Genomic DNA, 144,179 nt, shown 5'->3' on the forward strand with positions numbered 1-144,179 from the left:
AAGTTTGCAAAAATTGTCAACAAAATAATAATAGTCTTTTACCACCTAAGGTAATAACATGATTTTTGCAATAAAAAGAAAATCATATTTCTATAAATGTTTTTAAATACTTGTCAAAAATAATAGATTTGAAACAAAAATATCTGTCATTACCAAATTCTTATAGAAAGTGAATATTTTTCACAACCTCTTATGAAAAATGAAAATATATTTCTATTTTAAAGGTCATAAAGTATTTTTCAATGAAAATAAAATCATATTTCCATAATATTTCTGAAAACTTGTCAAAATATTAATTATCTTTTTCAAAAATACCTTATTATCACCATACTCTTATAGAAAATTTCACATTTTCAAAATACTATTACAGAAAATAAAAATACATTTTCTAATAATATCCGCCTAAAGCATGTAGTTCATGTATCTATTTTTAATACAGTTGTCTTTATATTAAACACAAACAATAGGATCTAAGCCGCGCTTAACACGGTTTTATTTCATTTTAATTTAAAACTTAAAACTTGCATGAAAAGGTGTTGTAAGTGTTTAGAGTTCATCAAATATGGAGTTTTTTTTAAGATAAATTTGTGGTATGAATTTCATCTAGTTATTTATGCATCTTGGTATTTGGTCTATATATCAAAACTGTCATTTAAAGTATTAATAAAAATAAAATCTTAGTTTTATATTATGAATTAAAAATCATACATTAATTTTCATACGAAATTTTGTATGCTATGATACAATACACTATCATAGTACCAATTTAGGATTTATTGTCTAGGTTTAGAGTTTAGGTTTAAAGACTTAACTAAACCAGTCTTAATTTTCTCAGTTACAAAATCGGTTCGGTTTAAATCATTTGGTTTGCTTAAGCTTAACTCGCTAGATTATTATGAATTCAAAACGTGTGTTTTCTTCATTCATGTTATAAAATTGGATGTATAATTAAAACATATACGACTAAGTGTTTACTGTATTGAAAAATACATGATTCAACTGGGTTTCCAATTCTTAAACATATAGATAATTACTTCGAAAGTATGTTATATGATATTTGGCTATGTATGGTACACAAAAATAATGGTTTATAATTTAGTGTTTAGAGTTTAATGTTTAGTTTTTAAGATATGTAGGGTTTATTTTTTGGGGTATAAGGTTTAGATCGATGTTTAGACGATATATTTTCATAATTGATCTATTTATAGACACATAAAATGTGATATTCAGTTTGATATAGTTCCTAACTTCCTAACATATTCTGATAATTGATTGAATGATGACCATATAATGAAATATTTAGTTTGATATAGTTTTTATAATTTACACTTCCTATATTTTCTGATCACCGATCCTCTGACATATATGATATTCTAAATAATCCAATAAATTTTATTTTCTAAAATAATTGTTTGATAAGATATTGTATCAATTTAAATAATGTTAAACATGAATATTCATTTAACATATCTATACTAGTAAAATTTAATAACTTTTTATCTACTTTCAAATAGTCTAATTGGACAAATACATTTATTTAAATAATTTATCTTATCGATTTTTTTTACACCTAACCTATACCCGTACATATTATTTTGACTACATTAAAAGTAGTCAATATGTTTTTTTTTTGGTAAAAAGGTAATCAATATGTTTATAAGCTTTATGTCGTTGTTAATAGATCTACAACATCAATACTATTAAAAATTATATAAACTGCATTAACATTATTCAATTTCTTCCTAACCTTGACACACTTTCATGAAACCTGCACATTGTACATCGATACAAATGAAGAAAGGTTATAACCATCCTATCTTATAAACATCACTAGCTATTACAATCGTATTATTTAACCAAATAATCTTCATGTCTTAGCTAGACTTCAATATCTATTAGCCATATATTGGAATAAAGCTTGAACTCCGAACAAAGTATCATGAACCATAGAAGATTAGACAATATTAAACCACTGGAACTATCATGAATCAACTTCAACGCGAGTATGGTCTATGTTTCTAATTAAGCTTCGTCGCTTTCTTGAAGAGTGCACATTTAAACTTTGATTTCTGAACATTGTATATTAACCATACAAGAATACAATCTTCAATTTCCAGTTTTAGCTTTGTAATCATGTCACATATTATCAAATTCTATTACATTACAAGTGATCCTGTATTATTCTAAATAAGTTCAAATTTAATGTTTCTTCCTAGCTTATAAGAACTCCTTGAGGTTCAAGTATAAGATTCAAAATGTCTTATGGATCATTAACATGATACGACATTTGAAGGATCATTATTGATGCATTCTCCCAATATATGTCAAATAGATATTGAATACATGAAATTAGTTAACTGTTATAACTGATTTGTACAACCAAACTTGAATTTGATTCGATACATTTTTTACTTTTTTCCGAAATATACTTGCAATAAATGCCCAAAATAAAAATTTATTTAATCGTATATTATCTATTATAACAGATTGACAAACTAATTCCTAAATTCATTTCTAAATCCGTCAATATAATTTTAGTAGATTTTTCTTGATTATAAAATCTATTTAGATTTTTTCATCTCGAATATTCTCTCATATTTCGATTTCGCTACTTTCCTCTTATCTATACTATTAAAGCAGGATCCTATTGTCATAATTACCTTAAGGGCATGTTTCCTTCACTAACATTGCATGTTTCATTAAGAGCAATTAAGTAATATTAATAACAAATCTATATTGAGTCATTATTTTTGGATCCAGCCCAAATCAAATCTCTCTTGGGCCATTTGAACCTATTAAAAAATCAGATTCAATTCTCATTTTTTTTTTCCTTTGGGCCATTGAATCCAAGTTCAAATAAGTTTTTTTCAACTATTCTTAATTATTATTTTTTTCTTTTCTTAATATAATTTAAGCATTCATAAAAATAATTGATTTTTTTTATTGAAAAGTATAAATTTTTATTAAAAGTATATAATTTTTTAATTAAAATATTAACCCCATAATAAAATTAATTTATCAGAGTTATACCAACTTAATTCATTAAAAAAAATAAAGTTTAATTTTTTTAACATAAATAGTCATTTAAACAAGGTAGAGATGAGCTGGTGGATCTTCAGGTACTGTTGGGGTACGATAGGATTATGACTGTGAATCCTCTTGGTTACAGTGGGGGGTTGGCGTTACTATGGAAGAATTCTGTAAATATTTCGTTTAAGCATGTAGATAACCACTTGGTTGATCTTGAGGTTCAGATGGGTGGTGAAAATTTTTTCATGTCATGCATATATGGAGAACCTGTCAGGAAGAATAGGCCAAAGTTATGGGAGAGGCTTTCTCGCATAGGAGCTCACCGTAAAGAAGCCTGGTGCATGATAGGAGATTTCAACGAAATAAGGAACAATGATGAAAAGCTTGGAGGGCCTCGGCGGAGTGACAAGTCCCTTGAACCCTTCAATGATATGTTATCAGTGTGCGAGATGGCGGAACTGCAAGCGTCTGGAAACAACTTGACATGGGGAGGCTTGAGATGGCTTAAATGGATCCAGAGCAGGCTTGATAGGTGCTTTGGAAACAAACAATGGTTCAGATCCTTCCCGGCATCAAATCAGAGTTTTCTTGACATGAGAGGGTCGGATCATAGACCGGTGCTGGTCAAGTTGTTGGAATCTATGGAATCCTACAGAGGAAGCTTCAAATTTGATAGTAGATTCCTGAACAAGCCTGGAGTCAAGGAAGAAATTAAGAAGGCGTGGCTGACTAATCATAAGTTTTTTGGATCATCGGTATCAGACAAACTCAAGCAATGCCGCAAGTCCTTGAGTAGATGGAAGAAGAATTTCAACCTTAACTCCAGGGATAAACTGGTGCAGATTCAAATAGCCCTGGAAGCAGAACAATCATCTAGTTTCCCGTCTGGAGTAAGAGTGAACTACCTGAAAACTGAGTTGATCAAGTCATACAGAGAGGAAGAGAAGTATTGGAAGCAGAGGAACAAGGACAAATGGGCCACTAAAGGTGATCTCAATACCAGATATTATCATGCTTCAGTCAAAGCGAACAGAAATAGGAAGAGAATTGAGAAGCTGATGGATGAGAAAGGACAGCTACAATTTTCTGAAGCTGCGAAGGCTCAGGTTGCTACAGACTACTTCAATAAATTGTTCAAGGCAGGGGAGGTTGGGAATTATGATCATCTCTTTGAAGGTTTCACTGCGAAGGTCTCCGTAACTATGAATGATTTGTTGACAAGGGAGGTTACTAATGAAGAGGTAAGAGACGCGGTGTTTTCTATCAATCCAGCAAGTGCACCGGGGCCAGACGGAATGTCAGGTTTGTTCTTCCAAAAATATTGGGGAACGGTTGGAGCCCAGGTAACAGAAGAAGTGAAGAAATTCTTCCTACATGGGGTGTTCCCCAAGGAATGGAATTACACTCATTTATGCCTTCTTCCTAAGATAACTGATCCAATTTTGATGACTGATCTCCGTCCAATCAGCTTGTGCTCGGTCCTGTACAAGATGATATCGAAGATAATGGTGAACAGGCTTAAACCTATGCTTCCGGATTTAGTATCTGCAACGCAGTCAGCGTTTGTCGAAGAACGGCTTATCACTGATAACATTCTCATTGCCCATGAGATGGTGCATGCGCTGAGAACCAATGATAATTTCTCTAGAGATTTCATGGCTATCAAATCAGATATGTCCAAGGCCTACGATCGGGTGGAATGGAATTATTTGAAGGCACTGTTGAGGGCTTTGGGTTTCGCTGAGGTATGGATAGAGAGGGTTATGTTCTGCGTGTCATCGGTCACATTCTCCACACTGATTAATAATCAAGCTTTTGGGTGCATCCAACCAGAGAGAGGGCTCAGGCAGGGTGACCCGATGTCTCCATTCCTCTTTATTTTGTGTACAGAGGGCTTGATTCACATGTTAAACACGGCAGCTAGGAATGATAAGATTCAGGGCATCAGATTTGATGAAGAAGGTCCAATGATTCATCACATGTTATTCGCTGATGACAGTTTGCTAATCTGTAGAGCGAATCAGGACCAAGCTGCAGAGTTGATGAGAATCCTTAAGGTGTATGAGAAAGCGACTGGTCAACAAGTGAGTATAGCTAAGTCCGCCATTACTTTTGGATCCAAGGTGCACGAGGATGTTAGAAATGTGATCAAAAGAGTTACCGGAATCCAGAAGGAAGGTGGTTCAGGGTCCTACTTAGGATTGCCTGAATGCTTTAGTGGGTCCAAGACGGAAATGCTGGCGTACATCTATGACAGGCTAAAGGATAGGCTATCAGGATGGTTCATGAAACAGTTGTCGTTAGGAGGGAAGGAAATTCTAATCAAGGCTGTGGCCATGGCTATGCCGATCTATGCCATGTCCTGTTTTAAATTGACAAAGACGTCCTGTGATAACTTGACAAGAGCAATGGCAGATTTCTGGTGGAATTCGTTAGAGCACAAGAGGAAGTTGCACTGGCTGAGTTGGTCGAAATTATCTCTGGCAAAGGATCAAGGGGGTTTGGGCTTTAAGGACATCCAAAGCTTCAATCAATCGTTACTGGCCAAACAGGCGTGGAGGATTCTCAACGAGCCGGAATCTCTTTTTGCCAAAGTTTTCAAGAGCCGCTACTTCCCTTCCAGTGACTTCTTAGCTGCCTCAAACGGGCCTAGACCCTCCTATGCTTGGCGGAGCATTCAGTTTGGCAAGGAATTACTGGTTATGGGAATAAAAAAGAAGATTGGCAATGGTAAGACAGTGTCTGTGTGGGTCGATGCTTGGATTGAAGGTGAAGTGATGAGGAGACCTTTAATGAAAAACATTTTTGTCGACCTTTTGCTCTGCGTGGATAAGCTGATTGACGAGGAAAATAGATGCTGGAATTTAAATATCCTTCACGATCTGTTCTTTGAGGAAGACGTCGCAAGGATAATGGCAATGAAACCTGTCTTTGAAGGAGATGATTTCTGGGTGTGGCAGCATAACAAGCATGGTAGTTACTCGGTTAAATCGGGGTATTGGCTAAAAAACAGAATGGCGAGGGAGGAAGAGATCAGAGAAGCCGAAGCCCTGCCCTCTCTAAATGAGTTGAAGACTGCAGTGTGGAAACTCAAGACTCCTCCTAAGATTAAAACTTTCCTATGGAGAGCCTTGAGCAATGCGATTTCTGTTGGTGAACTGCTTGTGAAGAGGGGCATCAGGTTGGACCCGTGTTGTCAAGCCTGCGGGTTCCAAGGAGAGTCAATCAATCATATCCTTTTCACATGTCATGTTGCGCGCCAAGTTTGGGCTTTGGCGAATGTTCCTTCTCCCCCTGGTGGCTTTGAATTGACTTCTCACTATGCCAACATTCATCACCTATTCTCATTGGGGTCTAACAAATCAATCCCAAGCAAGGTACGTAATGCGCTACCATGGATCACTTGGTTTCTGTGGAAGAACAGGAACAATCTGATGTTTGAAGGAAAACAAGCGGGTTTGTTTGAGCTGGTAGAAAAATGTTTTGTGGAGTCGGAGATGTGGAGTTTAGCGCAAATGGAGGAGCAAAAGGAGGACGCTGAAGAACGAGGTAATGGCACGGCTTGCCACAAAAGATGGGTTCCTCCTCCGAAGGGTTGGTTAAAATGTAACATTGGCGTCGATTGGATGAAAGGCATTTGTTTGGCTGGAGGAGCTTGGGTCTTAAGGGATGAGAAAGGCAAGGTGATTCTTCATGGGAGAAGGGCATTTTCTGAGATTGGTAGCCTTCATGATGCAAAACTGCAAGTCTTGGTTTGGTCAGTGGAAAGTATCATATCTCATCACCAAAACAAGGTGATATTTGCTTTAGACGATGGCGACATAACTCAAATGGTTCTTAGACCTAAAGCCTGGCCAAACTTCAAAGGAGAGATAGGGCTTATTATGGGTAAATTATGTGGTCTTGAATGGTGGAGATTGGTGAAGGAAGATAGAGCAAACAACAGAGGAGCTCTCCTCATTGCTAAAGGAGTAACCAAAGGAGGACAGACACAGTCATATGTGGCAGCAGGACCTCCTGCGTGGCTTCTAGGTTGCTTTGAAAATGAGGAAGTATCATCCTCTGTTTAGGTGCTTGGGTAGGTTTTTTTGGAGGTATTTTTTGGATGGGGTATAGTAACTGGCTTGTGGAGCAGTTCTTGTAGGGGAGATTGTTGTATTCCCATAGGTAGTGTCTGCCATTGTTGGCTTTTCATATCTAATATGTAAGGATAAACCTTGAAGTAACATCCAATATATTCTAACAGATGACAAAAAAAAAAAAACCTCAAGTGTAGCGTGGATTCGCTAGTCACAGTAGGAAGCAACAAAATCATGATTCCAGAAAATGAAGATTGGGTATATATATATATATTTTAAGTCGATTCTCATTTGGAACCAAGTAATTATTAGTCAGAAGCATTATATGTATTTTCTACTGCCGGTGAAACAAGTTTAATTTCAACAAGATGAAGAGGTTGACTTTTATTAGGTCTAATTTTTATTTTATTTCGGTCTAACTTAGTTCACTTATGTAAAGCTCAATTTGATTTGATACCACTATCAATATTTCAATTAAATTTTATGATTTTGCAATTTAGAAAATTACATTCAAAAATATAAACCGATGTTTCGTACAATAATCAAATACTGATCATTCATGGTTTATATCATTAATGAAAATTGAAAATTACCCTTACTTTTATAAAATATTAATAAAACTTATTAATGGCGTTTAAATTTTTTAGTTTTAAGCCTACATATACACTTAAATAAATCAATAAATATTGGACCTACATATATTTATAAGATATGCCAAACTTAAATTTAATATAAATATTTTCATTGGTTGTCAAAAAAAAAAAATTTCATTTTAAATATTTGACCTATGTATATTATGAACCCTATATAAATTAACGAACATTATGATGTCAAATATTATTTTTTTTAAATCTATGTATCCATATTCAAAGTAAATCATTCAAATATTATGCATATTTTACATACAAATCAAAATTAGATATCCTACACCATATATCATATACATATTTGTATATCATTTTTTGTGTATAATATTATTTAACGATAAAAAATAAGTATAGGTACAAAAATTAAAAATGATTTACTACATCATTTTATACATAATATTGATATTGCAATTATAAGTTTAAGAATACTTTTAAAGTATCATAAAATTAAATTTTAAATCTAAAATACAAACTTATAATAGGTTATTAATAATGAAAATAAACAAATATTGTCATATCGATAAATTTCTTATATTCATTTTTATTTGGATGACATAATAAAAATTCCATCAAAGTTTAAGGAATCACAATTTATGTATATCAAAAACAATATCAGTAATTTAATTTTAAAAATTAAAAGTATAATCATATATTTTGTGTTTTTATCGGATCAATGGTATCATAGCGAGTTTTTGGGGTTTACCCGGATTCTATCGAATTTTTATTAACGAATTTTTCATTAAATCCAAAATGGATTATATAAAAAGTAGCAGGCCTCCCGGTTCGATCACGGATCTGAGTCGGATACACAAACACTTCTTAAAACTCAAACATTACTATTGAACAACTTTTAAATTATACGTTTTCTAATAAAAGTTATAAATTTATGCAAATTTTATCAAAATGTTTCAACAAAAAATATCCGCGTTTTCAAAGATATTAGTAGCTTCTAAATCAAATAGGGATAAAAATAGTATAGATTGATTGTTAGGACTATGATACATATATGACACAAAAACTCATTTTCAGTTTACAATTAAGAATTCATATTATTACTACATTTCTATAATGAGAACACATCGTTTTTCAATATAGAATATATATATTCTACTAAATTATATATATCATTTTTAAATCTTTTTCGAACAAATACCATATTTCAAAAAAAAGTCAAATGATAAAAATATAAAAAATCGATTGTTATGATTCAAAACAATTCGAAACAAAAATAGTGGTAGTTTATAAATCAATTTTAGATCAATAAATGGAAAACCCCGTCCTTTTTAAGCGCGGGTCAAAATCTAGTTTCTACTTATAACTAATTTTATTATTATTAAATATATAGCCTAGCCTAAAATTAAGGAACTAAATAGCTAATATTATTTTTAAAAATAATGAATTAAATTTATATTAAAATAACTAATCTATTAAATTTTATTATATATAAAATGAAATTTATATATAATCTATTAAATTTTTATTAATAAATAATTTTTTATATTTTATTATATATATATATATACATATACATATACATATTTGATAAGATGTAAAATTTTATTATTGTTAAATTTTAAAATTTAATTTTACGGGTTATTACAACAATTATGTAAAATATTTATCAAACATAAAACTAACTGAACATAAAACACAAAACACACTTTAAATTAGGCTTGGGCATTCAGGTAACCATTGGGATACAGGTTGGGTATTTTGAATTTTGGTTCTTATTTATATAACATCCTTTGTCACATTTAGGTAAATTTGTAAGTACGGATCAGGTTTGGATATCACATCAGTTTTTGGTTTTAATTTGTATCATCCTAAAACCATAAAGTAACCATGTATCGTTTGGATTCGGGTAATATTGGGGTTCGGTTTGGATATATTCGATGTTAAATCCAAAATTTAAAAGGAAAACATAAGAAATAAATACATGTTTATATAGAATTTGGTATTTAGGGTACTTATTTAAAATTTAAATACTTATTTTTTGTTGCCATTTCAAAAAAAAAATTATAATTAAATATTTGAAGTACATATTTATGTTTCAAATATTTATATTTGTGATTAATTTGGACATTAAAATCTGTTATTGATTCTTTTTGCGTTATCCGTTGGTGTTCAACTGATGACACTTCGGGTTCAAATATGCTTTGTACTACCCTACAAGATCCATTCAGGTATTTCTTATATTTTATACTGGGTACGGATCGATTTTTGGTTTGGGTTTGATTCGGACTTCAGGTTATGGATTTTATGCACATACCTACTTTAAATAAAGAGAAATGAGTTATATTAAGTTTTTATTCCTTTGCAAGCGTGGATTGTGTTTTTTTTATTGTAACGCAAAATTTTCTGCAAAACTTGTGTTTTGATTTTTTTTGTACATTATAAAGTTAAATCTTTTTAAACAATTATTACATAGTTGCTCAGTGAATTTTATTATATTCTGACGTCTAATAATTTTGTGTTTAGTGGTTCAAAACATTTTCTGATATATATTATATTTCAGTTTGGTTTGTTTTCAGTACAAAGTTATAAATATAATACTATACAATATTACTACTATGTAATATATAAAACTATGTTTATATTAGTTTAAGAAACATAATCTCGACCAATTTAATTCGTAAACACCAGTATTCTGGTCCAACGTACACATCGTCACTAAGCCCATCACTAACTAATTATTCCGGGAACATAAAAGTAAGTTACATTAGTAAAAAAGTCAACTACTCAGAAGATTCACTTAACATCTTTGTCGGTGTCTCTCTTGCTGATCTATTCATCTTCCTCGATGTCCATTATCATCAAAGTAAAAAAAAAACCATACAAATCCGGAGTAAACACACAGATTTATTTTTTATCAAATAAACACAGATTTTTGTTGATCAAAATTGTTGAATTTGATACTCGATCTATCGACTAAAGGTTAGACTATGAATCATTATTCTTATTTTTTTTTGGACCTGATCGTGATTGTGTAAAGATGATTATAAAGACCAGTATTTATAGTCTAATTCTAGTGCAAGGAAACGAATGTAGTACCCAAATATTCCCTAAACCAATTAAGTAATCTACAATAAATACCAAATCACGCAATATGGTCACCGAGATATTAGGCATTATTGATACGGCTTGGAGAAGGGGTTTCCAATAAAAGATTTATTGTTAAGTAAAAAACAAAGGTTTCTGTTATGTAAATTACCGGAAGTATAGATATAGATATCAATATTAACAGAAATTTAGTAACTTCCAAATCAAAATATTGTGTTCGATAAGTTTGAAATGAAAAAAATTACTAACCATGGTGATAACCGAGATGAACTTGTGATATGAACCGATGTTCAAAAGTGGATTTTTAATGTAAATTACCGGAAGTATAGATATAGATATCAATTATTAACAAAAATATAGGAACTTCCAAATCAAAATATTGAGTTTGATCAGTTTGAAATGAAAAAAAAAATTACTAATCATGGTGATAACCGAGATGAACTTGTGATATGAACCGATGTTCAAAAGTGGATTTTTTTGAACAAAATATCATTATGGCATCTGTTCAAATAAATGTCAAATGTTATATCTACTCTTGTTCGTTTGGCATAGTCGACCGGTTCAAATTATTTTGGATTTATATTCTAAATACATTATTAAGAATATATGATATAGTATGAATGATTATGTATCCATTCGTATATAAATCGATCTAGAATAATATATGGAATATGGACACATAAATATGAACAAACCGAGGAATTGTATTAACATAGATATTAGGATATGTTCAGTAATGGTACATTTAATAAGATAGATAAGGTCGGTTATGGTACTTTTAATATATAAGAGATTAGGTGTTTAATTAAACTATGAGGTCCACTTTAAAAATCCATCTAGAAGAAGTTGTGATGTTTCTAATTTAATAAGATAGACTAGATCATGTTTTCATTGTAAAGCAAAAAATGCTACGAAACTTGTGTTTTGATTTTGTTGTGTACATTATGAAGTTAATTTTTTTAAAAATTATTACATAATTGCTCAGTGAATTTATTGTATTCTGACGTCTAATATATTTGGTGTGTAATGGTTCAAAACATTTCTGATATATATTATATTTCAGTTTGGTTTGTTTTCAGGACAAAGTTATAAATATAACACCATACAATATTACTATACTATGTAATATATAAAACTATATATGTTTATATTTGTTTTAGGAACTTAATTTGAACCAACGTCATTTATAACACCAATATTCTGTCCCAATCGTGTACATGTAATTTACATGCAGTCACGCAAACGAAATTGAACTTTCTTTTTCTCCTTCCCTATAGCTTGAACCGTTTGAACCCCATGAAGATCCACGACTTGTCCAATAACATCTGTATGAACAACAATACATAATGAATTTACGACAAAAGAATTCAACATTTGTCCAAAACTTTAATGAGATCATAATATTCATTATAATGTAATCAATAAACATGTGTACCTTTAAGAAAAATATTTTTCTTCTCGACGATATTCCTTAACTCATCGAGTCATCGTAACTCGAAAGAGAAAGAAAAAGATGATCAGATAGAGAATTACATCCAGTTACCACTGTGTCGCCTGAAAAAATCAATTTGTATTGATGAATTGTTGGGCGATATTGTCCAGAAGCGGCTAGAACTTAAAAAGTATCGATAGTTTTCCACTCACAAACCGGTAAATCACGTTGGAGACAAAAAAAAATTGATTTATTTTGCAAGATGCTGCAATCCTTACACCCTACATAACATAAAAATTCAAATTATATAATGAATACTATAATATGGTAACTAAAATATAACAATGAACAACACTCACAGTTTCATCAGCTAAGATGCATTCAAATATGTCGCCTCCAAAACTGGTGTTTTGTTTCCAAGCATGAAGTACTTTAACGCGAATTAGCCAATTGTTTCTTAATGGTTTGACACCATTAAGTAATTCGTCATTCTTTTTTTTTTTGGAGCTTATCGTGGATGTGTAAAGATGACTTATAAGACCCGTATTTATAGTTTAACTAGGGGCATAGCCCCCGCGCAAGCGCGGGGCCGAGAATGTTGGTGATGTATTGGATAATTTTGTGTACAGAATGTTGTGTTTTCACTTACACACGCTTCCATGTCTACAATGCAATTTCTGTTTTGTGGTATTTCATTCAAATTTAAACTTAAGACATTTTTTCTAGCCTATATATGTATGTTATGACAATAAATCACTAAAAAATCGCAACATTCCATTATATTGGTACCATGTTCAGATGCTGGTCACAGATTCAACAGAGTCAACCGTTTTCGTTGCATGTAACGGGAATAACACAGCTAGCAAAAAAAATTGGTGTAATCATTTCCTTTTTGCACCCTTGTCGCATCTATAAATGTTATAATTCTCAAATCAAATCCGTAGTTTAGAAAACAGAAAGAAACTGTAAGTTTTGGACTTTGAGTTTTTTCGTGCTCTTTAAATAACAGATTAGCTTAATCATCAGGCTCAAAATATCTAAGAATGTCAACTGGTAATTAACGATAAAAATACTTATCTAGATTTACTCAAGTCTGATTCTAAAACAATTCATAAATCCCTTGAAAACCTCAGAACTTTAAACCTAAATTTAGAAAATCAAAAGCATTACAATATATAAGATTTAGTCTATTAGAGTCTAATCTAGACTCATATTTTTGTTTGTTTTATAAGAGGAAAGGAAAACTTTATACAGCTTAGCCCAGTATTTATGAGAAAAGTTGGACGGTATGCAGCCAACAACACATCATTGAATAATTTAGAACATTGGTTATTCGTATTTTCTTTTTAAGAGTATAAGATTTTAAGAATTTAGAATTAGGCTGTGCCCTTTCCACTCAGACTCCAGTGTTCGAAACAGCTTGGTACCAGTTTTGAACCATACGTTCATAAAAAGCGAGGTAATAATAATTACCTTTTAAAATATTAATAAAAGAAGTTTCAAGAAGAAAAATTAATACAACCTTGTATTTTCAAAATTAAATACAATTAGCACATGCACTAACGGTGGATTAGACGACATACAAAATGACTTAAAGATCAAAAATATCATACGATTGTAGATGCAACCAATTACTTACTCCTTATTTTAAACAAGAACCAACTATGACAATTTATGTATGATGTGTATCTCTTTATTTCTTTTTAAAAGTAAATCCTGAAAAAAGAATTGAAAAGAAATAATATTTACATTTGCAAATGACTTGTTATACACATACATAAAATGATAAAACTATGTTTGCAGAGACAAAGTCCAAGAGCAGAGAATATAAAGATTACTAACTACTCTTTGGAAAAAAAAAAAAAAAATTCTTCCAAATGTCAATCTTTATTGACTTGTGAACACGCTCTTGCTCTTTTGTCTCTTTCACAATTTTGTTTTTCCCCCTCATTCTAGAAACTAAACATGAATGTAATAACAAAAAAAAGAAGAAGTAAAACCTGAATACCACAGTTCAACTGCAAGCCTTACCATTGACTGAGACAGAACCTTAAGCAAAAGAAATTAACGGTTTGGATCGCACCATATGTTCTTTTACTTGGTCTATGTGTTGGTGCTTGAGTAGAAGACATGGAAGATCGGTCCCATGAGACTTCATTGGCAAAGGCATTGTTGATCTCTTCAGTTCTTGAGTAGCTTTGTCCAGTTCCACTCACCTGTTAACAAAGACTATATTCAGTACATTACGTACAAATTGGCTCCTATGGATTTATAAACTACACTAAAGACCAACAGTGAGGTTTCATGAATGTATACTTATAGAATCCATTATATTAAAGATGAGACTGGTAATGAAAAAGAGAAGTGCTGGAAAAAACGTAACTTCATGGGGGATTCATGCTTTTGGCGGAAGAGTTCCAGCAAGCCATCCCCAGACGCTACCAGAGCTTTGTCTTTTTCCATTCATATTGGCGGCGGCTTGTTTAGACGCAACGGCTCTCTGACGGTGGAGGAGTTCCAGTTTATTTTCAAGTGTGTCTTAATCTTTTGTCTTACCTCTGCAACCTCTAATTTGAAACACCTCGACTGTTCCGCTGCAAGCTGACTCCGCAGACTGAAGTTCCTATTACAAAAAATGGTTGCTATGACAAAACAATCTCTGAAAAAATTCTCTCAAACTCATGTCATGTCTCTTGCTTTCTAGTCGCTTACATGGTAAAACGGTAGTCTGAATTAGAACCAATTTGAAAGGCAATACTATTATTTATTCACATTGTATAACTCAGGGTTTCTCGTATCAGTCTCTGTTAACTCTTCCTTCAGAGTTTATAAATTCTCCTTCCTTGCTGAGTCATGCCTCCAGATCTTCCTTCGCGGATTTGAGGGATGTGATTACACACACTCCCTTTTTCCTTCAACCTATGGATTTATATACAACACATAAAGGAGAAAAAAATACATATAAGAATTTTATGTTATTACTTTGTTAATTATTCACACGGTTGAAGGAGAGAGAATTCAGCTAGAAGATACCTTAGTAGTATGTGATGCACCCAGTTATCTCAAAACGCAGTTCCACACATTGATGAACTGAACCTTCATGATATCTACGACCAGCGGGGATGAAGCCGTGGATCTCTGAATTCTGCAGATTCAATCAGATGAGATATTTAAAAGAAGAGTTAGATAGGCGATTATAAACAGATCTGGAAGAGATGTTGCAATTGATCGAAGAAGTCTTTACCCTGTCATCAAGGAAGAGAAGCTGATTCCCATGAACTTGCCATTTTTTTAACGTTGAGTGGCAGACGACGGCTTTGGCAACTGGAGCCGTTGAAATAACGTATATATAAGGCGGAATGGAGGAGGTGTAGCGAACGTGAACTGGCATTGATTGACGGAGTAAATATGGGAGACGTAGAGGAAAAGAGTTATAAAACGATTCATGGAATCAGAAACAAACAATCTGCGCTTCTCTCTATGAATCAGTCAAACCTAGATGGCTAGATTCGATCGACGAACATGTTTCGAGAAGATGATGTATATTGGACCAAAAAAACAAATTAGGTGTCAAAGGCCCATTCAAGACAGTATTTGGATTTTCGTTAACGAATGCCATTCTAATAAGATTTTTTTTTAAGTTGTAGCCAGGGCGACGTAAGTTTTATACGAAAACAAATTCGGCCACTTTTTATTTTGGGCCCAGAGAAATATACGCGAGGCCCACTGCTCGTCAACGTAAAAAAAATTTAAAAAGGAAGCCAGGGGGCTTCGAACCCGTACACTCAAGCTTTATTATAAGCGGATTATAACACTGGGCCAAGTAGATTTTAGTTGTTATAGCCAGGGCGACGTAAATTTTATACGAAAACAAATGCGCTTCTTTTAAAAGTGCTGACGTGTCACCTCAGGAGGAGAGAAACTCCCTCATTATATTATAGATTTTGGGGCAAGGAAACGAATTAATGTACCACCCAAATATTCACTAAACCAATTAAGAAATCTATAATAAATACCAAATCACAGTATATGGCCACCGAGATATTAGCCATAATTGAAACGACTTGGAGAAATGGTTTTCCCATAAAAGTTTTTATTTCAAAGTAAAATTCGAGATATCTATATCGGTTATGTAAATAATCATATGCATGAAATATACTACTACACAAATATTCTCTAGGGAAATTTCCTAATCTATAATAAATACCAAATCACACAATATGGTCTCCAAGATATTATGCATATTTGATACGACTTGGAGAAAGGGTTTTTAATAAAAGATGTTATTGTTAAGTAAAAATTGATGTTTCTGTTATGAAATATACCCGAAGTATAGATATAGATATCAATTATTAATAGAAATATAGGAACTTCCAAAACGAAATATTGTTTTTGATCAGTTTGAAAAAAAAAAAAAAGAGTAACTGAGATGAACTTGTGGTATGAACCGATGTTTAGAAGTGATTTTTTTTTAACAAAATATTTTTATAGCATCTGTTTCTGATATCTATGTGTCCATCGCTGAAACATTAAAATAGGAGCATGTATAATGTATTCTTGTTCGTTTGGCATAGCTAATGGTTGGTTATTATCTATACTATTAAAAGGGAAGGAGTCCCAAAAAATCTACTTATAAAAGATTGTTGGACCTATTCATTAAACTTAGCTATTTTTTTGGCCTCATCTTATATTTCTCTAACTATACACTAATCAAATATCTTATATTTCTCTAACTATAAAATAATCAATGCTTTTATTTAATACTCAACTTACTATAATACACCAAAGATTTATACATCAATATTATTAATTCAGAATCATTGATATATTTCACTCCTATTTTTCCTTGGAATATTACTTTTGTGCCACTAAACCTATTAAGAAAAACAGATTATTTTATAACTGATTTAATAATCATACAACCCATGATCATTTTTCTTTAACAAAAGCAGTTACTATAAAAACATTTGGATTTATTGGTAATTAAAGTCTGAACAATACCATACTTTTAATTCATATTAAATGTTTTATGACCCAAACTAACATAAAAACATGATGCAAGTACGGTTAACAGAAATTTAAAAACATGATACCATTCGACGGTCAAAACATATTAACTTCCAATTACGATTAGAGAAATACTTCACAGTACAACAGCAAGCTTAATTATATTTCAAAATTATAGCTTTTTCTTTGAAAACCTTCCTAGGTTATTTTTGTGATGAAAATCTTTTACAACTGGGTTTATTAGGAGAAAGGGTTTTGTATAAATATTTTCTCAGGAAATTATAGCATTTTTAGAATGTTTTTTATGTTTAAATAAAATATATTATTTATTTTTAACATTTATAGGTAACTCAACTATACTCAACTTAATAATAATTTTATTTCTAAAACTCAAAAATTTAATCTTAATATAGTCATTATAAAACCTATAAACTAGAATGTATAACATAAAAAAATGTAGTTTATTCAATTTTATATCTTAGTAAAATTTATATGAGAAATTTAATCAAATTTTGAAAAATATTATCATGTTATTTTAGATTTTTACCATGTCATCTGGTATAGTTTCACGAGTTAATATGGATTTTAGATTTTAAAGGATTTTAAATAATGAATTTTTATTAAATTGAAACTAGATTATATATGGTGACTGCGTTTACTGGTTTGACTGTGGATACCACTTATTAGTGTTTTGGTTTGTTTTAGTGGAAAATTAGACTGAATGTTGAGGACTTATTAAGATATTTTTTTTAATATTTGAAAAATATGTTTGAGTAATTTGTTTTTATTGGATAATTCAGCTTATAAATAGTATATTTAAGATATTTGGTTATTTAGAAATTACATATAATTAATATTTGTAGGTATATAATTTATATTTATAAATCAGATATCTATTTATCTTGGTTCTAGATATATATAATATGTTCGGTTATTTATAAATGTTGGTTCAAGTTTGGTTTCATTTTTTTAATTTGGTACGGGTTGATTATTCGGTTCCGAATAATACGGCCAAACTTATAAACTATCTTATATAAAAATTTATATTAAAAATTATTAAATTCAAAAAATAAACCCGCGCTTTCTAAGCGCGGGTCAAAATCTAGTTTTGTGTTTATGTTTCTAAAATTCAGTCCGATTTTAACAGGGTTATAAGACATAGTCGACGGTTATATTCTGAAACTGTATAGTTTGTATTAACATAGATATCAGTATATGGTACGTCTAATAATAATTATGAGGTTGGATATGTACGTCTAATTCATAAGGGATTAGGCGTTTAATTAAAAATATGAAGTCAGTTATGGTACCTTTAATTTATAAGAGATAGGCATTTAATTAACATATGGGGTCCACCTTAAAAAATCCACCTAGAAGAAATTGTGATGTTTCTAATTTAATAAAATAGACTATACTTTGATCCGCGCGCCTGCGCGGGTGTATATTTTGAAAAATATGTTGATATTTGATTTTCATGTAATTATTAAGTTTTGGCAAAATAAATCCGAGGAACAGAACCGATACTGATCCGAAAATATAGTACCAAACCCGAACATAAATTGATTAAATATTCGAAGTATTCAAAATTTTATTATTTAGAGAACCGAATCTGATCAGAACCGAAGTATTCGGGTACCCAAATTTATCTAATAAATAGATTTATATACTTATATATATTAATTATTTTTAGATTTAACGTATATAAAACATCAAGAATGATACTTTTAAATTGATATAAATACTTGAAAATATATATAGATAGTCAAAAGTAAATATCTGAAATAGTTAAAGTATACTCAAATCACCAAAAAAAACTTAAAATAATTATTGATTCCGTATCCAAAATTTTAAATCAAGCCAATTGATATATTAAGCTTAGGTATTCTGACATATGTTATTCAAATTTATAGGTAATATATTATTTTATCTATAGATTTTGAAATTTTTTAAAATATATAATGATTTAAAACTTTAAAAATAATTTAAATGGGTTATCCAAACCCGAACCAAACCTGCAAAGATCCGAATCGAACTCAAACCAAAATTTAAAAACATCCTAATAGGACTGAAATCTTTGACTCCGAAAACCTGAAACGCAAACCGATCAGTACCAAGCCTGTATGGGTACACGAAAGCCCATCCCTAGTCATTTTTATATATCGTATATTGTCATCATATAATTAATCGTATTTTATATGTACCATCATATGAGTAATCATATAATTAATAGTATTTTATACGTACCATCATATAAATAATTACATATATTATATTTTTAAAACTTAATATGAAATATAAAAACCACAATTTGAGTTGGTATTTCAAATTGGGCTTTGTATTGTATTTTTCTTATATATATTGACAACATTTTTTTATAATGGTTATTGATAAATAGTTTAGTAAAAATCCATTTTTGAATATATGTATATTTTTGAATCAATTTTTGATATAAATCAACTTTGAATTATTATTTTGATTTGAAATATGTATATAAAGTTTAAATTTTGTTTTATGGTTAGTTTAGAAAAAAAAAGTTTTAGACAATTAGACCTATTATCGTATATTTTAAAACTGGTCCAAATAGATAGTTTCTTATAATATGATAATGGACTTTTATTTTTTCTTAATAACATAAGCCCATTATTTTTTTTCTTAATACTATTATCCTTGTTTCCAAACAAAATTAATTTTTTTTAAATGACTACAATCCATGTTTCCAAACACTTTAAATTTTTTTTAATAGTCCTATTCAAGTCTCCAAACACTCCAATTTTGTACTTGTGTTTTAATAATATAGACTAGCTTTTGACCCGCGCGTCCGCGCGGATATTTGTTTTTCATAACCATATGTTTTTAACTTTTGAAAATGAGATAGATGTAATTGTTTATGTTATAGAGTCATATGGTATTCATGTTTGACATTGATGTGTCATTAACAATGGGATTATCTTTCATTTATAAACTATGAGATTGTGTTATCTTTTATTGTCTTTTTTATTTAGTTTACTAGGGTCGGCCCGCCCTACGGGCGGGATATACTTTATTTGTGATTTCGATTTTTATTCCTTTGTATGATTTTGTGGTTTGTGTTTTAGATTTGCATTTGCATTTGTAAGTGATGTGTGTAATAATGATATTTCTCTATTAGAAAATTTTAAGTGATGAGGGATATCATATTCATTTTAGTTAACGTTGGATGTTGTTTATTTTTCTAACTTGTTTATGTTTTTTTTATTTGTTTTCAAATACATTTTCTGACATTGTACTATTTTATTATTATCTTTCTTTTTTGTTATGTTTTTTTATAATGAACACACATTTTTATATCATCTTCACATATGTCTAACTAAACTCTTTTATTTTTTATTTTTTTATTAGTGTTATTAGAGATTATAAGTTTGTATTAGCATGACATGATGTTCCTGATAGAAATGGTATTATAGTTTTCTTAAATGTTTGCTCAACTTTTCTTATATATAGTAAGTAGATTTCAGTTTTTATTGTTGTGGTTAGGTTTAATACTCAAAATATTGATTATTTTATTTAGTTTTTCAACATTGTACGTGGGTTTTGTATTTTTTTTATTCTTATTAAAATATTTTTATATTTATGTATTAACATATTAACATGATTATTTATTTTAAAATTCAAAATAAACCAATCTACATCTTTTTGCTAATAATATATAAATAGTTAATTTTTTATTTATTGGTTCAGTAATTTCACATTTATTAGAATACTTTACTTAATTATAACTAATATTTAAAAGAAATAATTGGATAGACAACATATCAAATTTAGAATCTAGCAATTACTTTGTATGTTATAACTATATAAATTTTATGCATTTTACAATTTTTTTAAAAGTATTTTATTCTGCTAATATGAAATCTAATTAAAGATTGAGAGTGAGTGCCGTATCCATGATGTTTACTCATGGCCGTAACCAAAAAAAAAACATTAAGCCCATTATTGGACAAATACACAACAAACGAAAGCCCAATATGATTTCCAATTAAATGAATCGCAGCGTTTAACACAGGGGACACGTGCCAGCCCCTCAAAAAGTGAGTTTCCAACTGGATAGCCTAGGAGTGAAACAAACAATTTTATATATATATAAATTTTTTTGATCGATAGCTTAATGATATTTTCAAATTACAAAAAATATATGAAAAAATTAATCAATATTTATTTATTTTCCTTTTTTTCATAACTGAAACTGGCTTTTCTTTTTCTTTTGACTGTGATTGAAACCAGATAGATATGATGAGTTAATTGATTAAATGTTTTTTTAACCCAAATCTATACTATTAAAGCAGGATCCTATTGTCATAATTACCTTAGGGGCATGTTTCCTTCACTAACATTGCATATTTCATTAAGGGCAATTAAGTAATATTAATAACAAATCCATATTGGATCATTATTTTTGGATCCAACCCAAATCAAATCTCTCTTGGGCCATTTGGGCCTATTAAAAAATCAGATTTAATTCTCAATTTTTTTTTTCCTTTGCGCCATTGAGTCCAAGTTCAAATAATTTTTTTTCAACTATTCTTAATTATTATTTTTTTTTTCTTAATATAATTTAAGCATTCATAAAAATAATTGAATTTTTTTATTGAAAAGTATAAATCTTTATTAAAAGTATATAATTTTTTAATTAAAATATTAACCCCATAATAAAATTAATTTATCAGAGTTATACCAACTTAATTCATTAAAAAAATAAAGTTTAATTTTTTTAACATAAATAGTCATTTAAAATGAAATACGATAAATAAAGATAAAAATTTTAAGTCTTTTATAAAATAAAGTACAAATATATGAAAATGTGATATTTACAAAATATTTGTCAATTGAAAAAAAAACAAAAATAAACCCGCGCTTTGAAAACGCGGATCAAAATCTAGTTTTCATATTAAAAGGCGAGAAACAAAATGGTGAAAGCTAGATGCTTAAGTTAATTAAATGGTAAAGGCCCAGTAATTAAGCAGCCCAAATACAGAAAACTTTGCATGCGAGTCGGAGGAACCGGATTCAGGACCGGACCTGACCGGAGTTACCAAGAGACAATTAGTTCAGAGGAGCAGACGATCAAAGAAAGATGAGGACTGTGAGGAATAGATGATCAATGAAAGATAAGTGAATGTTCTATCTTTTATATCAAGATTCACTTTTTCGTTTAACCTTTGTTTGTTTCTTCTTTAAGTCGGCAAGATTCTTATATATCTGAAAGTATCAGACTAATCCACGGGTTGAGAATTGAGAAGTACATTGACTATTTTCCCTAAAGAATACCAAAAAATATTTTTATTTAAAATTAAAAAAAACTTTTAAAATTGAACAATAGGTGAGGATACGACATCGTTTAACAATGGTACATGTTTTCCTGAGTTTAATAACCTAAATCTTTTTCCATCTTCGTGAGTACGGCGAGTTTAGAATCGTCTTTCTCCTTTTTGTGTTATCTTTTTTCTCTAGAATAGCTCGTTTCTTCGTCTCCAATCAAGCTTGATTTATCGCTAGCCTCCAGTCTTTTTTCACGCTATCAATCGCTGGCGGTTTCAGCATCTTCATGTTATTCACCAGCACAACCGTTGATTTCACCTTCTTGAGCCACCGGCGAACTTCTTTACCGTCTGAACCACAACACAGCTTATATCGCCGCGTTAACCACCTTCAGATTGGTAAGGTATTGGCTCTTTGACTTTGTTTTGTTTTTGGATTTCGATAATTTTGGTAGCTCCATTAATACATTCTTCTCTCTATCCTCTTCACAATCATCAATGAATTTCTTCATATCCTTTATCGCCTTGATCCTCCTCTCTCATCCGTCACTAACGCTTTCTTCCTCCTGCTGTAGCGTACTTGTTTCCAACGATTGTCTTTCTTTGGGAAGTCTTGGGCTTCCTCTCATATGCGAGAGCTCTGTTTACCATTGTGCTCTGGAAAGTTTGGGAATAAAATGGTGAGGTTTACAGAATCAAAGCTCACCTATTTATATATGTAGATTTACCGACTTAAAGCAAGATGAGAATATTGAATGAGAAATTGTGGAAAGAGTGGGGGAGATGGGGTTAAGAAGAACTTTAATGCAATTGATTGAATCCGGTTGAGTTACGTAACGTTTCTAATTTTAATTGCTTGCAATTGCAGGGGAAGAAATCTAATCGGTTGGACACAACAACAACTTACACCGGAGACTGGCCGGAAATAGTCGTCCTCCGTAATTTAACTCGGGCTCTATTGTCAGTTCAAAAACACAGAGTTCAAGAATGGCTGCAGCCTTAGGCATGTTTAGTCACGGTCCAGAAAATGATGATAAAAGATGGTGGGCTTAGATCATGTAAGTTGCAGCCCAAGTGACTAAACTATCTAAGACCGCATCAAATTCATTAAATCGTTAATGAAACGCAGAGTTTCGAGATGGTAGGACAGGTGTCGCACTCACAATCAATGACTTTTTGACCTGGCGCTGACGTGGATGCACAGGAGTGAAGCAAACATTTTTTTATATATATAGATTTTGTAAAGTCAACAGTAAAGTATTAGAGGTATAAATATACTTGTGGGTTTTATTAAATCATATTATAAATATTTTGTTTCAAAGAGGCTACTTTTTTAGATTTGTAAAAACAAAAATGGTATATAGAGAAACTAAAATAATTATGAAACCAAGTTAAAAAAACATTCAATCATGAGAAGAAATTTAATGTAAAACAAAAATGTTATTAGCAACTTAATTTATGTTAATAAATTGGGCCATAACATTATGAAAGAAAAGTGTAATGGACTTTAGTCAATAATCGAAACCCATATTTTTTTGTCTAAAAAAATAACAGAAACTCTTTTCACTCTACCGATTTTTCTTTTTCCATCAGGTAAAAAGGCAGCGATGGATGCCTTGCGCTTCAGCTCTGGACAATTTAGAGCTTGATCATGTTAATTTCTTCAGTATAACCACTGCAGAAGATAGATCTATAATTAGTTTCAGCCTTTGGTATAAAGGTTAGAGTTTCTTGATTTAGGTTTAATTGAGTGTTCACGATTTGCTTCTTCTAATCTACATTTTTTGTTTTGATATTTCAATGACCATCAAAGGTATGGAATACCAAGACCCTTCAATCCGATAGACAGAGCCCGACTTCAGCTTTAAAAACAGGGATAAACCCGTTGCAGTCCTTTGATCAGTAAAAGTGTGGTAAAAACTATCTTTTGGTTTATTTAGCAAAATGATTTCCATTCACTTTTCTTTAGCTCATGAACGGGATGGAGTGATTAACAAATTGGATTGATTGTAGAAGGTCTTAATAAATGAGAAGCTAATAGACAATTTTTCATAAGAGAAGCCGGATTGACTTGATTGTCTCAGTTTGGTTTATAAATATTATTGTTCAAAGCATATATGATATTGAAGATTTCAGCTCTGTTTATATGTTATTGCGTAGAAGTAGGAATGACTTTTTGAATGATGTTGAGTTTTGGAAGGAAAAAGTATGATTTTTTTTTATTTTGTATTCATATTAAATATAATAAGATCCAAAATCGGCTAAACCATAAAATCCCTAATCCATAAAATCGGCTACCCAATGTTGCTCCTCAAAAATGATAAACAATTAACCGAATGTTAAATATCTCGTATCCGTTAGTAAAACTACATTATCTCATCTAAATTACAAATTTCATGTTTTTGTGAAATTAAGAAGCAATCGTTTCTTTGGTTTGGTTTTTAATTAAACCATTGTCATATGTTTTATTGGTTTGGATTTGAATAATATAAAGATTGTTTATTATATGGGCCACAGAGTTATTAAAAGCCCAAACCAATATCTAAACTATTATTTCTAACAAAACAAAAGGAAATATAGGTTTCGGGATTGTCAATTGAATGAAAAGGTTATTATTGAATGTAATACAAACGACTGTGTTTTAATCAGAGTGGCATAAAAGAGTAATTTGTGAGGAAAACTCAGGGCTAAGTACAAAATGTACTTTTCTTTTAATAGTTTAGATTATTAAGATTGAAGTATCTTTTGATACTGTTTGGAAACATGTATAGCAGTATAAATGAGAATTGTTTGGAAACATAAATATCAACATAAAATAAGTATAGTGTCTTTTTCGTAATTTTATTAATATAACTGCATTAATTGTCTTTACATATTTCAATCATTTTATCAATGTCATTAATTATATTATCTTTACAATACATCACATCATTAATTTTATTACCATAATAATAATTTTTCAGATTTTTATTTATTAGTTCATAAACATTAACTTTGTACCAATTATAAAATCAAAAATTTAAAATAACATGGTTTTACATATGGTTAACCGTTCGGTTTAGGTTGCTTTACTAAAACGTTTTGTTAAATTTTAGTTTCAATCGGTGGAAAATTACGTAGCCAAAAAAATAATTCAAATATATGTTTTTGTGAATAAAATAATAACTTAAATCAAAATAATATAAATGCATTACATCTATTGTCACTTAATTTTTCACTCCATATAATTATTTTAGTAAATAAAAACTCTTTCTATTTCACTTGATTTAGCCAAACACACAGAAATAATCTTTTAATTAGTTTATAAGATCAGTTATGCATGAACCTTGGCTATCCATTTAGGTACGTGTTGTTCTTTTCGGGTATCATTATTTTTTTTTCAAATTAAGCACCGCTTGAATATTATAAATTTATATGTGGGTTTTGAGTTGGGTCATTCTAGGTCTGGATGAGTTTGGTTCTAATGTGTAGAAACCTAAAACTATCTAAATAACAAATGTATCTGAAATGGATTCGGATATTTTTACCAAAGATAACCATATTATTATTATTAACTATATAACCTAGCCTAAAATTAAGGAACTAAAAAACTAATCTATTATTTTCTTAAATAATGAATTAAATTTATATTAACACTGAATAACTAATCTATTAAAGTTTATTATATATAAAATTAAATTTATATATAATCTATTAAATTTTTATTAACAAATAGTTTTGTATATTTTATTATATATAAAAATTTAATACTTGATAAGATGGAACATTTTATTATTGATATATTTTAAAATATAGTTTTACGGGTTATTACAACAAACATGTAAAATATTTATCAAACATAAAACTAACTGAACAAAACATAAAACCACTTTAAATTAGGCTTGAGCGTTCAGGTAACCGTTGGGATACGGGTTGGGTATTTTAAATTTTGGTTCTAATTCTAATCACATCCTAGATCACATTCAGGTAAACTTTTTAAGTATGTATCGGGTTAGGATATCACATCGGTTTTGGTTGTAATTTTTATCAATTCCTAAAACCATACAGTAACCATATATCGTCTGGATTTGGGTTATATTGGTTTGGTTGGGATATATTCGAAGTTAAATCCAAAATTTGAAAGCAAAACATAAGAAAATAAATACATGTTTATATAGAATTGGGTATTCAGGGTACTCATTTAAAATTTAAATACTTATTTTTAGTTATCATTTTAAAACAAATTTTTAATTGAATATTTGAAGTACATATTTATTTTTCAACTATTTATATTTGTAATTAATTTGGACATTCAAATCTGTTATCGGTTCTTTTCGGGTTATTCGTTGGATTTCGGCTAATGACACTTTGGGTTCTAATATGTTTTGTACCACCCTTCAAGATCCATTCAGCTATTTCTTACATTTCAGACCGGGTACGGATCGGTTTTTGGTTTGGGTTTGATTCGAGGTGGCTCCTAAAAAGTAGGGACGAGTGGTGAGAACAAGCTCCGTTAACCAAGTCGCAAGGGAAACTTCGTCCTACTCTTCGAGATGGAACCCATGGATGAAGTACGAGACTCTTCAGGAAGGAACGTCCCCAACAACTACTTCGACGGCGTCCTCCCTTAGCTTTTAATTTTTTATTTTCTTTTTATTATAAATTTAAATATAACTTTATGACATTTATATAATTTTTACAAAAAATATTTTAATTTTCAACATTTCATTTTATAATTTGAATTTTTAAATTTTGAATCTTTTGTAATATTATAATAATACGGCAATGAGATGTAAGTTCCTTGTAATGTTTACAAGGAGTTTAAAGGGAAGTACTTGTCAAATCCTCGTAAGCTTTACAAGGAATTTGCTAGGAAATACTTGTAAATTACTCGTAAAGATTATAAAGACTTTACATGGAAAGACTTGTAATTTCGTCGTAAAATGTACAAGCACCTAAAGATGACTTTACAAGGAAACTATATGAATCCTTAACGACGAAGCGTACCTACAAAATTATGACAAAATCTTCTCATTCACTTTTATGACAAATTCATTTCATCTTAAATGTTACGAGGAAGTTACAACGAATCTTCCATTATGGCGGGTGTTTTACAACGAAACACTATTCCTTGTTAATTCAATGTAATTCTCCTATTACGACAAATTAACAAGGTAGTGTAAATCCAACATTATATTTTTTACTTTTTATCAACATAACATATCAATTTTCTTATTTAAAATATTTACAAATTGAAGGAGATGAACCTAACTAAATGAACATAAAAATAGTAATATAATTCTAAACGAACTAAAAGAAAACAGATAAAACAGTTGTTAAATTTGAAATTAATGGATGCAAGTCAACATACCTAAAAGTTAATACTTGAACTGATTCGAAATTTTATAATTGAAATCACATATCTTATTAAGATTAAGATATAGTGACACTCAATACATTTATATATAAAAATTTCAAAACAGTTTAAAAAATATTACTTCTCACAAAAGTCACTAAATGGATACCCTTAACAAACTAGAAGTTATACATAATTGTCATTTAAAAATTTATTTATATAACATAAATTTTAAAAGTATTTGAAAAATAAAATATTTTAGATATCCATTTTTCAAAAAATAATATTTTATTATTATTATAATTTTGATCAATTGATAGAAAGAACATAATACTTGAAGAAAAAAATGATCATCTAATATCATATTTCTCAAATCATATGCCTAATTACAGAAAATATAAACTTATTAAATTATATTCTACTCAAATTCCATACATATAAATTATAAAATGTCTTCAAATTTCTAAATAAATAAAAAATTATTAACCGATTATAAGAATTTAGTTATTATATAAATATTCATATATGTACGTGAAATTCTCAAAATATTAAAAAATATGTTTATTAATGCAAATCCAACTTTATATTTATATTTTCTATTTTTAATCAGAATAACATATATCAAACTGTATATTTAAAACATATATTTACAAAAAATAAGAGGACGAACCCAACTATATGAAATTAAAAATAGTAATCTAATATTAACCTAATTAAAATAAAACAGGAAAAACCACTTTCCAATTTGAAATACTAGATGCAACTCAACTAGAAAAAAATATATTTAAACTTATTCGAAGTATTATATTTGAACGTATATATTTAGTTAAGATGAAAAAAAATAACTACTTAATACAATTTTATATATATTAGAAAATGATTTAAAACTTATAAACAAACGAAAGGGAATATTTACCAATTGTTATGATTTGATTATTTTTAAAATGTTTATATTTGTAAATAAGTACGGGAGAATCACCTATACATATAAATATACACACTTATGTATGTATAGTACGTCTGCAAACATTCTGTAAGAGCAATGGCTTCGGTAAGAGTTGCATATGCATCATATGTGTCATCCACGACAACCACGATCATCGTGATTTTACCCACTATGATTCTACCGTGTGAATATTGAGGCTCGAAATATGCTCCTAAAGACATAAAATGGCACTCCACATCTCTATCCCTAATGTGAGGTAACTTAGATGCAAGCAGTGCCGGTCCTGATTAACACGGTGCCTAAAGCGAACTAAAAAAATAATGCCCTTAACTAAATTATATTTTACTATAATCATCTTTGAAATTTTCAAAAGTTCTACAACTTTGATCATACGACATAAAACATTAACAATCCTGCAACAAAAAGAAAAAATATAAATTATAGAAAAAGAAAAATACAACATACACCATCAATTTTAGTTTGTATTTTTTTCTTTAAGTTTTAGAGTTTCACCTTAAGCTAATTTCATATTTTGAGAATTAAAAATAATTTAGGTAGAAAATTAGTAACAAAGAATGAGAATATATAATTTTTGTAGTAAAGATTAACAAAAAAAAACAATAATAATAAATGTCAATTGCTTTTTTTTTTGTAACACAATAACTGTCAATTGCTAAGATGAAGAAAATAATTAGTTTTGTTTGATTCTCTTGTTTATTTTAAATAAATAAATAAGTTTTTTTTTGTTATAATCATTATCATTCCAAAATTTAGTTATTGTTTACTTTTGTAACTTATAAGTTTGTCTTTAGTTTATTTAACTTGTAACTTATAAGTTTGTCTTTACTTTATTTTAGTTATTATTATTAGCAAAAAAAGAAACCAACTTAATTAGTTTGTCTTTAGTTTGTTTAACTTATAACTTAATGCCACTATAATCCGTAGACAAAAGGAAATTAAAGTTGCTAGAAAAGATATTAAAATCTTTAATGATTAAATATTATTATTTGTTACCATTATCAAAAAGAAAAATAAAATAGAAAAGAATAATCAAGAAAGGAGGATTCAAACCCGTCAACTTACTTGAAACAGAACACTGCACAAGTCACTACACTAAAAAATCATTTGAGATTTAGCGCTCCTACAAAACATATAATTTTGGCGCCTAAAGCTCTGGTTTTATGGGCCGGCCCTGGATGCAAGTTCTAAGTCCTTCCACCATTTGTAAACTTACACATAAATGCATTGGGAAAGTGAAATCTTTCTATCAACAAGATTGAAGATAAGTACGTCACCTGGTAAGAGTTTTGAGTTCTTCGATGTAAAGAAACAGGCAAAAATTGAAGTTAAGCTTTGCAAACTTGAGAATGATCTCATTGTGACTTTCATCTTGTTCATAATAAGAAATATATTCCCTAGCCACTAGTACTTCTATGTTACCGTATCGAGGTATATATAGTGCGTTTTGTATATGCTTGAAGAGATGGGGACCAATAGCACTGGATTCGTTATCGCCATCTAAAGACTCCAAGTGGTTCCGCGTGAAACTCAGCGCTTCGTCCATTCCTCTAACATCTCTGGCTAGAGTCTCCTTGAACCTACTATCTTCACCTCTGAATCTATCGAAGGCATCTAAAAATAAAAATTATGTCTGTTATAAATATAATTGTATACATATATTAGGTTATGAATACATGTATGTTAATCCAGGAAAACTATTACTCTTACCACAAGACATGTTGTGACCGTACACTCTGAAGACCTCAAATATAGTGGAGATTGTTTCCAAATCATCTTCCCCGCAATTATGTCATCCAACTTTGGGAAACTGAGGTTAAGGATCTCTGCGATCTCCTTGTCAAAATAATAAGAGATTCCTATGGACATGAAGGCATGAATAAGATTGACATGAGGTGGCTCAGTGATACCACTCGAATTACCCTATGAGTGATTTATGCTCTCTCAAATAAGAGGTCGAGTTGTAGTACTTAGGGATCGAATTCACAGGGAGCTAGAGAACCTAAAAAATCTAATGTGATTTGTTAAGTTGGCTGTTTTAACGGTTTTAAATGTAAATAGCAGTTTAGAAATCAAACAAAGTATTTGCTTAATTGTCTGGTTGAGGTTTTGGTGCTTATTAAGAAAATAGCTAGACTTAGAGTTTTTATTCAGGAAAATTTGGATTATAATCATACAGATGCCTAATGAGTTGCTTGCATGATAATGTAAAGCTCAATTACTTGATCAACAAGTCCATCAGCGTTCGCAATGTTTGGACTCGTTTATTAACTAGATCTATTGATCTCAACTGCCGTATTTTGATCAATAAAAAGTGTCGATCGATAATCCTATAGGGATATCGATCGATACACCTTTTGCCCCGCCGATCGATGATTCATGTGTAATATCGATCGACGCGCTCTAGTCAAGCTTTATGCGCATGTTGAATAATAGCTTACTAAGCTCACTAGATCAGCTCTCGCCTTGCTCGTAGCAAGAAACATAGTTCTATTAGAATGTTTTCAGGATGAGATTAAAACTCTTACTTTTATCAATCAAATCCAAGGGCAGGTTCTTTGTAGCTAATCTAGACACATGCATTAAATCACAATCCTAAAGATGATTGATATTACGTGTATACGCACACCAATTAACATAATGTGCACACTACCACAATCGAATGGTATGTCGATGTAGCACTTTAGGATCAAATCCACAGAGACCAACGATTACACTTTATCTTTATGGGATCAATACTTAGCTAAAACAATGATGGGGTTTTGAGATTAAGGTTTCGTAACAAGCAATTAATAAGATTAATTAAAGATTTCAGATGATTAAAATGCTAGCCTAGGGTGGTTTGGTTGGGTGTTAAACAAGTGTGAGCCAAACAATTATTCAAGTTCGATTAAAGACCAGTCTAGAACTCGGATCACTTAAGATAGATCAGCCCACTGTCGTGGTGCTTCACCTTTTGTCAATCAATCTCAGTACCTAACCTGTCGTTTGGACTGAGATGCGATGACAAACATTAAGATCAAGTCCGATCTGTTCACAAAACACCCTAACATCTACTTTTGCTGGTTAGGGATATGATGCTCATTCAAGTTATGTCTAGCAACCTATAACACTTTTGATGAATAGATTAAACCTAGAATCAGGCACTAAGTGGTTAACTTGATGCAAGTCTTAAGAACAACAGTGAATGAAGACAATCGATTTATAACTTATTTATGTCAAGCTCACGGATCTAACACCCTAACACCCTAGACTAAGCAAGCTGACTACTCAGCCATGAAGCAAGAAAACACAGAGACAGAGATATAAAGCAACATGAAATATGACTGAAATAAAGTAGTAGGGTTCAGGGGGTTCTTCTCTAAATCGAGAGAGATGGCCTTCTCCTTTTACAAAGTAGCAAAATCTCAAGTCTCCAACTCTAAGGTCTGGTTTCTTCTCCAAAAAATAGCGTAAAATGATAAGGAAAAACAGAAAAAGAAGATATATCAAAGCCACAGGTGGCTGGGAGAGAAAATAGAGAGATTAGGGCAAATCCCGAAATAGGTTGTAGTTTCCTTAAAAATCTCAGCCGCTGGAACATGCATCCAGAACAGTCACTCGGGTTGCTCCGCTATCCAGAACTGTCACCAAATTGCACTGTTTTCTGCCTCTTTTGTTCCAGCTGGTCCATCTCCCATCCAATGCAACTCCAGACCTGTAATGACTCGAAAAGGACTAGGAAGACTCGATAAAGACTTGAAAACCAATTGAAAAGCATATATACAAGATGTATAAAACACCATATATCAATTCTCCCAGACTTAGATCCTTGTTTGTCCTCAAACAATGTCAAGTATCAAGAACAGGGAGAAAGGTTTGAAAGTGTGGGAACTCTCCTATTCTCAGCAACCATACTTTAACCACGAATCTCTGAACCATACAAGCAGTAAAACTAGGACAACACACCCTTACCGGAACCCCACTGACTGTTGTTCAAAAATCAGCTCCATACTCTACATCTCAAACCTGAAAAAGCAACACTATCGAGACAGAACTCCCTATATTCATTTAAGAGTAGCATGAGCTTCTCATCACAGGCACTATTCAGGGTAGACGGTCTAGGCGTGAAACAGGCTATTTAATGGTGGAGTTAAGAGTGTTTAGGGGCTACCATTTCATTGAAGAGGATGCAGGATATCACACAAAATGGCAAGAGAGGATAGATCCATTGATGTCCACAGCCTCTACTCGTTTTTGCTCTATCTGGTGCGACTGTTTTGATGACGGAACATGCAACTAATTTTTCTGCGTTCTACTTTCCTTTTGGTACCCACTCCTTTGCTCAAACTTCCTAGTGGCTCATGTTTCTTTGATTTCATCCCCTTCTCCAACACCTTATTTTGGTTTTTTTTTTTTTTTTTTTTGAAGACTGATATGGTGATGTGACGAAGAAGGAGGTCATACATGATGGTTCTGAGTGCCACTGGTGGTTCTGATTTCGCAACCATTCTGGTTCTCCACCCCTGCTCTTGCGCAGTTCATTGGTTATGGAGCGGTTGCTCTCTTAATCTGCTTGTTCTCCTTTCTGACATAATTTCTGCAGCAGTAACGAGTAGGAGGCTGCGTTGATCCTTTCCTATCCGACCTTTTTGCACATATCTGCACATATGACACTGATAAACAAATGCATGAAGGTGGAATAAAGGCTAAGGTGCAGGGTGGGAACTAGCTAGAGATGAGCTAGCCACTCAGGATCAGCAAGATGGATAAAAATGATAAGAAGTCCTGAGTGTGTTCTCGTTTCCCTGATCTAATGACCATAACAAGAAGAATTTCAGTCAAGATTAGGTTCAAGTAACTTGGAGTTAAGTCTACACAGTGTAACCTGATCGGCTGAGAACTTCTGGAGAATCAAGTGAGATATGTCAAGGTGTTCCAGGTCCACATGTGTGTCTTCCGCTACTGCTAAGGTCACTGAATAAGATAACTAAAGCACGAGGTGGTTAGTGATCAACACGGAATAAGGTCCTAATTCCCACAAATTTTTGACTGACTCAAAATGACCCAAAAGAAAAACAAAAGAAAGAAACGAGTTAGTAAACAACGAAAACCCTCCCCCAGACTTACTTCACAACATCCCTGGTGTGAAAATAAATTAGAGAGAAGGTGAAAACAAGAATAAACATTTTTTTTGGTTGAGATACTTACCTGAGTGGAGTGGGCGCTCCATGCAAATTCTGGGTGTTCTATCGTCAAATAGTCGCCTGGAACAACCGCTCTTTTCAGGGGGCAGGTTGTTCCGTTTCTGCAACCCAGAATTTTTGAAGTATCTCTGATTTTTTTGCTTTTTGACCTGAGACTCAATAAACTAAAACGAAAATAAGCAACCAAAAACAAAACCAAGTTATATTTACACTTACCAGTGGGTTGTCTCCCACCAAGCGCTTGGTTTAAGTCACTAGCTTGACTTGGTGATAGGGATCAGTCTGGTTGAGCAGGAGAGCCTGTTCCAAAACAAGCTCCACAATCAGACATGTTCAGCTTCAAACCCTGTTCAACAACCCTTTCACAGCAGCTTCCCCTTTCTCCTTCAGCTCATGTGTGAGAATGGCTCTGACTTTAGAGAACGGTTTGGAGGTACCCTTGCACTTTACCTCATGCTCATTGGAGTTCTCATCACACTTGAGAGGTATCAAAGTCATTGTAGGATCTCCCTTGACCCTTTTCTTTTGGACTTTCTGTTTCACCCTTGAATTCCCTCTAAATTTAGTAGGATCAGTGCTAGGATCTTCATCAGAGAACAGCTTGCTCTCACCTTTATCACCATGCTCCTTCTCTGGAACAACCTTCAACTTTTCTACATCAAACACTGAGATGCGAGAGGCGTGTGATGAGGAAGATCTAGTGGGTACAGCCTTGTATAAAACATTCTTGTTGATGTTGGAGAAGCAGACTCTCTTGTTGGGCATATCGATGGTTGCTCCAACAGTAGCCATGAATGTCCTTCCAAATATCAAAGGCATCTCATGATCCTTGTTCATCTCAACAACTTGAAACTCAGCAGGAACATCGCATTCCCCTACTTGAACATGAAGGCTGCGGATGGTTCCATATGAGACTGCTCTGGAAGAGTTTGCAAAGGTCAGGGTCAGCTGAGACTGCTCAACATCAGAAATACCCAAATCGTCTACAATAGCCTTTGAGACGAGATTCACATAAGAACCAGAGTCACAAAAAGCGTCCTTGAAGGTTGTTCCTGCGATGGAACATGGGAAAAAAAACTTTCCAGGATCATCAACCTTAGGCAATACCTTCAGTGCTGGTGTAGACATTGCTTTGGTATAGAGGACCTTGATCTCCTCTTGAGTCTCTCTACAGTTTTTAAAGAAGTTGCGCAATGGACGAATCTGCAGAGCATCTTCGAATGCAAGTTCTTTAGGAAGCCTTCTCACCATCTTGTTAAAACCTATCAGCTGCTCTTCACTAATGGGATCCATCAGATGTCTAGGTGGAATTGGATAGGGAACCTTGGGAACATAGACTCGAGATGGTGGAGTCTCAGCAGATTCATCGGGAGCAGTTACTGCAGAGCTAGCAGACTGCTCTGTGTTCTCTTCTGCGCCTAGAACAGTCTCAGCGAACGGCTGTTCTATTGCATTACAGTGCCCAGTCCTAGGATTTTTATCAGTTTTTCCAGGGAGCGTCTCTTGTTGCCTCTTGACACTCTCAGCTGTTTGAGCAAGCTGAACATCGATTTTTCTTATGTGGATCGCAAGAGTGTCATACTTGTTATTCAGCTCAGTGAACATGTTGCCCATCCTGGTGTCCATTTCCATGGTTACCTGATTCAACACCTTGGCCTGAACCTGCTGACCCTGCAACAGCTGTTTCATCATCATACCCAGACCCTTCAGTTCATCCGGTTGACTGTTCTCAGTAGCTGGAACAGCTTGCCGATTGTTCTGCGGTTGTCGCTAGTTCTGGTTCTGAATCTGCCCGGCCGTAGCTTGCTCCATCTTGAAGACGTGCCCTTAGTTGTTTTTCAGTAGCTAATCAACCTTGGCAGTCAGCTCATCTATTTTCCGGGTGTCAGAATTGTTCCCTTTCTTAGAGCAATCACTCTCCTCTTTCTTATTAGCTGAGCTAGCAGCCATGTTCTCAATCAGCTTAAACGCTCCATCAGTGGTTTGAGTCATGAAGTCTCCATTGCTCACAGAGTTTAGAGCACCTTGGTATTTCCAGTCAACTCCATCATAGAAAATGTCCAGAAGGTAATCATCATCAAATCCATGGTGAGGACATTCTCTGCGATAGTCATTAAAACGCTCCCATGCGTCACAGAAAGGCTCATCAATGAGCTGTCTGAAGGAGGTGATCTTGTTCCTCAATGCATATGTTCTCGCCTTAGAGTAGAAATGGTTGAGGAACGCTGATCGGACATGTTCCCATGAAGTGAGAGAGCCGGTAGGAAGAGAGTTCAACCACCGTGCAGCTTTTCCATCAAGAGAGAATGAGAATAACATGCACCTGATGTAATCTGGTGGAACACTATTCGTGCGAGTGAAACTGCAGACTTTTTCGAAGCTCTCAATATGCTCCATTGGAATTTCTGTAGAGAGACCAGATAACACCTTTCTCTATACTAGACCAATCAAAGCAGGCTTGATCTCGAAGTCCTGCCTGGTACAGGGTGGAGGAACAATGGCAGAGCGCGTAGTAGAGATGTTACGCGGAAGGTTTCGCTGCCCGATTGGAACAGTTTGCGCTTGTTGTTCCTGCCGCGCGAGAGCAGCCTGTTCAGCAGCATCCTGCTGAGCTTGGGTGGTCTGCTGCATTTGAAGCATCTGTTGTTGCATCTGTTGCAACTGAGAAGTGAGTTGTTCTTGATTGCCATGATCACCCATAGTAGTATCGGTTTGCCTTGGCTGTTGACGATTTGTTCTTTCTAACCTTGCTAACTCCTGGTTGGTAACTGTAACCAATTCTCCTTGTGCGTTTCTCCGAGTATGTCTACTGATCACACACCTGGAACATTAGTTACAACAAAAAGGATAGAGCAAGTTAGAGGTCTTAGACTAAATAAATAACCGAAAAATAAAGGTAAAAAGATGGTCCCCGGCAACGGCGCCAAATTAATATTACGTGTCACACCAATTAACCTAATATGCAAACTACCACAATCGAATGGTATGTCGATGTAGTACTTTATGATCAAATCCACAGAGACCAACAACGATTACACTTTATCTTTATGGGATCAATACTTAGCTAAAACAATGATGGGGTTTTGAGATTAAGGTTTCGTAACAAGCAAGTAATAAGATTAATTAAAGATTTCAGATGGTTAAAATGCTAGCATAGGGTGGTTTGGTTGGGTGTTAAACAAGTGTGAGCCAAACAATTATTCAAGTTCGATTAAATACCAGTCTAGAACTCGGATCACTTAAGATAGATCAGCCCACTGTCGTGGTGCTTCACCTTTTGTCAATCGATCTCAGTACCTAAACTGTCGTTTGGACTGAGATGCGATAACAAACATTAAGATCAAGTCCGATCTGTTCACAAAACACCCTAACATCTACTTTCTCTGGTTAGGGATATGATGCTCATTCAAGTTATGTCTAGCAACCTATAACACTTTTGATGAATAGATTAAACCTAGAATCAGGCACTAAGTGGTTAACTTGATGCAAGCCTTAAGAACAACAGTGAATGAAGACAATCGATTTATAACTTATTTATGTCAAGCTCACGGATCTAATACCCTAACACCCTAGACTAAGCAAGCTGACTACTCAGCCATGAAGCAAGAAAACACAAAGACAGAGATATAAAGCAACATGAAATATGACTGAAATAAAGTAATATGGTTCAGGGGGTTCTTTTCTAAATCGAGAGAGATGGCCTTCTCCCTTTACAAAGTAGCAAAATCTCAAGTCTCCAACTTTAAGGTCTGGTTTCTTTTCCAAAAAATAGCGTAAAATGATAAGAAAAAACAGAAAAAGAAGAGATCAAAGCCACAGGCGGCTGGGAGAGAAAATAGAGAGATTAGGGAAAATCTCGAAATAGGTTGTAGTTTCCTTAAAAATCTCTGCCGCTGGAACATGCATCCAGAACAGTCACTCGGGTTGCTCTGCTATCCGGAACATTCATCAAGATTGTTCTGCGTGAAAATCACCAAATTGCACTGTTTTCTGCCTCTTTTGTTCCAGCTGGTCCATCTCCCATTCAATGCAACTCCAGACCTGTAATGACTCGAAAAGGACTAGGAAGACTCGATAAAGACTTGAAAACCAATTGAAAAGCATATATACAAGATGTATAAAACACCATATATCAATGATTATCACAACTCAGCAATCTATAGTTGGGGCTAATCTCTCCTAACCTATTTAAACCCTAAAATCTAACAAAGGAACTACTCAGACATGGCTAAGCAATTCATGACAACAATTAGGTATAAAAACTGCATTAGAATAATAAAATAGATATAAATGGAGGCACACCAACAAGAGTGCTTGGTGATCTTACTCCATATGAGGTATTGAATCATAAAAAGCCCTTTCTGAATCACTTGAGTGTATTTGGGTGCTTATGCTATGTTTTGCAGCCAGGTGAACTGAGAAACAAACTTGAAGCTAGGAGTACTAAAGCCTTGTTCATTGGCTACTCTACTACTCAAAAGGGATACAAGTGTTATGTTCCACAATCAAGACGGGTTCTGATCTCCAGAGATGTAAAGTTTGTGGAATCCAGAGGCTATTATGAGGAGAAGAGTTGGAACAAGCTCAAAGATCTATCTCAAACACCCTCGGATAGGGCATACAACCTGAGGCGTATCATGGAGAATATTGGTATCAGTTTACTAAAAGACCCAGAGAAGGTCAGGGAAGTCCCAACACAAGCTGTAGAAGAAACAGTAGAAGATCTTGGGGTCACTCATCCTGATCATGAGGGGGGCAATGGGAATGATGTGCAGCTTGCACATGATCAAGATGAGATACAATCAGAAGCAGATGCTGAGACTCAAATGGAGACGCAAAGTGATGGAAATGAAGCAGAACCTCAACAAATTCAACCACTGAGAAGGAGTACTAGAGTGAAGAAACTATCCAAGTGGGTCGACACCATAGTGTACTTTAACAACAATGCAGTGGCTCACCCTATCCAAGCAACATGTTCTTTTGCAAGTTATCCTCAAGAGCATGTAGTCTTCATCAGCAATCTAGAACAATATTATGTTCCAATAACTTATGAAGAAGCTATGGAGCATGAAGAATGAAGAAACTCAGTTGGAGATGAAGTTGGAGCCATGATCAAGAATGACACTTGGTATGAGACTGAGCTTCCCAAAGGAAAGAAAGCAGCCACCAGCCGCCTACTCTTCACCATCAAGTACCGTGCAATTGGACAACCAGAGAGGAAGAAGACAAGACTAGTGGTAAGGGGATACACTCAAGTCTATGGAGAAGACTACCTAGACACATTTGCACCAGTAGCTAAACTTCATACCATAAGGATTCTACTCTTAATTGCTGTGAACTTGGAGTGGGATTTGTGGCAGATGGATGTCAAGAATGTTTTTCTTCAAGGAGAGCTGGAAGATGAGGTCTATATGAGGCCACCACCTGGTATGGAAGACATGGTCAAGCCTGGAAATGTCCTAAGGTTGAAGAAAGCAATCTATGGATTAAAACAGTCACCAAGAGCCTGGTATCACAAGCTGAGTACAACCCTTAATGGAAGAGAGTTTGTAAAGTTAGAACCTAATCATACTCTCTTCACTCTCACAAGCAAGCAAGGTATTGTGGTAATCTTGATCTATGTAGATGATATCATCATCACACCGAGTGACAAGGAAGGTATATCTCAACTAAAGCTTTTCTTAAGTCTGCTTTTGATATTAATGATTTGGGGGAGTTAAAGTACTTTCTAGAGATAGAAATATGCCGCTCTAAAGAGGGGCTTTTCTTATCTCAAAGAAAGTACACACTTGATATCTTGAACAAGGGAGGAAAGCATAGGGAAAGAGGAGCCAAAACACCACTTGAGGAAGGCTACAAAGTGTTGTGCGAGGGGGAGATTGAAAATGAGCCATTTGGAGACTTCAAGCTGTATAGGAAGATGGTTTGGCAACTGATCTATCTCACCATTACAAGACCAGACATCTGCTTTGCTGTGAATCAAGTCAGTCAGCATATGCAAGCACCTAAGATTCATCATTGGAATATGGTAGAAAGGATCTTGAGATATCTAAGGGAAGCTCCTGGCCAAGGTGTATGGATGGGTTGCAACAAAAGCACAAAGATTGTGCGATATTGTGATGCAGATTAGGCTGGTGATAGGATAGACAGGAGGTCTACTACAGGCTATTGCACTTTCACTGGAGGAAACTTAGTCACTTGGAAGAGCAAGAAGCAGAAAGTGGTATCATGTTCAAGTGTTGAGGCAGAGTATAGGGCAATGAGGAAGCTTACTAGTGAGCTTATCTGGATTAGAAACCTGCTAAGAGACTTTGGTATAGAAGCAACAACACCAATCCCAATGCACTGTGATAATCAGGCGGCCATCCACATTGCTTCAAACTCAGTGTTTCATGAGAGGACAAACACATTGAAGTGGATTGTCACAAGGTGAGACAAGCTGTGGAGCAGAAGATCATTTTACCTTGCTACACTAGAAATGAAGACTAGCTAGCGGATATCTTCACAAAAGGAGCAAGCATCAAAGTCTTTGATTACATTCACCCAAGATTGGGGCTCATAGACTTAACTAGATCATGATCCCCTTAAGCCATTAAGCATATACTCTTTTTCCTTTGTGTGTGTTTTGTCCCATTGGGTTTTTCATACAAAAGGTTTTAATGAGGGATGTCTTCATGGGTTCCAAGCTTAACCATGCTTTGTGGTAAAGCTTGTGGGGGAGTATTGACATGAAAAATCAATAAGATAGACATGAGGTGGCTCAGTTATGACATGAGGCGGCTGGGTTACATGAGGTGGCTGAGTTACATGAGGTGCTTGAGTTATGACATGAGTCGGCTGAGTAACATGAGGTGACTGAGTTATGACATGAAGAGGCTGAGTTACATGAGGTGGCCGAGTTATGACATGAAGAGGCTGAGTTACATGACGTTGCTGAGTTATGACATGAAGAGGCTGAGTTGTTGAGACGAAAACGAGCTGTTGGAGAGTGTTGACTTTAAGGTGTGAACACAAATTTGAATTTGGATTCAGATCTGACGGAGCCCCTAGAATACCATATTACCCAGCAAATCTTACTATCTCTCTTGTGCTTTCTTGTTAATATAAAAACCATTGTACATGGAGACAAAAATAATTAACGAAATAAGTTCCTCATTCTTGTGTCTCTCTCTCTATTCTCTCATCATGTTCTTAATCTGATTTCTTTTAAATTTCTTAAATCTCTAACTTTCAATTCCGAAGCTAATAAGCAAATGGATGAGACGAATTCTCTCCTTGTCGCTGCTATGAGAAGACATGAGCATGTCTCTTACCAGAGGCGTCATAAATTTAATCTCTTTTTCTAGCTTATCAAATTCCTAAAAAGATACAAAATGGCCTTTCAAGAATCATTAAAAAAATACTTGAAAGGGGCATATCCATTTACATCGCGGTTGAGGGGAACAGAGAGGAAGTGATCTCCCCAAAGAGAGGGAGAAAAGGGCTTCAAAGGACGACTATTCTTAAGATCATCACTAGTAGTAGCCTTAGCACATAACAAATGGTGTTTCATGGGTTTCAGTGCAAGAGAAGGGCGAGGAAAGAGAGAGAGAGAGAGAGAGAGAGAGAGAGAGAGAGAGAGAGAGAGAGAGAGAGAGAGAGAGAGAGAGAGAGAGAGAGAGAGAGAGAGAGAGAGAGAGAGAGAGAGAGAGAGAGAGAGGCTGATATTAAGACAAAGAGCGACTTGGTGAACTTGAGAAAAACTTATGAGCACAGAAATCATTCTTGCTGATTCCATTTTTAATCACAGCCAAAGCCACAGAGTAGATTCAAGCACTCTGTTTTTATGTTCAGTTTCTACTTCAAAACCTTTTACATGTCTGCCCTTATTAAAGCATGTAAGCTTACATGGCCAACCTTTAACGTATTGAAATTACGGATAGAGACATCTTAACCTTACCGTCTGGGTTGTCTGTCATCATCCCTCCCCATTATTGAAACCTTAATCAATGAGTAGAGTTGTTGTCTTATCCGCAATGATTATTTAAATTCTATTTTAAACCCTTCATCACATGTTTCTTTCTGACATAATCGAAAAATCTAATACTAATGTTAGAGTTGGATTGCACACCTTTTTATTAATTAATTTATATTAATATATAATATATGGTTGAAGTTTTGTTACATACTAGGATTTATACTCATTTATGTGTGAATATGTGTGAATATGTATTAATAACTAGGGGCATTAACATGATTGTTAGATTGATGGATAAATTTTTTTAAATCGAAATACTATTATATTACTCAAACTTGAGGTATTTTGGGTAATCAGATCGGGATAAAATAACAAACAAAACAAAGAACCTTATGAAAAGACCTAGAAATTCTAACTAAAAAATCAGCAGTCTCATTTTGTCCCTGGAAAATGTAAGATAGCCTGAAACCGTTGAATCTTCTCTTCACTTCTTGTGTCTCCGTTAGCTATGTTGAAAAAGTCGTGCATGAAGTTCCTTTTATCAACTCAATCAAATCATTATAATCTTTCCTAAAATGCTAACATTTCTAATGGTGCAGAATGCTGTCCATTACCCAGAATAGCGCTTCTAGCTCCAAATGCAAGACCAATTCTCTCTTCTTTGATTTCTTATACCCATAAGTTGTGTTTGTCCAGAGATAGCTTTCCAAACCCATCCACGTCAACTGAAGATCGATGTACAGGGCCAAGAACCATCCACCATGCATATATTATTAAAGCATAAGCCTTGAGATGCTATTATTGATGTTGTAGTCAATCCAGCATCTGGCCAATTTTCCGTGAACCATGCTTGACATTCTCTTTCTGCATATCTGACTAGTTCAAGTGGGTCTCTATCTATTCCTTTAAATAGTTTATCATTCCTTGCTTGTCAGAGATACCAAGATATCCATGGATAAGGGTCTCTGTCCATTTATGGATCTTAAATACTATTCTTCTTCCAAGAGATAGTTCTTGTTAGTATTTATGTTGGACCAGAGAATATATTTGGATGAGACGGTGTAGCTGCAAGACCAAACGCTTGAACTGTCAGTGGAAATTCAAAGATAGCATGAGTTACTGACTCATCTGGATCCCCACACTTTGGACAAATAATTGTAAGACATGTTTCCTCCTCTCTCGAGAACGGCGTGTTATGTACCATAAAATGTCGAATTAAACTGATTTATAAAAACTGAATAAAATATTAAACCTTCTAATAAATTAATCCAAAATAAAATGAGTTTGTCATTTAAAATAAAATACGTTGAATCGAAAAGTTGTATAAAACATTAATGAAAACCATAATAAAATCACAACAATCCCAAACACACTTATCTCTGGAGTTCTAAATGGATGGGTGACCGAAAAGGTAAGTGCACTTTGGTGACATAGGTATCCAAATCAATTCTCTAAACCTTTTCAACATATACCCCAAATCAGGATGTTACAATTCACCCTCTCTCAAAGAAGGCAATGTCTCAGTTGCGCCCTAGGATCGTTACCCATCTTAGTGTGAGCCCTCACTGACACTAACTTGTTTGGGTTTGGCTCTGATACCACTTGTACCACACCGCCCGTCGCACGTATTGGGATCCACGGACCGAGAGAGCGGATGTGGGAGGCCCATTAGCCATAGGCGGTCGCGGTGTTACAATATTATCACATCGCATATGGCGACGATTCAAGTTCCTGGTGACTGCTACATGTCCTGAGAGTAACTGCCGTATAAGATGACAAATCTTTTGTGGAGCATTTACCTTCCAAGCAAAGGATTGGAGCTTCATGATAATCGGTTCAGTGTAGACAAATTTTTCTTCAGCTTTGAGTATGTGTTTTGTAACCCAGTATCCTAGGCCCTGTTCGTTTGTACATCTGGAAGATGCATCCAGATGGTCCATCTAGATGTCTTATCCAGATGCTCCATCTGGGTGTTGTTCGTTTATTCATTTCGTCCATGCATCCAGATGAATCATCTGAATGCAACTATGTTCGTTTCTTCATTTCATCTGCATCCAGGTGGACTTGTTAATAAAATGACTAAAATATAATTTTTTACGTTTCGGTGGAAAAATAATATTTTTACGATTTTGGCCAAAAATATTTTTGTGATTTTTGAGGAAATATGTGTGTTTTCACGAAAAAGTGCATTTTTATGGTTTTTGCGGAAAAATAAGTTTTATGGGTTTGGCGAAAAAATACGTTTTTGCGGTTTGGACGGAAAAAGTGTGTTTTGAAGTTTTGGCGGGAAAAGTGTTTTTGACGGGAAAAGTGTTTTTGACGGGAAAAGTTTTTTTTAACGATTTTGGCGGGAAAAGTTTTTTTTTGCGTTTTGGCGGGAAAATACATTTTTCCGGTTTTGGCGGGAAAATGCATTTTTCCAGTTTTGGCGGGAAAATACAGTTTTCCGGCTTTGGCAGGAAAATGCGTTTTCCGGTTTTGGCGGGAAAATGAATTTTTCGGTTTTCGCGGGAAATGTGTTTTCCGGTTTTGGCGGGAAAATGCGTTTTCCGGTTTTGGCGGGAAAATAAGTTTTTTTTTCGGTTTTGGCGGGAAAATACATTTTTCCGGTTTTGGCGGGAAAATGTGTATATCCGATTTTGGCGGGAAAATGCGTTTTTCCGGTTTTGGCGGTAAAATACATTTTTCTGGTTTTAGCGGAAAAATGCGTTTTCCGGTTTTGGCGGGAAAATAAGTTTTTTTCCGGTTTTGGTGGGAAAATAAGTTTTTTTTTTCCGGTTTTGGCGGGAAAATACATTTTTCCGGTTTTGGCGGGAAAATGTGTTTTTCCGATTTTGGTGGGAAAATGCGTCTTTCCGGTTTTGCCGGTAAAATACATTTTTCTGGTTTTAGCGGAAAAATGCGTTTTCCTGTTTTGGCGGGAAAATTCTGTTTTCCGGTTTTGACGGGAAAATGCGTTTTCCGGTTTTGGCGGGAAAATTCCATTTTATGGTTTTGGCGGGAAAATTTCGTTTTTCGGTTTTGGCGGGAAATTTTATTTTTTCGGTTTTGGCGGGAAAATTGTATTTTTCGGTTTTGGCGGGAAAATGCGTTTTTTTGGTTTTGGCGAGAAAATTGTTTGTTTCCGGTTTTGGCTGGAAAATGCTTTTTTGCGGTTTTTGCCGGAAAATGCTTTTGGAGTTTTGGCGGGAATATGCGTTTTTTGAGTTTTGGTCGAAAAGTATGGTTTTGCTGGTTTAGCTGAAAAATGTATTTTAATGAAAATGTGTGTGTTTATGTTTTTTGCGGAAAAATGCTTTTCCGGTTTTGGCGGGAAAGTGTGTTTTTTCGTTTTTGCGAGAAAATGTATTTTCCGGTTTTGGAAGAAAAATGTATTTGCAAAAAAATAAGATTGACGGTTTGAAAATAATATTTTGATTTTAAAAGGTCATTTTTGTCATTTTTCATTTTGGACTGAACTAGATGCATCTGCATCCAGATGCACCATCAAGACTCACCTTCATTTGGGTGAGAATTTGAGATGAGTTTTTAAAAATTTTCCGGTTTTGGCGGGAAAGTGTGTTTTTTCGTTTTTGCGAGAAAATGTATTTTCCGGTTTTGGAAGAAAAATGTATTTGCAAAAAAATAAGATTGACGGTTTGAAAATAATATTTTGATTTTAAAAGGTCATTTTTGTCATTTTTCATTTTGGACTGAACTAGATGCATCTGCATCCAGATGCACCATCAAGACTCACCTTCATTTGGGTGAGAATTTGAGATGAGTTTTTAAAAATTTTCCGGTTTTGGCGGGAAAGTGTGTTTTTTCGTTTTTGCGAGAAAATGTATTTTCCGGTTTTGGAAGAAAAATGTATTTGCAAAAAAATAAGATTGACGGTTTGAAAATAATATTTTGATTTTAAAAGGTCATTTTTGTCATTTTTCATTTTGGACTGAACTAGATGCATCTACATCCAGATGCACCATCAAGACTCACCTTCATTTGGGTGAGAATTTGAGATGAGTTTTTAAAAATTCAGCTGGGTGATCCATCTGGATGTAGCATTGTAATGCACTAAACGAACATCAATTTGCATCTTCACCCAGATGGATCACCTGGGTGAACAAACGAACAGGGCCCTAATTTAACAGTATACATACTACTCTTTGTGAAGCTCCAACAGTAAGTATCATATTGTAAATATCAGCTTATGGCTAAACTTTGAATCAAAGGTATCTTCTTGTGCGACGAATTTTTCAAGAATTTCGACATCCCGTTCCTTTGAGTCTTCTTTAATAAATTCACTAACTGTTATCCTTGGATGGAATACCGGGACATTTGGCCTGGCCGGCCTTGCAGGTGAAGTCGGGATCTAAGGATTCTCCCATGATTTTACATCAAAACCCGAATTAATCTTCTGTCTAATCCTTAGTAACAATAGAGGTCTTGAAGCTGATAGGCTAGTTCAGATGTATGAAGGGGTATCTACATTAATAGCTTGCAAAGGCGAACTAAGTGTATAATAATTGCCACACAAAATACGGGCCATAAGAGAGTCTGGAAATTGTATCAATCTCCACAACTGTTTCGCCAGCAAAGTTAAATTAAACTCATGTATCATCCTAAAACCAATGCCTCCCTCTTCTCTTGATAAACACAACCTTTCCCATTTTCCATTAAAATCAACGCTTCGAGGGGTTTGAACTCCACCAGAATCGTGCAATGACACTTGAAAGTTTTTCGCCGATCTCCAATGAAAGTAAGAAGCTGGACATCACATAAGTCGGAAGAGCTAACAAAATATGTGAATCAAGGACGCCGGTGCCCAAAACTCACAGGAGTGGGATCTTCCACAGTGTTCACAAGATATTGCTGGGAGCACTTTAACCTTCCAATTTAACCTATCCCATTTCAACTTGACTGTAAACTATCAGAGCTTCACTTTTTCCCGCATTTTAGGAACCAATCACGTTGTACCACAGTCTAATTTTGAGGTTTTGTTATGTTCTGTACAAACTTTAGTCCAGTGGAACTTTACTACGTCGGTAATTACAGATTAAGATGCACTTTGACAGGGTGGCAATAACAATCGGGGATATGATATGTAAGGTGCTGGAGCAGTCAAAAGGAGCCACATTCCTGGAGTTAAGATAACCCCCGTGCATCATGGTAGCTGTGTTGGTGATGAAGCGGTTGAAGGCGGACTAGCTGATGCAACTGCTCCAGGTCACAACTCTGTTAATGGAAGGGAGAGGGGAAGAGTCACCAGTTAAGGAAGATGGGTGCTCTGGAAAGACGGCACCTACTGAGTGACATCGAAATAGAAAGGGGAACCAAAGTTATAAGACATGATGACGTTTACATTGCATTTCCAGACATTATCAAGTCCGACTACTTCAAAACTTTTACGTCAGTGGTTTCCTTGGGTTTTTTAAACTCTGCCATATCAGACTTCTTCAGTTATAAAATAAGGCATCATGTTTGCCAAAAAAACCTTTTTCCTAGCAAACCATAATCAAATATTAGGCAATTAGTGGCGAGGATGGACTGATTCGAAATGCATATTTACGAAAACCAAACATTGTTCTTAGATTTTTCATTAACAAGTCTCACTACTTTGAAAGTTTTATGTCATTGGTTGTTTTAACGTAATACATCCAATTCGCAAACCCATTTACTCTTTCCAAACAAAAATAAATAAAATAGTAAGCAATTAGTGTAAGATGGACTGATGCCAAATGCATATTCACAAAAAAGTTAACATTGTTCTTACGTATTAGTAGTACATTACGAGAACAAAATAATCACATAACACACTCCTACACAAACTTTCAATTACTTAGTAACTATGCAATTAAATTTTATTTTATTTTTGTTCGGTCGATTCATAGGTTCTTGAAATTCTCTGTTATGTTATTGCGGTCACTCTAATATATTGTTTCATAATTACTAAACAAGTTCATAGTTTTTTTTCCAGTCAAGTAAACACAACTAAAATTTACCAGTTTGAAATGCAAAGCAAATAATTTTTTATTAACTATACAAGTATATCATTTCTAACCAAAAAAAAAGAAGAGAAACAGTAAATATTAATTTAAGCTGAGTAAAACGTATATAAAATTTTAAATATTTTTAAATATTTTTAAATATTTTTTTCATTTGCTCACCTGCTCATAACCCTAGTATAATATATAATCACCATATTTTTGATTTTGTTTCTGAGAAGAAAAGAAAATTTGACGCGAACAACATGAAACAAAAAGGTCGGGTCTTTACAAAGGGCCATATCCAGTTTTTTAATCTTAGGTCACATTAAATTTTCTTAAATTTTCATTTAGCCCCAACAGCTTTAAAATAGATTTGATTACACGCCGAAAGGTGAAATTGATATAATTTAGATAAGTTGATATCGTTGCTAGTACATTTTAATACTTTGAATGATTTGAGATACATTACCCTACAGTCAGTCTGTGTAGCTAAGAAACGTTTTTCCTTTTATGAAAGTGTCAAATTTGTAACAGTTATTTGGTACAAAAATATACTACTAGTTTACAGAATATACATCAATATCAATGTAAGTTTGATAATTATGTCTGCTATTAAACTATATTTTGTGAGAATTAACAAAATTTATTACATTATAACTTTTTTTTAATTACATTACATTATAACTTTAGCTTCTTCTAACAACTGTTTTCTGAAAATGTCACAAAAAATGGTGGCCTTATTAACAGAAACATCAAGAATTATGTATAGTACATCTATACATTGTGGTGGTTCGTTGGGTCATATTTGGTGTAGACGTTGTAGGAGTTCGTTGGGTCATTTTCAGTGTGTCATAGGTTTGTGCCAAACTATCGCTGGTTCAATGGGCCACAGCTTTTATTTCGGGCTTAGGTTTTATTTTATTGGTTGTGTATGATTAATATTCATTAACTCGAATCTTTCTTTATATGTTAGAAGGAAACTTCGTCACTGAATATGTAATTATTGAGCAGTTTTATTAGTGGTCCATATCTATATGACTCAGAGTAGCTAATTGAGGAGGTTTAGGTAGCTTCTGCTTCCTTTATTTTCTTTTTCTGCCACATTTAGAAAACTCAATAACGAATCATAATGTAGTAGTACGTATCTACATTTAAGAATGTTAAGCCAAATTTAATGCACTAAATGAGAATAATTAACTTACTACGTGTGCTACTTTCTACTTGTATTTAAGAATGTTAAACCAAATTTGATGCACTAAATAGAAATAATTAACTTACTACGAATGCCACTTTCTGCTTGTATTCTGCATCTGCAGCTATATGTGCCACTGAAGAGTCCTACAATCATACATTCATGGAATTCCAATTTTGAAAAACAATCCAAATAAGATATGCAGAACAAACAGTGAAGACCAATCTTAGATAAAATACACTTTTTATAAGTTTTTGTTTATAAAGAGAATGAAGCTTTAGAGAAATACCTTCTTAGGTCTACCACGCTTCTTAGTTGTAGAAGCATTTGCAGCAGTAGTGGTAACTTGAGCAGCAGCATCCAGATAAAATACACTTATCCTAAGTTTTTGTCTATAAAGAAAAGAAAGTTATATAGAAATACCTTGTTAGGTCTACCACCTTTCTTAGTGTAGAAGCATTTGCAGCAGTAGTGGTAATCTGAGCAGCAATATCCACATAAGATATAGTTATTCTATGTTTTTGTCTATAAGAAAAGTTATAGAGAAATATCTTCTTAGGTCTACCACGCTTCTTAGCTGTAGAAGCATTTACAGTAGTAGCAGTAGTGGTAACCTGAGCAGCCGCCGTGCCAGGAGTGTTGTTGATGGAATCAGAGTCATCTATGATCGAAGTGGACAATTCAAGAGTGACATTCCAAATAGTAGGATCTCCTTCCTCGTTTACACTAACAACAACACTGAAAAGCAAATAAAGAAAGAAATGTGAAATTGTCAAAATTTGTAATATCCCCGAATTTTAAACAACAAAACTCAATTATATTTATTTATACCTTCCAGTGGCATTAATGGCAATATGTCTGATCGGGTTATCTGAATCATGATCTGTTGAACTATTTAAAGAAAAAAATTTATGTTAAATCTAAAAAAAATAAGTAAATTAAGGAGAAAAAAGTAAGATTTCTTAGATGTACTCACATGTCAACTACTTGAACTGAATTATCAGAATTCACATCAAAGACGTAAATATCTCTCTTTCAGTTCTCTAATGTAATAGTAAATGATTAAACATAATAAAATACCACATATATATGGTAAACATTTTTTTACCCCCTGCAAGCCTTCTATATATACTTGTTGTTCCAAATTTCTGAGTCCCACTATCTCTAATAGGGAAAATCATTATTGGTTTCTTCATATCCTAAAAACCTATAAACATTTCACTGAATCAATCCGGCCGCACCAATCTGCATGCATAACAAATGTATATTAGACATTTAAGGTTAAAATTCAACATATATATACTAAAATTTATACCACTAACATATGAAAACACTTGCTTATCCAAACAACGGACACAATCAATGCTACGAAACGTTGCCCTCTCAAGTTTAATTGGTTTACCATACTGTTCTCCTTCTCTGACCTCATATTTCATCAGTCCAGCGATTAGCTTCATAAGCCCCTAACAAATATCAAATATTAAACCAAGTTAACACATATGTCAAAAAAATCAATCGTTAACCAAAAACAATATTTTTTTTTGCCTTGTAGTTATATCACTCTCACATATTTGCCTGCCCCAGAGCTGAATGCAAAATATCCGTCTGGATGATAAAAACACTAAAAAAATATTGAAACACATCAGTTATTGACAAAACTAAAACTGCAAAACAAAACAGTTGATAATTACTTACCGTTGAAAGAAGTGAATGTGAGCTCCGGCAACATTTTACAAGGCATACACCGGTATTAATACTCCACAATCGAACATATTTATCCTCAAAAGTTTCCATGATAGCTAAATATTAAATAACAAAAAAAATGATTGTAAAATAAATGTGATTTCTCATCTTCCTGGCCGGACAAAGTCTGTAAATCAATAAATATAAGGAAACACACTCTTTTGTTTACTCAAATTAAAAACTTACCATATGTTCGGTAAGTTCTTCACAATCAATGACCCGGATTCTGCCCATTAATCTTCCAGCAAGTACGTAATGTTTATCTTCTTTAAGTGCCCAGCTGACAGTGTAAAAAGTTTTTGTGACCAGATGCAAACACAACATGGAGAAATTCAGAGTTAGAATATAAATTAGTTGACAGCATAAAATAAATTGCATACCTGAGTATCTAAATAACATATCTGAGTACGATTGGCTACGACTGTAGCTTTATAATTTTTTGATGTAGAATTATGTTGTAGGATTTTATGCAGTAGCTTTATAATTTTTGCAGTAGAATTTATGTTGTTGGATTTTGTGTTGTATCTGAAAGATTTTATATTATATTCATAAAGGTGTGAATTGATTTGAAAGTTTGTTATGACTGTGAATTCCTAAAATTGAATCAAAGCTTTATCATTTTATTTTTAGTGCTTTAGAGAGAAATAGTGATATGTACAATACTCAGAGCTGTCACGAATTACCCCCTCAGTTTTATAGCGGGATTAGTTGTGTTATCATAATCCAACTTATAAGTAGTAACCTATAAAAACAAAACAGATAAACCAAATAAAAAATGCATAGTGATATTAAAAAAAATTTAAGGAAATCATCTCACCATGTTTTCACCAACAACAGCAAAATGATCAAATTGGTGGTACATATAATTACATGGGGCAACACATAATTTCTAGAGGTGCTTGATTTTTCGCCATACTCTATACTGAATGTCATCGGCTGGATTCATCTCCTACACTATTATACTAGATTCAACCTCTATTATCCTATGAAAAAAAATATTTAGACTTCATTTCAAAATAATCACAAAAAATTACAGCTAAAGTAATTATGTTAAGGCCATAGCTAACATTTTCTAGAAATTGAGTCTGTAAATCAATAAACAAATATCTTTTTGCAATTACATGAAATTCAAGCACATAAATAACAAGAAATACACTTCTTCAAGTCTGAAGAAGACAATAATAAGACGTTCATGACATAGTCAAAGAAACAAACATAAAGTAGTACATATACACAAACCTGGTGGTGGCGAAGACAACACCTTGTTCCTTGTTAGCTGGATGGATGGCCACTGTCTTCTTGATTGCAAGACCTGAATCCACGTTACAAACATATCATAGATTAGAGAACCCATAGACAAACGTCACACATCCATACAAATCTTTAAAATGCAAAACCTAAAGTAGCCACATTTTTCACTCATCTTATATTATTCAAACACAAAACATAAACTTTCATCCATGAGAACATAACCTGGTCTATTTATTAGCTAAACGAATGAACGAAAGAGATGGTGGAGGAAGTTGGTTAAACCCACACAAACTGTGAAGATAAACTCTACACCAAATACAAATACATCGCTTTCTTTTTTTGGATGGCTATGAGCATATCCAACCCAAACCTATTTTTTCCTTTATAATTTCCACTAAAATAGAATAACTCCATTAAAAAGTAAATTTTTCTCCAATGTTTTACTCTATAATAGAATTACTTTATTTTAGTGAAAGTTATAGAGCAAAAAATAGGTTTGGGTTGGAGATGGTTTTAGTAATACTACAAACGAACTTGTTATTTACAAGAAAAAAATAGACATTCATTTTTTTAATGCTAATAGGGCTAACAGCCATTTGGGCCAGTCAAAGCCGTTTAATTACTCGTTCATCATCTATTTAAGCCTCTTAAGCGTCTCTTTAAATTATTTAAAAAGTACGGCTTTGACTGGGCCACATAACCAGATAATCACAATTAATTTGGATTTTCTCCTTTATTATTTCCATGGATCTGACTTATTTTGTTTTAATTTTGATATTAAACTATTGGCCCAAAGTCAAGATACCTAACTCTCCATAAAACAACGAGACGAAAGGAATCTAATATTCAAATTCAGTAAACAACAACTCCAGCAGGTTAAATTATTCTACTATTGTGTTTGATAGTTAATTCCTTGTTTTTCTAATTTCCACCAGTTACCTAAATCTCCTCAATTAGCTTTTGGACCTCCTCAATTAGCTTTTGGACCTCCTCTAGTGACGAACGTGCTATCACCAACTTGTTTGCTTCTTCCTTTATTTTCTTTTGCTGCCACATTTAGAAAACTCAATAATCAATCATAACGTAGTAGTACGTATCCACATTTAAGAATGTTAAGCCAAATTTGATGCACTAAATGGGAATAATTAACTTACTACGAGTGCCACTTTCCGCTTGTATTTAAGAATGTTAAACCAAATTCGATGCACTAAATAGGAATAATTAACTTACTACGAGGGCCACTTTCTGCTTGTATGCTGCATCTGCAGCTATCTGTGCCACTAAAGAGTCCTACAATCATACATTCATAGAAATCCAATTTTGAAAAATAATCCATATAAGATATTCAGAACAAACAGTGCATACCAATCTTAGATAATATACACTTATTCTATGTTTTTGTCTATAAAGAGAAGGAAGTTTTAGAGAAATACCTTCTTAGGTATACCACGCTTCTTAGTTGTAAAAACATTTGCAGCAGTAGTGGTAAGATGAGCAGCAGTATCCAGATAAGATACATTTATCCTAAGTTTTTATCTATAAAGAGAAGGAAATTATAGAGAAATACCTTATTAGGTCTACCACGCTTTTTAGTTGTAGAAGCATTTGTAGCAGTAGTGGAAATCCGAGTAGCAATATCCAGATAAGATATACCTATTCTATGTTTTTGTCTATAAAGAGAAGTTATAGAGAAATACCTTCTTAGGTCTACCACGCTTCTTAACTGTAGAAGCATATGCAGCTGTAGTGGTAAGCTGAGCATCTGTAGTGGTAAGCTGAGCAGCAGTAGGAGTAGTGGTGACATGAGCAGCGGCCGTGCCACGAGTGTTGTTGATGGAATCAGAGTCATCTTCGATCGATGTGGACAATTCAAGAGTGTCATTCCAAATAGTAGTATCTCATTATTCATTTACACTAACAACGACGCTGAAAAACAAATAAACAAAAAAATGTGAAAATTTAAAATTTTGTAATATCCCAGAATTTTTAAACAAAAAAACTCAGTTATATTTATTTATACCTTCTAGTGTCATTAATGGCAGTATGTCTGATCGGGTTATCTGAATCATGATCTGATGAACTATTTACAAAAAACAAATTATGTTAAATCTAAAAAAAAAAGAAGTAAATTAAGCAGAAAATGTAAGGTTTCGTAGATATACTCACATGGCAACTAGCTGAACTGAATTATCAGAATTCACATCATAGACGTAAATATCTCCCTTTCGGTTCCCTAATGTAGTAGTAAATGATTAAACATAATAAAATACAACATATATATGGTAAACATTTTTTTACCCCCTGCAAGTCTTCTATATATACTTGTTGTTCCAAATTTCCGAGTCCCACTATCTCTAATAGGGGAAAGCTTTATGGGTTTCTTCATATCCTATGAAAACCTATCAACTTTCCACTGAATCAATCCGGTCATACCAATATCTGCATAACAAATATAGATAAGATATTTAAAGTTATGGTATAAAATTCAAATATAAATACTAAAATTTGTACCACTAACATGTGACAACACTTGCTTATCCAAACAGCGGACACAGCCAATGCTACGAAACGTTGCCCTTTCAAGTTTAATTGGTTTACCATATTGTTCTCCCTCTCTGACCTCGTATTTCGCCAGTCCACCGATTAGCTTCAGAAGCCCCTAACAAATACCAAATATTAAACCAAGTTAACACACATGTCAAAAACATATATCGTTAACCAAATAAAATATTGTTTTTTTACCTTGTAGCTACATCATTCTCACATATTTGCCTGCACCAGAGCTGAACGCAAAATATCCGTCTGAATGATAAAAACACTAAAAAAACATTGAAACACTTCAATTATTGGCAAAACAAAATAGTTGATAATTACTTACCGTTGAAAGAAGTGAATGTGAGCTCTAACAGCATTTGACGAGGCATACACCTGTTTTAATACTCCATAATCAAACATATTTATCCTGAAAGGTTTCCATGATAGCTAAAGATTAAATAACAAAAAAATGATTGTAAAATAAACATGATTTAATCTTCCTAGCCGGACAAAGTCTGTAAATCAGTAAAAATGAGAAAAAACTCTATTTTCCTTAATCAAATTGAAAACTTACCATATGTTCAGTAAGTTCTTCACAATCAGTGATCTCGGATTCTGCCCATTAATCCTCCTGCAAGTATGTAATGCTTATCTTCTTTAAGTGCCCAGATGCAAGCACAATATGGGAAAATTCAGACTTAGAATATAAATTAGTTGACAGCATAAAATAAATTGCATACCTGAGTATCTAAATAACATATCTGAGTATGATTGGTTACGGCTGTAGCTTTATATTTTTTGCTGTAGAATTATGATGTAGAATTTTATGCAGTAGCTTTATAATTTTTGCAGTAAAATTTATGCTGTTGGATTTTGTGTTGTAACTGTAAGATTTTATATTTTATTCATAAAGCTGTGAATTGATTTGAAAGTTTGTTACGGCTGTGAATTCCTAAAATTGAATCAAAGCTTTATGGTTTTATTTTCGGTGCTTTCGAGAGAAATAGTGATGAGCTGTCACCAATCACCCCCTCTGTTTTATAATAAGATTAGTTGCATCATCATAATCCAACTTATAAGTAGTAACCTATAAAAACAAAACAGATAAACCAAATTAAAAAATGCATAATGATATTTAAAAAAAATTAAGGAAATCATCTCACCATGTTTCACCAGCAACAGCAAAAAGATCAAATTAATGGTACATATAATTAGATGCGGCTGCATATAATTTCTGGGGGTGCTTGATTTTTCGCCAAACTCTATATTGAATGCCATCGGCTGGATTCATATCCTGCACAATTATATTAGATTCAGCCTACATTATCATGTGAACAAAAAACAGTTAGACTTCATTTCAAAATAATCACAAAAAATTGCAGGTAATGTAATCATGTTAAGGCCATAGCTAACATTTTCTAGAAAATGAGTCTCCAAATCAATAAACAAATATCTTTTTGCAATTACATGAAATTCAAGCACAGAAATAACAACAAATACACATGTTCAAGTCTGAAGAAGACAATAACGTTCATGATATATTAAACACAAGGATATAGAGGATACAACATATTAGCAAATTTATGTTCGTCATAGATTAAAAAAAATCACTCTTTTATTCCAATTTTTTTATGTTTTTCTGCAACATATATATTTTCTAATGTGCACATCTATACAGTATAATATTAAACACAAAAAGTTAATTTACATAAAGCAATAACATCACACTAATAGAATACAATTTCATCAAAACCGATAGAAAATACTTGACATGTATTTCAAATTATACAACAATCTAACAATCCAAATTGAACAACACAAATATCAACACACCACTAGATATTTATTAAAGATAATGATCATCATAATCCAACTTATAAGTAGTAACCTATAAAAACAAAACAGATAAACCAAATTAAAAATGCATAATGATATTTAAAAAAAAATTAAAGAAATCATCTCACCATGTTTCACCAACAACAGAAAAAAACATCAAATTAATGGTACATATAATTAGATGCGGCTGCATATAATTTCTGGGGGTGCTTGATTTTTCGCCAAACTCTATATTGAATGCCATCGGCTGGATTCATATCATGCACAATTATATTAGATTCAACCTCCATTATCATGTGGAAAAATAAACAGTTAGACTTCATTTCAAAATAATCAAAAAGAATTGCAGCTAATGTAATCATATTAAGGTCATAGCTAACATTTTCTAGAAAATGAGTCTGTAAATCAATAAACAAATATCTTTTTGCAATTACATAAAATTCAAGCACAGAAATAACAAGAAATACACATGTTCAAGTCTGAAGAAGACAATAATAAGACGTTCATGACATATTAAACACAAGGATTTAGAGGATACAACATATTAGCATATTTATGTTCGTCATAGATAAAAAAAACCACTCTTTTATACCAATTTTTCTATGTTTTTCTGCAACATATATATTTTGTAATGTGCACATATATATATAGTATAATATTAAACACAAAAAGTTAATTTACATAAAGCAATCACATCACACTAATAGAATACAACTTCATCAAAACCGATAGAAAATACTTGACATGTAATTCAAATTATACAACAATCTAACAATCCAAATTGAACATCACAAATATCAACACACCACTAGATATTTATTAAAAATAATGAATGTTACTGTCATTTTAATTCAAAACAAATAAATTTATTAAAAATAACAATACGATCTCAAAATTCTTTACATTATTGTTTGTTTATAATATTTTTTCAATCTATAATGATTTTAAATACTTTATAAATTAATATAAGATAAGTTTTATGATAATTTTATAACTTCCCACTCGTCGGACAGACTGATCTTAGTTTATAAGATAAAATAGTAGCAAAGTAAATGCACAAAATTTGAGACTAAACTCTATTTAAAAATAAATATAAAATATACATTTAAATCTATAGATCTTTTTTTTTACAGCAAACATTTACAGACTCATATAGACTCTGTCAACCAGATCGGTAACTTTGCGTCCATGTGAACGACGAAAGACGGTTGTTTCTTAGAACTGCGTGCTAAGCTATATGCCTTTAAATTCTCCGTCCAAGGTACATAAACGATTTGTGACTTGAGGAAGCTTCTTTTCAAAAGCTTGATGTCTTCCAGGTAACTATCAAATTTTGGCCATTCCTCTGGTTTTGAAACTATCTTTACTAATTGAGAACAATCTGTAGCAAACGTGACCTGAAACTGTTTTAAATTCTTCATACGATCCATTGCCCATATTAGCGCTTCCACCTCCGAATGGAGAGGTGAAAGACTTGTCCTGGCAATCCTTGCACCTAACAATCCATCAAAACCCGATAAAGTGTTGTATCAGCTTAAATCTATACATCTAAAACTTCCATTTTTAGAGGTGAAGATAAATCAATATATATATATATATATATATATATATATAATTGTTCAATTATATTAAATTTTATTTTATATACCTCATATTAGTTTTGATGATTTATAAATAAAATTCACAAAATACTTTTATACATTTTTAAAATTAGATTATTAGATCAAATTATGATGTACACTTCTGAATCCTTCTACACAGTAGATTCTTAGGAAGTTTAAATTGTGTAGACTTCTATTTATTAAAAGTAGACGTTTGAAGGATATAATAGTAAAATAACATATATTTTTTGGTCATAAGAATTAAATAGTAATATTGATACACTTTAGGTTAGTTTTGTATTTGATTAAATATATGGTGTAATTTTATGTTTCAAATGAATTCCCCTAGTTTAGTTGTTTAAAAACAGAAATCTGCCAGGATTAATTAATTGGTTTAAAATTAAAATTTAGTTTTTGGAAAGGTGAGGTTTTAGAGTTTGATGATTAAGATTTTGAGTCTATAATTTAGAATTTAGAATTTAGAATTTAGTGTATAAAATTTTAAGTATATATTTTTAAAATATTTATTTATATTAAATATATTACTCATTAGGAGTAACTTAGTCTTTTTGCTATTTAACAAAGACTATTTTAGTTTTCTTATCCTTGTGTTTTTTTTTGTGATACAAACTTTTATGGACTTTTTAGGAAAATTTCCATAGTTCTTAATATGTACGGCTGTTGTATTGCAAGTTCTTATATATGTGCTTTAATGATTTTTTTTCCTACTTGAATATGCATAACAAAACTTCAAATTCCTTATCCAAACTTAATTTTCATGTGTGAAATATTAGGAGACCAAAATTCTCTGTCAGACGACTTTATCGAGATAGGGTATTAACCAGAAGACCAAAGGTTCCCCTCTCCTTCTAACCACCGGTTTATTCCTCTGTTTGGTAAAAAACAGTCTGCCTTTTGGTTCTACGTTTGAATTGTTACCGCTTCGGGCTGAATCCATTGGATAACTAACAGGCTTGCTACAATAACCACCGGGTTCTTCCCCCGACCGCCGTTGGAGGGACCGCCGTTCAGGCCACTGGTAAGCTCCGCCATCTGTTTTCCAACAATCTCCGACAAGCTTCCATGGAATTACTCTGGTTCATTCGCGCCTGGGGGTTCTGAATGCAAGCTTGAAGGTTAAAATTTCATAGGGTAAAACCTACAGAACTTTCTCACCCTTGTGGTGAAGATCTTTTACGGCAAGTTAACAAATCTACTATAGCAAGATGGCAAGACGCTTAACTTACGAAGAAAAGGGGAAAGGGTTAGCTCGTCTCTCTGAACCTTTGAGAACATGAAGAATTCGAGCCCTGGACTTCGATTACTCTGAACTTATCCAAAAGCATGCTCTAAGGAAGGGTCACAAATCTGAAGTACCAACGAGTATGGTCGCTGATTCCGTTCTTCTCGGACCTGTGGAAAACTAGTTCACAACCAATAGGTTCAGATCTGGGACAATGGCTGTTCCAGTTCCAGTTTGCGACAGAGGAAGACATGAATAAGGTCCTAGATAACAGGCCTTATCACTTTGCAAGATGGATGGTGATTTTGCAAAAATGGGAGCCAACAAACTCAGTTTCTGTTCCCTCTCATATTCCCTTTTGGATTCGTGTCCAAGGAGTACCGCTTCACCTCTGGAGTGAGGCCATTCTCAGGAGTATTGGAGAAGATTTGGGTCATTATGAAAAGTGTGAGATATTGACTGGAACTATGAGGCTGAGAACTCATATCAACGGTTTACTACTGCTGCTGAAGAAATATACTCTGGAGTGTGGAGAGGGCGATGAGCTCATACTCACCCTAGTATATGAAAAATTGGAGAAACATTGCCAACTCTGCCTCAAGTTGGATCACGAGAGCGAGGATTGTCCAGCCTCCGCTGATAAGAGCGGCAGAAACAGTCTAAAGCCAATGTTATCAAGAGAGATACCTCAGTTGGAGCACTCTGGGGAGGTTGTTCCAACGTCCTGACGATCTATGGAAGCCCGTTCAGGAACTGCAACTCGAAGAGAGCCATCAAGCTTTCTCTCAGAGAGAAGAGAAGAGCATCGAGTTAGTATGGAACGAAGAGAGCCCTCTCGTAGAAGTAGAGACCTTCGGGATGAGCGTAGACCAATTCTTAGAGAAATATCGTACATACGAGCTTCACCACCCTCTAGATCAAGCTACTATTCTGGAAGTAGGAGAGAAGAGAGATGGGTGGACTCAGGGCGGCGCATCCATCTACCAGATAGACGTGATGAAATGAACAAAATCAGAGACCATGAAATAATGGCTGGGAAGGAGAACAACGCTAGGGAGAGAGCCTCAGACCCAATATCTAGTACCCCAAGGGTTGAGACTCCTCGAGAGTCACTGAAGTCCGCAACTTTACACGACGTAAGAGTGGAAGCACATGGGGAGTTCATCCCTGAAAGGGTTCTCGAAGAAGCAAGACAAGAGCTAAGGTCTGTAATGATGCAGTACACTTCATGTGTGGACCCAACAGAGAGTGCAGCAAGACACGAGAGAGTGAGAAGGGCTAAAGAGCAAGGAGAAGTAGAGGAGACAGTTGAGCAAATGGCGAAACAAATGCTGAAGGACCAGAGAAAGGTTGGTACAGAGGAAAGAGTTGAACCTGATAATGCAAGGTTGCCAGCGACACTAAGACTGGGAGATCAACCATTAGGGAGGGATGATGAAATTTCAAACCAACCGGGAAGAACCTCAGCAAAGAAGCGTCTGCGCAGACCACCGTTAAATAGGAACCTCGGAGTAAACACTAGCTTAGCGGGAACATCAGTGGTGAAGAAGAGGAGAATTACTCAAGTCAAGAACTCACCAAAGAGAAGAGTGGGTAGACAGACGGAAAATTCCAAAAAGACTGATCATGCCATACAAGCAGCACCTACTGCTACTACTTCAAACGCAGCAACTCAAAACCCTCCGTTAACAATCCACGCAATCCAGTTCCTTAAAAATAACGAGCTGGAACTGTCGGGGCTGGGGAATCTTCAGACAGTTCAGCGTATCCGGGACATACAGAAACATATCAACCCGGAGATATTCTTCCTCTCGGAGACAATGAACACTGACGACGTTGTGCTCCGGAAATTTCCTTCGTCAGGCTACGTATATCATCACTTGGTCCCTCCCTCTGATTAATGGAGAGGACTGGCGTTGTTTTGGAAATGTGATGTTGAGTTGAATGTGTTAAACTCTTGCAAAAACTATGTAGACACTGAGATATGGTATGAAGGGAAAGTTCTTAATGCTACGTTTGTGTATGCCGATACTGATATCACAAAGAGAAGAGAAATTTGGAGGGAACTCACAGATCTGAGCATTGCCCGGAAAGGTCCCTGGTTTTTGACCGGAGATTTCAATGACTTGTTAAACAATCAAGAGAAAGATGGAGGACCTGTGAGACCGGAAGGATCTTTTGTTGACTTCTGGTCGTTTGTCTCTGAATGCGACCTGTATGACTTAAAACATTCAGGCGACTTCTTGTCTTGGCGAGGAGTCCGTAGCGATTATGTGATCCGCTGCCGACTTGATAGATCAATAGCGAACAGTGACTGGTTTGAAAGCTTCGCCTCCAGTCACTCGGAGTATTTAGATCTCGAAGGATCAGACCACAGACCGATCATAACATGCTTTGATGCGACAAGGAAAAAAGGCAAAGGGCTGTTTCGCTTTGATAGAAGACTGAAAAACAACCCGCTAATTAAGGAGTTAGTGGCATGTGAATGGAAAGGACATAGAGGAGAAGCAGTGACGCAGAAAATAAAAAGGATAAGAGGCGCCATTGTTAAATGGAATAAGGAGCAGCAAAGAAATAGCTGAGACCTAATAGATAGACGGAAGAAGTATTTGGAGGAAGCAATGGTAAGACCTCAACATGATGGGGAACTGATCAACCAAATAAATCAAGACTTGAAGGATGCATATAGAGCAGAAGAAGAGTACTGGAAACAGAGGAGTCGCATCCTATGGCTGAGTTTGGGAGATAAAAATTCTGGCTATTTCCACGCTATCACAAAAGGACGGAAGGCTGCAAACAACTTTACGGTTATTGAAGATGCTGAAGGAGTAGCTCATTACAAGGAAGAGGAGATCACAGATAATATCGTGAACTATTTCACAGAACTTTTCACCTCAAAAGAGGAAGAACGGGAACATATTGTCAATGCTGCATTAGCACCGGTGATTACAGTATCGATGAACGAGAAGCTAATCAGAAAGCCGAAACAAGACGAGATCAAATAGGCTCTGTTTTCCATTCATTCGGACAAGGCACCGGGCCCGGATTGCTTCTCGGCTGGATTTTTCCAAGCTAACTGGGAAACGTTCCAAGAAGAAATAATCAGAGAGATCCAAGAGTTTTTTGATTCAGGCAGAATGCCGCAAGGCATAAATGAGACGCATATCCGGCTAATTCCGAAATCGCATGGGCCGAAGGTGGTGGCAGATTATAGACCAATTGCGCTATGCAATGTCTACTAGAAAATAATCTCCAAACTCCTCACAAGAAGGCTCCAACCAATTCTGAGTGAACTGATTTCCGAAAATCAGTCTACTTTTGTACCGGGAAGAGCGATATCGGATAATGTACTAATCACGCATGAAGTATTACACTTTCTCAAGACTTCAGAGGCCAGGAAGTGATGCTCCATGGCAGTCAAAACATATATGAGCAAAGCTTACAATAGGCTTGAATGGGGGTTTATCGAGCTGGTCCTTAGGCGGTTTGGTTTCCATGAAAAATGGACTGGGATGATTATGCAGTGCGTGTCATCAGTTTCTTTTGCATTTCTGGTGAATGGTACGACTAAAGGAAGAGTGACTCCATCAAAAGGAATCCGGCAAGGGGATCTGTTATCTCCATACTTATTCATCCTATGTAGTGAGGTACTGTCGGGCTTGTGCCTAAAAGCTCAGCGAGAAGGAAAGTTGCAAGGGATCGGTGTGGCGACAGAGTGTCCTCGGGTGAACCATCTCTTATTCGTAGACGATACCATGTTTCTTTTCCAAACAAACCGGAAATGTATAGAAGCGTTGAAGGAAATCCTGAAGTTGTACGAGCAAGCATCAAGGCAGAAAATAAATAAAGAAAAGTCAGCGATTACCTTCTCGAAGACAGCTCCGGAATCTCTGAAGGACAGGGTGAAAAACGGCCTGGAGATAACCATGGAGGGAGGAGCGGGGAAGTATCTTGGATTGCCCGAACACTTTGGGAGGAAAAAGAAAGATCTATTTACCGGGATAGTGGATAGAATCCGTCAAAAAGCGATAGGCTGGTCCTCAAAGCTCATATCGACAGCAGGAAAGTTTGTTATGCTGAAGAGCGTTTTATCGGCTATGCTCTCCCACACGATGTCATGTTTCAACTCCCGGCTTCTTTGGTGAAGAGAATCCAGTCCGCTTTTACCAGGTTTTGGTGGGACGCAAAACCGGAGGAGAGGAAGATGGCGTGGATCGCATGGGATACACTGACAAAGGCCAAAGGAGAAGGAGGACTAGGCTTCCAAGACATTCAATGTTTCAATGATGCGCTGCTAGGGAAGCTAAGTTGGCGGCTGCTAAATAACCCATCGTGTCTACTGGCTAGGATCCTCCGGGGAAAATACAATAATCATGAATCCATGTTAGAGGCACAAGCTACAAACTCTTGTTCACATGGGTGGAGGGTAATTTTGATAGGGCGAGATCTCCTAGTTGAGCACCTTGTCTGGGCGATCGGAGATGGGAAAGCAATGAAAATCTGGGAAGAGCCTTGGCTGTCAACAGAGGTGTTGGAGAGGCCCATGGGACCTGCTACGGAAGATACAAAAGATCTGGTGGTTGAAGCATTGTTTCAAGATGGGAAACAGGTTTGGGATCCTGTTAAGGTGGAGCGTATCTTGCAGATGGCAACATCCCGAGCAAGCTAGGAGGACCTGACAAACACATATGGCTCAGGAAGACTTCAGGAGAATACACTGTCAAGACGGGATATATAGCGGCTTTGGAGTTGAGAGCTAACAATCCTACCATTCAGCGAGATAGAGAAGACCAAAGCTTCTGGATAAAGGATATCTGGAATCTAAAAGCACCAACAAAAATGAAACTATTGATCTGGAAAGCGTACCACAACGCTTTACCAGGAAATGAATGTCTGGTGGCCCGCCAAATAACTACAAACCAGAAGTGTGCCTTGTGCGATGGAAATGAATCTATTGTCCATCTGTTTTTTAATTGCCCGGTAGCACAAGAGGTCTGGAGAAAGTTTCCCTCTAAAGAGGAGATCAGTATGGAACAGATCACTACCTTTGCAGAAGGATGGCGTAGAGTTCTGCGCATGGTTTGCCTCCCCCCCAACAGGAACGGTTTCAGAGAACACGACAGCGTGGATAGTCTGGAGTATCTGGCTAACTCGAACCAGATCATTTTCAAGGAGACTGGATGTAGTTCGCAGGAGATTGTTTCTAAAGCAATACGCATGGCAAAGGAGTGGATTCAGGCGCAGCAAGAAACAGATCACCAAAGCAAAACGAGAGGGCCGAGAAGAGTAGGACCAAGGCCTGAGACTATGTGCAAGGCGGATGCAGCGTGGCATCGTGAGAAGAAGATAGCAGGTGTGGCGCGGGAGTTTATTGGGAGGCGGGCAGAACTTTAAAGTTCGGGATCCCTTATCGTTTCTAATGTTAAAACACCCCTTGTGGCAGAGGGAATTGTGTTGTTAACAACTATGGAAACTGCAGTATCTTTGGATTTCAAGCAAATCTCATTCGAGTCGGATTCGAGAAGTCTGATGCTGGCGTTCAATGAAGGTTCATGTGTATCGAATTTTCATGGAATCCTGCTGGATATTAAGGCGTTAGCTATGGCTTTTGAGTCTGTTGTTTTTCTTTGGGTCAGTAGAGACAATGTTTCTCATGTGGATGTAGTAGCCAAACATGTGTTAAAGGAATATATAATGAACCCATTTTAAGCTTAACGAAGTAGTTTGGTTAACAAAAAAAAAAACTTCAAACTCCTTATCCGCTTCTCTAAAATAGCATTGTATTCATTTAACGATACAATAAATTTAATTTGAAGGGGGGGGGGGGGGGGGGGGGTGTTATTACATTGGGCTATTACATTTTTAGATTAAATTACTCTAATTTTGTTTTGTTTGAGAAACTTTTACATTAAAAATCCAGATGTTATCAGTAAATAAAAGTAAGGTTCAAAATACTGAGGAAAATCCATCCAAAAACAGTTCTCAAGGTTAAGAAACACAAAAGTAAATGAAACATTAAAATTTTATAGTCAATGACTCTTCATATATGAATAAGTTTTAGTAATCAAATATTTATTTTAGCGCTTACATATGTCAAACTACATATGAATGTCTTATATAATATTTCTTAATTTTGTGACATTCAATAATTTGAATAATGTTGACTCCGACCAGGACCTACTATTTGCTTCTTCTTTCCATTATTAATTCATGACTCTCTTATGTCAGTAAGTTCTACGTTTTTCCAACGATCCTAAACAAAGATCCAAGAGCATGTTTATCCTTGATCCTTAATGAGGGTTTTAAATATAATGAGTGATTTATTTAAATCAAAACAAAAGAAATGAGTTATTACCGATCCTTAATTGAGGTATTTTGTGACCGGTTTTAATAGGGGTGTTTGACACACGTGTCGGCAAAGTAGGGAAAGTTACTATTTCTCTATTTTCTTTTCTTTCTTCTCTGTCTTCGAGTCTTCTCGTGTTCTCTGTCAGAGACGAATGAGCGAAACTGATCGCGATCGATTCTGTTGTTGAACGAAACTGATCTCGATCGAAACCGACCACCGCTCCTCCACCACCAATCCTCCGGCTTCATTCTCGTCTTGTCGTCTTCTCCGTGACAGAGGAAGGATCGAAACCCACCACCGCTTCTCCACCACCGATCCTCCGTCTTCGTTCTCCTCTTGTCGTCTTCTCCGTGACATAGGAAGGATCGAAACCCACCACCGCTCCTCCACTACCGATCCTCCGTCAGTAGAAACATCGAAACCCACCACCGCTCCTCCACCACCTCTCGCTCCTCACGGTGTCTCCTCCGTCTCATCTCGTCTTCTCCGTCAGTAGAAGCATCGAAACCCACCACTGATCGTCCGTCTTCTCTCATTATCTCCTCCGTCTTGTCTCGTCTTTTCCGTCAGAAGGAGCGAAACCCTCCAAGGACGAGGACTGTCTCGCTCATCACGGAGTCTCCTCCGTTGCTTCTCGTCTTCTCCGGCAAAGAACGATGCAAACCCATTCGGACGACGAGTGTCTGGGTCTTCACGGCGTCGCCTCGGTCGGTACAACAGCTCTGGCTCACGATCTCTACAATTTGGAGATCACTTCCCAAGTAATTAATTAACTTTCTCACCTTCTGCTTTCAATTTCACTGGATATAAATAACATTAAGTGTGGGAAAGTGATCTAATTAAGATCATTGTGTTGTGTTGAAGTTAATTAAGTTCATTGTGTTGCTAATTATGACAGGGTAGAGGGTGTTGTGAACACGCTTACACATCCAATACTTCGACAAGGAAGCACAACTTCAGATTGTCGTTGAGGTAACAGCTCAAAACTTGGAACCATTTTCTAGATATTTTCGTAATTGCTTTGGCCGGAAAGTAGTTAGGTTAATCAATGCTTGTGATGAATGCTTGTTACATTTAGGAAATGGTTAGTGAATGCTTGCTGTGATGAATATTTTGATCAAACATTCGAGAATTTAGCCATCAATTATGGTTATCAAGAACCCGAGAGAAAAAACCGAAAAAAACGAGTTCATATCGAAAGAAATCGTGAAGAAGGTGATCTCCGTTTATAGTATGATTATTTCAGTGAAACTCCAACATATCCTGCAAGTATTTTCCAACGACGATTTAGAATGAACAAGTCATTGTTCATGCGTATTGTTGATCGACTCTCCAATGAAGTTGAATACTTTCGAGAAATGAAAGATGCTCTCGGAAGGCTTAGTCTCTCTGCACTTCAAAAGTGTACAGCAGCCATTCGTGTCTTGGCATATGGTTCTGCGGCCGATGCTGTTGACGAATACCTCCGCCTTGGTTCAACAACCACTCGGTTATGTGTGGAACACTTTATAGTAGGAATAATAAATTTATTCGGCGATGAGTACCTAAGAAGACCAACACCAGCTGATCTTCAACGTATACTTTATATTGGTGAGCAACGTGGATTTCCCGGGATGATAGGAAGCATCGATTGTATGCATTGGGAGTGGAAGAATTGTCCCACTGCTTGGAAAGGTCAATATTCACGTGGTTCGGCCAAACCCACAATCGTTTTAGAGGCGGTTGCTTCGTATGATTTATGGATATGACATGCATTTTTTTGGACCTCCAGGTACCTTAAATGATATTAATGTTCTTGATCGCTCACCTGTTTTTGATGACATAATAAAAGGTCAAGCTCCGCAAGTTACCTTCTCTGTCAACGGAAGAAAATATCATTTGGCTTACTATCTCACCGATGGTATTTATCCAAAATGGGCAACTTTTATCCAATCCATTCCAATGCCACAAGGTCCGAAAGCGACTTTATTTGTTCAACATCAAGAAGCTGTCCTAAAAGATGTCGAGCGTGCTTTTGGAGTCTTGCAAGCTCGATTTGCCATTGTTAAAAATCCATCACTTTTTGGGATAAAGAAAAAATTGGGAAGATTATGCGAGCATGTATTATACTCCATAATATGATAGTAGAAGACGGACGAGATGGATACACTCATTTTGATGTTTCAGAGTTCCAACAAGACGAAGACACCGAAACTTCACATGTCGATCTCACGTATTCTACAGATATCCCTTCAAATATCGCCAATATGATGGGTGTTCGAACTAGAATTCGTGATAGACAAATGCATCAACAGCTCAAAGCTGATTTGGTTGAACATTTGTGGAGTAAATTTGGCCGTGATGAAGACAACAACTGAGTTCGTAATGTTTCTTTCAAATTATTCTCGTTTATTTTATTAATCCTTGTTATTTTAAAAATTTAGAATCTATGTTTAAAATTTCCTTTTTTCCTATGTTTTATTTAATATATAACTTTTTTGTTAAAAAAAAATTATTAAAAAACTACCAGTGGAGCACACATTATAATAGTTTCTTAACTATGATCCTTAAGTACAATCAAAGTGCAACTAATTCATTAAAAAACCATTTAGAAACCCATATGGGGTAATAGGGATAAACATGGTCTAAGGTCTTCCGTCCCTCACTCTACTCTCATCTCTTTACTTAGATGCTTGTGAACTCTTAACTTTCAGAGAATGACAAGAAGAGTTGGAGGTCTTCGATATTTTAGATTCCTGGTAAGAATAGTTTACTTAGATGCTTGTGTAGCTTTCCATCATGCTTGGGAGTACTCCAAAATAATGAAATATTTTTAGAAAAAATTGTGTACAATAATAAATATATAGATTTTTAGAATAAAAAGGAGAAAAAATGACCTCAAAGGCGTAAATCAAATGTATGTAAACGGGGAATAAGTATCCTAATGCTTGCCTCTCCACAACTGAGTTCGTAAGTGGAGTTATAAAATTGGCGTTTAAAGCAAAACACAAACGTAAAACGATCATTAGTAAAACACCTTAAGAGGTTCATTTCTACATATATTTAAAAAAAACTAAGGCCTAACAAAAACAAACTCCCCAATCAGCAGTAATATGTATATATCAGTTCTACTTCTTTGGTACTTTAGGGCGTGACCTCATACTGGCTCTCCTCGCCACATCCCACGCCTTCTGTGGCGCGTATACACCTAACTGGGACGCAAAGAAAGATTCATAACCTGGTGAATCAAATGCAAACCCAGTGTGCTTTGAGAGCTCCCGTGGCAATTGGGATATCGCATAGCTTCTCGCTTCTTGAGGTGTGAGCTCGTTCTCTATCTCCAGGTGATCCGCTTTGCTTGCATCGGACTCGTGCCTATGAATTTCTTGAACGATCTGATAATCATACGGGTAGAACCATCTCTCAACCCTGCATCAGTAAAAGCATATAGATTCTCTCATGTCATAATCATTAGAAAAAACATCCTGTGTACGCTCTATTTCAGTGATTTTACACGAGATAGCCACACTGAAACTGATAATATTACCCTTGGTAGATGAAATCGCCTAGAAGAGAGACAGCGGGAACAAGCAGCAATGTGAAGTAGAAATAGAATGTACTCATCAGGACAAATATGACAAAGTAGACATTTTCCTGCAGAGAAAATGAGATTTGCAAGTTATAAACAAACAAAAAACATAACACAACAAAAGATATACTCAAAGGAAAGTAGTAGACTGGTGTTACATTTCTATCACGTGATGTCGTAATCCCACAGTATACGAAAGCAAAAACAAGCCACGCAAGAATGCTCCCACCAACTGTGATATAATGCCATCTTGTAATGGAATTGCTCATCAAAAGAATGCGCACGTTCACAGCAATCACCAGACATGTGAAAACCAATGTGCTAACATCCCAGAGACCAAATATTTTGCCTGATGAATTTATAGCGCCAAAAGAAGAGGTGGTCACGAAGAGATAGCAGACGAGAGACTGATACACAGCAGAAGTAGCCCATACTGCTACGACTCTCCATTTGAAAAATGAGTTACGTATTCCCTCCCTATACAGTTCTGGGTATCTCTTCGAAAGGGACGCACTCACATCCTAAAACAAGAGCACAATACAGAAATTAGTTCTCAAATCCAAAAAATGAAAATAAGTAATTTAAGATGGGTATGCGAATGTTTTAATGAGATCGAGAAAAGCTGGTACCTTCTCAAACAGCCCAAGGACAATGACAGGAAGAGCAGTGAAAAAGACGTTATACAATGACTGGAACCAATCATCGTAGAACCTTTGACCAGAAAATCCAGTTCGAAATGTAAACCAAAACTGAGTCAAAGTGAAGGTAAGATTCTTGTAGAAGAAATACATGACCACCTGCCAAGTAAAAGATCATTAGAAGTTTCAAAAAGTTAAAAGCATGTTATGCGGCAAAAGATGAACTCAACCTTGCAGATTCTAAGATATGACCACCGTCCATGAACAAGAAGCAAATCAGTAAGAAATCTGAACTGAGCGATGGCAAAATCACTAGCCATCACAGCTTGCATTCCCTCCATCCCACTTATTCCTATACCAACATGAGCTGCTTGAATCATGCTTACATCGTTGGCACCATCACCAATACTAAGAGTAATCTTTTTTGCGCCTTTTCTCACTAAGCTTGTCACCTAAAATTAGACCGCATATAGTAAAATTTAGACGCCGGTTCAAAGAACATATATGACCAAATTACTCACTGGACATGAATTAAGTGCCGGAAATTCAAACCCATTTACCAATTTCCAAATCAAAGCCCCAAAACAAAATAGTATATAAGCTCTCTTTAAAGGCCAAACCTGCAAGAATTTATTTTGAAATAGTCATCTAAACCTTACCTGTGCTTTCTGTAACGGAGAAACACGACAGCATACAACTGACGTGCAGTTCAAGCTCAAGCTGAGCAGCGTTACGCGTAAGCTCGGGTCTAATGCATACATTAAACACTTTCCATCAATAACGAGAGCCAATTTTGGTCCAGCTACGGTATGCATATAGAGTTGAGCTTCTTCAAGGCTCTTTCTCAGCTCCTTCTTTACTTCTTCTTTGATAACACGAGCAATCTCAACTTGATCACCCTAATATCAAAAAAGATTTATGAACAAAAAAAAAGAGCTAAAATGATCGCAAGACAAGCTACTCAAAAGTAAAATAATTACCCTTTCTTCAGCTTCCCTGATTGCATCCGTTTCAGAACTGATGATAAATTGTTTCATATCATTGTTGATCAAGTTGCATGCTGTAATATAACAGAAACGAAGAGCAGATATTTAAGTGGCAGAAGAAAAAAATAAGATCCAAGAGCAAAAGTTGTGTCACACCCTACCATATGCAATATTAATAGCCGTTTCCATTTTGTCCCCTGTTAACACCCAGATCTTAATTCCAGCTCTTGATAAAGTCTCAATGCAGTTAGGAACCCCTTCCTGAAGTTTGTCTTCTATTGCAGTTGATCCGATGAGGGTAAGATCCTTCTCGATGAGTTCTGCTACCTTCATGGATCAAGACACCGCAAATTCATCAGCTATGATAAAACTATTTCCTGGCGACTCAAAAACTGTACTCTAAGGATCTAATCACTCTCACTACTGAAGTACGTAATCATAAAATCATTTTTCATCCCTGTCATACAACCAAGTTTGTTGCTCTTTCTTGTTAACCTTTACAATTTTCTTAGAAAGTCGTTTTCTCGGGAGTCATGAGAATGCTGCCTCTAGCATAAATTATGCTGCATAATAAGAAACTAGGTAAGAAAAAACCAAATACCTCATCTAACTTCTTCTCACGGTCTCGTAATGCAGATTTTGCCTGGATGAATTTTTCATTCCAACTATTATAAGTTTCCGGGTCTAAATCTCTATAGGCCAAGCAAAGGGTACGCAATCCAGAAGATCCAAAATGTTCCAGATATTCTCTTGTAACTTTCCTAACATCGTCCATACCATCAGCCAATCTCTCAAAGATTACGTTATCTGCACCCTGTGGACAATGTTCCAAGCAATGATCAAAATTTGACACTGAAATACACAGAGACCTAATTACTTATAGAGCTATTACCTTACAGTAGAGTACAAGCCTTCCATCCGGGTAACGACATACAACAGACTGGCGCTTCCTTGTACTGTTATGCATTGTGTAAATTTCAAAAGGATGAATAAAACACGGCAAAGAGGAAATAAAAAAACATTTCACTGTCTTATAGACCTGTTGAACTCGTGCTAAAAAAAAAGACCTGTTGAACTCAAGAACGTTAAGGATCTCATAGGCCACATCTTGAATCTTTCCCATCTTCTCCACATGAGACTCGCGAACATACACCGTAGTTGGAGTACGCCTGAAGATACAACAAACTAGTCTCAAACAAACTAACAGAGACTTGAGAAATAAACAAACCTATGGAAAAAAAAATCTAAAATTTGAAACAAGGGAAATCATGGGGAAAGTTAACTAGTTGAAAATTTATCTTCTCAGATCGCATGCGATTTCAACTTGTCTTTGGAAAATGAAATGCAATCAGAATTACCTGTAAAAGAAGAAACCAAAATTCTTGGCGGCAGTAACTAGGGCCGCTTCATCTGGAGATGCAGCTTGATATACGATCTTCTCAGGGGACTCATCACCTTCAGGAAGGACTGTGTGACAGATGGCTAGGCATCTAAAAAGTTCCTACAAATATCAAAAGTACAAATATCTTATTGTTAAATTAGCATCTGCATGTTCGCATGCCCAGAAATAGACGCAGTAGAAATCTGGAGCCCGAACTAAGGAACTTCTCAAAACTACAAAAAATTGTCCTTATAATAAGGAACTTATAATGCCTGTATTCTAGGCCTTTGTTTTGGGAGCCTTGTACTAAAAACTACAGAATGGTTCTGATTAATGGTACAAAAAAATGTCGTTATAATACTTTTAGATGCTTTAATCAGAATCATTCTGTAGTTTTTAGTATAAGGCTCCCAGAACAAAGACCTAGAATACAGGCAGTGGTTGAACGTTGAAGCCAAACGAAAAACCCTTTCGAGTTATTACCTTACAACTTCACATCTCAACACCTATCAGATACAAAATTAAGCAAAATAACCCTATCACCTTACAAGTTGACACGTCAACACCTATCGTAACGTTTCCATGCAGGGAAGAAGAACTCATGTTCTAGATTATCCTTATAACCCCATCATCTCTTAACTATTACAATCCTTAAAACATATTGTGAGAAAATTATCTAAGAAATTAAAGTAAGGCACCTTGCAAAGATCAGGATCAGGCTCATTTCGCCAAGCTCCCCGCATTAGCCTTGGATCATCAAAATTAAATCCCTTTTCTCTTATTGCACCAGTCGACCTTTCTTCCTGAGTATATTTGTTGAGATACAAATCAGACATTCTTCCATTGCACCATAATGCACTAGGCAACTTCCCCATCTGAAAAGAAATAATACCTCGTGTACTTTTAGGCCATTCCGCTGAGCTATTCCTCTTTCTATTTCAGTGACACCACATCCATAACTTATTCCGCCAATAGAACATTTAAAGAACTCCATCAAATTTCTTGTCAGCGTTCCAGTTTTATCAGAAAATATGTATTCCACCTGAAAAATAACATAGTAAATGTAAAAGCACTTAGAAGAGTATCAAAGTATATATTTAAATAATATTCTAGAGACGGTTCAATTACAAGCAACAGAACATAGTAGCAATATGCGGCATGGCCTGATAGCTACCTGTCCAAGCTCCTCGTTTAAATTGGAAGTCCTGGCCGAGGCAGGGGTATTTGTTTCAGCATGATACATATTGAGATCTCGGTTGATAAACTGAGTCGACTGGATAAACTTGATCATCTGGGTTTTTCATTTAAGGAGAGAAGACGGAAACCACTCAGAATTCCAGTAATTGTAAAGCGGATCGTAAAAATAGGATACTAGGAACAACGTACCTCTATGGAAACATAAAGGGAGATTGGTATAATTGATGAGAACAGAGTGATTAGAGTGAAAAAGGTGAAAAACCCTATCTGCGGAAGCAAATAGAAGCAATATGGTAAAAACGAGTAAATCAGAAATAGACGGAATCAACTTCAACTAAAAAAAACTATTACCGCGAGTCTGTTATGGTATTCCCAATCTGACTTCTGAAGGCCCAAGTATAGGTCCTCACGATCCGTCACAATTGAACTGCAAAATAATAATATAGCTAACTGTATCGCAACAAAACATGGTTCAACAATCGAAACAGGACTTGATAATGACAAGATCAACGAGAAACCATACCAGCCTATTGCTCCAATTAGACACATTGTGAGAAGGACACAAAATATTGTAATAATGAGTTTGTCAAGCTTCTTTTCCAGCGTACTTCTTTTAGATGGAGCATTCATCGCATTCATCATCACCTACATAGTTTGAATTCACCATATAACAACATCAGACTATGCGTAGCAACTATACAACGAAGTAAAAACCAGAGTAAGTCTTTGCAATCTTCTTTTATTTTGAATATGGTTTCAGGATACAAGAATCCTGTAAGCTAGAAAGAAATGTTTGTAAGCGGGTTTCTCATAAAAAAAGCTTCACAACAGCTTACCTTCGTCTCATGGCCAGTAAAAACAACAGCTCCAACTATGTATTCTGTGTTTCTAAGACTGCATCCCTGAAAATGTAGATTCACAAGTCTCAGAATATTATTAAATTTAAGGGTATAAAGCTCTTCGCTAGATGCATGGAAATGTATTCAGTAAAATTTAAAGGCCAAAGATATAAAGTTCCATGAAATCAAGATATCTCATAAGTAAAAAAAAAAAAAAAGATATCTCATAAGTAAACTTGATCCATGATAAGAAAACAATATGAATGACCAAATCATAAAATTGCAAAGATAACACACAAAGGGGGAAAAAGAAGCCAACGGCAGAAACAGTTAATCATACACGCAACAAAAGCTGGTCGGGAGAGAGAGGCAACGTCTGCTTTTGTACTACAAGATTCCCCGTGAAAGTATACAGAGAATTGTTCGGCTGCTCACACTGAATTTCACCTACATTGCAAAAGACACAGATGATGGAGAAAGTGAAGACATGTCTAAAACAGTTCCAACCCTATCTTGCTGAGACAAAAAAGAAAAAAAAAGATAAAATGATGGGCAGTAGTTGCAATAAAAAAATTAGGTCTACATGTATAATATAATTAGAGAAGAAAATTGGATAAGAGACAAGAACATGTATCATCAGAGTCAGAAATAAGCCATAACAACTCTTTCCGCAAAGCATTTATAGGAAAATTCTACCAGACAAGCACTAAACATATGAAAAAAAAAACGGACTGCTATATAAGACTTTGCTGCCATTAGTTCTGGTGATGTTTCGATCCGTACATCAGGATGTGATCCAATGTGTGATAATAAAATTAACAAGTAGCTGTACAACCAATACCAAATCGCCTGAACCCACTAACTTTATTAGGAAACCAGTTCACCTCCGACTCTGTCTACGAAATTTTTTTTGCATGAATCCAATCAAAGAAATAGGCTAACCTTTAAACTCAGAAGCTTTCTCTGGTACCAAGTAATCCCATGTCCTTTCAAGGGCTTTTCTTATTTTTAAATTTGTTTCTCCATCTAGATTTGCAGTCTGCACTGACAATAAATACGCAATTGAATGGCACACTAGGTAAGAGAAGATTTTAAATAACAGCTTTTGTTCTGGAGAAAAGAAGGCACTAATTTCTGGAAAGGGGAAGTGTCAAAGAAGAAGCACCTCAACATAGCAGATACCATCAGGATTAGTGCTGGACAGGAAAAGAATATCTGCTGGAAAAAAGGCATCTTGTTTTATCTGCAAAATCAAGAATCTTATTTAACAATTATGGATCTTAATTCAAAGATAACAAGACTATCGAATGAAGCTCTAAATTAGATCCCGAACTGTAGTCAACACAAACAAATCTCCTATACACAGAGTCCTTTCCAGAAGAACAAAGCTGATGTTTGATAAATATTAACTCGCTTATAAAGGAGAACAAAACAGTAATACACATTTAAACTGTATGACACCGAGGAAAGCAGCACAATGATACACATAAATCACAGGAGGTAACTGAACCCTACCAGAATAACTATAATGCAGGCAGTACAAACAATTAAACATGTGTGCCAACAACCCACTGCAACGCACAGCAATAAATAAAACGGGTAACCAAAGAGAAATTCATCCAATCATGTTAGAATAAGAAATTACAAACCTTGACAATATCTCCAACTTGTAGCTTTCGCCAAGGAATAGGTACCCACTGTTGGTCTTGTAAGATCTCCACTGTGCTATTATTTATGGACATATCATTTTGAAACCGTTTCTGCACCAAATTATCCATAGAAGGATCTAGAAGTTGAGACACAGGTGGGTCTTGAGACTAGCTTAACAGAGTATTTTAGCGCTGAAATTATTCTACTCTAAAGCAAAGGAGAAAAGGAATATTTCTACAATTTAAAAAAAAAAAAAAAAAAGAACAAACGAGTATCCCTTACCCAGTCTTCGAAAGCTTCTTTAATAAGAGAGACGAGAAGCACCATTGACAGCGGAGCTACATTTGTTATTGGACTGACAGGACTGCAGGACAAACAATCTATCTAGTTAATAACTGCATAATTAATCCTTAAGGTTTCATCCAACCAAAATAAGAGAATTCTATGGATAGAGAATATGGAATAAACATAAAGAAAGCTTCAGAAAATCGTCAAAGTTAACATACCTTATAGGTGTCATTGATAGACACGAAATTCCAAGAAAGTATATGTTTGCTATGCGCCTAAACTGTCAGGAAACACATTATAACTAAGATTACAACAAATAACAAAAAAAAAAAGGCCATGTTGAAGGACTGGAGGTGTACTTAGTGTCTACAAAGTACATTGTAACATGAATTAGGACTCCGTTCCTAACTTCACAGGGTAGATTCATACTAGTGTAGAATCATCATAAGTGCATGAGATGAGAGACAAAAATAACCAAAGAAACACCATGAATATTTATTTACCTGTTCAAACAGACCCTTGGGCAGAAAGGTGAAAACATTATACTTTGTTGTCGAAATCGAATTACCCTGAAACAACACATTCGTCAGAAACACACAATTTGACTGTAATCGATTCAGTACAATACCTTGAAGCGGACGGGCATGTTGGAATCTCGATCATTGCAGTAGACGGTACGACAAGACGGAGCCTGAGGCTGTATATGACCCAACGTCACCGTTCGAGACGGCGTCCGCCGATGACTAGCCGACGAATCGCCGTTTAAACTACCCGATCGTACCATTTGGATTCACCCCGATCAACCAGCTCGAATATTCGACTTCGCTATATTATTAGTCAGCGTCGTCTCCTTGATTGATTCGATTAGGCAAGATCTGTTGTAATCGATGGTAGAAAGTGGAAAACGAGGGAAGACCACCCTCTCTTCCCTTTCAACCTTTATTTTTTTTTGTTGGTTTGAAGAGTAATGCTTCTTCAGGTCGAAGTTAAGTGGAGATTAACTCCATACCCCATACCCCCCCCCCCTTAAATGAATTCTTACTGCCCCCTCTCTATTCTTCCTATCCTTTTATCCTTGCACTCCCCAAACTAGCCTTTCATTTATTTTCCAATTAAATAAACCAACCATAATTCAATAACCTACATGGCCTACAAAACAACCTTAACCAATCAGATTTCTCCTGACCCACATGTCTCCTTCTTCATCGTACAAGTTTCTTCCTCTCATCCTCCATTAGCGTTTTTTGAAACTCAAAAAATAGGTAATTCAGGTTCGTTTTCGATAATTTTTTTTGTGATATTACATTTAAAAATCGTGTATATGATGGGTAACGTTAAAAAAGTAAGATTTGATGAAAATTTGAGAGATTAAAAACGATTTCAAAAACTGTGTTTAGGGCTATCGGGTATTTTTAACGTCTGTTTTGGATGAATTTTTTTGCTGAAATGTTATTAAAACAAGTGTATATCTCGGCTAGTGTAAAAAAAAGAAGATCCAATGAAAATTATGAGAGATTTAAAAAGATTTTGAAAACTGTGTTTATAGATTTTGGGTATTTTTATGTGTATTTCGATGATTTTCTGTGTGTAATTTCATTTAAGATAAATTATACATCATGGTTGATGTAAAATACTAACAATAGGGTCCTAAAAGCGAATTAGTTAGTACAAGGATAAATTCTGGGTATTACTGGTATAACTAGTTTTACTCAAGAAAAAATGTTTACTGGAAATACTAGGATTACTATATTGATATTTCTTACTGTGATTTCTAGTATTACTATGTATAGTACTGAATTAAATTAATATTAGTAAGAGAAGATTGTACGATGTGATAATTAATTCTAAACATCTTAATAATGAGAATTCTAATGATATTCTATTTTATTTCAGAAAAATGCAAAATCCGAATTGCACAATCATTTGTTTTGATTATGGGGGATATTATATGAAAGATGGGGCTGAAATAAAATGGATCTCGGGAGGTGGTGAAGGAGAAGATGAAATCCACACGATTGTGTTGAGGAAATCAATGGAGGATATCACTTACTATGCTTTGGTTGAGCGTATTTGCAGAAAGATAAGGGTAGATGAATCTAAGGTGCAAGTGAAGATTAGTTACTTTCCAATGGTATTGTATTCGTACAAGCCATCATGCATCTGGAATGATGAAGACGTTTTTGGTTATCTACTGCAAGTAAATCATGAGAAGTGTAGAAATGTTATACATGTGGAGTTCATCAATGAAGAAGTGCAACTTTCAGAAGAGGATGATGAAACTGATAGCTATGTCGGTCTATCTGATAGAGAGGCTACAGAGGCTGGTGATGAAGATGGTACTGAGAATGATGAAACTGATGTCTATGTCGGTCTATTTGATAGAGAGGCTATAGAGGCTGGTGATGAAGATGGTAATGGTGGTGTGCTCACTTTTCACGAAGACATTGAGATGCATGATGGTGTCAATCAGAGACGGGATGATGGTATGGATTTGGTTATAGGTCAAGAATTTATAACCAAGGAGGCAGCAAAAGTTCTTATTCAAGCAGCATCGTATCAGAAATCTTTTGAATTTGATATAATTAAGTCGGATACTAAGAGATTTGTGGTTAAATGTCGAGGAGCCAAAGATGGGTGCAATTGGTTTGTTTGAGTTGCAATGTTAAAGACGTCAAATATTTGGACGGTTAGAAGTTTCATCAAGCAGCATACATGTTCTGTAGTTAAAAATAATGTTTTGATATTTATGACGGCTGCATGTTTTACATGTGAAATGCATTTTTTAATTCTTTTTTAAATAATATTTTTTCATTTTTAGTGTTTTACATGTGTTTACTAGTTTTTGGTATATCTTTTTTCCTTTTTTTGTGCTTTTGGGGCGTAAGAAACTCAGTAATTCTAGTTATCTATCTTACTCGTTTTTGGACATAGTAACACTTGTAAATCTAGTTTTCCATACCTGTTTCAAACATCCAAATTATGAAGTTCAAACATTCTACTACCAAGTTTCAAACATCCAAAATACTTAACATCCCAAATACATAAAAGCCAAAATACATATCATCCCAAATACATAAAAGCCTAAGGCTTTGTTTTACGCTTCTTCCCCTCCGTGAAAGGAGTCTGCACCCACTGTGATTTCCTCTTTGGTCTGCCACTCTTCTTAGGTGCAGCAACAAAGACATTTTCCTTGCACCTATGCATGATCCAAGGACTCGGTGCTTCCTTGTAAACGACCATGATCCACCTTTGCTTTTCTTCCTCACTGTATTCCTCAACAACTTCCTCAGCATGTTCCTTCACAACCTCTTCCTTTTTTTTCTCTTCATCCGCAACTTTCTCCCAGCTTTTTTCCTCTGTTTCCACAGCCTCTTTCTTTTGATTCTCTTCTTCCACAACTTTCTCACCATTTCCAGGTTCATCCTCCATACGCCTAATTATTGGTCTCCTCGCAGCCATTGCCTTAGTCCTACCACGTGGCGGTGTTGGAGTTCCCTCTGACTGACTCCCACGTGGTGGTGTTGGAGTTTCACCGGTTATGTTCGTCTCAACCCGAGGCTCATTGTCATCATCTTTGGGAGTTCCCTCTGACTGACTCCCACGTGGTGGTGTTGGAGTTAACCGGTTCTGTTCGTCTCAACCCGAGGCTCATTGTCATCATCATTGGGAGTTCCCTCTGTCTGATTCCCACGTGGTGGTGTCGGAGTTCATTTTTCTATCTCTGTCTCCAGTGCCTCAGATTCCACCTCCTCAGTCTCATTTTTCTCCTTTTCTTTCTCCCTGGTTTCAGACTCTTTCCCTTCAACTTCTTCTTCTTCATCCTCTTTCCCTTCAACTTCTTCTTCTTGATCCTCTTTCCCTCCAACCTCTACTTGATCATCTTCCCCTTCAGCCTCAGATTCCACCACGTTTTCTTCATCTTTCTCATCATTGTTCTCATTCTCTTCCTCACTGGTTTCAGCCTCTTTCTCTTCACTTTCTTCTTCATCATGTTTCCTTCCAATCTTTTCTTCATTCGCAATTTCCTTCCACAATTTAGCAGCTTGTCTTCTACTTTTCTCCTTCATTTGCTTCAACTCTTCACTTTTACTCTCACGGTCTTCTTCCTCATCAGCCTCACTATTTTCCTTCTCTTTCTCACCCTCTTGCTGAGCATTGTCATCAGCCTCTTTCTCACCCTCTTCCTCAGTATTCTCGATGTTATCCTTTTCTTTCCCAGCCTCGTGCTCAGCATTAGCTTTCTCCTTCTCAGAACAAGCTTTGTCCTTCTCTTCATATGTATCATTGTCCCACTGTCGAAAATCCATGTCTTCACCATGACTCGGCTCCACTTTACTCTCAATAGAAGTTAGCCTGTCTTATATTTTCTTAGCCCTTCTTCTCAAAAGCCGCTGGTTCTTTTCAAGAACACTCATCCTTGAGCTTTGAGACTCCAACATTGTCTCCACCGTGACGTGAAGTCCAGCAAATCCTTCTCCCATGAACTCCAAAATCCTCTCTTCCAGACCTTGCAACCTCGAATCTAATCCAGAATTAGAGGATGATCCTTCTGCAAACGTCACCTTCTCTTTGTCTTTCTTTTTTGGCAACACTCCTCGTGCAGCTTAATCCAACTCATATGGCTCTTCCTACCAAATATTCTTCTGCTTCACATTTAACCAGTAGTTCCAAGTATCACTTGGGCTGCCCTGACGGTCATACTCTCGCTCCTCATCAATGATACGAGCCAGCATAATTTGCTCACCAATAGTTGGAACTAAGACACTGTTGATAACCTGAAAATAAAACAAAAGTTAGCTCAAATGAGTTTTTTGTTCTACTAGCTTCTACTATACCTATATACATGTACCTTTGTTTCTCCAACCGCAGCATATATGTCTTCCAAAGGATAACCCCTAAGACTGGACTTTGTAAACCGGCTCTTACACATCCTTTGACATTCTTCACTGGCGTCCTCTGAATAGATTCTAAACGTCTTCCCCAGATCCGGAATACACTCAAAAGCCAGAACCTAGAAAATTCATTGTCACAGTGTCAAATTGGAATTATAAAACAATTAAAAAAATTCTAAACTATATGCTTTACCTCTAAAGGGATGATGAAACCAGGAAAGGCGCATGCCTCTTTCACTTCACCCTTCAGATGGTTCATCACGTGCTTAATCTCCTTTATTGCATCCTCAAACGTTAGACGGCCCCAGGGAAATGATCTGCAAGCATCTAAATCGTCCATCATCCTTAATATGAAGTCGTCTAAATTTCCAGCATCCTTCGGCTTTCCTCTGATAACCTGACCAAGAAAAAACAAGACTGTCATCTTCAATCTATCTGGACACGGCGGCATAGACAACATCTTCTGCTTCACATCAGTGATGGTGATCTTCTTTCTGTCATGGAAGTAATAATCCACAAACTTATAACCTCCCAACTTCTCATAGTTTGGTGGATAATCACCGCAGTCTAACCCAGAGATGAGGGCATGCTCCCTCATATAATAGCGGATGGGTACATCATTAACCGCAAACCATGCAACATCATCTTCTGGAGTACAAATGGTGTGCAGTAGTAACATCCACATCCCCTGAAGCTTCAGGTTATCTTCGTCTGGCATGTGGAAGACATGCTGAAACTGAGGATGGCTTGTGAACCACGCAGCCTCAGGCTTATCCCTGATGAGCTTTACTGTCCTGGTCACGAAGCACTTAGTTTGTATCTTCGAACTCTGGGGGAACTCGCTGCTTTTGAAGTAGAACTCAAGGGGTTGATTCGGTTGCATTTCCTGCAATCAGAATAAAATTATACATGTTAGTAATGCTAGTAATACAAAAAGTACTTGTACTACTGCTAATTACTACTCAGCATTTCTCACAAACAATAACAATGAATACAAATTATATACCTCTCTTTCAGACCCCTCCCTATCGGACCCCTCTCTTTCGGACTCATCTGAGACTGAGAGCGATTCTACACTCGGTGCTCTCGCTGGCTCTCTCACTGGCCTACTCTTCTTACTCTTCTTACTGCTTTTCTTGCTCTTCTGAACTCTCGGTTCTGGTTTTTTTGCAGCCGAGTTCGGTTTCCTGATTCTAAGAGACTGACGACGACTTTCATTGGGGACTACCTTTTGATTTCTCTTCATAATTTTCCTGTACAAGACATTACAACACTCAATCACTCTAAATTCAAACCGCAAAACAACAACACAACATCAACTAAGTTTCCCCAATACAATTTTATTAACAAAAATTAAATACAATTTTTAACTCAAATCGGAAACAATAGATTCGATGTAATATATACCTAAACAATAGATTTACCAAGTTCTTATCCAATTTCAAAGCCAATATCTAAACATAAGACACATTCAAAGTTTTCCCCAAATTTGTTTTCAAATCTACATACAAATTCGACCAAATAACAACCAAATAAAAGGAAACTAATCACTTACCACAAGGAACGAAGATGGAGCCTCGATTTCGACAAAGGAGGATGAAGAAACGAAGCGGTCTCGACTTTAGGGTTTCAGACAAGAGAGACAAAGAGATAGTTCAGACACGAACCAACAAGGAAGAACGAAGATGGATTTTCGATTTAGATGGAAAACAAACAAGGAAGAACGAAAATGGATACTCTAGGGTTTCAATCTCCGATTTTGCAATAGAGAGTGTCGCAAGGGGAGGGTTGGGGGAGAGACAGACCCGATGATTGAAAATTTTGGAGAAGAGAATGTTGAGTAATTCAAAACGACATCGTTTTGGTTTAGATGGGTCGGGTTTTAGGGTTTGTATTGTATGGACCGGATCTTTCTGGTTGGATCTTGTAAATAACTAAATTATTTTAGGGCAATCCGTCTTTAGCCACGTTTTCTATTTTAAAAAAAATGAAAAAGAAATTATATTATAATAAAGGGATAAATGGGGATTTTTTTTGGAGGGTAGAGGGCATATGGAGTTAATCTCCAAGTTAACTTTTCTTTTTTAATATTTCATTTTTTCCTTCACATTACTACGGGCATAGCCTCCGCGTAAACGCACGCGCAAGCACAGAACCGGATACATTATTGATCCACTGTATAGTTTTTTTTTTTAACTTTTGTTTTCCGTGTTGTATATAATCTAATCTATTAATTTAAAATCCTATTTTATCCCCTATATATTATTTATGAAACATTTTTAAGTTGTAATTTAAATTTTAGTGCTGATGTGTCGTCACCACGGCTCTTCTCACAACCTTTTTTTTAAGTGGACTAACATGACTAGAAAAATATAAAGAATACCATTAAAAACCATCAGTGTATTAGTGTTTTAATGTATACATATAAGTTGAGGACATCTGTAATTAATATTGGTTCATTGATTTTTTTTTACGGTTTAATTTCATTATAAGGAAAATACATTTAATTTCACTTTATGTTGCATTTAGAAACTTTCTTAGCATATTTATTGCATATTTAATATATGATTGGGCATATTGTCCGATTTTCCATTTCTATTTCTGTAAGCAGTTAATTTTTCGAGTACTTCCAGCGCAAGCAACATTATTTATCACGCAAAATATATGAAATATGTTTATTGCCTTCATAGATCAAAATCCGTAGATAACTATTTAATGAGCAAATATTGCAAATTCGAATTTTATTGTATAATACATATATTCTGCAGCGTAATAAATTATGGAGTAATCGACAACCCTAAATTTATACTCTTTCTGTTCCCGAAAGTAAGATTTTCTAGAGTATGCATGCTTATTAAAAATATAATAAAGGTTTTTAATTTAATTTATTTTTTACTTTATTGTACGCTTTCCAATAACTTTCCACCAATGAAATTTAATCAATTCAAATATTCTCCGTTCATGTTCCTTAAAAGTATAAAAAAATACCTTAACAATATAGAAAATTTATCTTTGTGGAACAATAAAAAAATTTAAAATATCTTATTTTCAGGAACTAAGGGAGTAAGAAATTTAGGGTTTAATATTGGTTGGGACTAATAATTTCTTCTTCATATCAAAATAGCCAATCATTTCTTCTGCCCATTACATGTGTCACCAAGCCAGGGCCATATCGTTTACGAGCGACGAGTTTGCACGAAAATATAATAATTTTTATTTTAACAACGTACAATATATTAATGATTGAACGTTAGAAAAAATGCTTATGGGTTGAACATCACATATTATACATGTTTTTTTGAACACATGATGAGTTTCATTAATTTGAATAGAAAGTAATTAACAAAAACAACAAAGGAACAATCCACAAAGCTCAAACAATGAACATATTATACATTTTAGTAATGTATTTTTTTTCAAACTAATTAGCACAACAATGTTTGTTAAATAAAATTATTTACCTGATATTCTCATCCTTGCGCAAGGCACGGGTCTCTACCTAGTCTACTATTAAAAGGTTGTCATTTAAGTTTTGAACCTATCATTTTTTATTAATAGATATGATTAGATATGCAGCTCTCTTACATTAATACAATTTTTTTTATGAAATAGCATTCACAATAAAATCTACACGTGACATATTAGAATATTCCAACCATTTTCTAGAATAGCATAACTAAACCAGATTTTTGAAATTTAAATTTAGTCTAACAATAACATTTAAGTGATCAAATAGGTTATATTCCCGTATTTAACCTTTATGCAATATATCATAATCGGTTCATAATATGGTTTTATGATTGCAATAAATCTTAGATTATGGTGTATATAGTTAGTCTAATACTATGTCAATGTCGTCTGGCCAATATTAAATTTGTGATTATATTGAATCAAAAGTTAGAATAATCATCTTTTAAACTCTTTCAATATATTTGCACTGAATATTTCTGACATTACAAAACATCTTTAACTGGATAATTTTCTAATGTTTTGCTAATATATTTAATGAAAAAGAATAATATATACATATATACTTTTAGAATATATTCAAAATATCCTCTAAGAATTGTTTAAAATTAGATATTTACATTTTTAACTAGATATTTGTCCATATACCTGCACGGACCTCTGTGCAAGATTTTATAAGATTGTAACTTTTATTTTAAACTTACAACATGAGACTGTGTTTAAACAATCTTATGATTATCTAAAGGCAAAAGATCGGAAAAACAATTCCCAACACTGTTATACTTTTAAGTTTAATTTATTTATTGGACAAACTATATTATTTAATTATTGGACTTAATCCATAAATTAAAATACTATTTTTTTTTTCTCAGACAACGTGTTTTAATATATTATTGTTTTTGAAAAATGTAACATAACCGTTACCCATTAATATTGTGATATATTCAATAAAATTGACATATTATTTTTTTTACAAATTTTAATCCTAATGTTTAATATAAATATCTAGAGAACAATTAAGAGTGTAGAGTTCAATAATAGACTTTGATAATTGTAATGTTAAAAATGAGTCTAAGCCTATTATTAATAAATTAGGTAAATCAAATCTGTTTTGGGTAAAATTATTAAGTACTAAAATTATCATTAATCATTATTCTACATAATGTAAATTATAAAGTTAAACAAAATTAGCTCCTTAATTTAAGAAAAATAATATCACAATTAATTGTCATGCCAAACCCCTATAAACTAACACCATGTACAATGCATATTATAACAAAAATCAATTCTGTATAAGTAGGAAGAATATATAACACAAAACATAATTTACAAATTTGAAAATTGTAGAATATTAGCGGAATAATTTTAATGAAGATTAGGCAAAAAAGATGTTCGTGCATAGCGCGGGTTTGTATCTAGTCTATATTATAATAGATCGATTAGATTGATATGAGAATAATCGGTGATTTTTTATGTGTTGATATGTCATATCTTATGTGTGGACGTCTAAAAGAGTTTCCGATTTATTTTTATGAATTCGACATCTAGCAACATTTTCCCCATAAATATGTCGGATAGAGACCCACATATCCGCTGAGATTTAATATCTGATACGCTGACTAATTTTTATCCTCATTAGCTAATCCAGTAAATCCGCAAGCTGTGCAAGTATAGGAAAATAATCATCTACCATAGTTTAGAAACCCCAAACAATAGTGAAACTTTTTATTAGACATAGATTAAGAGAATATACATAATCCTAAAAATATGGTAAAGGCAAGATATTTTAACAGAAGTAAAAAATGAATCTTCATGAGCTCATCTCAGGTTTATGCGAACCATCTTAGTCCGTACAAGAAGATGTGTTTCTCTTTCATTGGTTGTTCATATAGTTGTCGGCTGTGTAAACGATTTTGTTCACCTCCTCCTTGAAACTACCAAAGTGTTTTAGTTCGGTTTGAAGTCTGGAAAATTAGTGAATCCCTCCATGGCGTAATGTCTTGGTGGACAACTTCGGAAAGTAAAACAAACAACAAAGAAAAGTTATATTAATCAAGTTTTCAGTAGGACTATGACATTCTATCAATTTAAAGAGTTGCAATGATACGCGACACTGAGGTGAGAGTTAAGCGACAAAGTGGTATAACCCTATGCCCTAACTTAGAGACAGTGAAAAAGAATAGACGATTAGGAGGCTTCTTTGGGTATGTCTGACGTCAGCCTTACCTTTTAAGGCTTATGTAGAAACTGGGTCCGATAGGCCGCGAGTTAACTAAAATGACCCAACAACCATCAACTCATTAAACAACCCTGTTCGAAAACTCATCACCAAGGGCCGTAAAATCGCCAGAAAAACGTAACTCGCGCACCAATGGTGACGATTTAGACAGATTTGGTCCGAAAATCAGGATTCTTAAAAAAAAAAATTTACTCGTTTCATCCTTTAATCGAGTAGTATATATAAAGATTCATGATGTTTTCATGAAAATGGCAAAAACGAAGAAATTAATGTATAACTCGTGAAAATTTATGAGCAATCGAAGTCAATATTCCAGAAAAATTAAAAGTCTAAAGAGGAAGAAGAGGACTAGTAAAAATCATATATGCCTTAATTAAATTTAATCATAAAAACATGCAAAATACCCATGGTTTCTATTCGAACCCGGGTTGTTAGTCTTTTTAAAGATATGTAAACCGCTGCACTAAGTGATATCTTTAAAACAAAAGGATAAAAATGGGTCCCACCAAAATAAATGAAATGCTGAGGTGGACACCCTTAGGAGAGAGCAAAAACTCAGTCACTATAATATAGATTTTTCTACCCATATCAATCTTCGTGTTACTGCAGTGTAGGGGATGGATTGCATCCACCTACTGGGCCCGAGAACTAAGGGATTCGGCCTGGTAACCTGGCCCATAACCATGGCTCGGTTTGATGATAATCAAGTGGAGGAAGTCTAGGCGCCGTGACTCACGGCTCGATCAGGAGCCAACTGCTCGGCTCACGAGAACAATCTCTCGGCCCGACTATCGGCATGATGACTAAAGGCCCATTAGGTTAGGGTGACTGAAAGCAGACACGGGTTCTGACTATTTAAGGACATGGGAGAGCATCAAGAGAACGATCGGAGAACACACACACACTCACTTGGCAGCTAGAATTAGGGTTTTCACTTCTTCTTCTTACCGACTTGTACTTTCACGGCCAAAGCTCCCCGAGCTCCGGCTTGTTTTCTGATCACTTTCCTTATTTGTAATCACTCTCTTTTCCAATCTATTATTAAAACGCCTTTGAACTAACCCACCGACGAGTTCCGTCGTTATTTAGTCGTTTATACCGAACTTGGTACAAACAGTCGGCGCCCACTGTGGGACAGAACAAAGTAGCGTTAACTAAAGATCAGCAAGACTCTCGATGAATTAAGTTCCGGAGAAGGCCTTGGTCCAACCATGACCGACGAATGACCGACGTCAGCAGCTTTTATCGACATGATATGGTACGCTTTGCACAGCAGGACGCCGTCCAAAAGGCTACGATTGACCAGCTCGCTGCTATTGCTGCCCTCCTTGCTCCCCTAACTAGAAACCCTAGCGCTCCATCTACGACGATACATAGACATCTGTTTCAGACAGACCTCGCCGCTGACCTCGAGCACCGCGCTACCGGTGTCGGGAACCCGACAGCCAACGGAGCCGTACAAACCATCGATGAACCCGAAATGACGACGATTCGTTAGATCGCCGAACTCAAGCTCTACCTCCAGGACAATAACTCTAAGATTCACCACGTTACAAGTTAGGCACCTCACATCGATCATATCCTGGTAACAACGCTCACAACGCAGTTTACTCAACGCATCAGCGGTGTACGACTCTGATCGACTAGGAAATTCCATCTCCCAACCTTCTCTGGCGATTTCGACCCCTCCGACCACATGACAGCTTTCAACATTGCGATGGGTCGGGCGAACTTCACTGACAACGAGAGAGAGGCCGACTTTTGCCAGTACTTCATCGAGTGCCTCTCTGGTAAAGCCTTGGCCTGGTTTTCTCATCTGCCTAAGAACACGATAGACAACTTCCGTGACCTCTCCTCTGTATACCCCAAGCAATATCTCATCTTCACTTGGCAAGGCGCAAGCGCTTCTGACCTCTGGCAGCTATCCCATCTCAACAGGCAGTCTTTGCGAGACTTTATGGAGAAGTTCAAATCCGTCGTCTCCACCGTCGACATCCCAATATGATCGCGATCGACACACTTCAAAATACCTTGTTCGTGCACTCAAAGTTTTGGGATGATCTTTACAGGAACTCCCATCTTCCCTCCAAGATGCCATAGCTCAGTCCCACAACTTCATCAAGATGGAGGAGGATACCAAAGCAATCCTGAGCAAACATAACGCCTCCAAGCCGGCCCCGACCAAAAATGCTGAAACCCAACCAGAACCGCGTCAGTACTCCAGCGAACCCCCCCCCCCCCAACCGAAAGAAAAACTATCTTTACGTGGAAATGAAGAAGAATTGATGGGATCAACGGTAGTGGTCCGGGAAAATGGATGGAATCACTGGGATCTTGAAACATATGATAAAGATCCGGCAAATGACGGATCATCGAGTTCGGCCGAAACGGAAAAGTTCTGCACTTACCATCAAGTCAAGGGTCACAAAGACCGAGAATGCAGACACCTCCACAAAGCCCTTCTAACATCCTAGGGAATAAGCATCATCAAAATTGAACCACCCAAGCTAAAGCCGAAGAGTGGCAAGAACTGGACTAAGAACAAAGAGAAAAAGGTGCGAAGGTGCATGACAAAGGGGCGCAACAAGAGGGCCGAGCGCCCGAAGAAAATGCAGTCGTTCACGATCGCAACAAAACCTCCAAGTGTGGGGGTAAAATACTCAGGTATTGAAGTTCTCCAGACCCCAGGCAGGACACCGGCCTCTGGGTCCCCGTTAGGAGGCACCCCGATTCCTCGCTATGAAGTATTCAGGGTTCCCCCCCCCCCCCCCCCCCCCCCCCCGGAAAAGAAAAACTTCCAATAAGGAGAATCTTCCATATTTTCGAATATGGAAGAGTTTAACCTACTCCAACCGACTAAGGCCCACCTTAAGAAGACTATATAAAGGGAACCTAAGCCCTAAAGCAAGGGATCGAAACTTCAAGACTTAGAGGTTAGAGCTAGGCGGCTAGAACTAGGGTTCTTACTTAAAACTGTTGTAGTTCCATCTCTTTGATCTAATAAAACGTCTCTTTCTACTTTCTTACTTGCAAATCAATACAAATACTAGCCTTGTCCATCGTTCCTTGGTACTCAAAAAGATCCTACACAAAAATCCCCTAACAGTTTGGCGCTAGAAGGAGAGGTGTAATCTAAACTACGTGATAATGGCAGTGGACGAGCAGGACGATCTACCCGAAGCAACCCAAAGAGAAACCAAACTCCAGAGGCAAATTGATGGTCTGCAAAGTTAAGTAACCGAGTTGCATAAAACTTGAGAGGAGGCTAATCCCGAGCTCTCCTCGGAATTCCAGAGCTTGAAGGAGAAACTCAACGAACACTCCAAGCAACTGGAGCAGCACGCCGAGAAGCTCAGCCAGCTCGAATTGGAGAATCTTAACCTCCGTGACGAGAACCAAACCCTCCAAGACCTCTATAAGGAGTTAACCAAATACCAGTGCAAAACCATGGAAGACATCCTATCTCGAGCTTGGGCGCATGTAAAATGCAAGGAAGATGTCGCCAACCACGCTAAGGCACAACAAAAGCAAGATCCCAAGACGATCAGGAAAGACCGAACCGAGCGAGACAAGAAACCCTCTCAAAGACAAGCCAGGAACTCCAGAAATCAAAACCGGGGCAGATACCAGAACCGGCCGATCAAGAAGGCAGAAGGGATGGAAGTATCCACATGGCCAGACATCTCTTACCTCTCCGTCTCAACGCCGGAGCTGATAAATGTTCTAAGGCAGATGGGCCAACAGGTCAAGTGGCCTCAGAAGATGAAAGCACCCAACTCTTTCCGGAACCCTGGTTTCTGGTGCAACTTCCACCAAGACCACAGTCACAAAACAGAGGACTACGTGTGGAACCGAAATTCGCACTATCGATTTCCGTCTAATTTAGGAAACTAGGAAAACCCTAATTTCCCAGAGGTCTCGGATATCTGTTAATACTACACGCTAAGCAATCAGAACACGATATATCAACGATAAAGTATAAAAATCGTAAGAAGAGAGCAAAGTAGATTTTATTCTGAATCTGTGTCTGAGCGTTACAACAAGGTATAAGCATGGGCTCGAGAGCTGTCGGCGAGATTCCTAGTTCTAGCAACCCTAAGACGACTAAACCTATTTGAGTCGCAGCTCGAAATAACAAAAACATAAATATGCCTAAATTGCTCGAAGTGCTAAGTTTGCTCTGAAAAGTTCTCCCCATGCCTCTCGCCTAGGTCTCCTTATATACTCGCTCCTAGGTTGGTTTACGATTTTCCCCTTCTGCCCTAAGCCGTCATAGAACAAAAATGGAGATATTCCATTTTCCCGATCTTCGTAATTATCTTCAAAATTTCGTATTTATCCGCGGAAACATGACATTTATCTTTCCTTGTGAACCAAGCATAAACCGTCATGCCGCTTACGGGCTGTTGGTTAAGAAATCGTAAGTTGGGCCTCGAGTCATGTTTTAGGTCCTTTTGGGCCGTCTTTTGAGTCAAGGCGTTTATTACGGCTTCTTTCGATAAAAACGATATTTCCGCGGTTTTTATCATAAAGTTTGATTGATCACATTGAATTGCGGAAAACATGAAATGGGTTTGCTACGGTCTTCGGGAGATAGCATCAAAGGGTAGATGAGAATGCATGGATTCGTGTTGTATTGACGTTTCGGAAGAGCTCGGGCGCTACGTAGCGACCGAACTGAAAGCACGCTCGGTCGCTACGTAGCGACCGAGTGGGACAGATGATCGGTCGCTACGTAGCGACCGAGCGGGACATGTGCTCGGTCGCTACGTAGCGACCGAGCAGTACGTGTGCTCGGTCGCTACGTAGCGACCGAGCTTTGGCCCGAGCCTGGTCGCTACGTAGCGACCGAGCTGTGTGCATGCTCGGTCGCCGCGTATCGATCGAGCTTGGCTTGTCTGCGGTTTGATTGCCATACTCGAGCTTGTCCGCGGCTGATTTGGATACATGTATTTTTACTTCGGCCAGCGGTATTTAGTGGTTAGATTGAGTTTTGAACAAGATTTTACCGCAAGGCTCTTCGTAAAGATTTCTTTAGGAAGATTACTTTTCGTAAAAACGTTCATGCTGATTTTTACGGACTTTCAGACATTGATTCCGTCATGACCGATTTTGACTCCAACAGTTAACCCCCCAGCTCGTTAGAACCATGAGCTTGTAGCGTGAGGTTCTAGCGAGTGGCTTGGTAAGTTAGGCAACTAAGGTGAGTTAGGCGGAATTAATGGTTGAAAAGGTCCGTGGTAAGTGGTCTTCTCGCTCTTCTAAAAGTAGGACGCGATAAGATTGGGGCTGCGCCTTATGATGGCTGTCTACGTACCCTTGTTGAAGGGATCAAGCCTTTCGTAGTTCGTCTTGGAGTTTAGGTTCTTATGACTAGTTTTCAAGCGAGACCTTTACGGTCTAGTTTATATGTAGAAGTTATCAGGCGTGTTGCAGCTGATGGGATTTTATATGGGTGTAGAGGGAAGACTACGAGTTGTCATCTTGTAATCTAACTCTGTGTGAACTACTATATACGTGATATGTTTTGAGAGTTTTCCACAATGTGTAAACTTGCGGGATTTCTGAAGACGCTCAAATATTGGCCAAGAGACAAATTTTGGGATCTTATATCAGGGTGTTTGATACTATGCCTAGAGATGTTAGAGACCAGTGCGCTGGGTTTAGGGCAAGACCTAGGTCTAATCACGGCTTTAGGGGGTGCGATGACTACTTCGACTTACATTTCTCGTATCGTTAACCTGATTCCATCCCGCTTTAAAGTCTGCGATATGTTCTCGGCTTACGTGACTTGTATGGTAGGAATCGAGCATCTCTTCGAGGACAATTTTTAAGTCTCCCGAAAGTGCTGACCAAAATTTCGGATTATTTTTTATATAGCGCTATATACCCTTGTGTCGGGTGTACGAGAGCAATCTCTACGAGATGGCTAAGTCTGTTTAGGACGTTAAAAGTTTGTTGTGATCAGCAACAAACTTATAAGTAGATATTACCGTTTTTGAGTCTTCGCGAAGGATATGTTTTGAGAAGATGTTAGTGCGTACGACTGTCTGGTCTTCAAAGAAGGTGTTTTTATCGAGGAAGAAAATTTCGTCGAAGAATGAATCTTTAGGCGTCTGCGATGCTGAAGATTCGTTATTCTTTCGTATGCCGTGTTTCGTGCTTGAAATGTCCGTGGGTTTGAAGATGTTTCGCGATGTTGCGTTTGAGAAACATTCTGGTTTGACTACGGATGTTCGCAGCCAAAATTTTTGTTCCTGTTTGGATGCTAATAAATTTATTTGCAATCGAGGAATTAAGACTGACGTGTCGCGTAAATTTGTCCATGGGAAGAAGCGTTTTCTTTCATAATGCTTTGTGAAGTGTTGGCCTTCCGAGATTTATTTCGTGCATTTTTTAAGATGTTTCATATAACTCTAGAAGCTTTGTTACGAATTTTTTCTTACACGCCGCGTATTATGGGTAAAACGTTGCAGGCTTAAAGTGAATTGTGGAGCGTATTGAACTTGGTCAATTTTTGAAAAGTTTAGATTTTCCGTTACCGTTTGGTTGTTAGGACTGAGTTTCGTTACGAAGAATTTATCATATGATTACCGACTGTGGGCTATACGATAATTGTTCTCTTAATAGTCACACGACGTTTTTAGACAAATCGTAGATTGTCATTTAGTTGTTAAGTGATGGAGCGCTGGTTTCTCAAATAGTTTGGCTTGGCGAGAAGGATGTGTTCACTCAAGTAGCGTTGTTTATGTGGGTTAACAAGAAACAGTTCTGCTGTGATTTCGATCTTAGGTGAAAGTTGCTTGGAGTTACTCATGGAGTGTTACCGAAGTTTATTTCATTACGATCTAGTCGCAGAACGTTTTTCATAGGTTTTTTGAGCGGATTCTCATGACACATTCGTTTCTGGAACGAATTAGTCAACTAGAGGGGCATCTAGCTAACCGTCGGGAGGAAAGTGTTCCTTTTAATGTGCACGATGCTACATCTATTCTCGAGTTTTCTTCGTCGCAAATGTTTTCGATGCTTTTCCGTGACTCACTTGGTACAACGGAAACTGAAAAAAATGCTTTGGTGATTGAAGATTTCTCGTAGAAATTTTTAAACGAAAATAGCTTTCTAAAGCCGGAAAATGGTTCAATACTTTGGCTAATCGTCGAGTTTCAGTTTGATATTAATACAAGTTTTCTGTACACATTATTGCGACAAGAAATGATGTATAGTCTTTGAGATTATGTTTGTGATTGTTTGGATATGTTGCTAGCGTTTAGACGAATTTTAGATTGTCGTTTGCCTATTTGGGACGATTTGCTTTGACAAAATCGTTTTCTATCGTCATCAAAAGTTTTTTGAAGTTTGGGAGTATACGTGTATAGTATACGTACCTACTCCCTTCTTCTTTTTTTACGGAAGAAAACGGTTAAACCGATACTTTGAAGGGTTGTGTACGTTTCTTCTTCTGAGGTTTGGAATGATCGATAATCCGGGACGATTTAAAAACGACGCTTGGACTGTGATTAGTTTATTTCCATGTTGACGACTTGGAATATGTCGGTTCCGAAAAAATTGCCAGAAACGAATCGGTTTTAAGATGATGTTGATGTCTCTAGTTTTTTTCTCTCCTTAGGAAGCGAGCTTGATATGCGTGGCGATCGTTTCTCGATTTTCAGAGAGGTTAGATCGGTTTGCAAGATCTGGATGAACAGTTATGGAACGATATATCGAGACAGGAAAAATCGCCTAAGACTTAGTTCGCTTGACTATCCACCTAGGTTTTACGTTCCCTAAAGTTCTATGGCAGTCTCAAATGCGTTTTTATTTCTTGGTAATTTCCTACGAAAATTCCAAGTCTGATTTCAAAAATTTCAAGTCGGAAATACCTTAGTTCTCTCGAAGATGCATTTTTGCCTCTTCTCAGTTTTGCTTGCTCATTTTCCCTTCCTCTTCTCGTGTATGTTCGCCATTTTCGATATTGGTGTTTTATCCTTTGAAACTTAACATTTATCCTCCGAACTTGACTGTTATCTTCTCCTTAGATACGACGTCAATTCTTATAATAAGGTTCAACATAATCGTATAATTGAGGCGGCTAAGGTGTTAAGTTAATTGTTGCCGTTTTATACGATTAATTTGAATTCATGCGAGAAAACAAGTCCTCGCGGGTTTTTTTTATATTTTAAAGTTTCAATGGTAACTCCAATCGAGACGAAACAAGAGACGTTTCGATCGAGATTTGAAGGAGAACACAAACATGGAGGTAAGGGCGAGTAGGAGCAAGCATAGGAGTTTAGACGAGTCTTACTTGTTTTCGTCGTAAAATCTCAACGGAACTCTGATTAAGATAAAACGAAAAGAATTTCGATCGGGATTCCAAAGACAACCTAAAGGTGGACCTTTCTGAGGCCTGACAGATCGCTATGTAGCGATTGAAGGTCTGACAGGTCGCTACGTAGCGAGTGGAAGCAAGCGAAGAAGAGTCCTACTTGTTTTGGTCGTAAAATCTCAACGGAAACTCCGATTGAGACGAAACGAAAAGCGTTTCGATGAGGATTCAAAAGAGAACCGAAAGGAGGACCTTTCTGAGGCCTTACAGATTGCTATGTAGCGAGTGAAGGTCTGACAGGTCGCTACATTGCGAGTGGAAGCAAGCCGAGAAGAGTCCTACTTGTTTTCGTCGTAAAATCTCAACGGACACTACGCTGGAGACGAAACGAAAAGCGTTTTGATGAGGATTCAAAAGAGAACCCAAAGGAGGACCTTTCTGAGGCCTGACAGGTCGCTATGTAGCGAGTGGAAGCAAGCCAAGAAGAGTCCTACTTGTTTTCGTCGTAAAATCTCAACGGAAACTCCGATTGAGACGAAACGAAAAGTGTTTCGATGAGGATTCAAAAGAGAACCCAAAGGAGGATCTTTCTGAGGTCTTACAGGTCGCTATGTAGTGATTTAAGGTCTAACAGGTCACTACGTAGCGAGTGGAAGCAAGCCAAGAAGAGTCTAACTTGTTTTCGTCGTAATATCTCAACAGAAACTCCGATTGAGACGAAACGAAAATTGTTTCGATGAGGATTCAAAAAGGAACCCAAAGAAGGACCTTTCTAAGGCCTTACAGGTTGCTACGTAGTGAGTGGAGAGTTGGCTTGAGCTCGGTCGCTACGTAGCGACCGAGCAGTGTGCGTGCTCTGTCGCTACGTTGCGATCGAGCAGTCTGCGTGCTCGGTCACTACGTAGTGACCGAGCAGTGTGCGTGCTCAGTCGCTACATTGCGACTGAGCAGTGTGTGTGCTCGGTCGCTACGTAGCGACCGAGCAGTGTGTGTGCTCGGTCACTATGTAGCGAACGAGCCGTGTGCGTGCTCGGTCGCTACGTAGCAACCGAGCAGTGTGCGTGCTCGGTCGCTACGTAGCGACCGAGCAGTGTGCGTGCTCGGTCGCTACGTAGCGACCGAGCCGTGTGCGTGCTCGGTCGCTACATGGCGACAGAGCAGTGTGCGTGCTCGTTCGCTACGTAGCGACCGAGCAGTGTGCGTGCTCGGTTGCTACGTAGCGACCGGGCAGTGTGCGTGCTCGGTCGCTACGTAGCGACCGAGCTGTGTGCGTGCTCGGTCGCTACGTTGCGACCGAGCTGTGTAATCGATTTGTTGCGCTTTCTTTTTCCGCGATTAACCTAGCGGTTTTTCAGCGGTTTTTAGGAGAACAAGTTTTACCCTTCCGAAATGTTTTCCAAAAACGTGTTTTGGTAAAACCCTTACGCATTGAAACTTCTTTAGCTGGAAAATGAGCCAAACTTACGGGATTTGATAAAATTTATCATTTTCCATTATGTTTAGACAGAGAAATCGCAAGCCCGATTGGAGCTTCGGCTGGAACCACGACCAGATGACCGATTTCCCCGTACTGAAGCTTGACTTCCCCGACAACCTCCACATTCTAAAACCCACGGTTGAGCCAGACTTAGCTTGGGTGGTGAAGAAACAGAAGACGACATGCATTCTCATCCGGCGGACCATCCAGACAGTCCTGCAAGCGTCCTTATCTTTACCTTGTGCATCCATCTGGTTCGGATGAACCTGGACATCTTGACTAGTCTTCTCCATTTTTCGTGCCTTGATCAGATCTAGTCTTCTTCATTTTCCGCGCCTTGATCTGATCTAGTCAAATTTATATTTTCTATGCATTGTTTTCTCACATTTTCTTTAATTGTCTTTGACTACAAAACACTATAAATATGTAGTCCCTTTGATTAATAAAATCAGTTCATTTTGGTTGTTTATTTTCGATTCTTCTTTTCTCTGAGTGAGAGAGAGAGTTTTTAGCTAGTTCATCGGTTTGAACCGGCTTGTTGATTTGGTGGTCAGCCAATCATCTTTGTGTGTCGTTTGGTGGTTAGCCAACACACTACATTTGTTCTTAGGTGGTTAGCCTTAGATCGTGGGTATATCAAGAGTCATTCCGCATCTCTTGACGATCCTTTCAATCCATCTCAGTTCCAGAAGTGCCATTTGCTTCTTGGGTCATATCCAACACCCAGCTAAAGTGATCCTTCCTGATTTAGGACGTATCAAGTTGACTATGACATCTTTCCCTCGAGTTGAATTAGTAGTCCAGAACGTCTACCACCTTGACATCCTCATAGACAGTTGATTAGTGGAAGCAGACTCAACTGGTGGGATCGCACGACCTTCTAAAATGGGGAAAACGTTGTAAGTCGTAAAAACCCATATACCCTGGAACAAGCATAAGAAAAAAGGACTTACTCGCAACCAAAGCCCTACTCCTGCTGGAATTATTAGGACCTTGAAGTGGCGAAGCTTGACCTTTTCCCCAAGGGAGAGCTAAAGCGGCTCACACCCTGTCATGGTCGAAGGATAGCCAATGAGGCCGACCTCGGCGAAGGACTTCGATTAGTCCACAGAGATGGTCTGTCATAGGCAAACTTGTTGAGATGAAGCAATAAAGATCAAGAGTAAATGCATGAAGAATCAGAACTATGGAAACAAGAGGGAAACAGCAATTTGAATCAAGCCATACAGTTTGCCCTAATCCGAAACAAGAGTGTCTTGGAAGGCAAGCAAGGGTGTGGGTGTTTTTAAATGTCTCACCATCAGTCTCAATAAGGTCTGGAATAGTTTAAACAAGTGGGAGCAAGTGGATGGATCTGTTGGAGCTCAAAGACAAGCCAAAGTCACATGTTAAGCTAAGGATGTAAGAGAAAGAGGAGATGTCACTTTCATGGCTCAGTTGAGAGTGACTTGATCCCATGCTGTCTCCATTTGTTTATTAATTCCTATTGTCTCATTAGAAACTCTTGTATCTATTTATGTAACATGTCTGAGAAATTAATCAAGTAAGGGAATAAGAGATTCCTCCTTCTTACTCTCTCACTTTGCAACAATCTCTCTCTTTCTTATTCTTATGGTTCTAACTTAGTCTCCTTAATCTATACACATAACCATCTCATAAATCATTAAAACTCACATGGTATCAGAGCATTTAAGCTCTTGAAACCTATTACTTCCGTAAATCTTTCACTCTGATTATTTCTTTTTCACAAATCCTTTTATTTTCTCTCATCATTCTTGAACTGTTCTTGAGTTGTTCTTGATGGATTCTGGAGAAAATTCAAAAATGGTTGTGATTCCGGTTATTCTTAAGGGAGCTAACTATCTGTTGTGGGCAAGGCTTGCTAAGACAGCTCTTAGAGGCAGAGGCTTCTGGGATATAGTTGAAGAAGGCAAGAACCCAAAGAAAACAATCCTAGGAGAGGATGGTAGAGAAGTGGTGGTTAGTGAGGCTGGCGACAAGAAGAAGAATCAAGAGGATCTCATGGTACTGTCTATTCTTCAGTCCAGCCTTGATGCTTCACTCCAGGAAGCTTATGGCTACTGTGAAACTTCAAAAGACCTATGGGATACACTCAAGAAGGTGTATGGAAACCAGTCCAACATCAGTAGGGTGTTTGAAGTCAAGAGGGCTATCAATACTCTCAGTCAAGAGGACAATGACTTTGATAAACATTTTGGGAAGTTCAGATCTCTGTGGGCTGAGCTAGAGATGTTAAGGCCAGCAACTATTGATCCAGATGTGTTGAATGAAAGGAGAGAACAAGACAAGGTGTTTGCACTACTCTCTACTCTCAACCCTGGATACAATGATCTAATCAAGCATATCTTAAGAGACAAGGAACTCCCATCCCTTGAAGAAGTTTGTGCTAGGATTCAGAAAGAACAAGGATCAGTGGGGCTCTTTGGAGGCAAGCAAGACTTGGTACTAGCAAACCAAGCTGAAGGACTTGCAAATAAAGGCACCTACAAGACTGAAGACAAGAAGGTGTGGATCTGTGATCATTGCAAGAAGAAAGGCCATGGAAAGGACAAGTGCTGGATCCTCCATCCTCACCTCAAGCCACAAAAGTTCAGAACCAACTACAATGATGCAAGAGCCAACTTCTCTGGTGACATGGGAGAGCCATCTACTCCAGCTACCATGCGCTCTGCTCCAGCAGGTGGTGAAGGCAAGGCTCTAGCTTCCAGTGGCAACCTTACTTTGAGGAACAATCAAGATGAAGTCATCAGACGTTCTGACATTGAGGCTCTCATCAAACTCCTCAAGGATAACTCTGGTAACACACTTGGTACCTCTTTACATGCCTCCACTTGTGGTATCTTGCTGAATGCTTTAACTGAACCTAAAATTACAAAATCTTTAGTTATAGATTCAGGGGCAAGTCACCACATGATTAGTGATCTTAGCTTAATTAAAAACATTGTTCCTGCCCTAGGAAATGTTATGATAGCTAATGGAGAGAAAGTACCAATCAAAGGTGTAGGTGATCTTAGGCTATTTGATAAAGATTCTAAAGCTTTCTATATGCCAAGTTTTACCTCAAACTTGTTATCAATTAAAAGAGCTACTAATGACTTGAATTGTAGTGTTACTTTCACTCCTAGTGATGTCTACTTTCAGGATATTGAAACTAGTAGGTTGCTTGGCAAAGGTGTAACCAAGGGAGACTTGTACTTACTTGAAGACACTAAGCTATCAGCTGATTTATCTTATGCTCTAAATTCTATTTCTACTTTACCTAAAGATGTATTATGGCATGCTAGATTAGGACATCCCCATTCTCGTGCTTTGAACATCATGATTCCAAGTATTTCCTTTAAAAGTGATTGTGAGGCTTGTATTCTAGGCAAACATTGCAAGAGTGTGTTCTCTAGATCAAGTACTATTTATGAACATTGCTTTGACTTAATCCACTCTGATGTATGGACTGCTCCATGCATATCTAGAGAACATCATAAGTATTTTGTGACCTTTATAGATGAGAAATCAAAGTATACATGGATCACATTATTACAATCTAAAGATAGGGTCTTAGAAGCTTTCATAAATTTTCAAACCCATGTATCTAACCACTTTAATGCCAAGATTAAGATTTTGAGATCAGATAATGGAGGAGAATACACAAGCAATGCTTTCAAACAACACTTAGCCAAACATGGGATGATCCACCAAACTAGCTGTCCATATACTCCACAGCAAAATGGTGTAGCTGAGAGAAAGAATAGACATCTCATGGAGGTGGCAAGGAGCATGATGTTTCACACAAGTGTGCCCAAGCGATTTTGGGGAGATGCAGTTTTAACAGCTTGCTATCTAATCAATAGGATCCCCACAAAAGTCCTTCAAGATCAATCCCCTTATGAGGTACTTAACAAAAACAAATCATCTATAGAACATTTGCGTGTGTTTGGGTGTCTTTGCTTTGTTTTGATACCAGGAGAACAAAGAGATAAGCTGTCAGCCAAGAGCACAAAGGCAATATTTATTGGGTACTCTCCTCACCAGAAAGGCTATAAGTGTTATGTACCAGAGACCAGGAGGGTCTTAGTCTCAAGAGATGTGAAATTTGTGGAATCCAGAGGCTACTATGATGGAAAGAGTTGGGAAGAGTTAGAGAATCTGTCCCAATCAGCCTCGGATAGAGCCAACAATCTAAGGAGAGTAATGGAAAGACTTGGGATCAGTATACACCAAGAGAAAGGCGCCAGTACACCTGAGGCGAGTCCCCACCAGTCCACTCCATCTACTGAAGTTGATACTGATGTGATTGAGATTCCTCACCTTGATCCTGAGGGGGACAATCAAGCTGAACATAATCAGGAGGATTCAGCAAGTCATGACCAAGCTGAGCATCATACAGAAGAGGAGCAGGATCATCACACTACTCAAGAGGAGCCAGTAGTGATTGCAAGCCAGCCTCAGCCTAATAGTGATCAAATAGGAACTGAGGAAAGTAGTTCACAGCAGCCGGTTCTAAGAAGAAGTTCTAGGATCAGAAAGCCGGTTGATCTAAACTGGAAGAACAACAGGGTCTACTTCAATGCTCAAGCTGTGGCCCATCCTATACAAGGAGTCTGCTCTCTAGCTCATTATCCCCAAGAACATGTGGTGTTTATTGGAGAGTTGGATCAGGAATACATTCCAAGGTCTTATGAGGAAGCTATGGAGCATGAGGAATGGAAAGAATCAGTGGGCAGTGAGACTAATGCCATGATCATCAATGATACATGGTATGAAGCTGAACTACCTAAAGGCAAGAGAGCTGTAACAAGCCGCTGGATCTTCACCATCAAGTACAATGCTGATGGGACAGTAGAAAGGCGCAAGACAAGACTAGTAGCAAGGGGCTTCACTCAAACATATGGAGAGGACTACCTAGATACCTTTGCACCAGTTGCTAAACTTCACACCATAAGGATAATCCTATCTTTGGCTGTCAACTTAGAGTGGGATCTATGGCAAATGGATGTGAAGAATGCTTTCCTACAAGGAGAACTAGAAGATGAAGTCTATATGAGGCCACCTCCTGGCCTAGAACACCTAGTAAAGCCTGGAAATGTTCTTAGACTCAAGAAGGCTATCTACGGACTAAAACAATCACCTAGGGCATGGTACCACAAGCTCAGCACCACACTCAATGGAAGGGGCTTTGTGAAATCTGAGGCAGATCATACTCTCTTTACACTCACCAGCAAGCAAGGGATTGTTGTGATCTTAGTATATGTTGATGATATCATCATCACCGGGAGTGACAAAGAAGGTATACTCCTAACTAAAGCTTTCCTTAAATCATCTTTTGATATCAAAGACTTGGGAGAGTTAAAGTACTTTCTAGGGATTGAGATGTGCCAATCCAAGGATGGGCTATTCTTATCCCAAAGGAAGTACACACTTGATCTTCTGAATGAGGCAGGTGATCTAGGAGGAAGAGCAGCCAAGACTCCACTAGAAGATGGGTATAAGGTGCTGCGTGAGGGGGAGATTGAAGACAAGCCCTATGCTGATGTTAAACACTATAGGAGAATGGTGGGAAAGCTGATATACCTCACCATCACCAGGCCTGATGTATGCTTTGCAGTTAACCAAGTAAGCCAGCATATGCAAGCTCCCAAGATACACCATTGGAACATGGTTGAAAGGATCCTAAGATACCTAAGAGAGGCGCCAGGGCAAGGAGTGTGGATGAGATGCAACAAAAGTACAGAGATAGTTGGGTATTGTGATGCTGATTGGGCAGGAGACAGAGTGGATAGGAGATCCACCACAGGCTATTGTACATTTATTGGAGGCAATCTTGTCACTTGGAAGAGCAAGAAACAGAAGATAGTGTCATGCTCAAGTGCTGAAGCTGAATATAGGGCAATGAGGAAGCTCACTAGTGAGTTGATCTGGATCAGAAACCTACTTCAAGACTTGGGTATAGAGACATCAACTCCAATCACCATGCATTGTGATAATCAAGCTGCAATACACATAGCTTCCAACAGTGTGTTCCATGAGAGGACTAAACACATTGAGGTGGACTGTCATAAAGTTAGGCAAGCAGTGGAACAAAGGATCATCTTACCTTGTTACACAAGAAGTGAGGATCAACTAGCTGACATCTTCACCAAGGCTGCAGGCACCAAGGTTTGCGAGTTCATACATTCCAAGTTAGGACTCGTAGATCTTTCATCACACTGATCCTCTTAGCCATGAAGTGTTCTACTCTTTTTCCTTGGCTTGGTTTTTATCCCATGAGGTTTTTCCAAGCTAAAGGTTTTAATGAGGGAATGCTTCATGGTTTCCAAGCTTGGCCAATTCCTATTGTCAAGCTTGAGGGGGAGTGTTGAGATGAAGCAATAAAGATCAAGAGTAAAGGCATGAAGAATCAGAACTATGGAAACAAGAGGGAAACAGAAATTTGAATTAAGCCATACAGTTTGCCCTAATTCGAAACAAGAGTGTCTTGGAAGGCAAGCAAGGGTGTGGGCGTTTTTAAATGTCTCACCATCAGTCTCCATAAGGTCTGGAATAGTTTAAACAAGTGGGAGCAAGTGGATGGATCTGTTGGAGCTCAAAGACAAGCCAAAGTCACATGTTAAGCTAAGGATGTAAGAGAAAGAGGAGATGTCACTTTCATGGCTCAGTTGAGAGTGACTTGATCCCATGCTGTCTCCATTTGTTTATTAATTCCTATTGTCTCATTAGAAACTCTTGTATCTATTTATGTAACATGTCTGAGAAATTAATCAAGTAAGGGAATAAGAGATTCCTCCTTCTTACTCTCTCACTTTGCAACAATCTCTCTCTTTCTTATTCTTATGGTTCTAACTTAGTCTCCTTAATCTATACACATAACCATCTCAGAAATCATTAAAACTCACAAAACTCCCCTAAAGAACTGGAAGAAGTTCCAATTTTTTTAAAACCGATTATTCCAAAAAAAATGTAGATTAAAATTTGATCATTAAACGGAACTAACCGACGTCCTCAGTCCATTCTCGGGGAACCCTCAAAAGTCAAACTCCCTACGGATGCTTGATTAATATTGAAAACGAAGAAGTGTTCTCTCCAATTATCATCACGATACGGGATCCCCTCCACTACCTGGCGACCAGCCCGAGGAGACAAGATAAAGGTCCTTGGAGCCCTATTATTCCTCTTTATTAGACACAGATGGCAAAGCTCCTCGAGACCGAGCCGTAACCGACTGCGTCAGGAGTACCTAAGCAAGTTTGGGCACATCTGGGCAAATGCCAAACCAAGCTTCGCAAGAATCTCGAGCATATGCTCCACAAGAATCTCGAGCACATGCTCTGGAATCAGGAACGAAAGACCGCATTCCTCAAAGTAAGTGGTGTAGGCTTTGCAGTAACCCTTTGACATTCTCGGGAATCTCATCCCCCGACGCGAGATTTACTTCAACGGCACAATCGACCTTACAGTTCTCATAGAGGTTGTCGAGGTCAGATTTCTTGCTGAGAAGGGCGAGGAAAGAGCCGAATCTAGTCATCAAGGATGGCTTTTGGAAGAGAGAAGAGAAAGAGAAAGGTTTTCGAGAGAATCAAAAGGGAAGTGAAAGAAAAGAAAAAGGAAGATGTGCCCCGTATTTATAGAGGGCAACCAAGGCGGCGTGTTCTCTATTTTCAAGAAAGCAATGATGAGAAATATCTCTTAGAATTTATTTCAACCAAATAATCAAGAGATGACCGTTATGGCAAATTAAAGTCATAAATGGCGGGTATCGACACTTTTCAAAGAATCATGGGCTCAACCGTTGTCAAGCCAAGCATACCGAGAAAGGATTAAGGATGAAGTAGTCACACCTTTTTCGTTTTGGTTTTCCATTCGAAAGAGGCTTGGGAGACAATTGTTGGGCCCAATAAATGATAAGGCCCGAATACGCCCACGATTAAGATAAAGATGCGAGTTCGACTTGGTCAAGGGGGATGAAGCTGAGATTTGCGGAGGTGGTTGAGAGAATATCGGATGAGGAACGACTATATAAAGAAAGGAAAGAAGGAGAAAGGAGGAGTGGGACATTCAAAAATCCTAGAGTCTAGACACATCATACACGACCTCGACCTTGAGCTCTCATTCTCGATATCATGTTCTTACTTCTTTGTTATTGTAACCTGATCTCTTTATAACCATTGTATTCAATTACTATCTATTAATAAAGTCCACTTTCGTCAACTGGAAATTGATTACATCGTTGTGTTCTATGGATAACGTTGCCCATGTTATTTCTTCTCCAATCTTTTACAAACAACTAGTACCAAATACCTAGTGTGTCGGTTTAAGGATCCATATAATCTATCGATATGGATAGCTTTTGGCCATCACATAAGCATTTTATAAGTTTTTCACATTGAGGTATTAAATTTCGTACAAATGTGACTACAACGTAAGAGATTATTATATGTTGCTTAAAAAGATTTTTTTGTCAATTCATTCGTGATAAAAGACTAACTATCCAAGTCCTAATTGATGTATCAAGAGTGTCCAAACAATTTTGACATTTTTATTCATGATCTTTGAGAAAACAACACACCAAAAGCTCAACTTCGAACAATGAAACACATATGATCACTCCAAAGTATATTTTTTTGTTCTCCAATGAACAAGTACAATATTAAACCCTATGTTTTTCAATTTTGTACACAAGTTCATCAGGTTTGGCACCAACAACCCTATCAATCTCTTCTCCTCTCTTCAGAAAAACAAAAGCTGGAAGTGTGTTTGCTCTATACGTGCCAGCCACATCCTGCAAAAACATACCATATAGCTTAGTCTTGAGACTTAAATATTCACGGTTTCGGACTTTCGGTTACACTACGACCGTAAATGATAATTCATCAGTAAGAGAAAGAGCATAATAACCATGAGTCTATCCACATCAACCCTCGCAAAAACAGCTTCTGGGAACCTATAAACGATCTCCTTAACTCTAGGTTCCATCGCTTTACAAGGTCCACACCATGCAGCGGTGAAATCAATCACTAGCTTCAAAACCATCACAATTTTCCAGTTAGCTTAGAATAGAACCAATGCAATAACATGTAACCAATATCAATCACTAATATAATGTTTATTTATAAATATATACCAATTTATTTGAAACTTTCATGGAGTCAAAGACAGATCTCCATTGTCTTCTTGATTCGATTTCCACAACCAAACCATTCTTGTTTTCCACTGATGAAGGAACATCATGCACAGATGAAACATTAGAACCCATTATTTCCGAATGTGTGTATATAGAGAAATGATTTTTACTTAATTGCTTGTGGCTAATATGAAATTAAACAACAGACGGGTGAGCTTTATATAGATTTTAGTAGGAGAAGTTTGTTCATTATTATAAAAAGTAACTAATAGCAATGGAATATGATTCAGTTTGCACCTTCTCTAACCGCTGGTTTTATTTTTCAAGAATATGGAGCTTATTCCAATTTAATTTTGATGTGTTTAGTTCGATTTAGTTGTTCAATATTCTCCACTACATAAAGCAACTCTCACTATGGTATTTAGTATCTATATTAAAAATTGAAGTATATTTTTAAATATCACCCTTAAAAGATCACTTTATTTACGTTTAAATGCCATTGAATTAATATCAGAATATTCATACGATAGGAACAGAAACAATAACGTGTTATAAATCAACCCATGAATAACTAACTGTGAGAATCTATAAAAGATATTTAACTAACCATATATGATTTACGAATAATAGCTAAGAATCTAGAATTAAATATATAGGAATCAAATATTCCTATAACAACTAAATCTTGTCATATCAAATAACTCTAAATAGTCCTTTAATTACTTGCGCGGGTTTTTGTTTTCGTTTATTTTTATATAAACATTTTGTTTTCAATTCTAAATTGGTATATATTATAATATATAGATATATGTCTATCAATTTTTAAAATATATAAGTTTACAGTGTATTTTTTTATTGAATAGATTGTTTCAAACTTTCACATTCAAAAATCCAATGGATCATATATATTTTCGGATTATATTTTTATTATTAAAATTGTAACTATATATATAAAGATTAGTAAAATATTGTTTTATTGTCATATTCAAAAATATTGTAACATTTCACAAATTTAGAATGTTTTTGAAAAGTTAAACTTTTCGCTTCATAGATTTATATTATCGAGTCAATAATTAAACATCTAGCTTTTGTTTAATAATTAAAATAAACTATATAGTTTAAAATTTGTTTTTATTAGTTTAAGGTAATAAAGATTAATCATTGTTAGATAATCTGATTTTGTTATTAAAAAAAATCTTTATAATTTTAAAAGTTAACATCAGCAAATATTTAAATAATTACCATATCGAGTTATAATATTTCAACATTAAATTATATCTATTTAATTTATACTATCTATAAATCCAATAGATCATATATTGTTTAAATCCAATTATTGATAACCCAATAAAAATTTCTTAAAGACCCAAAATTTAAATGATAAGATTAGTTAGTAAATGTAACAAGACTTTCTTGGAATAAGTCCATTACGTAACTATATATATAAAGATTAGTTAAATATTGTGTTACTGTCATATTCAAAAATATTGTAACATTTCACAAATTTGAAAAGTTTTTAAAAAATTAAACTTTTCGCTTCATAGATTTATTTATTGAGTAAATAATTAAACATTTAGTTTTTGTTTAATTTTTAAAATAAACTATATAGTTTAAAATTTGTTTTCATTGGTTTAAGGTAGTAAAAATTAATCATTGTTAGATAATATGATTTTGTTATTAAATTTTTTTTTTTATAATTTTAAAAGTTAACATCAACAAATAATTAAATAATTAACATATCGAGATAATAGTATTACAATATTAAATTATATCTATTTAATTTATAGTATATATAAATCCAATTGATCATTTAATGTTTAAATCTAATTATTGATAGTCCAATAAAAATATCTGGTAGGTCCAAAATTTAAATGATAAGATTAGAGATTAAATGTAACATGACTTTTTAGGAATAAGTCAATTAAATCCATTTAAAAAAATCACACATGAATCAATGTAGGTGAAACCGAAAAAACGCATTTCCCACCAAAACCAGAAAAATGCATTTTTCCGCCAAAACTGGAAAACCGCATTTTCCCGCCAAAACCAGAAAACACATTTTCCCGCCAAAATCGGAAAACACATTTCCCGCCATAACCAGAAGACACACATTTTCCGCCAAAACCGCAGAAAAAATTCCGTCAAAAAGGCAAAAAATACACATTTCCGGTAAAAACGCAAAAATGCACATTTCCCGCCAAAATCGCAAAAAAAAAACTTTTTTTGTCAAACCCGCAAAAGACACTTTTTCGTCAAAAACACATTTTTTGCCAAACTGCAATACGTATTTTCCGCAAAAACCGCAAAAACGTATTTTCCGCCAAACCCATAAAAAAGTATTTTCCGCCAAAGCCGTAAAAATGCTCTTTTTCCGCCGAAACATAAAAAAAATTTTTTTAGTCATTTTATTAACAAGTCCACCTGGATGAAGATGCAAGGTAAAAAACGAACATAGCAGCATTAAGATGATTCATCTGGATGCATGGACGAAATTATGCATGGGCATTTTAACCTCGACCCGAAAACCCGAACTTGGAACCAACCAAAAAATATCCGACCCGGAACAGAAACGAAAATTTACAAGTACCTTTTGGGTCTAAATTTATTTTACCCGAAAGAACCGGAAAGAACCGACCCGAATAGACCCAGACCCGAAAAGAACAGATCCAAATAGACCCGACCCGGTAAGAACCGATTTGTGCCCGATTTAAAAACATACATATCTAAAACTATGATTTTTTCTGTTCTATTTGATATATATTATTTTGTAATATTTAAGATATATATGACATATATTGACTAAATTTGATGGAATTGGTTATGCCATATCTTTTTTAGATCATAAATACCCGAACCCGACCTGGACCGATATGGACCCTAAAAATTACGGATATTTTATGGGTCTTTTAATTATAGACCCAAACCGACCCGAACCCGACCCAAAAATTTCTAAGTACCTATTGGGTCTAAATATTTAAGACCCGAAAGACCTGGACCCGAAAGGAACCGGCCCGAACCGACCCGAATGCTCAGGTCTAGACGAAATGAAGAAACGAACAACACCCAGATGAAGCATCTGGATAAGACAATGTTTACTTTAAAATGAAATTCTATATATATATATATATATACTTTTTTTGTAGATCATTATGTATAATAATATTATATCATTAAGATCTATAATTTGGTGGTTCCTTGTTATTTTAGAATCTATTCTATCAATTTAAAGTCCAATTTTCTATCTATCATAAAAGGTTGTCATTTAAATTTTAAATGGTCGAACAAGACATATAATAATATCTATATATCTTATCAATGTAGAATCCTACAAAAAACATGGGGAGCAGCAGCCTTTTCTGATTCCCATTCTGAAGAAGCTTACTGAAAAAGGTGTAAGGAATAAGCTCAGTTTAATGAGAAACAAGGAGGGGTGGTATGGAAGGTGGACTCCGGTTTTGGTTTGGAACTAGAGTGTAGATTTGAATAATGTGGGAGATGTAGTAGCAAAGGTGAAATAGAAGTAGTTGTATTATTCACTGTCTACACTTGGATGTAAAAAGGCTTTTTGATGAATAAAATTTAACATTCATTGCGTACAATCAAAACGCCAGATCTACAAAGTTTGAGGGTAAGCTATTCAGATCTGCTCTCTTTAATGTCTATGCTGCTCCCCCACCACCCTTCACTGTCTCCTCCACCACGTCGCAAACTCTCAAGTCCCCCCTCCTAGTGGCTGCTGTTGTGAAATCCCAGACTCTCCCCCTCCTTTGGAGTCGCCATTCACTGCACTCTCGCCGGCAACATCTCGTCAATGTCAACACTCTGCCTCCGCCTCTCGACCACCGCAGCTCCTCCGTCAACACACCCCATTCAAACGGCCATCGTAGCTTTCCTGCGTTCTCCAAAGATATTGGTTCAATGTGGGCTTGCTCTACATGGGCCTTCTCCACAAGAAGATGGGCCTCAAGTCCCCATGCAATCTCTGGCCCAGTACTGAAGCTCATGTACTCCCAATCAACTATGTTATTTTAGAAGCTTCAGTCTCCTTTTATCTCCAAGCTACGCCATCTCGGCTATCCACCAGATCGAATTCTGGAACCGCCATTTCGCCCCGACACCGGCCAAAACCTCATTTCAAACTGTTGCCTCGCTAAAGTTTCTGATTGGGTTTCTGCGCGGATCTGTTTGTATCTGACCCGTAGTCTTGATCCAAATAGTCCATCATCAATGTTTCTCGAGCCATCGCAACTCAATAGGCAAATGTGCTGCTCCACTGTCCCCATACATGCTCTTCCGTCGACGACTCTACGTGTAGTCCTATTCCGGCAGCCTCCCCTCATCTCACTCCAACGCCTCTAAGTTTAGCATTTCCCGACTCTGTCAATTGCTATCCTTTAGAGACTGTACCGTCGACGACTCTGTGTGTAATCCTACTTCGGCAGCCTCTCCGTACCTCACTGCAACGTCGGGAGATCCAAGCATCTTCAGAGACGGTTTTCATCCGTTCTAAAAACCTATTGGTTGGGTTATTCAACGTCGATTTCGACTTCTTTGTGTTCTTTCGAATGCGGGCTTTAGAACTTCAATTGAAGATTTTCTGCGGGTTTCTTCTCTCTTTAGCCACTTCTATCTTTCTTTATGCTTTAGTTATGTTAGCTTATCAACTTATCGTCAAGAATATCTCCGGTTGTAATCGACTTTGCCCACTGGACCTTTAATTTTTAATATAAGCCTTGGTTGTTCAAAAAAAAAAATAATAACATCCATTCAAAAAACAATTTAGAATCCTAATATATAACTAATATTATCCAACCGTAATATTTTCTGATTGTACCACTCTAATAAAATAATAACCTAAAACTTCAATAATGTTATATCTGTAGTACAGAAATTTGTCCATATATATGTGACGTTCATTTGTTTTTCCAATTAATATAAATGTTTCATCATATCAGAACATAACCTTTAACCATCATATTATCATCATCTATATTATTATTATATATTCGATAAGTATCACTTTACAAGGATATTCTCAAATTTAATTTAGGGTTACAAAGAATGATGCAACTATACATATGTTAAATATAATGTATGAAAAACATTTAATCTTTCATATATAAGAAACATTCAATCCATCATATATTTTTCAATGATCTTTTCCATATTGTCATCGTTTAAATATATATATACTAGGAGTGTGCCCGCGCAGTGGTGTAATTGTTTTCTTTAATTTATGTAATTATTTTATGTCATGAAAATGTTTGAAAGTAAAGTTTTATATATTTTTGTTATAATTAGTTGATGTTATAGGGTATCATTTTCTTATACCGGTGATTTGAAGTTTGTCCTTGATTTGTGGTTGAACCTGTAATCCCGGTAACCTAAATATAATCCAATTAGAATTTTATGAAAAAATATTATTTTAAAATTCAGTAAAACCCGCAAAAAATCACAAAAATTTGGAACCCGACAACCTGTTGAACTACTGGTTAGACTAATAAGTTTTTTTTAGGTTTTTTAATTTTTTAATTTAAATTTTTTTGTATTTAGATGAAATGGAATTTTACTAATGCGATTTTTTTATTAATATTTCTTTATGCTGTCGGATATCGATTATGCATCTTCTTATTTTTTAATAGCTAATATGTTATTATTTTATTAATTTAATTAATTTATTGAAGCGTTGTTCGTCTGCAGTCCACCCAGTATAGAAGGTCATCCAGTTTAGTGTCCGGTTCGGTTTTTCTATTAGGTTATACATTATTTGTTTGTATGAAATGTGTAGTATTTGTTTTTGACAACAGATTTTACTGTTTATGATATATATTATTGGTGCTTACATAGTTTCTAATATAACCTACTATATTCTATTGTCTATATAATCATAGGTTTAATTTTTTATCTATACTATTAAAAGAAAAGCAGTCTTTAAAAATCTACTTATAAAAGGTTGTTAGACCCTTTTCTTTTTCTATTTTTTGGTCTTCCTTATATATTATATGTTATCCCTATTTAATCTCACTTTGTTATCAGCAAAATAAATATTATTAATTGGGCTTTGGGCGTTTAACTTAAAAAAATAATTTAACTGATACAACTCATTCAGAAAAGAAAATTATAAATCCAATTAAATTTTGTTACAGAAAAAAAAATTAACCAAATTAACTTTAGACCCATTTTTTACAAAATTCCAAATTATGAAGACCATTTTATACATAAATACATATAAATGTAACATTATTTAAATTGTATGGATTTCTGATAATAAAATATCTATCACAAACTGATTTTTTTTTTTAAAAGAATTGATAATAGTTTGATAGAAAATTAAAAAAGGAAAAAAAATAATACTTGTTTCACTATTTTGGTAGATTGATAATTAATATATTTATAAATAAACTTAACAATATTTGTTAAAAGAAATTTCTTATACAAGTCAAATGTATATTAATATATCAAAAATTTATAAAACAAAAAACAAATTATATTTTTCTCAGTGGATTAATAACGGTCTTTTTGATTTTCAGATACTTTTACTATATTCATTTTATTATATTCTATCCCACTATATATGAATTACTAGATCTTACGGTTCGACCACAAGTCTGATTCGGATATGAAAATTCAATGAAAACATTGTACCGGACTGAAATAATAATAATAGCACAACTTTTAAATATTTTAGATATCTAATAATAAATATAAATTCATTTAATATTTAAGTTTACAGTCACCAAAAAAAATACTCGCGCTTAAGAAGCGCGGATCAAAACCTAGTAAATACATTAAACCCATTGTAGAGAGATTAATGGATCTGGTGGACCCACATTAATTGGAATAATATAAAGAGACCCATAATTAGAGAAAAGTAAAAAAATGAGAAAAATTTAGGAAAACATAATCTTGGCCCAATTTCTTTATTTTTTTGTTTGGCTGCCGTTGTGTATTTTTTTCTCGTGTCGTTGTGTAGAAGAGAAGATACAGAAACAAAATACCTTTGAAATCTATGGAAACAAAGCCAATTAAGGGCGACAAATCTATAGATTCATTGAAGGCTGACAGAAACTGGCTGTGAAAAGAAAAGCAAGAGTACAGACGACTAAAAGACCTTTGAGAAACCTGTTGGAGAGGCCTAGGGAAGGGGTAGAATCTACAGCGGTAATAAAAGAGGTGGTGAAGAAGCTTGGGACGGAACTGTTTGTGAATAGGAAGAACGATATCGACTTTAATTTCATTGACGCCAAATGATTGGTGATCACTTCCCCTGCCCCGTCCTAATCTTACCGGAGGTAGTAAAGAGGTAACTTTTTTATTTTTAATTGGTTTCATGAATGCTTTTTGTTGCATTGCTAATATGGAATTAGTATATCTGTGTAACGAAGTTTCTGAAAATCTGAGAGTAAGTTTTGTCAAATTCTGAAAGTAAAACATAAAAGAGTTAATTCTATGGGAAATTAGAAAGCGGTCTTGCTGTACGTAGGAACATTTGAAACACTTATATGTTTCCATGGTTCGATTTATGTGTCTTTTGTATGAATCACCTACTTGTTCCATGCTTTTTCCTGCAAAATATGTTAAAATGCTTCAATTGTTTTCTGTGTTTTCCCTGTTTGCATATGCATTTTTATTGTAATTAATTTCAATCACCTAGTTTTGATGGAGGTTGCTGAAAAACTATCCGAGCAACGATCCGAGCACAAAGTCCTGGCCTCAACTCGGAAAGGGAGATCTGGGGAGCAGCCAGTGTTCATGCCAGTATGTGTTTGAGTTATGAGTAGGAAAAATCAAAGCTTCTGTGATAACCATGAAGCCTTGAACGTCTATTTATAGGATACAAATCCTGAAGAATACGAAGAGATCGGAGGTTCTGGTGAATTGAAAAGTAGTGGGGAGAGAATTTACTGAGATTAAATGTTGTGTTTATGGATTGAACATAAATCGTGATTCCGTTATAAAGATGATGATGTTTAGTTTCGGTTCAGGAGACGGCGGAAGAAGGGGAGTGGTTGCTGGGCCAAAAAAAAAAAGCCCAACATAAACACCAAAATTAGAGAAAGCCATAGAGAACCCAACCCAAAAACAACTAATGACAATACAGAAAAGGAAAACGCGTTCGGGAGCTTTCGTAAATAATAACATGTATGAGAGGGAGCTGGCGTGGCGCGATTTCCTTCTTCTGCGACGCTGACGTGGCAGTCTCTTCTCTTTTATATATATAGATAGATAGATATATCTTAGATTTTTTTCTCTCCATAAAACATTTTAGGACACTTGTCGTGTTCTCATTTATTGAATTTTTTAAATGGGTTTGGGCTTCTAGAGAAAATACTGGTCTAGTTACAAAATGTCTAACATGTTTTGTTAAGAGGTCCAGTAGATACTAGAGGTTTGGAAAATTATTTGTTGGTTTCGTTGATCTATCTTCTTGGTACGTGAAGAATGTCAATGATTAAGATCTCAATCTTTAGTTTCTTATGTGATATACATGTGCTGATTCAATTCAGGGTTTATACATTAGCTATTGTAAATCGTCTTTCAAATACAACGATGGATCTTTCTAGATACATTGATTCGATGTCCTCAAGTGCTATGTGATTTGCCTTCAAATAAAAAAACGTTGTGATCTTATGCTGTAGTTAGATTCTGGATCGACAGTAACAGATTTTTGACTACTGATTAGCTTATGTGTATACAGTGGCGGAGCCAGCTAATCAAATCAATTCACAGGGGTCATTACATAACAAACATATGTTATATGGGTCAATGTGTTAGATTAGTAACATTTTTCAGTTGTTTTCTTTTCAAAATACAAGTAAAACTTGTTTTTTATGAAAATTCATGTGGGTCACATGACCACCCTCACAAAGCACTAGCTCCGCCACTGTGTGTATACCTAAATCAATATATACCTTACAAAAACGAATTGTAATCGTTGTTTGAAAAAAATCATTGGGAAAACTTTGCTCTGTATTTGGATGTGGTGAAGCCTTTTTAGTGGAGGATTTGCACTGTTTTTCCAATTTAGATTTTGTGGCTTAAACTTTCTTTGGCATTATGGCTTCTAGTCTCCCGATGAGACCTCGATTGGAGCATGTCCTTGGTGATACCCATGACCATTTGCGAGTCCTCACGTATGCTTTCCCCATTTTTTAAATATGTTCAAATTTCTCATTCTCTTTCGTGTTATGCTTTTCAGTATCACTGAAGTCTTTTGTGTATCAATGATTCTATTCTATATGCGAGTAAATAGGTTTTAGTTGTTCAAATTTTAGTGCTCTTTGAAATTTTTAATCATTTTTTTTTTTTTGTCGTCAACTTTACAGACTCATATAGACTCTGTAAACCAAGCCGGAAGATATTGATCCATGTGAACGACGAAAGACGGCTGAATCCTAACACTGCGTGCTAGGCTATCCGCCTTTGTATTCTGCGCTCTTGGTACATGGACGATCTCTGATTGTAAGAAACTTGCTCTCAGACTTTTGATGTCTTCCAAATAACTTGCAAACGCTGGCCACTCTTCTGGTTCCGAAACCATCTTCACCAATTGAGAACAATCCGTTGCAAACGTAACCTGAGATTGACGTAAATTCCTCATACATTCCATAGCCCATAGTAGTGCTTCCATCTCCGCATGTAGAGGAGAAAGGCTAGCCCGAACATTCCTCGCCCCCAGCAACCCAGCGAAGCCTTCTAAAGTGCTGTGCCAACCCTGGCCGGAGAAAGTATCTTTCTCTTTCCAGGAACCATCTGTGAAACACCATCGTCCTGGATTTAACAGTGAAGACCTAATCTCTTCCTGTGGGACCATTCTCTGTTCATTCACTAGTTGGGCTTCAGCCCAAAGGGTTGATTCTGTTTCCGCCAATTTGAGCGTATCCCTAGGATCAATATCCAGATTACTAAAAACCTTACTATTCCTTCCTTTCCAGATATACCATAGTATCCATGCGAACTGATGATCATCTAACTGCGGAAAGACTCTCCAGAAAAGATGATCCATATTTGCAAAAAGGATTGTGTGGGAAATGTAGTTGGATTTGATGGTATCTTTGAGAGAGCCCAAACCTGAAGTGCTGGAGGACATTCGAAAAACACATGATTTATCGATTCCTCCTCAGCTCCGCATCTTGTACAACATATATCGCCAGTTATCCCTCTCGCTTGTAAATTTTTCTTAACCGCTATACACCCTGTCACCAACTGCCAGAGAAAATGTTTAAGCTTTGGTGGACACCTGACTTTCCAGCAGAATGATTTCAAACCATCGACCGTAGGTCCAAAAAATGCTGGTGGTTTTGCTCTATCCGGGTAAACTCGTTCTACCTGATATCCCGATTTAACCGTGTATTTCCCATTTGTTGTGAAATGCCATCCATCTTTGTCCTCCAACTGATATCTACTCAGTCGTATACTCTCGATAATTTTCACATCCTGTGGATCCACTAGAGCCTGAAGTGCCTGCGAGTTCCAAATTCCCAAAGTAGGGTCTATAAGAGAAGCCACTGTGAGGTCAGGGTAAAGATTGTGTTGGTTTTTATTTGCTGGTCTCGGGCGAGTGGTTGGGAGCCAAGGATCATTCCATACAGAGATAGAAGATCCTGATCCCACCCGTTTGATTAGTCCTTTGCTAACCAGAGATCTAGCTGATGTAATACTCCGCCATCCATATGACGGAGAGTATGAGCGAATCGGTTCCAGGGGTGAGGCATTCCTGAAGTATCGACCTTTAAAAACTCGAGAAAATAAAGTATTTGGCTTCTCGATCAATCGCCAAAACTGTTTACCAAGCATCGCTGTATTGAAATCAGTGATGTCTTTAAAACCCAGTCCTCCTTCCTCCTTGCTAACACATACTTTATCCCAAGATTTCCAATGCATACCTCTCGTACTTCCCCGGGGCTCCACCAAAATTGGGCTACCGCACCTGTCAGTTTCTTTACGGTTGCCTTAGGCAATCGATAGCAAGACATCACATGATTTGGTAATGCCGTAATCACCGATTTAATAATCACCTCTTTTCCTCCTTTTGTAAAGAACTTAAAAGTCCAACCATTAACCCGTTTGTTTAGTCTATCCTGCACAAAACTAAAAACCTGAACCTTTGAACCCCCAAGATTTTCTGGTAATCCTAGATAAGTTCCCATTCCTCCATGATTCTGAATGCCCAGGATGTCTCTCATTTCCTGTCTGTTGGACTCTTCAATTTTATGTCCAAATTGGATCGAAGACTTCTCAAAATTAATGAGTTGACCTGACACCATCTCATATTCCTTTAAGATTCTGAGAATAGTTTGACATTCCTCTCTCTGGGCTTTGCAAAAGAAAAGACTATCATCCGCAAACAGTAGATGTGAAATGGAAGGACATGCTCGAGCTACCTTCATTCCTGTCAATTGTTTCCCATCCTCCGCCTTTTTAATATTTGCAATCAAAGCCTCAGTGCACAAAATAAATAAATAAGGAGATAACGGATCTCCTTGCCGTAACCCTCTATTCGGAATAATAAGGCCTCTTGGTTGTCCATTTAGTAAAACCCGATATTGAACCGATGATATGCATTCCATCATTAATTTAATCCAATGAAGATCAAAACCCATCTTCTCTAGTAAAGCTTTAATAAAGTCCCATTCCACTCTATCATACGCTTTGCTCATATCCGTTTTAATTGCCATATATTTTCCTTGACATGATTTGTTAGTCCGTAATCCATGAAACATCTCCTGAGCTATAAGAATATTATCAGTTATCAACCTCCCTGCCACGAATGCCGATTGCGTTTCCGAAATAAGAGACGGCAGACAAAGTTTCAGCCGCTGGCACAGAACCTTCGAGATAATTTTATACCCGACATTACATAGACTAATGGGTCTCAATTCCGTCATCCTAGTAGGCCTCTCCGTCTTTGGGATCATACATATATTAGTAATATTTAACCGTGGATCCAAGTCCCCAGACACCAAAAAATTATTTACCATTGTTACCAAATCATTCTTAATGATATGCCAGGAATGCTGGAAAAAAAGAGCCGTCATACCATCCGGTCCTGGCGCCTTCTCTGGATGCATCATAAACAAAGCCTCTTTTACCTCACTCTCAGTCGCCACTCTCAACAATCGTTGATTCATCTGAGGAGTGATACCCGTTGTTACCTCTGAGAGAAAACTATCAAATCCTGTCGGCGAAGTGGTACTAAACAGCTCTTCAAAATAGTCAACAGCCACCTTTTCCACTCCAATATCTTCTGTAATCCAGTTCCCCGCAGCATCATGTAAGCCAACAATCCTATTCCGAACTCGTCGTTGCTTAGTTAAGGCATGATAGAACTTGGTATTTAGATCCCCCGAAGAGTACCACATATTCCTACTTTTCTGGTGCCAATAATCTTCTTCATCCTTATAAGCTTCTTGTAACTTTCTGGAGACCTCCACAATATCCTCCTGTGACCTAGCATTATCTGTCTGAACCTCCTCGAGGGCCTTTTGTAAATCGCTTATTTTCTCCTTGCCATAAGGTGGATTATTTTTCCGCCATTTTGCAATTTCATGTCGACAATTGCTAATTTTTGCTACTATATCATCCTCGCTACGAATCCTATCATCTGACCAACCCGTCGTAATGGATTCCAGAAGCCCCTCTTGCCCTACCCACCTCTTATCAAACCGAAATTGCCCTTTCCTTCTGTGAACTTTATCGTCTAGATACGCCACCACTGGTCGATGATCGGATGCCACCAAACCTAGATATTCTGTGTAAGAACAGGGAAATAGAGTATGCCACTCCTCATTTGCTAGAGCGCGATCTAACCGACACCTTACAGTCACAGCCCCTTTTCCTTTTCCTCTTCTCCCCTGCCACGACATTTTGTTCCCTCTAGCCGGAAATTCCAGAAGTCCAGTATTTCTTATCATGTTATTAAAAGGGATAAAAGAATCCGCACTTCTCAAAGCTCCTCCATCTTTTTCATGATTTCCCGTAATCTCGTTTAAATCACCAATAATAAACCAGGGCTCAGATCTTGCAATGCCATACCTAGTTAATCTTTCCCACACTTGTTCCCTCATTTGTTGAACCGGATCTCCATAAACAAATGTGAGAAACACCTTTTTTCCCAAAGCCACCGCCTCTACATCTATCATTCGATTACTTGAATAGAGTATGTTAACTTGATACTCATTATTATAGAAAAGTGCTAGACCACCACTCCTTCCATTTGGTTCCACTGTAACCAGATTATCAAAACCCGAATGTAATTGAAATCTGTGTACAAAGTCATACTCCTGTTTGGTCTCTGATAAAAAAAGAAAATCTAGTTTATGTTTGTGCCATATCTCTCGCAGATAACTCATTGTCCATTTACTTCCCATTCCTCTACAGTTCCAACTTAGTGCTCTCATTAAAAAATATAAGAATACTCCCAAGAGTTAGCAAAATTGGGTTTAATGATACCCTGAAATCCCAACCACCAAAACACCATAACCCCATAAAACACCAAACTTTCACTCCACCCGTCACAAAAAAACGGCTTCAATATAATAATGGTACGCCCTGTCCCTATTCCAATGATATACATTATTTCCAAATCCACCTCATCATCTAGTTTGAAACCAATAAACACCATGATAGAAAAAACAAACATATGAGACTTGTTCTTCACGTAAAGCATAGAAGAATAATCTGTATACATTTCTAAACCATCTTCAATATCTATACCAAATATCAATTCCTTTATTTCCAAAGTAACCACTCTAATCTTCACCGAATAAACCATCTGCGACTGGTTTAAAGAGACCAGCCACAGGTCTCGAGTCGATACAACAAGAACGTTATGTTCTGTCGTGAGCCACTTCCCAAAACCAACAAAACACACAAGTGCCAAATCATTTATTTGTCTTCTAAGAACATTAACCAGCATAAATAATACCGCTTCGAGAATACCAACCCTCCTGTTATGATCACATACGCTCAACAAAATAAACCAAATCCAAAAACCAATACCAAAAATATTATTCCATACGTTCCAAAGACCAAACAAACCACATTTTAATAAGTGCCCATTTAAAACCCAGACATACCAAATAAAACTTGAACTGCTCGTAGAGCTTATTGAACCAACAAAAAAACTGAAAGTAAAAAAAAAACAAACAAACCCGTAACATAGCTGTCTTCAAAACACCCACAATCCATAAACAGTTAAGGCTTGGGTAGCTGTTTCGGGTGTGAGGTACCCTTTTCTTCCACTTGCTTAGCACCACCACCCCTGTGGAGGCTCTGTTTAGCTTGTACCCGTTTGCGAGGCGACATAAGCACTTGAGCAAACTTGGAGTTGTGTCCACCAGTAACTGAAAACAAAGGCTTGCGCAGCCCCGTTTTCTTCTCCGCCGCCGATTCCCCCTTACCCTCAACAATGCCTCCAGTTCTATCTTCTTCGACAACTTCTGTTGCCCCCACCTGATCCATATCTGTTCCTTCTCCATCTGTAAGATATTTCCAGTTCGACCCCTTAATGATTGTGCTTGATCTTCTGGATTCCGCATCCACTCCGAGGATCTGAATGATAACCATATCCTAAAAAGCCCAATCGTATCTCCATTCCCAACCCCTTTCGATTGAAACTCTATCGAACTCGTTATTAGGTAATTGATTCGCAGATCTCCGCTGAGTTCCCCTAATTTCCCATCTCCATATGATTCTCCTCGAATCGTGAAATTCCTATGAGCACCCGGATCCCAATCTCGATCGAACATCCAAACCCTAATTTGAACTCGCCATCGCCGTCGCCTTTTCTCTACTTTTCTTTTCTCTTAATTAAATTTTTAATCATTATAAAGAGTGCATTATCTTATCACACTTTCTTGTCTTTTTTTATGACTTTACACACTTGTTGCTGGAGATGTACTTTTATCATATCCTAGGCTTCATTAGGACAAAAATGGATCTCCGTGAGTGAACTAAAAAAGAAAACAAAGTTGTATTTTCTTTCCAGTTAGTGGGAACCAAACTAGTTAGCTTTTGAATTTTCTTGTAGGAATTATTAAAATAGATTTATAGGCAATATGGACAAACTAGGTTAAGATCCGTGCCTTGCACGGGATGAACATTATATATAAAAATTATTTTATATATTATATGTTTATAACATATTATGAAATAATAAATATATATTGAATAATTAAAAAATCATTATCTACTACTTATAGAATTAGATTGGTGCGAACATATAAATAAATTTTATAAATCAAAAAAATATTTTTTCTATTTGATATGATATATAATTAAATTTAAATGATATTAACATATATGGTATATTTTAATATTAATATTTATTAGATGATGCTTTTTGCTCATATTTGTTTTTTATCATTTGTATCTGTTATAGCAAAAAGTCTAAATTAGTGATAACAAAATTTTCACTGTGGGATTAATGGTTTAAGTAATTTATAATATTTTAAAAAATTAAGTTGTCAATATTTTTTCAAATTTTTTTATCAAAAAAATGTTCAAAGTAAATTTAAAAATTAAGATATTTATGTATTTTTATATGGCATATAGTTTAATTTAAAATGATACATATATTTATATATCTTTTATTTTTGATACTTATTAAATGAGACTTTCAACTTATATTATTTTTTAATTATTTGTATCATGTCATAACAAAAGTTTTAAATCATAGATCAAAAAATTTGAATGTGAAATTTTTAATAGTTTTAGTAATTTATACTCGTTTTTGAAAATTCAAAATAAAATATATAAATAATTTTTTAATTTTTATTATATGGTTACTATGATTGTTTAATTTATTTTAATAGCTTAAAATTTTTAAAAAAAAATAATTATAATATACACTTATTTTTATCAAATCTTTATTATTCAAAACCATTAATTGTCATATATACTTTAGTTACATTAGGCAATTCCGTAATCTTATTTAAAGAAATAATGAAGCACATTAATAATGTATTTATTGTGGTTTAATAAAAAAATTATTATATATTTAGATGGACCAATCTATTTCTCTAAAGATTCTAAGAATCATTATAGTGATGACACGTGGCTACAAAAAATGTTGCAATGCTTCTCAAATAATATATAGGGGATTACAACTGTTGGATGTAAATCATTAGATAGGATATAGTAACTTGCATTAGATAGTTTTCTATTTCATATTATTATTATTATCATTATTCATTCCATCTTCTATTTTTATTTATTTTTCTCAATTTTTTATCTCATACTTGTGAGTATAAAGCAAATATAATTGTTACAATAAATTATAAAAATTTTTTTCTATTTTTCAAAATCCATTTATATATATATATATATATATATATTTTAACAAATACAAAAAAATGCATAGACATAAAAAATATAAGCGGACATGGATGTATGTAGTTAGTCAAGTTAGGAGTTAGTCTAAGTTGTAGTTAGTTTAATATTTTTTATCCCATCATGTTTAATTCATTATTATTATATTTTCTAATATGTAAATAAATATATAATAATTTTAGAAAAATCTAAATTTTTATCCTTGTTAAGTTGATATATATATATATATATGTTATAAATTTTCTAGAACTTTTTTAATATTTAACATTCATACACAAATTATATGGACATGGATGATATATATGTGGACAATAGAGATGTAGACATAGATAAAACTGTGTATACCAATAAGACATAAACATGTTCGTATTAGAGCCTCATGTGGATGGGTGTGACTGAGGCTCAAGAACACTAACAAACACATAAATTATTTCAACGAAAAACAGACAGCACAAATATATGAGGATGATGATTAGAATGAAGACAAATTGTTTTTTCTCGAAAACAACACATACATTCATGGTTCAATCTACACAGAAAGCAATGGAATTTAATCACTCAAATATCGCGCCAAAGAAACAAACCCAGAAAGAAACAGATTCTTTTCTTGCCAGGAATGTGGAAGAAGAAAATCGAAGAAGTTGAAGGAAAAAGTAAAGATGGAGTGACAGATGCAAAATCAAACAAGCGACGACTCATGATCCATGGTCATCTACGAATTTGAGGAAGAAGAAGGAAATAATTTCGAGAATTAGGATTAGAGTAATTGGGAAAAGTGAATCTGTAAATCTAAAGTGGTCCTGCAGAGAGAATAAATGTTTATTTTTAATTGTTTATGTATTTTTACTGTTGTGTGAGAAGTAGTTTACGGTTTGATGATTTTTGTTGGAATTGTTTAGTTGTGCTTTAGTCTAGGATATAGAAGACATTAGCATAGAGAAAGTGTGTGATATAGAGAAAGTGTCTCTATGTATAATTGAAAAGTAAAAATGTGTTGTAAAGAGTAATGTAACGTTTTGACCCGTCCACGGCTAATGGGTCATCTACACCTGCTTTCTCGGTTCGTGGGCTCTATTCCGCTCCAACGATCGATCCGTTAATTTTTTAAGGCTCGAAATCATTGTTTACTGACCCTGCAATCATCACATGACCTTTTCCGTGCTTTGGCTTCACTCGCATGCTATCGCGAATCACTTCACAATAGGTCACCCATGCTTCCACTACTCCAGCTCAAGCACGCTTAACTCTGGAGTTCTTTCAGGATGTGCTCCGGAAAAGATAAGTCAACTTTTGTGACATAGGTAGCCAAATCAATTCTCTTAACCGTTTTTCACATATTACAACTCGGGATGTTACAATTCATCCCTCTCAAAGAATGCAATGTCCTCGTTGCGCCCCACGACAGGTCTCAAGATGCCTCTTAGGTCAGAACTGAGATGGCTAACCAGCTCTGATACCACTAGTAACGCCCCGACCGCCCACAGCTAATGGGCCACCCACGCCCGCTCTCTCGGCCCGTGGGTCCATCCCGTTCCAGCGATCGGTCCGTTAATTTTTCTAAAGGCTCGAAATCATTGTTTACTGACCCTGCAATCACCACCCGACATTTTCACATGCTTTGGCCTCACTCGCACGCTATCGCGAATCACTTCCCGATAGGTCACCCATCCTTCCACTACTCTAGCTCAAACACGTTTAACTCTGGAGTTCTTTAAGGATGTGTTCCGGAAAAGGTAAGTCAGCTTTGGTGACATAGGTAGCCAAATCAATTCTCTTAAACCTTTTCACATATTACAACTCGGGATGTTACAAGTAAATTTTTCCATTGTAAAAGAGAGACAGATAACGGTATCATCCGGAAAAATATTTTACTCAGTGAAACAAAATATTCACACCATTATCTGGTTGAAGGAATGGTTTTCACAAGTCGGAGTTACTATAAAACAATTTTGTCGAGCAAAAAACAGTTCACTGGAGAAGAAGAACTAACTGCCAGTGTTGCCACATGTTTAGTAACTTCAAAAAACTGTATTTAGATATTTTAGGTTTTGACCACGATTTGATTGTGATAAAGAAAATCAGATCATTTGATCGTATGTGAGATATGCTTAATACGTCTTCACAATGTAATTGTCATTGCTAAAGTTCTTATATTGATGAAGAAAATGTAACAATAGATTGATGGATTAACTCAAGATTGGTACTTTATGAAAATATCAAAGTTAATGTTTCAGTCTTAAAAGGAGTGAGACAACATTGAAAGTGAGGGCTAACAAAGGAAGTCCTGAATTGATTCCACCTGGATAAATGAGACTTCTGAAGGATGCAACAACGTTAATGTGGTTGCAGTGGAAGCTTGAGCAGTAGTCACAGTTGCAAACTTTTACAAGAGGAGACTTTTTTGGGAACTGGTAGCAGAGGAAGGCTCTCAAGAGGCTGTGAGCTTTTCAAACGTACTCGCCAAGGTAACAAAGATTATCATTTCTTTTTCGTTTAGTTTACGTTTAATTCTTGGATATTTTTCTTAATACTTTTTTACTTTGCCATTGGAAAATAGTCATGTTTACATCAATAAGATGAATCAGGTAAATGATTGTTGATCTGATCAAAAAGATAATAGAGAGCCAATTTATTTTTGAACAGTGGGGAATCTTTAGCTTGATTCAATTCACATGGATGTGAACTTTGTTATACCAAATACATAAAGATATTTTAAATGGCGAGATAAAAAGAGAAATCAAAAACAGAACTAACGCTGATAAAAAAACATTTGCTCTGATAAGACAAGGGAGAAGAAGAGTCTTTTATGTATCAGGTATGCATTCCAAGCTGTCTTGTATGCCTTGTGGAGAGAAAGAAATAAGCTAAAACATGGTGATCAGATTATGCCTTTGCCAGTCCTTAAAAGAGTTGTAGAGAAAGGGATTCGTAATAGAATCAGTTTGGTGCGCAAAAGAGGAGTTAGAGGTATGGAGGAGGTGATGCAATTCTGGTTTCTATCTAGATTATAATTAGCATTTTGATTTTATTTTGAGTTGTAGAGGGCAAGATACATTGCAAAGAAGTATGCACTTAATGTAATAAAGCTTTTTTTTAAATAAATTTAATATTCATTCAAAAATAATAATAATGAAGATATGGGATCCACTTTTTTCTTTTACTCAAGCATTGTCTTTGAGAAACGCCAAATAAAAGACTCTAAAATGTATGTCTTGGCATTGTTTTCTAGGCATTTTAGTGTTAGTTTATTTTGTGATAACGGGATTTTTTTTGTTAGGATCATCTATATAATGTACACACATGTTTGTGACTAAGTTTGAAACGTCTTAGGAACAATGAAATAGCCGGTGAGGATATTCGTTTATGAAAATGTGATTCTCACTTGATGTATTTTCCCCATGATTATAAGTAAATAAGCGACATAAACGAGCTCTCAAGTATCTTAAAGATTTCAAGTGTAATAGGGTTGAAAAACCAAAACAGTTCACACTTGAGCTATTTTTTGTGGCTTGTTGCACTTAAGAAGGTTTGGAGGTTTGTTATTTGGATACGTTTTTTTATTAAAATGTTATTCTCTTTTTTGATGGATTTCCAGATAAATAAGCAAGATGAATGAGCTCGCAAGCATCTCAAAGATATCAAATGGAATCAGGTTAAAGAACCAAAACGATTCACGCTTGATCTTTTCTTTGGCCAGAATTCTTACTGCCAAAAAAGTGAAGATTTTGATTACAAATTATGTAAAGTTCGTAAGCTCACGATTATTGGTGATTAACGAGTAGGTAGTTGTTGTGGCGAAGTTCTGGATGACTGGAGAAACCACACAAGTCATTTCACGAGTTTAAGGTATGAAATTGCGAACCACATTTTATTTTTCAGATCAGTTCGACGAAGAAGACTTCTTTGCAATTGACCTTCTGTGCGTATTTTAATAGAAGACTTCTAGGAAAGTCTTCTAACTTTCCTTTGTAAACAAAAATTTTGAAATTCTAAGAAGAAATCTTCTCGGAAAAACAGGTTAGTTTAAAATTTGACTGAAGTTCGTCAGAAATTTGACTTTTTGTAGAAGACTTCTAAGGAGGTCTTCCTGGAGAAAACTGCTATGAAGTCTTCCCTAAGTCTTCTCAATGCCGGAAGATGTCTATAAGAAGACTTCTAAAGAAGTCTTTTCGATTTTAATTATGGGTTTTGGTCAAACCTTTACCCGCAAGAGAAGACTTATAGAGAAGTAAATCTTCTCTCGAAAAGTCAAATATAGTCAATTGCAAAAGTAACTCAGTAGACTTCTTGCAACTTTGAAAAGACTTCCGGAAGACTTAGATAAGACTTCTTTTGAAGTATTCTCCAGGTAAGACTTCCCTAGAAGTATTCTAGAAAAAATCAAAATTCTGACCAACTTCGGTCAAATTCAAAAGTCACCTCTTTTAAAGAAGTCTTCTCTGAAAATTTTGAAAAAAATTCAATTTCAAAAGTAAGCCAATATTTACAAAGGAAGACTTCCGAAGATGTCTTCTGTAGAATAGACTTTTTAAGAAGTCTTCCTTCGTAAATTTAGAATTACAAAAATGACCTATTCAGAAGACTTCTTTTGAAGTCTACACAAGGTAGACTTATTTTGAAGTCTTCCATGAATAACTTCAAAAGAAGTCTTCTACGTAAATCTTTATTAAACTTCAAATTTATCCAAAATTAAAATGAATTTTTAATATTTTCTTGCTAATTCATGTTTATTAGTCAATATTGGACTATTGAGTCGAATTCATAACTTAATTGGTGATAATTATGAAGTTACAAACATTGATGTTTAATAATGTTTCTAGCTAAACGGAGAAGTCTTTTGTAAGTCTTCCTCATAAGTGTTAACTTTCAAAATTGTTAAGTAACTTCAAGAATATCAAGTCATATGGTTTAATGTGTCCTTTTAGATCATAAGATATAATTTTTAACATACATGAAGCAAAAAGAATTTCAACTTTCACTTAAAATTCAAGTTTGATCTTTTGTGAATTTGATTAATTTTTTTTTGTGAAGTCTTCTCTCTTAGTTTTAATAAATTTGACTAAGTTTTTGTTTTTTGTTTTGAGTGGGTAGAATAGTTAAAAAAATTCATTTGATTAACATTTCTTTAAGTTTACAAAAGAATTCACAACTAAATAGTGAACATACAAATCATAAAACAGACCATAAACAAAACTATTACACATGAACTAGATATCATTCCTCAACATAGTAAGTTTGGTCTCCACTTGACATCATTCATTTGTACCACTTTGGACAGAAGACTTTGGAAGACTTCCCGAAGATTTCATGGGATGTCTTCTAGCATAAAATACATTAGAAGATTTCTCAAGAAGTCAGCCAAGAGTCTTCCAAGAGTTTCTGAGAGTCTTCCAAGAGTCTTCTAAGAAATCTTCCAAAGTCTACCTCATATCTGAAAAATCTGCATATTCAAAAGCATTCAAATGGCTTCAAACAGCTAAATCTTCAAAAATAATTTTTTATGCTTAAATAATAAATAAAACAATCAAATTAGGTTAAATCTATAATTTTTTAGAATCTAATATATAAAACACACAATACATATCCAAAATTTGTATAACTTTGAGCAGAAAACTTTGGAAGACTTCATGAAGACTTCGTGGGACGGCTTCTAGCATAAAATCCATTAGAAAACTTCCCAAGAAGTCTTCCAAGAGTCCTCTGAGAAGTCTTCCAAAGTGTGATTTAAATCTGAAAATTTTACATATTCAAAAGCATTCAAATAGCTTCAAATAGAGAAAACTTCAAAAGCGTTTTTTTATGCTTAATAATAAACAAAAAATTCAAAAAAAACTCAACGACACATACATTGAGCCAGCTAAACAAATACAAACTACATGACCAACTATTTAACAATTTAGAAACTTACTTTCGATGCTTACGAAGAAGACGAAGACGACAACCAAGATCAGTGAAATTACCTAAACAAAAAGTAGAGTAAGTTACAAACTCTGATAAATACAACTAACAATGATTTTTGTTTACATTTTATCCATCAAATAAAATAGAAACAAATACAACCACACCAGGAGATACAAGAGACAATCCCAACAGACACAAAAACAACAACAACATCTCCACCTCCTCATTCCCTTTGTCTTATGAAAATAACTTGCATGTTCAATGTAAACAGGCCAATGCTATTGTTTTCTTATGGGCAATACATATATTCGTTTAAAACCTATTAAGACCCAAATACAAACTCATTTTATAATTATTTCTACATGTCTTCATTTGTTTTAAGGTTCAACAAAAGCAACAAGTTTAAAAATAAAATAAAAACATATAACCAACATAATAAGAATAGAAAAATTATTACTTAATACACAGAAGTTACACAACTAAACTAGAAAAAAATATTCATAAAGAAAAGGTACTCTCCAACAATCTTAATATAATTTATGTAATCTCAACAGTACAATTAACAAATTAAAAAGACAGATAAACAATAAATCTTAGTGACACAACAAGCAATACCACGAACTATATCAATCACATTACTAATACAGTTTAGTCTTTCATGAGTGGAGAATAGTGCATACACAGTTCATCATCACAACTCTAACCCTATAAAAATAAAAAACTTGAAAAATGATGATCAATCCAAAACGCAAAATTCACAGTTACAATAACTCTAACAAATATTGAGATGAAACAAAAACTCTGTCCACAACTTTGTGCTTGCGCGGAGGCAATGCCCCTAATTGATTGAAAAGTTCAAGAAAATACAAAAAAACTAGAGGACTTTTTTCGAGCATAATTTAATCATTGAAAATCAAGAAAACATTTTCTTTTCAGACTCAAATTTTGTGTACCGATTTTTCAGATGAAAATCAAACCTTAAAAGATTATATGATTATTATCGTTTTACAACAACTAGCTTATCGTTTCCAATGTCTACGGGTCTTCTGCTCCACCCATTGACTCTTCACGTTCCACCTCCAACCTCCACCTCTAACGGGCCACCTCAGCCATTCTCCACCGCCGGTAACCATCACAGACATATTCTCTCCTTGTCTGAAACATGCACAAGTATGTCCCAGCTCAAACAGCTCCACGCCTTCACTCTCCGTACAACTTTCCCTGACGAAACCGCCACTCTGTTTCTCTACGGTAGAATCCTGCAGCTCTCTTCTTCCTTCTTCGATGTTAGTTACGCATTCCGTGTCTTCGATTCGATCCATCAAGAAAACCACAGCTCCTTCATGTGGAACACACTCATCAGAGCTTGCGCACATGATGTTTCCAGGAAAGAAGAAGCGCTTCTGCTTTACCGGAAAATGTTAGGGAGAGGCAAGTCGGCACCTGATAAACACACGTTTCCGTTTGTCTTGAAAGCTTGCGCTTATATCTTCGGATTGTCGGAAGGGAAACAGGTTCATTGTCATGTCGTGAAACATGGGCTTAGTGGAGATGTGTATGTGAACAACGGTTTGATTCATTTGTACGGTTCTTGTGGATGTCTAGATTTAGCACAGAAAGTTTTTAATGATATGACTGAGAGAAGTCTTGTTTCGTGGAACTCGATGATTGATGCTCTGGTTCGGGCCGGGGAGTATGATTCTGCGTTAGAGCTCTTTAGACAGATGCAGAGATCGTTCGAACCAGATGGTTATACGATGCAGAGTGTTTTAAGTGCGTGTGCTGGTCTCGGATCTTTGTCTCTAGGTACTTGGGCACACGCATTTCTGTTGCGAAGATGCGACTTTGATGTTGCTATGGACGTTCTGATCAAGAACTCGCTGATCGAAATGTATTGCAAATGCGGGTCGTTAAAAATGGGTGAGCAAGTGTTCAAGGGGATGAGAAAGCGTGACTTAGCTTCATGGAACGCTATGATTCTAGGGTTAGCTACACACGGAAGAGCTGATGAAGCTCTGGGTTGCTTCGACCGTATGGTGGGAAAAGAGGAGAATGTTAAACCGAACTCCGTCACGTTTGTTGCCGTCCTTACCGCCTGCAACCACCGAGGCATGGTAAAGAAAGGGCGGCAGTATTTTGACATGATGGTCAGAGATTATGCCATCAAACCTGCACTGGAGCATTACGGTTGTATCATCGACCTTGCAGCCCGTGCAGGCTACATTACCGAAGCTATTGACATGGTGACAAGTATGCCGATGAAACCAGATGCTGTGATCTGGAGAAGTCTCCTTGATGCTTGTTGCAAAAAGGGTGCTAGTGTGCAGCTAAGTGAAGAAATTGCAACACGTTTAATTGAAACAAGGGAAGATAATCAAAGTTCCAGTGGCGCATATGTGTTGCTGTCTAGAGTCTATGCATCGGCTAGCCGGTGGAACGATGTTGGGATTGTGAGAAAGCTAATGACTGAACATGGAATTAGAAAAGAGCCTGGATGCAGTTCTATTGAGATAAATGGCATCTCCCATGAGTTTTTCGCAGGAGACACATCCCACCCTCAAACAAAACAGATATACGAACATTTGAAAGTGATTGATGACAAGTTGAGATCCGTTGGTTATTTACCGGACTGCTCTCAGGCACCATTAGTGGATTCAAATAACGATGGAAGCAAAGAGTATTCCCTTAGGCTGCACAGTGAGAGACTCGCCATTGCTTTTGGTCTGATAAGCTTGCCACCTCGGACTCCAATCCGTGTATTCAAGAATCTACGCGTCTGCAGCGATTGTCACGAGGTTACTAAACTAATCTCAAAGGTCTTCAACACTGAGATCATTGTGAGAGATCGTGTACGGTTCCATCACTTCAAAGACGGATCCTGCTCTTGTTCAGACTACTGGTAACAAACAAACCAAAAAAAAACTAGTCACAAACCGCTGCGACCAATTTTGTATAATAATTCATAAGTTTGGTAATGAAACATCATATGATCTCGAATGAAAATCAATTAACTTAACAACACTTGATGAATTCTTCTGCTACTGTTACATCAAAGAAAACAGTGAACAACCTTAGCATCAGTGTCAAAGCAACGTTTTTAACTTCAGTTTAGGACCAACCTAACTAGCTTTTTGATGAGATTGGTACTAAGACGATACTCATGTCAGCATTGTTCGGCGCAAGTTGAAGAGGTAACGGTTTCCCGTTCAAAGTATTAGGATATCATCATATCAATGATTGATTTAGTAGTCAATGTAAATATCGATACTCAATATATTGTCATTAACTCTAATTGTAATACCCTAGCTAATAGCCATGTATATAAGGCTTCTATGTACTCACGTTATATGCAAGACATTCTTTACACCTTTACATGGTATCAAGAGCTTTTCGATCTACAAAACACTAAAATTTTCTTTTCATCATTCTCGAACTCTTCTCATCCACAAACATGAGTTCCTCTGAAAACACATCCCCTACCCTTCTCACTGAGATCATCAACACGAATGCTCAGTCCCTTCTCACGATCAACATGTCCAATGTGACAAAGTTAACTGCTGGAAACTACCTCATGTGGAGTCTCCAGATTCATGCCCTCCTAGATGGGTATGATCTTGCCGGATGTATTGATGGTACCACCATTGCCCCATCTGCAACGCTCACAAATGAAGAACAAGTCTCTCCGAACCCGGCCTTCTCTTTATGGAAGCGTCAGGATAAACTGATCTACAGCGCCCTCATTGGCGCCATCTCTCCTCCACTCCAACCGCTTGTCTCTCGCGCCGCCACCTCCAACGAAGCCTGGAACACACTTGCCTCCACCTATGCCAAACCAAGCCGAGGACACATCAAGCAACTCAAAACCCAGCTCAAAAACTGGAAAAAGGAGAACAAGACCATAGACGTGTACCTTCAGGGCATCACTACACGTCTCGACCAGCTTGCTATCCTTGGCAAAGCAATGGAACATGAAAATCAAATTGATCTCATCCTCGACGGCCTCCCCGATGAATACAAGCAGGTGGTGGATCAAGTTGAAAGCCGTGATTGTTGGGGTCAAAATCGGTCACGACGAAATCAATGTCTGAAAGTCCGTAAAAATCAGCATGAACATTTTTACGAAAAGTAATCCTCGTAAAGATATCCTTACGAAGAGCCTTGCGGTAAAATCTTGTTCAAATCTCAATCGAACCACTAAATACCGATTGTCCGAAGTCAACGGACATGTATCCAAATCGGCCGCGGACAAGCTCGAGTATGGCAATCGGACCGCAGACAAGCCAAGCTCGATCGATACGCGGCAACCAAGCATCCACACAGCTCGGTCGCTACGTAGCGACTGAGCGTCCGTTCCTCGGTCGCTACGTAGCGACCGAGCGTCCGTTCTGCTCGGTCGCTACGTAGCGACTGGAGCGTCCGTTCTGCTTGGTCGCTACGTAGCGACCGAGCGTCCGTTCTGCTCGGTCGCTACGTAGCGACTGAGCGTCCGTTCTGCTCGGTCGCCACGTAGCGACCGAGCGTCCGTCTGCTCGGTCGCTACGTAGCGACCAAGCTCGAGCCAAACTCGGTCACTACGTAGCGACCTAGCGTGCGTTCTGTTCGTCGCTACGTAGCGACCGAGCTCTTCCGAAACGTCGATACGACACCAACCATGCATTCTCGTCAAAACCTTCAAATGCTATTCCTGAAGCATTCTCGTCAAAACCTTCAAATGCTATTTCCTGAAGACCGTGGCAAGCTTAGTCCATGTTTTCCGCTATTCTAAATCATCGATCAAACTTTGATCGAAAGAACTCGTAGTAAGCGTGTCGAGTCGGAAGACGGCCCAAAGGAACCTAAAACACGACTCGAGGCTCATCCTATGATTTCTTAACCAAAAGCCCGTAAACCACAGCACGGTTTACGCTTGGTCCACAAGGAAGGATAAATGTCAAGTTTCCGCGGATAAATACGGAAGTTTTGAAGATAATTGTGAAGATCGGGAAAAATGGAATATCTCCATTTTTATGCTATGACGGCTTAAGGGCAGAAGAGTAAAAGCGTAAACCAACCTTGGTGCTAGTATATAAGGAGTCCTAGGCGAGGAGCATAAGAAGAACTTTTTTCAGAGCAAACTTAGCCCTTAGAGCAATTAGGCAACTTTCCGTTTTTGTTATTTCGAGCTGCGACTCAATTAGGTTTAGCCGTCTTAGGGTTACTAGAACTAGGAATCTCGCCGACAGCTCTCGAGCCCAGGCTTATACCTTGTTGTTAACGCTCATACGCAAATTCGGAATAAGACTTCTCTTTGCTCTCTTTTCACGATTTTTATACTTTGTCGTTGTTATCTCATGTTCTGATTGCTTAGCGTGTGGTATTGACAGATATCCAGGACCTCTGGGAAACTAGGGCTCTCCTACTTTCCTAATTTAAACGGAAATCGACAGTGCGAATTTCGGTTCCTACAGTTTGGCGCTAGAAGGAGGGGGGGGGTATGGATCAATCTAACTCGCAACCACATCACGCTCGAACAGACATGTCAATTGACGATGCAGACAACGTGCAGACTCTTGTTAACGGAGGCAGCAACACTGATCTCCACACTCCAGCAGCGGACGTATCCGCGGCCAAAGCACCAGCTAACGCTGCGGCACTCGAGGAGTTTAAAAAGATGTTCGCCACCTATGAAAAAAGGTCGGAAGAATAGGATAAGCTCGTGAGCACCTTGACCAAACAAGTTGAAACCTTAACGGAAAGGACTCGAGCAATCCATCCCCGCGGAACCACCAAAGTTCGCGGGAAAAACTCGACTTCGCAACACCACTCGATAGGCCTGGAACCGCGCGGTAACGACCAAACTGTGGAAGTACGGATAAAACTGGGGGTAGATCGGCCTTGGTCCGACCATTCGCTACGTATTGAGCGACCAAGCCAATCGGTCGGTCGCTACATATTGAGCGACGAAGGCACTCGGTCACTCACTATGTATTGAGCGACCTAGCCATTCCGTCGGTCGCTACGTATTGAGTGACGAAGACTTTCAGTCGGTCGCTACGTATTGAGCGACCAAGACACTCAGTCGGTCTCTACGTATTGAGCAACCAAGACACTCAGTCGGTCGCTACGTATTGAGCGACCAAGACACTCCGTCGGTCGCTACGTATTGAGTGATAAGACACTCGGTCGGTCGTTACGTATTGAGCGACCTAGCCACTGGATCGGTCGCTACGTATTGAGCGAGCAAGACACTCCGTCGGTCGCTACGTATTGAGTGATGAAGACTCTCAGTCGGTCGCTACGTATTGAGCGACCAAGACACTCAGTCGGTCGCTATGTATTGAGCGACCAAGACACTCCGTCGGTCGCTACGTATTTAGTGAGAAGACATTCGGTCGGTCGCTACATATTGAGTGACCTAGCCACTCGATCGGTCGCTACGTATTGAGCGACCAAGACACTTCGGTCGCTATGTATTGAGTGATAAGACATTCGGTCGGTCGCTACGTATTGAATGACCTAGCCACTCGATCGGTCGCTACGTATTGAGCGAGCAAGACACTCCGTCGGTCGCTACGTATTGAGCGACCAAGACACTCAGTCGGTTGATACGTATTGAGCGACCAAGACACTCTGTCGGTCGCTACGTATTGAGCAACCAAGACACTCCGTCGGTCGCTACGTATTGAGTGATGAAGACTCTCAGTCGGTCGCTACGTATTGAGCGACCAAGACACTCAGTCGGTCGCTACGTATTGAGCGACCAAGACATTGAGTCGGTCGCTACGTATTGAGTGACAAGACACTCGGTCGGTCGCCACGTATTGAGTGACCTAGCCACTCGATCGGTCGCTACGTATTGAGCGACCTAGCCACTCGGTCGATCGCTACGTATTGAGCGACCAAGCCACTCTGTCAGTCGCTACGTATCGAGCGACCTAGCCACTCGGTCGGCCGCTACGTAGTGACCAACCTGCGAACGAGTCGATCGCTATTATTTTTTCGGAAAAACTTTCGTAAAACTAAAATAAGTAACATTTGACAACCTTAAAAAATCTAACAACAATCGTAGAAAAAGAATCTCTGATAAGGGAAGCGATGGAGCAAAATCCGAGAATCAGAATTCGCCCATCCGCCTCTCTCCACGATCTCCCAATCCTTCCTCTCACAACTCGATTTTTCGACGATATGCTCATTCATTTTCGTAAATCCAATGATATTAAGATCGAAACATGGATCACGAAAATCGCGAAAATTGGTAGCTGCCTAAACGCGGGCAGGAAAGCATAGATATCCAGGAAGAATCAATATTCTTGCTATTCGAAAAGAGCAGACAGACACGAAAAGAGTAAGGGAAATGAGCAAGCAAAACAGAGAAGAGGCTAACCCAGATCTACGAGAGAACTAAGGTATTCCCGACTTGAAATCAGGCTTGGAATTTCGTAGAAAATTACTAAGAAATAGAAATGCCTAAGAGACTGCCGTAGAACTTTAAGGAACTTAAAACCTAGGTGGATAGTCTAGCGAAATAAGTCTTAGGCGATTTTTCCTGTCTCGGTATATTGATCCATGACTGTTTAGGCAGATCTTGCAAACCGATCTAAACTCTTTGAAAATTGAGAAATGATCGCCACGCATATCAAGCTCACTTCCTAAAGAGAGAAAAAACTAGAGACATGAACGTCGTCTTAAAACCGATTTGTTACTAGCAATTTTCTCGGAACCGACATATTCCAAGTCGTCAACATGGAAACAACCAAATCACAATCCAAGCGTCGTCTTTAAATCGTACCGGATTATTGACCATTCGAAACCTCAGAAGAAGAAACGTACACAACCCTTCAAAGTATCGGTTCAACCGTTTTCTTTCGCAAAAAAAAAAAGGGGGGAGTAGGTACGTATACTATACTCGTATACTCCCAAATTTCAATTTTTTTTGCAAATAGTCAAGAAAACGATTTTGTCAGGGTGAATCGTCTCAAATAGGCAAACGATAATCTAAAAGTCGTCTAAACGCTAGCAACATATCCAGACGATCATGAACATAATCTCAAAGACTATACATCATTTCTTGTCGCAATCATGCGTACAGAAAACCTGTACCAATATCGAGCAGAAACTCGACGATTAGCCAAAGTATTGAAGCCCTTTCCGGTTTTAGAAAGCCAGTTTCGTTTAAAAAATTTCTACGAGAAATCTTCAATCACCAAAGCATTTCTTTCAGTTTCCGTTGTGCCAAGTGAGTCACGGAAAAGGATCGAAAACATTTGTGACGAAGAAAACTCGAGAATAGATGTAGCATCGTGCACATTAAAAGGAACACCTTCCTCCCGATGGTGGCTAGATCCACCTCGGGTTGACCAATTCTTTCCAGAAACAAATGTGTCATGAGAATCCTCTCATAAAACGTATGAAAAAAGTTCCGCGACTAGATCGTAATGAAATAAACTTCGGTAACACTCCATGAGTAACCCCAAGCAACTTTCACCTAAGATCGAAATCACAGCAGAAACGTTTCTCGTAAAACCCGCAGAAACAATGCTACTTTAACATAGGCATACATATCACCGATTTACAACCTTCGTAAAACCAGTCCCCGTTACTTACGCGAAAAACCCTTCGTACAATCAGACCAAGTCTTACGAAGAAACTTTCTAAAAGTTCAAATTACAGGCTTTATGAAGAACCATGCGGCTCGCTGGCTTCTGGTTTTCTTTTCCCTCGGGCATATCCGAGAAGGCAGTCGTCCCGCCGCTGACTCCACACTGGTTATTTAGCAAACCTCTTGGGCTTCGTCTTCTTCAGACAAAAAAAATACTCAATTTTCATAACACTCTAGGTCACATTATACGAAATATTCGTCGTATAACTGAAACCTAAAGCAGAGAATCATTTTCTACGACTATCGGCCATATTAGCATGGATAATCTCGGAAAACTTGGCCTATCAATCTCGACAAGCGCTCTTTGGCCCTCGGTCAATTACGCCTTCCACTAAAGGTCCAAACCAATATTTTGCCATCTCCTTTAAAGTCGATTGTAAACTAACATGACCTTAAATGTTAAAGTACCATAGTCTAATCTTTGACCTACAACATCCTTGGCTGTCTGAGTGAACACATCCTTTTGCGCCAAGCCAAACTGTTTGAGAAACCATCTCCCAATCACTTAACGGCTAAACGACAATCTACGATTTGTCTAAAAACGTCATGTGACTATTAAGAGAATTATTATCGTATAGCCCACAGTCGGAAATCATATGATAAATTCTTCGTAACGAAACAAAGTCCTAACAACCAAACGGTTAACAGAAAATCTAAACTTTTCGAAAATTGACCAAGTTCAATACGCTCCACAATTCACTTTAAGCCCGCGAACATTTCAATCACGAAACGTGGCATACGAAAGAATAACAAATCTTCAGCATCGCGAGACGTCGCAGACGCCTGAAGATTAGTTCTTCGACGAAATTTTCTTCCTCGATAAAAACACCTTCATGGAAGACCAGACAGTCATACGCACTAACATCTTCTCAAAAAATATTCTTCGCGAAGACTCAAAATGGTAATTTTTACCATTAAGTTTGTTGCTGATCACAGCAAACTCTTAACGTCCTAAACAGACTTAGCCATCTCGTAGAGATGACTCTCGTACATCCGACACAAGGATAATAGCGCTATAAAAGAAACCCAAAATTTTTGGTCAGCACTTCCAGGAGGCTTAAAAATTGTCCTTGGAGAGATGCTCGGTTCCAACCATACAAGTCGTATAAGTCGAGAACCTATCGCGGACTTTAAATCGGTATGGAATCAGGATGAAACTGAAACGGGATACGTAAGTCGAATTAGTCATCGCACCCTCTAAAACCAGGAGTAAACCTAGGTCTTGCCCTAAACCCAGCGCATTGGTCTCTAACATCTCTAGGCATAGTATCAAACACCCTGATACGAGATCCCAAAATTTGTCTCTTTGCCAATATTCGAGAATCTTCAGAAATCCCGCGAGTTTACACACTGCGGAAAACTCTCGAAACAAATTACAGATATAGCAGTTCACACAGAGTTAGATTACGAGATGACAACTCGTAGTCTTCCTTCTACACCCATACAAAATGCAATCGGCTGCAACACGCCTTATAACCGCTACATAAAAACTAGACCATAAAGGTCTCACTGGAAAACTAGTCATAAGAACCTTAACTCCAAGACGAACTACGAATGGCTTAATCCCTTCAAAAAGGGTATGTAGGCAGCCGTCATAAGGCGCAGCCCCAATCTTATCGCGTTCTACTTTTAGAAGAGCGAGAAGACCACTTTTCACTGACCTTTTCAACCATTCATTCCGCCTAACTCACCTTACTTGCCTAACTTGCCAAGCCACTCGCTAGAACCTCACGCTAGAATCTCATGATTCTAACGAGCTGGGGGGCTAACTGTTGGGGTCAAAATCGGTCACGACGGAATCAATGTCTGAAAGTCCGTAAAAATCAGCATGAACATTTTTACGAAAAGTAATCCTCGTAAAGATATCTTTACGAAGAGCCTTGCGGTAAAATCTTGTTCAAATCTCAATCGAACCACTAAATACCGATTGTCCGAAGTCAACGGACATGTATCCAAATCGGCTGCGGACAAGCTAGAGTATGGCAATCGGACCGCAGACAAGCCAAGCTCGATCGATACGCGGCAACCAAGCATCCACACAGCTCGGTCGCTACGTAGCGACCGAGCGTCCGTTCTGCTCGGTCGCTATGTAGCGACCGAGCTCGAGCCAAGCTCGGTCGCTACATAGCGACCGAGCCCGAGTCAAGCTTGGTCGCTACGTAATGACCGAGCGTCCGTTCTGCTCGGTCGCTACGTAGCGACCGAGCGTCCGTTCTGCTCGGTTGCTACGTAGCGATCGAGCTCGAGCCAAGCTCGGTCGCTACATAGCGACCGAGAGTCCGTCCGCTCGGTCGCTACGTAGCTACCGAGCTTGAGCCTAACTCGGTCGCTACGTAGCGAGCGAGCGTGCGTTCTGTTCGGTCGCTACATAGCGACCGAGCTCTTCCGAAACGTCGATACGACACCAATCCATGCATTCTCGTCAAAACCTTCAAAGGCTATTTCCCGAAGACCGTGGCAAGCTCAGTCCATGTTTTCCGCTATTCTAAATCATCGATCAAACTTTGATTAAAAACCGCGGAAAGTTCGTTCTTTATCGAAAGAACTCGTAGTAAGCGTGTCGAGTCGGAAGACGGCCCAAAGGGACCTAAAACACGACTCGAGGCCCATCCTATGATTTCTTAACCAAAAGCCCGTAAACCACAGCACGGTTTACGCTTGGTCCAGAAGGAAGGATAAATGTCAAGTTTCCGCGGATAAATACGTAAGTTTTGAAGATAATTGGGAAGATCGGGAAAAATGGAATATCTCCATTTTTATGCTATGACGGCTTAAGGGCAGAAGAGTAAAAGCGTAAACCGACCTTGGAGCTAGTATATAAGGAGTCCTAGGCGAGGAGCATAAGAAGAACTTTTTTCAGAGCAAACTTAGCACTTAGAGCAATTAGGCAACTTTCCGTTTTTGTTATTTCGAGCTGCGACTCAATTAGGTTTAGCCGTCGTAGGGTTACTAGAACTAGGAATCTCGCCGACAGCTCTCGAGCCCAGGCTTATACCTTGTTGTAAAGGCTCATACGCAAATTCGGAATAAGACTTCTCTTTGCTCTCTTTTCACGATTTTTATACGTTGTCGTTGTTATCTCGTGTTCTGATTGCTTAGCGTGTAGTATTAGCAGATATCCGGGACCTCTGGGAAACTAGGGTTCTCCTAGTTTCCTAATTCAAACGGAAATCGACAGTGCAAATTTCGGTTCCCACAGTGATGCTCCACCTTCGATCACTGAGCTCCACGAACGTCTCCTCAACTACGAAGCTAAACTGCTCATTGCAGGAGATGCCATCATACCACCAAGTCCTGTCACAGTCAATATGGCTCAGCAGCGCCACAACAACAACTCCTACAGAAACCAAACCAAGCCAAGGAACAACAACCAGTGGGCCTCTCAATCATATCAGTCCTCTCCGCAGGGTTCTCGCTCTGACTCGAAAGGACCACGTCCCTATTTTGGCCGTTGTCAGATCTGTGGTGTCCAAGGCCACAGTGCAAAGAGGTGTCCTCAACTCAACAGCTTTCAAACATCCTCTCCAAATCAGAACACCCCTTTCACTCCATGGACTCCTCGTGCCAACTACACTGCTGCAGCAACTTACAACCCCACCAATTGGATCATGGATAGTGGTGCCATCCACCACATAACCTCAGATCTCTCGAACCTGTCACTACACCAGCCCTATCACGGTGGCAGTGAGGTCATGATCGCTGATGGCTCCACCGTCCCGATACAACAAACTGGTTTCTCTACTCTTCCCACACCTACTCGTCCTATTGCTTTACATAATGTGTTATATGTTCCACATATCAACAAACATCTCATATCAGTCTATAGACTCTGCAACTCTAATGGTGTTTCTGTGGAATTTTTCCCATCCTCTTTTCAGGTGAAGGATCTGAAAACGGGGGTCCGGTTACTCTGCGGCAAAGCTAAAGCCAAACTGTATGAGTGGCCTCTGTCTACGCCTCAAGTCAATGCTGCCTCAGCCTATCCAACTTCAAAGACCACTCTCAGTTCATGGCACTCAAGATTCGGTCACCCATCTTATTCTATCCTACAAAACATTGTTTCCAGCTTTACTCTTCCTGTTTCTTTACCATCACAAAAACAGTTTTCTTGCAATGATTGCTTTATCAATAAAAGTCATAAGCTACCCTTTTCTCAGTCATCAATTACCTCAACTCAACCTTTTCAATACCTATTCTCAGATATATGGACCTCTCCTATTTTATCTTCTGATAACTACAATTATTATCTAGTAATCATTGACCATTTTACCCGATACTCATGGCCTTTTCCCCTTAAGCAAAAATCCCAAACAAAAGAAACCATTATTGCTTTCAAAAACCTTGTCGAAAACTTCTTCCAGACAAAGATTCGTACCTTCTACACTGACAATGGGGGTGAATTTATAGCATTGAGACAGTTCTTTCAAACCCACGGAATCTCGCATTACACATCACCGCCCCACACCCCGGAACATAATGGGATTTATGAGAGAAAGCATCGCCATATTGTTGAAACGGGCATGAGTCTTTTCTCTAAAGCTTTTGTTCTGAAACGATACTGGCCTTTGGCCTTTGCGGTTGCGACATATCTGATCAACCGTATGCCTACACCGAACTTGGAATTGCAGTCGCCATTCCTAAAACTCTTTGGCAAATCTCCTAACTACCGCAAGCTACACATCTTTGGATGTGCCTGTTACCCATGGCTCAAACCGTACAATCGCCACAAACATCAGGATCGATCCATTCAATGCGTCTTTTTCGGATACTCTGCAACCCAAAGTGCATTCCTATGCTATGATCGCAGCAATGATAGACTGTTTGTCTCTCGCCATGTTCAGTTTGATGAGCATATGTTTCCGTACTCTGATCGAAATGAATCGCCGACATCATCAAAACCCACTCCCGACCAAACACCATTTTACCCACCGGTTTCTCCGCTTCAATTGGCTCCGCAGCAACGACCCCCGCCATCAGATCCTCACCGGACCGCCGCTACGACCACAACTTCGCCACCGTCGTCTCTGCAACCCCAGGTATCGTCTCTGAACCCTCAAACACCTTCTGTTTCTTCCTCCTCTGAGCCCACTGCTCCAATTCAAAATGGGCCGCAACCCACGGTCCAGACAACCCCAAACACATTTAATCAAATCCCAGCCCAAACAACACATAACCCACCGATACAACCAAGCCCAATAATGACCCAAACTGAAAACCCAGAACAGAGACACAATCGTCTCCACACTCGGCTTCGCCCTCATCATCCTCTTCACCAACGCAACCACAGACCCAAGTACCTGACCTTGATCCCAAACCTCAAAATCATCACCCTGTGTCTACAAGAGCAAAAACGGGTATCTCCAAACCAAACACAAAATACCTTTATGCTACACAACTACAAACCCAACAACCTCAACCTTGCACCATTCTACAAGCGCTGTCTGATGGGAAATGGAGACAAGCAGCAACTGCAGAATTCAATGCTCATGTCCGAAACCACACCTGGGATTTAGTTCCACCACCACCTTCGCACCACACTATTGTTGAAAACCGTTGGCTCTTCACAACAAAATACAATCCGGATGGAACCGTTAAATGTCCGAAAGGTCGTCTCGTCGCCAAAGGTTACAACCAACGCCCAGGTCTTGATTACGCTGAGACTTTTAGTCCGGTTGTCAAGTCAACCACGATACGTCTTGTCTTGGGTGTTGCTGTTGATTTTAATTGGCCGGTGCGACAACTAGATGTCAATAATGCGTATCTTCAAGGGACACTGACCGATGAGGTTTACATGGAGCAACCTGCAGGCTTTGTCGACGCTGACAGGGCGAACTACGTGTGTTACTTGTGGGAACCGAAATTCACACTGTCGATTTCCGTTTAAATAAGGAAACTAGGAAAACCCTAATTTCCCAGAGGACCCGGATATCTGTTAATTACCACACGTCAAGCAATCAGAACACGAGAATAACAACGATAAAAATAAGAAATCGAAAAGAGAGCAAAGTAGATCTTATTCCGAATCTGCGTATGAGCGTTACAACAAGGTATAAGCCTGGGCTCGAGAGCTGTCGGCGAGATTCCTAGTTCTAGCAACCCTAAGACGGCTAAACCTAATTGAGTCGCAGCTCGAAATAACAAAAACGGAAAATTGCCTAAATTGCTCTAAGTGCTAAGTTTGCTCTCCAAAAGTTCTTTTCCCTTGCTCCTCGCCTAGGACTCCTTATATACTAGCTCCAAGGTCGGTTTACGCTTTTACTCTTCTGCCCTTAAGCCGTCATAGCATAAAAATGGAGATATTCTATTTTTCCCGATCTTCACAATTATCTTCAAAACTTCCGTATTTATCCGCGGAAACTTGACATTTATCCTTCCTCGTGGGCCAAGCGTGAACCACGCTGTGGTTTACGGGCTTTTGGTTAGGAAAATCGTAGGATGGGCCTCGAGTCGTGTTTTAGGTCTCTTTGGGCCGTCTTCCGACTCGACACGTTTACTACGAGTTTTCCGCGGTTTCTAATCCGCGAAGTTTGATCGACGAATTAGAATAGCGGGAAACATGGACTGAGCTTGCTACGGTCATCGGGAGATAGCATTCGAAGGTTTGACGAGAATGCAAGGACTGGTGTCGTATCGATGTTCGGAAAGGTTCAATCGCTACACAGCGACCGAACTTTGGCTCGAGCCCGATCGCTACGTAGCGACCGAGCGAGACCAGTGCTCGGTCGCTACGTAGCGACCGAGCTTTGGCTCGAGCTCGGTCGCTACGTAGCGACCGAGTGGGATGATTGCTTGGTCGCTACGTAGCGACCGAGCTTTGGCTCGAGCTCGGTCGCTACGTAGCGACTGAGCGGGACGATCGCTCGGTCGCTATGTAGCGACCGAGCTTGGCTGAGCTCGGTCGCTACGTAGCGACCGAGCGGGACGATCGCTCGGTCGCTACGTAGCGACCGAGCTTTGGCTCGAGATCGGTCGCTACGTAGTGACGTAGCGACCGAACGGGATGATCGCTCGGTCGCTACGTAGCGACCGAGCGGGACGATCGCTCGGTCGCTACAGAGCGACCGAGCTTGGCTGAGCTCGGTCGCTACGTAGCGACCGAGACGATTGTAGCGACCGAGCTTGGCTGAGCTCGGTCGCTACGTAGCGACCGAGACGATCGTTCGGTCGCTACGTAGCGACCGAGCTTTGGCTAGAGCTCGGTCGCTACGTAGCGACCGAGCGGGACGATCGCTCGGTTGCTATGTAGCGACCTAGCGGGACGATCGCTCGGTCGCTACGTAGCGACCGAGCTTTGGCTCGAGCTCGGTCGCTACGTAGCGACCGAGCGGGACGATCGCTCGGTCGCTACGTAGCGACCGAGCGGGACGATCGCTCGGTCGCTACGTAGCGACCGAGCGGGACGATCGCTCGGTCTTTACGTAGCGACCGAGCTTTGGCTCGAGCTCGGTCGCTACGTAGCGACCGAGCAGGGGTACGTAGGCAGCTTCGTATTGGTTATTTTTACGAAAATTACTTCTCTCTT

At 36.7% G+C, this 144,179-nt stretch overlaps 5 protein-coding genes, 2 long non-coding RNA genes and 1 other non-coding gene across 14 annotated transcripts; 6 read left to right on the top strand and 2 right to left on the bottom strand.

The window, feature by feature from the left end:
• The first annotated feature begins 22,003 nt into the window (after window positions 1-22,003).
• On the top strand, window positions 22,004-32,365 carry LOC117132772. 5 transcript variants are annotated; one of them, XR_004456317.1, is made up of 4 exons: window positions 22,024-23,229; window positions 23,418-23,789; window positions 26,265-26,268; window positions 28,039-28,049. It is a non-coding gene; the product is annotated as an uncharacterized LOC117132772 (long non-coding RNA). The 5 variants fall into 5 exon arrangements; XR_004456315.1 differs by having other exon boundaries at window positions 22,004-23,229; window positions 23,418-24,269; window positions 24,363-32,365; XR_004456316.1 differs by having other exon boundaries at window positions 22,023-22,948; window positions 23,125-23,229; window positions 23,418-32,365.
• Window positions 32,366-36,114: 3,749 nt separating this feature from the next.
• LOC117133136 lies at window positions 36,115-36,221 on the top strand. Its single transcript, XR_004456977.1, has one exon. It is a non-coding gene; the product is annotated as a small nucleolar RNA R71 (small nucleolar RNA).
• A 23,388-nt stretch (window positions 36,222-59,609) lies between these two features.
• On the top strand, window positions 59,610-60,086 carry LOC103862705 (uncharacterized protein At4g02000-like). Its single transcript, XM_009140379.1, has one exon. The coding sequence runs from the start codon at window positions 59,610-59,612 to the stop codon at window positions 60,084-60,086; it is 477 nt and encodes a 158-aa protein (XP_009138627.1).
• A 3,476-nt stretch (window positions 60,087-63,562) lies between these two features.
• LOC108871215 (uncharacterized mitochondrial protein AtMg00310-like) lies at window positions 63,563-64,027 on the top strand. The gene has a single exon (XM_018657426.1). The coding sequence runs from the start codon at window positions 63,563-63,565 to the stop codon at window positions 64,025-64,027; it is 465 nt and encodes a 154-aa protein (XP_018512942.1).
• A 4,543-nt stretch (window positions 64,028-68,570) lies between these two features.
• LOC103862629 (phospholipid-transporting ATPase 3) lies at window positions 68,571-77,251 on the bottom strand. 2 transcript variants are annotated; one of them, XM_009140318.3, is made up of 27 exons: window positions 76,883-77,251; window positions 76,758-76,823; window positions 76,473-76,534; window positions 76,249-76,330; window positions 75,966-76,076; window positions 75,482-75,559; window positions 75,259-75,355; window positions 74,657-74,763; window positions 74,314-74,379; window positions 74,001-74,122; window positions 73,829-73,904; window positions 73,667-73,744; window positions 73,455-73,571; window positions 73,173-73,322; window positions 72,979-73,083; window positions 72,258-72,400; window positions 71,967-72,068; window positions 71,792-71,855; window positions 71,501-71,713; window positions 71,061-71,226; window positions 70,894-70,973; window positions 70,573-70,812; window positions 70,144-70,365; window positions 69,905-70,072; window positions 69,434-69,796; window positions 69,234-69,340; window positions 68,571-69,115 (listed from the first exon to the last, which is right to left on the bottom strand). In XM_009140318.3, the coding sequence occupies exons 1-27, from the start codon at window positions 77,036-77,038 to the stop codon at window positions 68,815-68,817; spliced, it is 3,642 nt and encodes a 1,213-aa protein (XP_009138566.2). In that variant the 5' UTR covers window positions 77,039-77,251; the 3' UTR covers window positions 68,571-68,814. The 2 variants fall into 2 exon arrangements, with proteins under 2 accessions (XP_009138566.2, XP_009138567.2); XM_009140319.3 differs by having other exon boundaries at window positions 76,473-76,529; window positions 76,883-77,238.
• Window positions 77,252-105,177: 27,926 nt separating this feature from the next.
• LOC103862630 (thioredoxin H7-like) lies at window positions 105,178-107,399 on the bottom strand. The gene is made up of 3 exons (XM_009140320.3): window positions 105,787-107,399; window positions 105,561-105,683; window positions 105,178-105,444 (listed from the first exon to the last, which is right to left on the bottom strand). The coding sequence occupies exons 1-3, from the start codon at window positions 105,916-105,918 to the stop codon at window positions 105,313-105,315; spliced, it is 387 nt and encodes a 128-aa protein (XP_009138568.1). The 5' UTR covers window positions 105,919-107,399; the 3' UTR covers window positions 105,178-105,312.
• A 5,468-nt stretch (window positions 107,400-112,867) lies between these two features.
• Window positions 112,868-128,482, top strand: LOC103862632. 2 transcript variants are annotated; one of them, XR_004455908.1, is made up of 2 exons: window positions 112,868-113,089; window positions 122,656-123,127. It is a non-coding gene; the product is annotated as an uncharacterized LOC103862632 (long non-coding RNA). The 2 variants fall into 2 exon arrangements; XR_004455909.1 differs by lacking the exon at window positions 122,656-123,127 and adding an exon at window positions 124,353-128,482 and having other exon boundaries at window positions 112,964-113,089.
• Window positions 128,483-128,890: 408 nt separating this feature from the next.
• On the top strand, window positions 128,891-131,022 carry LOC103862633 (pentatricopeptide repeat-containing protein At1g59720, chloroplastic/mitochondrial). Its single transcript, XM_009140321.2, has one exon. It carries the CDS (start codon window positions 129,051-129,053, stop codon window positions 130,920-130,922), a length of 1,872 nt encoding a protein of 623 aa, XP_009138569.1. The 5' UTR covers window positions 128,891-129,050; the 3' UTR covers window positions 130,923-131,022.
• Window positions 131,023-144,179: the final 13,157 nt, after the last annotated feature.

The sequence above is a fragment of the Brassica rapa genome, chromosome A03, assembly GCF_000309985.2.
Source record: "Brassica rapa cultivar Chiifu-401-42 chromosome A03, CAAS_Brap_v3.01, whole genome shotgun sequence".
NCBI classification, from domain to species: Eukaryota; Viridiplantae; Streptophyta; class Magnoliopsida; order Brassicales; family Brassicaceae; genus Brassica; species Brassica rapa.

What these genes read in the sequence shown, in the direction of transcription:
- LOC103862705 (XM_009140379.1), top strand. Translation starts at nt 59,610, where the DNA reads ATGAATAAGGTCCTAGATAACAGGCCTTATCACTTTGCAAGATGGATG.
- LOC108871215 (XM_018657426.1), top strand. Translation starts at nt 63,563, where the DNA reads ATGGCGTGGATCGCATGGGATACACTGACAAAGGCCAAAGGAGAAGGA.
- LOC103862629 (XM_009140318.3), bottom strand. Translation starts at nt 77,038, where the DNA reads ATGGTACGATCGGGTAGTTTAAACGGCGATTCGTCGGCTAGTCATCGG. An exon ending in GGCTTGTACTCTACTGTAAG is followed by an intron (nt 71,714 to 71,791) that starts GTAATAGCTCTA and finishes CATTGTCCACAG; the next exon opens with GGTGCAGATAACGTAATCTT. An exon ending in CGACATCACGTGATAGAAAT is followed by an intron (nt 69,341 to 69,433) that starts GTAACACCAGTC and finishes TTTTCTCTGCAG; the next exon opens with GAAAATGTCTACTTTGTCAT.
- LOC103862630 (XM_009140320.3), bottom strand. Translation starts at nt 105,918, where the DNA reads ATGGGTTCTAATGTTTCATCTGTGCATGATGTTCCTTCATCAGTGGAA. An exon ending in TGAAAGTTTCAAATAAATTG is followed by an intron (nt 105,684 to 105,786) that starts GTATATATTTAT and finishes ATGGTTTTGAAG; the next exon opens with CTAGTGATTGATTTCACCGC. An exon ending in TTGATGTGGATAGACTCATG is followed by an intron (nt 105,445 to 105,560) that starts GTTATTATGCTC and finishes ATGTTTTTGCAG; the next exon opens with GATGTGGCTGGCACGTATAG.
- LOC103862633 (XM_009140321.2), top strand. Translation starts at nt 129,051, where the DNA reads ATGTCTACGGGTCTTCTGCTCCACCCATTGACTCTTCACGTTCCACCT.